The following is a 113,363-nucleotide window of genomic DNA, read 5'->3' as shown; positions in this document are numbered from 1 at the left end:
CAGCAGCCACGGTCAAGAAAGTCCGGGAGAGTTCGCAAAGCATTAAAACAAAAAGAAATAAGGAAAGGCAATGCAGCGTCATATCAGATATTGGAAGTGCTATAAAAAAAGAAAAAAATAAGAAAAGCCAGAATGAATTGTGCCCTGCGCGTGGACATGTGCCTTGGGAACTTGGCAAGCACGGGGCGCCAAGAAGTTCGCGTAGCATGGCACGTGCACAGCGAAGTCTGATCCCCGTCGAGGCCCAAAAGGATGCCTCACTTCGAGCTAATAAAAGTGTTTCTTTCTGTTCTTATCTTCTCCTCTTCCTGCTATAATCTAATCTACAGCAGATCAAACATTCGTTACCAAACGACCGGTGACCGGAGCCGCCAGGCATCCTAGATGCGGCAAACAGCGAAATAAAATAATAAGAACCTCGTGGGACTTCGAAGGCTTGCTTGGCGTTGAGACCTTTCCTAATTTTCTTCCTCCACGGACAGAACGGGTTCCACGCCCTCTGAGCTTACAGCGACCTGGAGTGGACTTTCGTGCGTTGCTTTCAGCAAAGCAACAAGTAACACGGACAACTCGCACGCAAGTCTCCCTCGGGAGCACCGGCGGCGAACCGAGGCCGTATGCGTCAGCGACGCGTCTATTCGGTGCAGTAAGCAACACCGCCAACCTTCCAATAGCTTAACACTTGAGTGATCACCCCGCGCGCACTCCGTCATTTCCCCGGTGAAGATGGCGATGAACGTGAAATAACGACGCGCTTGGAAAGCGCACTTCATCAACAAATACAAGTGTAACAGTTTGGTGAGAACTGCGATGTCATATCGTCCACTGAAGACCCTACTCGCACTTGAGTATCTTGGGCATCGATCACCTCCTGCCTCTCTCATGGACAGACAATTCAGCGTGAGAATGCGAGCACCTATGGCAACCATCGGTTCATCTGGTACGCTATAAGAGTACATACGGTCGACAAATGACAATCTGGGGGGGTGAACGGGCCCCGATGCAGTCGTCAACATGTAGCAACATTCCACAATGCATATGTGTGAGTGCGCTGTCGAAGAGTTGTCACTCACCGTGCAGGTGCTTGAAACAAGAAGTACGGTAGTTTAATTATTCAGCCACTGCGTGGTTACTTCAAGCTTGTCGCCATCGTCGACTGTTCAGACAATCCAGCGCCTTTACTGATGGTCACTTGCACATCGCACTCCTGGGTTGCAGTTAAGCACCTGATGTCAGGGCCGTTTGGATGAATTACAAGCCACGCTTGTCATGAACCAGTGTAGGAATGGGTTAACATTTAGCATAAGCGCGATACCAGATTTGTGGCAGCTAACGCATGCTCTGACGGAGCTTTACTTATGTTACCCTTCCGCCCAGATGGCCACGAAGCTGAAGAGAAAGCTACAGGCTTCTGCGTCGCGTTGTCATCTTTGGAAGAAAAATACAAAGAGGATAAAGCTAAAAAGAAGCTCAAGAACTGCGCATTGCTATTCTACCATTTTCTGCCATGCTTAAAAGCGAGCGCATCGTTGTAAAATCCTTCTTCCTTAGGCCATAGCAAAGTAGCTTTGCCCACAAATTTGCAGCTTTTTTTCAGGTATCAAGGAGAAAAGTAAGATATGGAAAGACAGTAAGGATGCCAATGCATAGAGCAGCCGACTAACCTGTGCTGGAGAAAAATGAAATAATGATGATAGAAAAACGCACTAGCAAAAGAAATAAAGAAATAAAGAAGAAAAATCACCGCCCGAGCATTCCGTACATATGGTTCACCAGCGAAGCTGAAACGTGCGGCCCCGGTGTTTTATCACTGGCTTAATCCTGACGGCTCATTAAACGACGGCTTGGTAGGCTGCCTGATCCTTGGTGCGCACTTGCTGCTTGCGCTCGGCTGTACGAGCCTGTTCTTGTGCCCGGGCTGCAACATCGATCACGGCGTAGACAAGCTCGTTCCCGGTTCTGCTCGCGGCGTTGCTGATCGAAAGCTACCTGCTCCTCAGGAGCACGCATGACGCGGGGCTATCCATTTCGGAGCCGGATAGAAACTGCTGCGCGCGCGCTCGGCTGCGACGGAGAGCAACGACGTCACTACTAGCGCAGCCAATCGCGCTCCTCTGTCTTTTTTTTTTTCGCGCATGTGCATGGGGTCGCGCCGGCAGAGTTTTCGGCGTACAGGTGACAGACAGGCGGACGAGTCGGCTAGCCATATGCAGCTTCGCTTAAAAACATGGCAAGAATAACTTCACAATGAGAAATTTGTCATGCCCTACATTTCATTCAGATATAAGAAGACACAGATTGACAGGGCCTAGTGAAAGCGGCATGTTGCCTGCACGCAATATATAAACACTTGTGTGTGTAAATTTGTTATAGCAACGTCGTAGTGGAAGTGCATTCGCTGATTCGCCGGTCTTGCTTTCTTTCTTTCTATTTTTCTTTATCTCCTTCTGTCTTTACAAAGTAGAGAGAGGGAGGGGGAGGGGATGCGCGTGCACTCGTGTCTCAAACTCCGGGCAACTGCTTGAAGCAAGCTGCCATGTGCTTCAACAACCTGATATACCTATCCAACGCTGCTGCAGTGACAATACAATGCCATTATTTGTCATGGCTTATATGCGCGTAATAGCGTCAAGAAATCGCATAATATTCTTTATATAAAACTAACTTTCTCTCTAAAACGTCGTTATAACGTTTAACACGTTCTAACACAAAAAGGGGGGGAAAATATTATGCTGAATATCGCACAACTTGCAGGAAATGTACTAGCCGCGTTGTTTTCCTTTTATGAGGGCTTCATTCATCTATATTGTGCAAGCCACTGTATGAAGGACTGCAGTCATTGTCAGACGCATCCACTGTGTTTGTACGTGGAACAATTTTTTTTTGTCGTACCTTCACTTGTCTTATACTCATATTTTCTATCACATCTCCTTCCCCTATGCAAAGTAACCAACCCTACAGTTACTCAGCGTGGTTAACCTCTCTGCTTTTCACGTCTTATTTCTCTCTTTCTCTTTTAAACTCTGTCCATTGAATGCGCAAAACTCCGTTTTAATCTATCTGACAGCTGCCTGTTCGTGTTATTCCGCTACTTAGAAGAAGGTCATTCAAAGCACAAATTTCTCGGCAGGCATTCTGTAATTGTCCATTTTGTTTGTTAATCCGTTTTCGCTGTTAGTTCATATAATACTTAAAAATTGCAGGTGGTTTCGCATCCCAGAAGTACACACTGTGGACCACAAGGAGCAGAGCATAAGGTGGGATACCGGATTCATGTTGGCTATGTAGAGTTCTTCGAACTGCATCTATTTCTAAGATCGCAAGCGTTTTGCCATTACCCCCTGTCTAAACGTGGCCGCCGCGTCTATGATCGATATCGCGACCTCTTGTTGAGGAGCGCAGCGCTATAGCCACAAAGCCACCGAGTGCGATGCGTGTACATGCAGTTGGCGAAAAAGGCGGAAACCCGCAAGGATGGAGGAAGGTTCAAAAAATCGAAAATTGTCATCGAGGCACGTACCCAGGAGTGGGCACCCCACTCCCCGTCGAGATTAAGCGGCATAGGCCCCCCTCCTCTCCGCCCACGCCACCACTCCTCACACACATTCCTAAAGCGCCGCTAAATCAATCTTGAGGCTTGACAGCTATTCGGCGGTCAAGATTTTGCTACCTTTTTCACTCCTTTTAGATGGCGGTAGTTATCGGCATCTCCTGGGATGGGAAGGCCAGTTTTCTGCCTTCCCATCCCAGCGATCTACTTCTACGATCTACGATCTAATTAAGCGATCTACAAAGGGAGAGAGCCGAGGCAACAGCCAAACAGGAAGGAAAAGCGAAAATTAACAAATGTAACCATTGTTTGTGAAAATATTTATGGATCAACATCTTTTTATTTAGAAAGGAAGTAGAGAAAACGGTGCCGGAAGTGGAGAATATTTCTGCGTATTTCGAATGAAGCTTCTGCAGTTATCAGTCGAGCCGCCTGACGGACCCACTTTCCTGCTGTGCTAATGTGTTCTTTATAACCTTCCGCGGTGGGCACAGTACATCTAGAACCGCAACGTCCTGCGCTCTACGCGGTTGTACGGGACTGGTGGCGACGCATCGTTGCGCACTTTCTCAAATCACAACAGTGCGAGTCGGTTTTGGCACTTAACTTGGTAGAGAAGTAAACGAGGGATCCAAAAGAACTGCGATTGTTCCGCAAATATTTATTTATCTATAATTGTTCCAGAGGTAATTCAAAAAACGCTGCTAGAAATCTTTATTTTACACTTTCGCTTGTTAACTTTTCTTGGCAAGGTTCTTCCTGCGCATCTTTCATGCGCAAGTCCATTTGATGCTGTTCTTTGTCTGCCAAGTAAAGGAGGGGAGTATCTCACAGGCTTACCTGTGAGATATACATTATTTCAATTCTCTTTTGCGGGTTTACGTGTCTTTATGGTGAATGGTGGGCATTATTCACACTTGTTAGAAAAGTTACCTTGAGTTGCCCCTGTCGGGATTGGGAGGTCAATCCCACCGTTCGTAACCAGTTGTCAAGATTGGAGTCGGGCATGAATTAGATGGTAGCTGGCCCATGCCGTCGTCCAACTTATCCACGCTGAGGACGTTGTTGAAGGGAAGGACTGCCTCTCATCGAGAACGAGGAATATGGGTGTATTTACAGTAGCTACATAAGGACGTTGCAGTTCATCAGTCTAGCATGACTGCGAGAGAAAGTACACTGAGCAGCCGCACAACAGCGGTTTATAAACACTCGGTCCTCCCTCGATCCCAAGATGAGGGAAACGTTCGATCAGTAGACGAGCCACCTTTGAGCGGGAGGGCTTGCGCACCGGTTGCACGGTCCGCAACACGCTTCCGCACCGGTTTCGCGGACCCCACCAAGGGCAGACGGACTTCGCAGAACTCGGGACTTACGTCAGGAACGGTGCGTGGGAAGGGGCCTCCAAAGACGTTCCCTGGGGACCTCACTTGCTCACGGCAGACCGGGTCGGCGGTGGCGTGTTCAGTCACAAAGCCTGGTTCGTCGAACTCATCTCGGCAATCCCGCGACGAAGGGTTGAGGACGCGGCGTATTGTTCTCCGCACACAGTAGACATAGTGACGCCGTGTGGCTAGAGGGTGGCGGTGGCTTTCCAGGAAAAGTAGACGCCGCTCTCGCACCTGGCTGGCAAAACTTGCAGCTCAGCAGGCCGCTCGCAGCACGAAGCTACAAAGGAAACTCAAATGGGTTTACCAGAAAGAGGGTTTTGTAGTTTAACTTTTTTTTTATTATTAAATGTATTTAAGGAGAGGTTGGCGGCTGATAGTTATCGTGATAGTTATCGAAGGAAAGTTGTCAACATTGACAAAACTGGACTAATAAACACAAGAAAGAACATTCACTTACTAAGTCTCTGTACTGCAATATAAATAAATGTTCGCGCAACAGCAGAGTTCACATAGCATTAATGCTCACAAAGTTGAAGTGTTCACACGCAACACGTGAGTTCTTCCTCTTCTTGCGGGCTTCCGTGTACCTGCTTTGCCATGTGTCCAGTGCCTTCGTGCACTGAATCGTCGATTATTTCGGCCTCTCTCTGCGATCTGATTAGATCTCCTGGTTAGCTTTCTTCAGCTCTTTCTTCAACTGCGGAGCTCTCTTTCCGATGACCCGCTGGATGTCCCTTGTAGCTTCGTCGTGATACAGATGAATGGATGGCATTCATTTTTTTCTTTATTATGCGAGTATTTAATCAAATGTGAATCGCTTCTAAACAAAAGCGCACCAAGCTTTTAATTTCGCCAGGGCGTTGTGCGTCCTTCACGCTTTGGAAGCGAGATGACGTCAGCGCTTTGGTTAGGTGAGCAGTCGACGCCCCAAATAACATCCGTCCAACTCGATCCGTGTAAGCTTACCGTGTTAGAAGGTAGAGACTTCCTTTCTTTTCTTTTTTTTCCTCTGTTTGTTTTTTGAACCGTCCTTTCATTCTGGCAGCGAAAGACGTGCTTGCTTTAATGCAAGCCTACACTGTGCGTTGCTATGTTTACACAGAGCGTCGGTGGCTGCCCACACGCGAAGATTTCCCTTGAGTGTTGGGATTGGATGTCCACCGAGCTTGCGATGATTAGTACATTTAAACACTAGCGCACGCAAAAAAAATGTTGTTGAACTAAGTGAGAATAAAGATGCCTAGGCGCTAACTCCCAACCACGGTTACTTCGAGGTACCAAACTGGCCGCAGCGTCAAACAGCACGGTCGGAACAGAGGAAGAAAAATACCACCTTTGGGATTCACTGCTTGCGCAAAAACAGGCAAGTTTATCAGGTCATGTGATGTTTACGGAACCAAATTCCTTGTCTGGCAAAGGGAAGAGCTTTCTTTCGCCCGCCAGTTCTGTTTTTGCGAGTAAGCAAAGACAAGCTGACAATGAACTCACCGATTATTTTCACGAAAAAGCCGGCCGATAACTGCGTTAGTCACCCGTCCCTCACTCTTTCAGATGAGGTGTATGGTTTTCTAACACTAACGCGACCTGATCACATTTCCTGTTCTTGTTTAAGCAGATATACTTCAAGGATAGTTTTCGCTTTGCTTCTGTGTGTTTTCATGTTGCATTACGTACTATACTTGTCTGCTCTCTCTTTCACTCTTTGTTTATCAAGTGAGGAGAAATAGGAAATCTAACCGACCCTCTCAAGGGCTGGCTAACCCGACATCTCACACACTACTGAGGAACGAAAAAAAAAAAAAAAAAGAAGAGAGATAGAGATAGAGAGAGAGAGAAAACAAGAAGAAGGAAAAAGACGCCACAGTTTCAACCGAAAGGCGAAGCGATGATTGCGACAGCAAATTATTAGACAGCTATACGAAGTAAGGCTAATCGTTTTATCAGCTGCATAAACTGCTGTAAACGTTCGCTCACTAACCAAATTAGCGAGCACGTTGTAACGCGCGCACGGGCAAACACGAAAACAACTCACTCGATGACCACGGACACTCGCGGTCAGAACGCTGGCTTAGTGAAGAGCGGCAGCAGCGGCGAGCGAATTCTTCTTCGTGCTGCCTCTCGTTTCAACGCAAACCAGGTGCGCGAGAGCTCAGCGCACGCGAAGCCATCAGCTGTCTCAGGTCGGCTAGCCTGGGAACTCACCGCGCATTGTCTCTAACATAGTACGCCCACGGCCGCAGCTGGAGTAGAAAAGGAGATGCGCACCAACTTGCCCCCTTACGCCCCTCCCTTCCCCCTCCACCCACTTTAGTGCGCGCGCGCACACACCTACCTGCTCTCCCCTCTTCTCTCGCGCGCGTGAGAAGACGGCACACAAGGGAGGAGCCTTGCTCCTGTGCGAGCTCGAGAAGACACCGCCGCATCAAGCCACCATCCTTCTCGGCTCAGCCTCGCAAGGTTTCGCTCGCGCCTCCAGCATAACGGCGCGCGGCCGTGGTGTTATCGCACTTGGGCTTCATAACGGAACATCTTCGCGACTACGACGCCGGAAATTCGCCTGGAGTGTCCATGTAATTGCTACGGCAATAAAAGGAGCACTGCGTGCACACGTTATGACACAAGTGACAATCACACAAGTAGTTTCTTTAAGGACGTGAGCACCAGACGCAAGTAGTGCGTCACCCCACACCACATTTAGAGAATCCCACACTACTGTTAGCTTAAGTGACCCTCCAAACTTGCGCATAAACTTAATAAGCGGAAAGCAGAACACCGAACTGGCGCTCCACTAAGAAGTCAAGAAGTGCGTTGACAGCATGTCTCTGCTTATCATGGTGTGACCACGATCCAAGCACTTTGTTCTCTAATAGAAGGCGTCCGTCAACACTGCTAATGGCGCACATTTACAACGGCAGCCGTTATCGGTAATCTCGGCTGTTGATTCGTTCGTTCGTAACATGCCGAAAATTGCCACCACCTTGACGTCATGGTGGGAAAATCCCCTTTGTCCCCAGTCGTCGTCGTCGTCGTCGTCGTCGTCGTCGTCGTCGTCGTCGTTGTTGTTGTTGTTGTTGTTGTTGTTGTTGTTGTTGTTGTTGTTGTTGTTGCAGCCATCGTCATGTCGGACAAGCTACTCTGTTTTGGGTGACACGTAATTGTTTCCTTTCAATGTATCTCTGCTCTTTTTTTAAAAGCTGCTTTGAAAGTCAGCGCTTGAGTTAATTGTCCTTCTCCGACGCCTTCCGAGTGTACCGCAGTTTAAAGCTGCTTCCATAGTATGCTCGAGGAATTCTGCATGAGCATTTTCCGTTGTAGTGCACGTTAAGTCAGTGCTTCGCTGTCTAACTCCATACGGTCGGTATTCAATATTCCAGAAACACATTGCAGCTTTCTTTTTTTTTTTTCCGGACGCCGAAACGCGATTATAGTACTTTCCTTCGCTAGCAAGGCTGGCACTACTTGTGAACGTAGCTATATCTCATGGTTTGGCTAGCGAGCATTGTTTAAAAATTATAGAGAGGCAGTAGGGGAAGCAATGAGGCTACCAAAAAAGAAAAAAAAAACACAAGAAACCATCTTATCCATGAAGACAAGTGATGAAGAAAGACGAAACAAAAAATAATAATAAACGTATACTGGCGTAAGCTGCTGTCGTTTATGGCCAATTTGCCGGTTCTTGACGCTCGTAAAAAACTAGCACACAGCTCGGCGCCAGCTGTGCTCGCTTCCATCTCTGGCTTCTCGGACCGTTTAATGGCACGCGCCCATGGAGGACTGCTGCATGGGCCTCGTAACTTCACTTTTGAGCGCATAATTAAAGCGCCGATGGACTGCTGACGCGGTTATGAAATACGTATGTGCCGCCGGAATTCAACCAGATGAGCGCACATACCTCTGGCTGATGAACAATTGCTTGGTTTTTATTTGTCAAAAGGGGGATCTCAGATGTGACTTCAAGGACTGCGCCACTATAGCACTGCGCTGTACCATCTAATTTAGATAAGTGAGGGTCAACCGCTAGCTTCTTTATTCATTTTTTTTTCATTCTCTCTTCTTTTATTCCTTTTTCTGTCGCATAGCAGTAGCAGAAGAAAAGACACGAACAACGGCTTGCTCTGGAATGAGTTTAGTGCACGAAATGAAGATTATAGTTGAAGCAAAAACTTGCGAAGGAAGAAGCTGCGAGCCAGAACTAAGGCGGGGCGAGAGCAATTTGCTCCAGGCACTTAAAATACTTTTTTAAGTTTAAAGGCCCGAAAAGCGTTTTCCACTCGCTTCTCGCGTCTGTCCTTATTTCTGCATGTTACCAGCACAAGTACTGACTTTCAGCGAAATGAGTCGCTTCTATTTACACTTCTCTCCCTGGGGCTCTTTTTCTTTTTAAGTCATTCAAGCATTCCTGTTTAATTCAACTCATGAGCCTTCCGAGCAAAACAATCTGTGTAAAAATGAATTGATAAAATTATGCCTTTTGTGCTGAGACCGCAAATGCCATGTGACGCGTGCGAGGCGTCTCGCTCCAACGGCTCGCCTTTGTTCCGAGCCATTTTCACTTACATTCGCCGGTAATGTGCCCTCATGAAAATTAGTATTAATGTGAAAGCATTATGTGCCCCATTACGCGAAAATCCGGTGGAGGCGTCGGTGGCGTGACCGAACAATGGCACCAAAAATGGCCGACGGCGCAAAGAGCAAACATTCGTCGTGAATGCTCAGATTGACGTCACATTTCTCAGGGAGGTCACTGTAAATAAAGTAAATCAATGGCTTTTAGAAGAAACTTTCATGCATCTCGGTATGGGTGGGAATCGAACCGGGCCTTCCGGGGTTGAAGATGAGCACGCTTCCCCGACGCCACATCGGTTCCACGGTTCGCGCTGACTAAAGGTGTGCCTATACTGCGGGCGTCATGCACACGTCACGTCGCACCCATCTAGCTGACTAGACATTTCACCGAAGGGACTATAATGCTTTCTCAATCGCACACGTAAGTAGTATTGAGTGTCTCTGCTGATTTTTTCAAGCGAAGCTTGTATTGCCTCACTCGTGTAGTGAGTGTTGGTGTTGCCGTACGAAAAAAACCCAAGCCGTGCGAGAAAAGAAATTGCTTTTCGGGCTGCGGATTCGTACCACCGACCTCCGGGTTGCGACACCACCACGCCAACCGATTCAGCCGCTGTCGGTTCATCATACGCGCCCTTTAAAGCGAGGTTTTGTATGCATGAAGAAGTATACGCAGTGCAAGGCAAAGGATGTGATCGCGTGTTCGTTCGCCTCGCGCCCGCCGTTTACCGCAAGTTCAGGCTCGCCAGTCAGATGGGGAGGCCCCGTTCGGTTCGGTCTGCCCAAGAGCAGGCTGCGTTGAAGGAACGGCAGCGGGAGTGGGCCCGTGAACGTGCTCGTACTCACCGGGCGATTCCAGAGCTTCGGCAAGCTGAAGTCGAAGCGCAACGACAACGTCGTGCTAATGTCTCTTTAATATGTCTCAAACGCTCAAGAAAACTAACCGAGTTTTGTCTAACCTAGGGTTAGACAAACTTCGCGTGCACCCCTGTTCCCGGTAGGGAAGGAGTTTTCGTTTTTTTTTTTTTTTTTTTTGAGCTGCAAATTATGCGATGGAAGTTACAGTTATGGCGACAACAGTGTTTTCAAGCAATCACGTGCTCACTCGTTTTTGATTGAAGTGCTGACTGAAATGGCGGGCGACGCGAAACACTACATATATGGTGCTGTCCTAACTCCAGTGCATATAGGAAGGGTTTACTTATTTTCATTATGCGAGTACGCGAGACCTATAGCGTTTTCGGAAGCATGCACTAGCTTCGCTTAGCGCGAAAGCAAGTGTCGCGTATTCTACTTTCAATTTTTACGCGATTGCGAACTAATGGACCAGTGGAGTGAGGTTAGGTCACGTTAAGTCAAGCTAACACCGCCCGTACCTAGCAACACAACCGCCATTACCACCATTGGCTGTCTGGCGCACAAGAACACAAGGACAATACAATAGACGCATGCAGGCAAAGCGCTCCATTGTATTGTCTTTCTGTTTGCGGGCTCTTATCGGCTAATATGCGCTACGAACAAGCCCAGACTTGCACTTTGTTATATGTTGCGCCAGGAGAACCGATCTTTTATTTTTTTTCCATATCTCGCTGAGCCAGTAGAGTTATCGCATGCGCCGCTTTGTTTTTGCGTGGGGTTTTCTTCTTTTTATCTTTTACATGTGTCCTTTTTTTTTTCTTTTTGGCGCTTCCCCGCAAGCATTCCGTGCTATCACAGCTGCTTCCCTGCCTGTATGAGCGCCGCAGCAATTGTTGTCCTAGCGTTGCCAAAGGGAACATAAACACCGCGCCTCGGATCTGTAGCATTGCTAGAGACGCTTGCGAAGGGCAATCGTTAGGGCCACGACACGGTCCTGCAGCGTACGAGATCCCCACGGAATATTTCCGTTCCTCTCCTCTGTATTGCATTTTACCGGAGGCTCTCACGCCCGGGTCGCCCCATCACGCGGACAGTGTCAACGCTGTACGTCCTGGCGTCTCGTTCGGGACGGCGGTCGACTGCCTAATCTTCTCAGCGCGATAGAGCGAGTCTGCTTGCTGTAGCGAGAACGGAGTGGCAAAGATAGCAAAGTGGCCGATGGTATCCGCGTGACAACATTCCTCGTCGACGGCAGTAGTACCCATAATCTCTGTAAAAGGGCTGCGAATGGCGATTGTTATCCCTCCTTCGGAAGAATGCTCGGCGATAAAGACTGGTGCGGCCAGGAACAGATTGACAGCGAGCAGGGAAACACCGTGAAACTAACAAGTGTTCCTCTCATTACGTGTATGTAAGTACATTACATATATATATATTAGGCTGCTTGTTTTTAGATTCTTGTGCTTAAGGGGGTTAGTAAGGGCACCGAAGCAGACAACAATATGCCGAAATAACACCGTCAAGTGGTGAGCACGCGCTGTTGAGAAAGTCAAATTTTATACTGTATTCTATTCTATACTATATTCTATACTATGTTCCGCTTAAACAACGGCAGATGCAAACGCCAGTTTGTAAAACGCTCGGCCCGTAATTCTGACCCAGCTACAAACGCACAGGTTACTAGAGCTGGCACGAAATATCTCCTTCATTTCTTCTATCTCATTTTATACTCGTAACATGTCATGCAAGGTGCTAATACTCAGGTAAATAAGAGGAGGAACGCTTTGCCCGATTTGAGAAACAACAGCTTTGCCCCCCACACCGGCTCCTAGACCGCAATTCAAGCCTGTATGCATTACAAGCGCCAGAGCATGTTGTGTGCGATGATGAGGCTAAGGCGCGTTTCGCCTTCTACTCCGGCCGCGTGCAGCTGCTCATACGGCGTAGCTGAGCGCGGCCGTGCGCCCCCTATCTTGGAGGCAATATGTGGCGGGTGTGAAAAAAGAAAGTTGGGCGAGCCGAGATGGCTGATGGCTTCGTGTTCGCTGTGTTATCACGCACCTAGTTCGCGTTGAAGTAGCAAGCAGCACGAAGGAAAATTCGCTCGCCGCTGCTGCCACTCTTTGTCAAGCCAGCGCTGCGACAGCGGGCGTCCGCGGTCATCGAGTGAGATTCGTTCGTGTTTGCCTGTGCACGTGTGACACCATGCTCGTTAGTTTAATTAGTAAGCGAATGTTTACTGCAATTTATACGGCCTATTAAACTACGAACCTTACTTCATGTAGTTCTAATACTTTGTTATCACACTCTTTCGCCTACCGAGCGACACTCCGACATCTTTATTTTATTTTTTCCGGTGTACCACCTCACACTTTGTTTCATGTGTGCAATATGCTAGTCTGTACAGTCAATAGAGCCAGCACAAGCCCATTCCCCTTTTCCGGCGATTCAGGCATCCGGCTGCACTCAGAAGGCGTCGCGTGGCGTCGGAGGCGGTGGCAGCATCGGCTTTGCGCTCCGCCGACTAACCGCCGTAAACTTTCCGTAATGCTAGTGGATGCCGTTGGAAACGCACTGGGTGTGGGTCGGCACGCGTAAACGATCCGGTTTTCTAATCTCCGTCTCTCGCGTCGACCAGTTATACGAAAGGATCGAGATTGCGACAAACTTTCCTGCCTTAAGAACCTTGTCTGAAGACGGCGCTGTTGCGCGAGCTCTCCGGCGAAGCTTAGCCAAAGCTGTACATACTCGCAATTCTGAGCACACGACCTGCAGGGGCACGGCAGCGCGCAGCCGTCATCTGCCCTTGGCAGCGCGCTTTCTGCAGGGAATGATTGGGGCGGCAGGGCAAAGCTTCGGTCCGAAGGCTCGATCCCGGCACCTGATCGATATGCCGCTTGGAGAACAAAGCCGGCCGATCGAGACGCTCGCAGCGCGACAGGTCTTTGACGCACGTTCCAGGGAAGCCTGGCCTGTGTCCCACTGCCTCCGCACAGACAATGTTTCCGTCTTTTCTTTCTCTTTGCTGCTTGACGTCAGTGCTGCATGTCTTAACCTATAGTCCCATCGCTAACAAACATCGATGAGCGAGGGGGAAAACCTTCTCGCGACGCGGTGTACGCACAGAAAGACCGCTGCAACGATGCGGTATGCGTTCGTCGATCGAAATTTCTGTTGCCCTTTGTGTGGGGCCCTTCTTGTTTAAACTTGTTGGGTTACATTTTTTTCCCTCCATCTTCCTGTCCCTTGTCTATCTATGTCTGTCATGTGTGCGCTGATGATATCGTTTCACTGGGATGTATTTCTTTTACTTTCTATTTTCTCTCTCTTTTTTTGCACTCATTTATAAAGGTGTTCAAAAAAGTGTATAGGTTGGATGACACAAAGCTGCCCGAGGACGACGAGTTTGATTCTCGGCTCTTTGTGACCCGAAAATGACGCGGACGCGTTTTGACGCGCGACCCAAAGTAATTTTAGGGGCTGTCACCTTCAGGTGACATGTAAGCCGCCTGCTTGGGCATCGTGTGTGTATTTATTTATTTATTTATTTATTTATTTATTTATTTATTACAGCGAAGATGTTTATGGTTAGGGTTCCGTGCATTTTTCGTGGCCGTCAACAAATCTGCGTCAGCAAAAAATATAATAATCAGCAATGGCCGGCTCGAGCGAAGTCACCTTCTTCCACAGCTGCCTCAGTTGCTCCTCATCATTCCAGCGTAGAATTTCACTTCTCTTCTGTCGTTGTAATGAGAAGGTCGCGTTGTTGTTCATTTTTTTTTTCTTTTTTTACGGGGGTATGAGCCACTCATTGTCTTACACGACGGACAAATTTCTCGTTGGGTCGGCATAGAAAATGCTTACGCACTTAATAACAGAGGTGATACGAGAGCATGTGTGGCGCACCTATCGTCACGATGACCACCGGTCAGCACAATAAATATGTTTGCACGTTTGTTCAAAATTCTGTGTCACCTCTGTGTCGTGTGCTAAACAGCTTCGCTGGTCATCTACCTTCACAGAGTGGAATGACTCATGATATTTATTTATTTATTTATTTATTTATTTATTTATTTATTTATTTATTTATTTATTTATTTATTTATTTCCTTTTCGTGATGAGTGCTCTTCCCCTTTGAGCAAACAGTAGGTAATGACTGTCACCGTGTGAACACTGTCACATGCTTCCACCTAACTTCATATCTGCCTACCATAAACAGGACTACCATAAAGAGGACTCTTCTTGGAACAATTTTGTTTTAAATTCGACATAATTATGTTGACCGAAATGTGGTTTAATTCGGACTGCGATGCTATAGTGATTGATAATTACCAGACTTTTCGTCTAAACCGCCAAGATAAACATGGGGGAGGAGCGTTACTGAATATCAAGAAGTGAATTGCTTGTGACCTACTTCCTGAATTTCAATTTATAACACATGATGCAGAGTGCGTTGCTATTGTATCACAGAAATATATTGCAGCTGTAATGTACCGCCCTCCAGATGGAATTGTGGATACATTCATTGTGTATTTGGAAGGTTTATTGAACTATGCAAGTCAAAACGACCTGGTACTAATACTGGGCGCTGACTTTAACATCGACATGCTCAATTACGCAAATGCTCAACACAAGTTACAGACAATGCTATCTTCATACTGTTCGACTAATGTGATTAGAGATTTCACACGAGTGACAAAGGCAACGAATGCATTAATTGACCTATTTATAACAAACCTACCAGAGCACAAAGTTATTAGTGATGTATTGGCATCAAGCATTAGTGATCACTTATCTATTTTTTTGTTGGCAAAAATGCTTAATCGAGACCGTACGACATTTCCACAAACCAAAAAATATTCATGATATTAGCGAAATAACATTGCAGAACTTTCGCAATCACCTTATCAAAATAAAATGGCACGCCGTATACATGTCTCACACCTCTGACGATGCATACGATGAATTTTTGCACCTATTTCTTGATGCATGCTGGAAGTCATTTCTATATATCATACACAAAAAAATTTAAAAAGCGCGCAAGCCTTGGATAAATAAGGAATGCCTTAAAATGATTAAAAAGAAAGATAAGCTTTTTAATAGGTTCCTCCAAATACGTAACACTGATTACTGGGACATATTTCCGACACACAGAAACAAAAGTAATGCCTTATTACGGAATACAAAAGCGAAACTATCTCTACAGTTACTTCGATATCGGGAGTAAACAGAAATTGGACTTAATGTGGATGAAAATTAGTGAGCTGCTAAATCGGGTAGCAAAAAAAAAATGCAGAGGTTCGTGAAATAACGCTGAACAATCAACTTAAACAAGTAGCTGAATTAGCGGAAGAATTTAATCACTACTTCATAAATCTAGTCACTAGCTCTCATTCTCCAGAGGCAGTAAATAGAATCTCGAGAAATTCTACGAGTATATATATGAATCCCACAACTGAGAGTGAAATAAATAACGTGTACAAATCTCTTATGAACAGCTTAACGTATGATATTGACACCCTTCAAATGAGGCCAGTAAAGTACGTTCTTGACATCATACTGCCACAGCTCATGCATATTTATAATCTAGCTCTCTCGACAGGTGTTATTCCGCAGAAAATGCAAATAGCAAAAGTTATTACGATATTCAAAGGCGGAGAAAAAAACAACTTATCAAATTACAAGGCGATATCCATACTGCCCGTGTTCTCCAAATGTTTAGAAAAAATAATGTACGCTAGAATAATTGGGTTTGCCAACAAGTACAATTTGATACACAAGCACAAACATCATCCATAAAATAACGCCCATTTTCGACAAATATGGAATCGCTACCACTTTCGGTTCTGCCAAGGCATCGGGGAAACTTTGGAAGCGTTTCTAAACAGACCTAAACAGTTCTAAACAAGCCTCTAAACAGACAAAAAGAAGAAGAAGAAAATGGTTTAGCAGTTCTCATTTAGCCCTTAATTAACTAACCCACTTTCCTGAATCACCTCTGACATTTCCCACATTTCATTTAAATATGAACTTAATTTATCTAGTTCTCCTGGGACACCTTGAAATGTCGCTTATAACGAGCGCTTCTATAGTCGAGCACTATAACGGCTTCACTGTAAAATCCTCGAAGATCTGGGAAAATAGGTAGTACGGATGCAGCTTGGTGCGTATAGATGTCCACCGCATTAAGGCCATCGATCGCACTAGAGCTACAACTGTGGGTGCTCGTCTAGCATATCAAGATCTACTTTTGTTTATGAATTTGCTAAATAAATTTTTTAAAAATGGAAGTAAATAGATATGTAGGCGGAAGACCGACTATCCCAAACTCACTGCTAAACTAATCGTGCACTGGCTGGGGTCTTTTTGCTAGAGCTTCCGGCTAACTATACGAGTCGACAAGGGAAGCAAGCTGAATCCTAACTTCACATATCCGTGTAGACGGCCACAGCACACACTAGACATGTTTTAAGCATCTCGACCTGTATTCAGAAAGTTTGTCGTTCCTTTGCCGTTGGCCGGGCGCCTTCCCTAATAATATGTGCAGCATCAGAATTGTTTTGAATTTCCTCTTGCGAACATTTCTAAAGTCAGGGATTTTTTTAACGGGCCCTGAATGCTTAAACAAGAATCATCCAACGTTCCTTTCACGTCACAAATATTAAATCGATTTCAAAGAGTCTACATTACCGAGGAATCTACAGGTGGACATTTTAAAGCGAGAACATGTCTTATGTGGTTCTAATGCTAAGCAAAAAGGGAATGTGCAATTGCGTCAAGTCGATAAAAACCGGAAGCGAACGAGAGGAATCTCATTGCCTCTTCGAAGGCCGTTCGGAGAAATCCGACGTTTATTGAAATATACCATTTCCCTTGCTTCATTCGTCTTAGAGGCAACCGAAATTCGCCATCTTATACTGCAGGCAGAAAATATCTTCGAAGTGCTAAAAAAGCATGGTTAAAAGGAATAAACAAAACGATCGTGTCTTCTTTCTTCTTGTGACGGGTGTCGTCTACCGGCGCATTGGCGCTGTCATGCGCTGAACAGCCGTACAGCCGAGCAGGTGAACCAGGACATACGAGGAAATCAACTATGGCTATAGGAAATATTTGAGCGAGCGAAAAAATTGGTCTTCCATATTTTTGTCTTGAACGTAAACTTCCTGAGAAGCGGAGGATAAAAAAATAATAACTCCACCTGTCTTGATCTGACAGCTAAACTTCGCGGTTCTTATCAACTTCCGTATCTTTTATTTCTCTTTTCTTTTTTCTTGTCGTTGTCGTTTTTCCTGCCTGCCGTGATGAATCATTCCTCGTTTTATTTTCTTTCTTTCTTTTCTTCTATATGGCAGGAGTGTTCTTGTGGAAATAAGGCCACGGTTCCAGCAATTCTTAAAATTCCTTAACTCCGTTACTGTGCGAACAGCACTTATATGAGACGAGCTAGCAGACCCAAATGACTTTGCATAGTCGCTGATGAAATACTATGGAAACTGTCCTTTAAATACCGACCCAAAAATCCGTACAGTGCAGTGAAAGATAAGGCTTGTGTCATCCATAGCCTCCTGTATTTTTTTTCGATGCCAGCCCAATTACGCCCAAATCGCGGACCACTGATCAGAGGGCGCCACTTTCCGAGTAAATGGTCGCTGTTCCTGGGCAGAGTTTTATTGTGTCACGCCAACTATCCTTCGTCGTACATCATGCGCAAGCCCAGAAGTGGAGACCGAGCACGTAGCTATAGCAACTATAGGCATAAAACCACTAACGCATTGGCTCCCATACTGCGCAGAGGCTGGGCAGGCATAGAAGAATACAGGAAGTTATAGGGGTGCCATAGCGTAGAGTTATTCCAATCTGTTTCTATTCCATTTGCGCCAAATTAACCTCACGCGACTGGTCAAAATTTTTTGTCCCATGTTCACTTCGCCTGCCACCCAAAACCCCGAAAATCCATCATCACAAAGTTACGTGTAGGGATGTGCGAATATTCGAATCTTTCTGATAACGAATCGAATGGTCACTATTCGTAAATGCGAATATTTTTCAGATACCTTTCGAATATTTCAAAACGTCAACTACGCTCAATGAAACATAGAATTGGAGCAAGATTACGATAAATTTTCACCCCCGCGGGCATAGCATAGACATAAAAAAAATTAGAACTTGCGTAGTGGAGCAGGCTACGTCGCTTAGGTAGCCATACTTTACAGGATATACAGCGATCATTCCCATTCTCTGAAGAGTCCTGCACATGCGAAGAAACTACGTTTGCTCCTAATGCTCCATTTGTGCTTTTAATAAGCAACGCTTCATAATGTACTACGTAATGAAAGAAACTTGCTAACTTTAAGAACACTAGGATGTGAACATCGTTTTATATTAAATGTGATAGCGGCTGTTAATTATTCGAAAGCTATTTGAAAACTATTCGGTTCGATTCGATTCCCTTATGGCAACTATTCGATTCGTATTCGATTCGGTCTCAAGAATAAGTATTCGCTCACCCATAATTACATAGTACACACTGCTTATGCATGATTAGGCTGAACAATAAAAGAAAAAAATATTTTAAATTCTGCGCCTTCGTCACCATTTGCCCTTCACTGTTGGTCAAAAGATTTCCGGCCGTGCCCACTTCGCCTGACTGCCACGCGACGTCCGAAAACCATGAGAACTCACCGCGTCAAGGTTACGCGTACGCACTAAGGATGCATTAAATGCCGAATAAAACTGAAATCATTTTTTTGAATAGCTGGAGACTGCTCCGTTCCGACGGGAATAGAAGATGGCTCTCCGCCGATCGCTCGGGCGCTGGCTACTCAGAGTTGTCGACGAGAATGGATTTCTTTGCGTATAATTAAAAATGACAACCATTCCACTCTATGAAGATGGAATGGCAGCGAAAGCTGACGGCAGTCAATTGAAGCTCTCAAACGATAAGCAAAGTGCTTTCGCTGCCATTCCATCTTAACAGAGTGGAATGGTTGACATTTTTTGCGTTGCGAGTCTGGCGTCGTTGCTCGTTCGGAGGTGCCCGGGCTCGCGATTGTCGTTTTCGTTCAGAATCGCGGGAATGTTCTTCGTCGGTGGTCGTTTCGCGCCGGCGCCGTTTACACTCTCGTTGCTGTTCCCTCCAGCGCTCCTCGTACGCATATTGTTCTTCGGGTGTACAAACTGTACGTGTCCGCCCCATCGATAACGCAGCTGTTTTAGTACCGATATCTCTCCTGCTTATATACTGCGATAACCTTGACGACACCCTACTGTTCAAGGCGAGCGTTCTAATCTGTTACGCAGTTTGACATCTGCGCCGCCGCACTGCACCCGTATGGGTTTGTTAGAAATCGCTAAGTCCGTTTCTGTTGCCGGACGCCGCAAGAACTACGGAAGGTTAGTCATATACTGCTTTCGCTGTAATAACTTTTTATTGCGATAGCAATTATATGGACACTGCAGGCACATTTCCGCCGTTGGCGTCGCCGTGATGTTCCGAATAAAGTCCAAGATCAATAACATCCCGGACGCGGGCCGTATGCTGTGTGTGCAAGTCAAAGTGTGCGAGGTGAGCCGAGAATGGGTGGCTCTATCTCGCGCGCACTATGGAGGAAAGCGTGGAGGAAACGCGTCTTCTTCCATCGAGCGCAAGGCACCGGTGATGTGGAGATGACGGGGTGATGATTGCGGCGGCGGCGTATGGCACGGCTGAGCACGGCCGCACGGGCCATATCTTGAAAGCGATCTGCAATGGGGACAGAGTCTAGGTGTGCCGAGGGCTGATAGCTTCGTGTGCGCTGTGATCTTGCCGCTTAGTTCGCGTTGAAGCGAAAGGCAGCACGAAAGTCAATTCGCTCGCTCCTGCTGCCGCGCTTCCTCACGCCGGCGCTTTTGACAAGGGATGTCAGCGGTCATCGAGTGAACTGTGTACATGTTTGCCTGTGCGCCCGTGACACCATGCATGCTTGATAGTTTAGTTAGTAAGCGCGCGTTTACACGTTTATACAGCCAATAAAACTACTTTCCTTGGTAAGCATGTCGAATAATTTTCTGCCGCAATAGATTCTGCATCTTTCGGGCGAAACTGCGGCTTTTGTATGGTAGTCGAGCCATTTCGCCACGTATGTGACATCGATCTGCCAACTCTTCTTCATTGAGGTTCCGCTTTAGCGACATTTTGAGCTGCCCGTTGCACGTCGCTGATATTTTTAACCAACCACCGCAAGTTGAACAAAGGAAAGCGGACAAATCAGAGACGCTGGCACCATGCACATCCCCATAATTATCTACTTTCACTGCGCCAGCTCGACCCCACCAAAAGCCACTCTTCTTCTGCGCGCTCTTCGCCTCTTGTCAGCCAATTATAGATAAAGAAAACCTGTCAAGACCGGAAATGCTATACTCGCTTTGAGAGCAAACAAAACTTAACGCCTAAAATAAACGAGAAGAGCGTTTGATTGGACTGCTCAAACAACGTTGCGGGTGACCGCCCGTGCTTACGTCGGCGGTTGCGTAACTTTGACGTCAGGAAATTGAAATAAAATCATAATGACAGCATTACACGTTATGGAGCCCTAGGTGTCATCCAATCTGTGGCGTTTTTCAGCCATTGCGTGGAAACAGTCATAATAATTCCAGTTGTTTCCATCGAGAGCTTCCTTGACGAAGTCTACCAAGGTTAAAGGTCTTTCAAAATTGCTGTTTGGAACTGCCCTGTCGGGCATGGATCCAGGGGCCGAATGCACAAAGTTTTTCTTTCGGAAGTGCCGCTTGCCATTAGATGGCCGCATTAGCTAACATGTCCAGCATCTCCACTGGTTACGAACAATTCTAGCGTAATAGTTTGTTTTTTCTTTACTGTAGGGGGCCTCGTATACACGAAAATGTTATTGGGCTTGAAGCGGACGTGAGAATAGAGGCCATCCATCGTAATGTTGAACATTTTATTAGCGAACGCGACCGGTCAGTGGCACACATGACTTATACAAAAGAAAGGCTTTATGAATCCGACCCCTCAGTCTCAGGGGTCGAGTGGTCGCTACATAGCATTTTTTCTTCTTTTTTTGCGATGCTTTGCGCTGTTGTATTTGCGCCTCCCGCCATGGTGGCGTAGAGACTTTGACGTTGCGTTGCTAAGCCCAAATGCACAGGATCGTTTACCGACCACGGCGGCCACATTTCGATGGGGGCAAAATGCGAAAACGCCCGCGCACCGTGCATTGGGTGCGCAGTAAGGAATCCCAGGTTATCAAAATTAATCCGTAGTCCCTCACTTCCACATGCCTCATAATCATATCGTAATTTTGGCACATAAAATCTAAGAATAATTAAATTATATTCACATGTCGATAACAATGGCATAATGAACAGCCCATGCCTGGTTTGCCAGTATTGTATATGTAGGCATAAGCTAAGGAGTTGGCCCACATTTGCCAATGCGCTCAAGCTACAGCCCCGGATAAACACACGAAACCGCTCGAAACGCCCCGGTAATCAGTATACTCTTCGGCGAGTGATGGTTTACGAACCGCCCTTCGATCACCTGAAAGCGGAGTCGACGCGAGATGAACTGCCGCTTGGCGTGGACTTTATTTTGCGGAACAGAGTGCTCTAATGGCCCCGCACAGTGCGCAGGTTGCGACCTATATGCTCCGTCTCGTCAATTAATTACGTGCAGTGTGGCGAAAGCTGCACGTCGCGCCAGTGAATTCAAGAGTGAGGCTTATATCTCTGAAAAAACAGGAAAAGCTCGCCCTTTGCCTGTCGCCAATCCTTCCGTGATCCTCGCTTTGGAACGGCATCGTGCATGGCAAGACTGACGGCGGACATCGTGGAGGAGACACGCTGTGAGCTTTCGTTTGCGATTAGCTGACGCAACCCGTGTAGCTTTCGCAGTACCGCACGGATTTGGTGAGTCGGAGTGTATACGTTCGGCGGTGCGTGATCCATTACACGAGGCAGCGCTATGTTAATGGCCGTTCGGGGAGTTTCCCGGGTTCCGCAGACGCTCGTGCATTAGTAGTGCACGAGCATCTTTCAGCTCACATTCTTCTTCATTTTCGTCTCTCAATGTTACACGAGCAATAAGGGTTCAAATACTTCTTTTCTGTCTGTTTCTCTCTTTCTCTCTTTCTCTCATTTCCATCCTCAGTAACTTGCGCTAGTTCCTCAAACGTTGCTCTAGTAGCATCTTATTAACCCTTCAACTGAGCTGTGCGCGCACCGTTTGCTTATAATAGCGCTTCTTTTTTGACGATGGCCGAAGACAAGTTCTACCGATCCAGGCAGCAGGTGGGTTGCTTTTTCTTTCCCCAAACGACCCGTGCTCGTCAATAGCTGTTAGTCGTTAAGGCTTGCAAAAATTCTTTCTCTATCTTTTTTTTTAGTCAATGTCGTGCGCGGTATCCGTTCAAAGTTAAGTGCCACCCCTTTTTGATTTTCCGAGTTATGACTTTGTTCGATGCAGCCTAAGTTCCCCTTTGTAAGTTGTTACTGAGGCTTCTCGGTGTTCTGGCATGCGTTGTTTTTGTAAGCGATAATTCAATTTAACCAAGTTCAACATAATCGGATATGACTGTGTAGTTCGCATAAATTTGCGTATGTTAGATAGAGCGGCGAACTCAGCTGTCTGAATCACACACGAACACCCGCCCTGGTTGCTCAGTGGCTATGGTGTTAGGCTGCTGAGCACGAGGTCGCGGGATCGAATACCTGCCACGGCGGCCGCATTTCGATGGGGGCGAAATGCAAAAACACCCGTGTAATAAATTTAGGTGCCCGTTAAAGAACCCCAGGTGGCCGAAATTTCCGGAGTCCTCCACTACGGCGTGCCTCATAATCAGAAAGTGGTTTTGGCACGTAAAACCCCATAATTTTGAATCACACACGAACATCTTTAAATTCATACAAGGGGTTCATGGCACAATGATTGGCAAATACATAGTATTTGTTGTTCCTCTGCACAAGTAGGGGATCAGCCAAGAAATGAGGGTGCTTGCACAAATTAGTAGAAGCTTAGAGAGAAAAAAGAAGCTTTACCGGGGAAATATGTTTTATTGCTCCGTGTCCAAAGTGGAATGCTCATCATGCAAGAGTGAATAAAAATATGTAAGTAATTAATCATAAATTTACTTTCTTTAGCAAGGCAGCCGATGGGTGCCAAGAATAATGTGTTTCATCGCATCGCAAACGTTCCGGTGGCTGTAGCCCAACTTGGAAGCGCCAAAGGAAAGCAGGACGGGGACATTCATGACGAGGCCACGCTTGCTTACAGGGACCTCAAGCAACCTTCCGGTGGTCGCACGTTTCCTCGTTTCGTTGTCTACGAGCAAAAAGAATGGCAACGTGCTGGAACCAAAGGGACGCTTGGACACGCGTGCATCTTTTTCCGCGGCATCCGCTGATGTCAACATGGGCCGTTCAGTTGGTTCTGATCTAAAGCTACCCCTGTAAAGACAAAAAGGCTTGACTTCAAAGTAGTCTTTCGATCTTAAAAGTATTATGGCGACTAACAATGACAAATGGACACAAACGCTGCATTACCAGAATGATAATGATATATACTATACGATATGTATACTGTAGCGCAAGGAAACAAGGACGAGGGCTCAAGAAATCAGGCCACACACTAATCATCTGCCTCAACTCCTGTCATGCTGCAAGAGCTAACCCAACGTTCAGCCTTGCAAGAACCATCAGGAATGGACTCAAACTAGTCCAACATTCAATTGAAATCTTATTGCTCACGTGCTTCAAGCGAAGGGCCGCTTATCATTACCTTCGGTTTTCTCGAAAGAACACGTAATTATTATTTTACGTCACCCTTTCATATTAAAGCCAGTGAAAAATACTGACATACATTCAGCATTTGCCATAGATCTTCTGATGCAGCGTGCCCAATGCTGAAATGCATGTACTATAATTTTATTAAATTTGTCCCTGAGCAGTGAATTATCTTCAACAAAGCGCCTCTCAACACAGAGCCCACTTATTTGCATTGATTGCCGCTTGACAAAAAACTTTTGATGCCAGCTATCCTTGTCCTTTTACTCCCCTATACTCCCGGTCTCCTGCTGATCGCCGTTGAGCTGTCAACAGTAATATCCTTCCTTTACGTTTTTTATTTATAAAACGAATGAAACCGTAATTACTATTATACAACATGAAAATCTGGTTTGAAAATCTGGTTTTCTGAGAGGCTACGACGTGTATTCCTGTCCGCTGGCACCGTTCTTCGTTGACTTTCGGAGAGTGGTAATACTAATAAGTTTTGATTCTCTCTTTCACTTGGAAAAATATACATATGTAGATTACCGTGAGCACAACAGCGTTCGACAAGATACAGATGCGAAATGGAAACCACTTGCCAGCTTTTTCTTATTTTTTTTTCACGTCCTTATGTAGTTGATATCTGCGTCTTCCCAATGGCAGAGGCTGCATTTGGCAACAGTCCAGTCTTGATTTCTTACCATATCCGTTGCACCAATCGGCCGCTGAATCCAGCGATGACAACGGTATCCCAGCCGACACCAAAGGGCAAAATAGTGGAAATCGAAATACACAACTACAAAACACGGTCCTAGTTGTACGGATTTGTCGTCGGAAACAGGTCTCGGCATGTTTTAAAAAACACTAAATATCGCCACAATGACGCCAAACCCCAAAGTTGATGAGCACAACCCTAGGCCTATAGGGATAAATACTTAGATCACTTTTGAGGGCTGGATAAGTTACCTTTCTGGCAAATAGTACCACACTCCCCGCCTTCCAGTCGTCAGGGAGCTCAGAACACTGCGTGGAGTGAGTAAATATTTGGCACAAGATTATTGGAGACTATGTCTAAGTGTGCTTCAGAAACACAGCGGTGATTTCTTCAGTACCGGGTGAAGAATGTGGTTTCAGTTTCCGTATTTAATTTGCCTATACCAAACCAGTCAACCAAGGCTGACCGATCAGAGAAAAAGAAGTCATTGCAAGCTTGCGGGCAATGCATCATACATCATTGGAAAATGAAGCAACAAAATGATTGTGAAGAACAAGACAGCACTGATTGCTTGGTATGATATACCACCTTGCTCATAGCCTAGCTGAATTTCATTCTTCCCATTGACAATATTCCAAAACTTCCGCGGATTGGATTGTAACAAAGATGGAAATGTACATGTAAAAAAAATGTCTTTGGTGATCCTAAGTGCCTGTAACTTTATTCTCTGACACGTACTATACCAAGTGATAATATACCAAGTGTTATACTAAACGACGTATACTCCAAAATTCGATCTTTCTGCAAAATTTGAGCAAGAACAGTGCAGCGGTGAGAGAGAGAGAGAGATAGCTTTATTGAGAACCAGCAGTTTAGTCGGCTGGGCCTAGGCCTCCCACGATGGGATGTAGAGGTCTTGCCTCTTCGCCGCTTCATAGGCCTTGCTGGGTAGCCCAGAGTTGGTCGTCGAGATGGGAGCTGCGCAGGGCTGCGTGCCATCGCGACGCGAGGGTCACGGGATTAAGGTCTGGGTATTGATGTTTTTACTCCCATAGGATGTGGGGGAGTGTTGCTGATAGAGTTTTGCCGATCTTGCACGTGCGGCTTGGGTAGATGTCGGGGTATATGATGTGATAGCATGTGAGGGAGGGGTATACGTATTGGTATGTAACAGGCGAAGGGCGGTTGCCTGTGCCCTGTTTAACTTGCGGCAAGGGGTGGGAAAGGTTGTTCTTTCGAGGTAAAATGACTTCACGAGGTCGTTGTATCTTGTAAGGCGGTCGCGTCCTGTGGGTGCACCTGCACAGTCTCCGGCACGGTTGACTAGTTCTCGTGCTACGGAGTGTGTAACCTTGTTGAGGTTGGTGAGGTACATGTGGACATCGTCGGCGTGTGCTGGGATTCAGACGAGGGTGATCTGATTTTCAAACAAATGCGGGGCTTGTTGTAAGATACGAAGTGATTGTTGAGAAATACGACTCCTGACGTAGTTGTTGATTGCTGTGCGAGAATCGCTCAGTATGGTGTGACAGGCTGGGTCAAGAGTGGCCACGGCGATGGCCACTTCCTCGGCCGTCTTGGCGTTTTGGGTAACGATGCTGGCAGCATGTTGGAGCAAGCCGCCTGCTTTGGTAACCGCCGCAAAGCGACGTCCATCTTGATATTTAGCGGCGTCGACGAAGGTGGAGCCCGCAGTGTTGGCATAAGCTTTGATGAGGGAGGTAGCTCGTGCTTTCCTGCGTTCTTTCTTGTGGTCTGGGTGCATGTTTTTGGGAATAGGGTCGGCGTGTATCCATTGCTGAATGTCGCGTGGTATTGGATGTTTGTCTTCATGTCGGTGGTGGTAGGTGATATCAAGCTTGGTTAGAATGCTGCGGCCCGTTTCCCTGAGGGTAAGCCGCTCCAGTTGGGATAGACGTTGCGCTTCGATTAACTCGCCTAGGGTGTTGTGGATACCTAATGTTAGTAGAAGTTCCGTGCTGGTGTGGTTGGGTAGTCCTAAGGCCTGCTTACAGGCTCCTCTTATGATTATGTCCAGTTTTGTCTGTTCAGCTTTGTACTAGTTGAGAAAGTAAGTAAAGTAAGTAATGTGACAGATGATAAAAAATTGGACAAGGTGGATGAGGCTTTCTTCTTTCATACCCCCTCGTCGGTTGGTCACTCGTTTCAGCAGTCTGGATGTATTAGCGGTCTGGCGAAGGTTCTTGGAGATAGCCGTAGAGTTGGCTCCGTTGGCTTGTATGGTTATACCAAGAACGCGGTTACTATGAACCACGGGTGTGGGTCTGCCATCCCTCAGGTAGAGTTCGATTACCTCGTATTGGCGTTTACTCGTGGAGCCCCGTGGGGGACGTCTACGGAGTGTGGGGCGGTATAGGAGAAGCTCCGACTTTTCAGGGGAACAGCGGATTTCCTTGCCATGAAGATAATTTTCTACGACGTCAATGGCGTCTTGTAGGGCAGTTTCGATTTGGCCGTCACTGCCCATTGCAGCCCCGATTGATGTCGTCGGCGTATATGGTGTGTTCAATGCCGTCGAGTTTTTGTAGTTCTTGTGCAAATCCGATCATAACCAGATTAAACAGTATTGGGGAAATGACAGAGCCTTGCGGTGTGCCCGTGCTGCCGAGGGAGAGTTCATCCGATCGAATGTCTCCGACCGAGAGGAAGGCCTCCCGATTGGATGGAAAGTATCTTACGTAGTTGTAAGTGCGTTCTCTAAGGTTGAGCAAGGAGATGCGTTCGAGAATGGTGGAGTGCCTGATGTTATCGAAGGCGCGCTCGAGGTCGAGGCCCAAGATCGCCTTTGTGTGACGGGATTTGCCATCAAGGATTTGATGTTGAAGTTGGAGCATAGCGTCTTGGGTGGAATGATGCTCTCTAAAGCCGATTATCGAGTGGGGTAAACAGATTTGTCTTCGAGGTGAGTGTTTACACGGGTTAGGAGCACGTGCTCCATGACCTTGCCTACACATGAAGTTAGCGAGATGGGCCGGAGAAGGCGAGGCTAGATGGCTTACCGGGCTTGGGGATAAGAATTACTTTGGCCGTTTTCCAAGTCGGAGGAATGGATCCTTGGCGCCAGCAGTTGTTGATATATTCGGTGAGTTGTTTCATCGAGGGTTCAGCTAGATTGCTTAGTGTTTTATTCCTAACACCATCTGGGCCTGGGCCGGAACGGCTGTTCAGCGTCTGCAGGGCAGCATGAATCTCTGCCACGCTGAAATCCTCATCAAGGGCAGGGTTTAAGGTCCCCGTGTATGGCCCGTAAGGTTGAGTGGGCCCAGATGGGATGTACTTTTGACATAAGGTATTCTTAACATGGCCCTGGCCATGCGTCTTGCTTTCTGTGAACAAAAGCTTGGTGAGGCAACCTTGTTGATATGAGCGGGTGGTGTTGCTATCAAACAAATGTTTGAGGAGTTTTCACGAGCGGGGGGCGGGGGGGTGGAGTTGCCCGTCTAGAGAGTTACAGAGCTCTGACCATTGCTGTTGACCTAGAACGCGGCAGTGTGCTTCAATTTCCTTGTTGAGAAGTGCGACCTTGCGTCTGAGTCTTCTTTTGAGCCGTTGTCCCTTCCATCTAGAGAGGATGGATGTTTTGCCCTCGATAAGGTGGGCGAATCTGCTGTCCGTGCGCTCAGTCAGGGCATCTATTATGATAGTGCGGGTGGCCGATTTAGTATCATACTGTAGATCGCATGACCATGATTCTATGTCAGTAATGGGGGTGTCCGTTGTTGCTGTTACACGGAGTTTACGGTCGGCATCCCAGTCCATCCAAGTAATGTCCCTTGTTCTTATCGTAACGGCTGTTAGGTGGGGGAGAGTAATTTTGATGATAGAGTGATCACTCCCGAGGTCGTGTTAGGTGTCGCGCCATTGGGTGTTGTCTGCGTTTTTGGTGAAAGTGAGGTCTGGTGTCGTGTCTCGTTCTGTGGAAGTACCGAGGCGAGTGGGGAAAGCTGGGTCAGTAATGAGTGTAAGCCCAAGATCATGGAAGTCTTGCCATAAGTTACGACCTGCAGCAGAGCTGTGTCTGTAACCCCATCCTGTGTGCGGGAGATTGAAGCCGCCTCCGATGATGAGGGGGCTGGTGCCTGCGATGTTCAGGGCCTTTTTGGAGAGGGTTAGAAATCGGCTATGGCGCTGAGATGGAGGATTGTATATATTGAGCATAAAGATTCCTTCCTTTTGTTTTCTGTGCGGGACGTGCAGCGGTGAGCGCAAAACCTTTTTCCGAACACGCGCAACGAAATATTCGGGACCCTGTATGCAATCGTCAGGTTTCGCTCTTGTCTCGTTACCCTTTCGTACTTTCATCATTATTTCCATCACACGCCCCATCGCCTCGTCTCGGTGACGCCAACTCCAGGCATTTAAACCTAGATATAGGGTTTTGGGGGTCTGTTTAGGGATTTAGCGACTTTATCGAAGTATTTAGGAATTTTTAAGGATGCAGTTATCTCGTCATTTACGTCGCCATGCATATTCACAAGTACCCACGCAGACTTCAGCAAGGTTACTGGAACCAGCTTTAACTCTCCAGCACTACCAGCGCAAGTGGAGCAGCGCGACTGTAGTAGCGGTTGTTAGAAATAGCGGCCAATCCCCGTGAGTGGGTTTGCGCCAAACTTATCAAGGTCATCATCATCAGCACCAGCATCGTCATCATCATCATCGGATGTTGCTGGGTCGCTATTCTCGACACGCATGGCGACTGCACGGCCTCCATTATCCGCCATGTTTACTCTCTGATTGGCTGTGAAGAGCTCACATGCCGTGAAATTTTAGCCGGGAAACGGAAGTTTTGCAAAATCCCATTTTGCGTTTTCATCAAAATGACTTAACATGATGTGGAGCTGCAAATTTTATGGGCTAATATATTTTTTTTTGGTCCTTGGCAGCTATATTGCGACGTTAGCGTTTCGAAAAGAAAGTACGCAGTAGCGTACAGAAGCCAGTGCAATGCATTTGCAATTTCGCGAATATGTGGTGGCGATCCAAGATAGCCGCCATCCAAGCTTGCTGATTGGCTGAAGGCATATTCTGTTGTTATGATTGGGGGTTCAGTCCCATCGCTCGTGATCCGCTGTCATGATTGGAGTCGGGCATGAATTAGAAGGTAGCTGGCCCATGCCGTCGTCCAACTTATCCACGCTGAGGACGTTGATGAAGGGAAGGACTGCTTCTCATCGAGAACGAGGAATATGGGTTTATTTACAGTATTTATATCAGTCTAACATGACTGTTTGAGAAAGTACATCAGTCTAACATGACTGCTTGAGAGAGAGAGTCCTGAGCAGCCGCACAACAGCGGTTTTTAAACAATCGGTCCTCCCCCGATACCCAGGTGACGGAAACGGCCGTCCAAGCACCGTAGGCGAGTTGACCAGGCACCGTAGGGGAGACGAAGCACCGTAGGGGAGACGACCCGGCACCGTAGGGGCATTTATTCCCCGAACTGCAGCGCGCCCGCCGGCCGCCCATTGTCTGGCGTCTTGGTCGGCGCGTGGGAAGGGGTGTCAGTAGACGTTCCCGCGGCTCAGTAACAATAGTTGGTCCGCCGAGCGCGTTTAGTTACAATGGCGACTTCGTCAAACTCGGCTCCAGCGACGGAGAGTCGAGGACGCAAGTATTGTTGTTCACACACAGTCGACTTAGTCACGCCGTGGCTAGAGGTGTGCGGCGACGCTCCCGGAATGTTGCCTCCACAATCGCAACTTGTTGGCAAAACTTGCACTGTAGCTGGCCGTTCTTAACACTGTGGGGAGCGTCACAGGAAGGACTGTTTCGTAAGCGTCAATTTGACGTTGCGTGACGTTGCGCTGGGCCGGCATTGCAGACATTTTACGCCATAATTTGTGGTTCGACGATCCGCGTGAATTATGCTAATGAGCAGCCATATGCAATGGTGGCCGAGAGCAATGCGTATGCGCACCATATATTTCCCGTCGTTTGGCGCCATGAAAATCGTTTGGTCATAACGCGTGCTCATAGTATTTGCATCGCTCTCGAGTGGAGTTGGCATTTGGGTATTGGGCCATCATTTTTTAAAAGAACGCGTTTATATTAAATAATATTGTTTGAAATAGCAAACTTTCTGCAAAGTTGTCCACTTTTCGCTGCTGCGTTTATATTACAATCATCTTTTTCGCACAATCAGAAGTTATGACAACGGCGTCGCTTTAATTTGTAAGAAGAAATGTACGTAAGGCGGCGCCTTGAAGGTACCTCCCGTAGAGTCACTGGAAAAATTTTCAGAGTACCGCATTCGTTTTCCCCGCGCCGCCGACGCGCTCATTGGCCCAACCGTACCATGTGACCTCTGGGGTGCCATATACCTTCCAAGCGCCGGGCGGGCCGGCTGAGTTAGAGCGCAGGCAGCGCAGATTCCCTGCGTTTTTTTTTTTTTGTGTGTGTGTGTTTTCTAATTGTCGCGCTCGCATTTGACTGCAAGGAAATCCTGCCTGGCTGCTGCGCCTTCGGATGCAGCAACCGAACTGAGTCTGGAAAGACTTTTTTCTAGATTCCGACCGGGAAAAATTACCGAGAGCGTCGTTCTGCGTGGTTACACAGAATCGGCCGGGAAAACTTCAAGCATACAAAAAACACCCGCGTGTGCGAGGTATAAGTACACCTTGCTTGTGCTTTTCGGCACTGTTTTATAAGATATTTAAGCGAAGTGCACGCGGTGTTAGCGATGCTACGAAAATAGGAGTTCATTGCAGGGATCGTTCTCATCTTGCACTCTTGACGCGGGTACACGTGTACGCGTTTGTTGCTCAACACACGCGGTTATTCCGTGCTCGTGGCACGAAAAGGCACACTTGTCGCGCGAGAATTCCGCGTCCTCACGTGCACCAGGTACTCGCATGATTTCTCCGCGCACGTGAGCGCGCTCTCGCCTCGAGTCACTCGACTCGTATGGCACTTGTTTTTCGCAGATCGTCACGATCGCAGTCAATAAAAACATGGTCAATACGAGGCCCATGATACTTCCTTTTTTCCACTTATCCTTTGCTCATTTATACATACGCATGTCGAGCTTGAAACCAATGGCCAGGTGATATTCACAACACATGCTGCAAATTTTGAGCTTGTAAGCCGAGCACATGCAATGAACTGAAGTCAGCATACATATTATGTTTTATGTTGAAATGCTACGGTGCATACCCAAATAATGTTGTGCTTGATGCATAACAAGAAATACAAAACAACAGAACACCCAGTAGCTTTAGTTTCACTCTGCCACTATGCTTGTTACATAAACCGCTCTAAAAGCACAATAATTTTATACATCGCCAATGTAACTTAGAAAATAAAGTGCTGCGTCACCAGCGGGTGTTCCTGCTTTTTTTTTTTTTTTTTACACAGGCAGCAAATCTTGGCAGTCTAAGAAAACAGTCATAAATAAGTCGAGAAGAGTAGTCGTTCATGAACGCACTAGACAGCCGCGTTCATAAATCGCATTGTAGCAAACTCTCGCTCATTATCAGTGTACAGAAGTACATATACGTTGCCGTAATCACGCAAATGGCTCATATTGGCCTTCCACAAGATTTAGTGCGCAAAATGGTCATCGAAGTTGGCCAATCACGACCAAACACCGGTGCGCACATGGCAGTCGCAGTGTGTCGTGCGTATACGGCGGACAAAGTCGCCCTGCAGAATCGAGAACGCGCGGTATCCGTTTACAAACTAAATTAGATGTATCCGATTTAGCTTGTGGAATTATACAATGAACGTACGTGCCTGTGACATTGTCAGGTGTTAGTTTCGTCCTGCTTGGAAACATTCAATAGAAGCCGACGGCGGTCCACGATGTCCATGCCCAAAAGCACAAACTTGCCTCATTCAGGCTCGAAGTGACGAAATGTTCCCTTCGTAGCTCGCTCCGCGGAAGGAGAAAAAAAAGCGCGTGCATAAGCTCCCGATAGCAGCGCTAAGCTGCTGCCCACAATCGTAGCACAGTTCCAGCAGTAAACACGATCGCCGTGCAAAAGAACCACTGGCTGCATTACTTCGCACAACATAGCATTTTATTTTCGTTCTTAGCAACCATTATCTCCGGGCACAAAGTATTTGTACTTCAGTAAACACTCAACCCGATGTGTCACCGAATATCAAGCTCTTCCAACACGGCGGCCTTCCCGCGACGCAGTCGGCTTGGAAGGTATATGGCGGTGGCCGCTCAGTGTTGCCAGTCAAATCCCGACCTTTGCGGTACTCTGAAATTTTTCCAGTGACTCTAACCTCCCGTGGTGCAAGTAACCAGCGAGGTGAACAAGAGATGGCAGCGCCGGCGCTTGCGTCGCGCACGTGGATACATGTGGCGCGCATAACGGCCTTTCGGCCTTTCTCAGCCAGCCTAGTCGGGCTGAGTCATTTACGTTTCACGAGATAGCGATATAACGTGGCCTAGAACGTGCACGCATCACCACTGGTAAGTCGCGTATGTTGTCTCAAGGAAGAAAACAAGCGCGTTGGCGCCAACGTACGATGACTCATTCCATTTCCCGCGTTTACGCATCCTAGCTAATGAAGCAGACGACGGAAGCGAGAAGCGTTTTCGACGGAGTAATCGTTGGCTTTGAGCTAGCTGCTTTATTTTTTTACTGAGGAGGAAAACTGATTTTTTTTTTTTTAAGAAAACGTGAGGTTAGGTGCCTTCATTTCAGTTTCTTAGGCAAAACGTCAAGTTTGCGTCACGTTACGAAAGCAAAACGGGGCTATCAGCGCCATTTCGAACGCGTCGCGCCACGTCACGGCTCGAAGAAAATGGCGGAATGTCCAGAATAGAGCCCCTGTTCCCTGCCGCATGTGGCAAGTCTTCCGGCGGCCCTCTAGTAACATATAGTGTTTCTTTTTGGCCAAGAAAGTCGCAGTTTCACCCGAAAGGCGAAGCATCGATTGCGTTAGCAAATTAGTAGACAGCTATACGAGGTAAGGATAGTAATTTTAACACGATAGCGTCGCAGAAACTCTAGTGTGCGGCGTCCCGCCTCCAGCCTTGGACGTCGCTTCGGCAAAAAGAATTTCGAACCACACATACCCAACCACACAGGCCCTCCATGTGGCGCAGGGAAATTACTGAACTAATTGAATTTCTCCAAAGTACAATACGTAGAAAAATCGTAAAGTACGACTTACACACAACCTACAGACATGTTAGCGTCGGAATGTAATTTGAATATACGAGAAACCATAATTGTATTACGCTAAAACTACGAAAACTAAAAAAAAATCAAACACTGTTTCCAGCGTTTCTACCATACATAGAGCGGCCATGGCCTCCTTCATTTGCGTGTGCAAATCTCAAAGGCCATAAAGCGGCGCGCCCGGTTTCTCGCAACATGGCGCTCGCCTTCACCGCATCGCGGCCCGCGCAAGAGGCCGCGTTTCTACCAGAAAGTTCGCCTTCGTGCACAGAGTTCGGCGCCAGCGTTTCCCGGTAGCGTATTTACACTTGCTCGTAGGTGCAGCGGGGCGTGGCACTTGCGGAAACGCCGGACGTTTGCGCGCATGCGCAAGTATATACGTTTGAGTGGGACGAGCGGCTGGGGCGGCGCATGCTTTGCGGTGAGGCGCGCGACGACGAAAAATACTATGGAGGCACTGCGATCGAACTGGATAGGGCGATATCTGTGGATCTGTGGACAGGAAGGTGAGAATTTAGGTCTGAAATTTAGCGTTAGAAAAATCAGGTGTTATGGTATTCATTGAAAACAGTGAACAGACAGTGGCGATACAGGGCCAGGAAATACCTCGGGTAACAGAATATAAATACCTTGGTATATGGATAAACGAAGGCAATAGATATATGGAAACAGAGGGAAAAAAAGATAACAATGAAGGCGAAGAGAAATGCAGCCATAATGAAGCACAGATCGCTATAGGGATACAATAGGTATTAGGTGCTCCGAGGTATGTGGAAAAGTGTAATGGTTCCAGGACTTACTTTTGGAAATGCGGTTGTTTGCTTTAAATCAGGGGTACAATCAGGACTCGATGGGAAACAAAGGTCAGTGGGTTGCCTCGCATTGGGCGCTCACGGGAAGACTACAAATGAAGCTGTGCAGGGTGATATGGGCTGGACTAGTTTTGAAGTGAGGGAAGCTCGCAGTAAAATTGCGTACGTAGAACGACTGGGGAATATGGAAGAAAGTAAATGGGCTGGGAGAGTGTTGAGGTATCTGAACAGGAAAAACATTGATTCACACTGGAGGAAAAGAACTAGGAAGCTTACCAGCAAGTATGCGGCCTGTAGGGTGGGCAACTCAGCAACAAAGAACGTCAAGCGGAAAGTCAGAGAGGCTGAAATAATCTCATTGGTGGCGGCAATGGAACATAAACCTGCCATGAGTAACTACTTAAGAGGAAAAAACGAAATCAGGAAAGAAACAATTTATGATAACTCAAAGGGAAGCTATAAAGCGAGATATAAGAAGGAAGAAGAAGCATGTGCTTGCTGTGGTAAAGCTAGGGAAACTATGGAGCACGTTTTATTAGAATGCGAAGACGTCTACCCAGTGGTCGATTTAGGCACCACTGGCCTCCTTGAAACCCTTGGTTTCAGCGAGAGCAGTGAAAAAGTAAACATGTCCGCAGTAGGGATTAGTAAGAGGCGATTGGAGGATTAGTGAAAGAAAAGTAGGGAAACGGCAAAAAACGGAGACGTACAAAAGCACAGTTCGCAATAGAGGATCAGAAAATTAGGTTGTGGAAATTCATAGTGTTTTTTTATTATTATTGATTAACCTTGGTAGGAAATTAGGCAGTATAATAGCAAGAACTTGGTGGCGCAACCCACCGCCCCATTCCAAAGGGGACGCTCATAACATCCATCCACCCATGCATCCTTAGGGCCGCATCAAGGTCGCGCCGTTGGAAACTGCTGGCGATTCAGCTCGGCTGGGTCGTTCGTACTGCTTCGCGCGCTACTGTTTGTGATCAGACCGGCCAAATGGTGTTTAAAATTGGATATGTCATGTATTTATGCCTTAGGAATAGATTCCTTTCTTCCTCTTCTTTATTTCATTTTATTGATTTTTAATACTGCTCGGTGAGTGAGCGTGCATTGCGGCCGCAGTATCGGCTTTCATTTTACTATGTTATTGTGCGGTTCCCTTTGGAGAACAAATATATTTCTTGTTCTTCAAGCAGTATGTGTCCCCCGGGCGTATTTTTGCGCGTACAGTTTTTCATCAGTAGGTCTTGCGAAGCGCAGCCAGAAAAAAACATATGTAAACATCCTGCTTGCCGCTTCAAACAAATAAAACATATCGGCCCCATCCGGCGCCCTGTACACAGATTTACGGGAAGTACTCTGATAAAAAGAAAAGAAACTTCAGTACAACACACCATTCATGTGTCCGTCTTCCTCGCGTAACAGAACGCGGAGTAATTGGCACGGGCTTTTTTTTTTTTTTCTTTTTTGCGGTCAGCACATCGGGAGCCGAAAAGTGTTTTAGGTAGCGATTATATATGCTAATCTTTGGCCCGTAAGTTGTGTGAAATTTTATGTCCAGTACGTGCTTAACAACAGAACTCGGCGCAATAGCCACGACTCTCCAGCAGCACAATCATTCGGAATAAGAGTCTTTACTTGCATCGACCTTCGAGGCTTGAAAAAGGGCTGTTATTCCTTACATTCGAACGCAAACGGCCATTCAATAATTTTTAATAGTGAATTCTGAAGTCGAATACGATCTGAATAGCAAATACCATTCGATTACACTATATGTTTCTACTTCATTTCGCCTTCTGGCACGTTGAAGGAGATCGCCAGACAAGTCACGGATATTACTTTGATTGAGACTCCCCGATCTTCCCATTTGTCTGAGTATAGGCAATATCTTGTCCCTAACACTGTTGTTCATATTAACGTCGAATAATTGCCTTGATTCCTTTTCTTGGAAAGTCCATTGGTTCACCTGGGGCTGGTACAGCTTCTAAAAGAAACACACTTTATTCCGGACGGAAGTTCTCACTTTTTCAATCAGTGCATTTAGAATATTTTATCATTTTTCTCTTGCGTATATGTCGTGGAGATATATGTCTACCTAGAATTACATTGGTCACTTGCATTTCTTCGTGCCGCGCAGTTAATTAATCTAGTTCATTTCACCATAATATTGTTCTATTTGGTCATTGTCCCTGATAAATATTCCACCAACAAGAAACGCGCGTCAAATTACACGATATCAATAACGTTTTCTTACGTTGCTTCATGTTGCAGATGCTGCCTCTGTGGAAAAATTACGTGTTACATTTAGAAAACAACGTTAAAAACAGCAGTTCACCTGGCTAAAACTACAATTGGTACCGGCCGACAAGAGTCGCGGGCGCACCAATGCAAGTAAAACCATAAAAAAATATTTACTGCTCAGACTCTTTGCAAGAAAAACTGGCCATCCGCCAGAGTCCGCGCAACGAACGCGCGCTCTAAAGTCACTGGAGCGCGCTCGCTAGCAGACGACTCACTAGACAACGACAACAAAATTGAAGACGTCGTGTTGTATGACACATGCCTGAAATACACATACGTGGCAAAAATGTGCTAATCAAAATTTGCAGCGGAAATAAAACACTATTATAAGAGAGTACGCGCGCAACCGGTCTCAGTGCCCGCAGCGATATTACGTTGAATATGCCGCGAAGTGACTCTATATCGAGTTCGCTCGCAGCGCCCTCGCAAAATTTTTCCACACGCGGCGCCTCAGCGAGAAAGCGCCGTTCGGACCACTCGTCCATAGCCTAGTTGCACACGCCCGCGTTCCAGAAAATAGCCTAGTACCTTCCTTCGTCTGGCGGAACGTTGATCTCAGCAGGCGTGCCGGCTCCCGTCGTCTGTGTACCGTTTGTTTCGCCGGCGAATCATAGAGGGCGAACTACGGCGTCTGCTGGTCTGCTGCGCTCTGCACATCGGTCCACATTGCTCTACTCGCTCGAGCGGCTGGACGTTCTAGGTAGGTCTGATGTGTTTACAGGTTTCTCTTTGCAGCTTGGGAACTTATCATGGTTGCGACTCTTTCCTGCAGGTTTTCTCCGAATAGGTTGCAGTTGCTGATTGGCCAGTATGGCTGGACCGACGCCAGTGCAGGTGCATATTGAGTACTGGTAAGTTCTGCCAGTTTCTGCGACGTGCTGAGCCGCACAGTAGATGTGGGAAAAAAGAAAAGAAGCAAAGTGTCTAAAGGTACGTCGGACGTACCCGAATCCAAGAAGTTGATGCACGAGAAAGGCATAATCCGGCATAACGTGACCCATCACGAGCGCCGCAGGCGCCTGAAAGTCTTCATTCTTGACATCGGACGTACCTTTAGACATGGCGAAAAAGAAAATAAGTAAAAGACGCACTAGCCGGTGCATTAATTTGCTTGCTATCCTCCGTTGTAGTTGTTATGAATGTTTGGTTCTCGCATCAGCTTGCGTTTTGTCCCTGTGTGGCCTCGAAAAACAGGTTAGGATTGGCAAGCAATCACGTTTTGAAACTTTGCCTACGCGTTAGTTTTCGAGCTTGGCATGGTTTCAGAAGCGTGGAAGCCGGCACTTGACGTCGTATTTCGTAGACCCACTCTCCCCTTTCATTCCGTACTCTTTCCTCGTCGCGCCATTCTCCGCGATTTACCTAGCACACCAAAGACGCACATTCGTGTACTGAGAAGCCGTAACCATATCGAAACACTATTGCACCAAATTACAGAAGCAACATCGTAGTAAAATATTAGTGTAATGGTTACTTCGAGCGGGAAAGAGCGAAATCAGTGTAAAGCAGTGAGGCAAAAATTGTGCCTAAAATGACCGTAGAGCAAAACATTGAACGTAACTTTTGCCAATGTATTGTGGCCAAGCTGCTCAGGAATGTTTTGTTTACTTATTTTCTATCCGTTAGTTGTATCTAAAAGGCAACTGGGCCAGTTCTGCACACTGATTTCATATCAACAGACACACTGGCTGGAACGTTAAGAAGCAAGGTTTTTTTTTTTCTGTGTGTGTGTGTGTTCTTCCTTTGTTAGCATGCCCTGACCGATTACTTTAACCCAACAAAGCCTATGTATCATTTTTTATATGATGAATTTGATGCTGAAATCTCTATTGAAGCACTGGAAATCGAATATAGAGCCCATACTAGCGTTTTTAATATGTTGAACGCAGTTTTCAGTTGTGGATAGTCCACCGAATGAACTACGAATTAATTACCATACTAATCAATTTTTAGCCAATTATCATTTCACTGTTTTCTTCATATCAATCTACTTGCGATGGCCAAAGATAAATGTGAACAAGTAATTTAGTGTTCTTTGATGGGAAATCATCTTCAAGCTTTGTGGGGTTAAATAAAAATAAAAGGAACTGTTGGAAGCTGCTCGAACTTCCTCTATAGGTTATGACCCACACATGACATATCATCACGAATGTCATCCAGTTCCACAGCTTTGCTAGAGATGTGCGTAATTACATTAAATGATCAAAGTACTGAGACAATATTTTCGACTTGTACATTTAATTTTTAATGATTTAAAGTCCGAACTCTCTGAACCGTAGAAAGAATACAGGCATACGTGGGAGCACACTAAACAATTTAATCCATGATATCTTTCTTACAAGCCAGTTTTGGTATCGGCACCCAAGATTTGTGATACATTGGTGCACACCATTCCTTCAATCCCTGTGGCTGCCACGCACAGGCATAGCCAGAACAAATATACAAAGCGCCTCTGTTAAGTTTTTGACTGGCTTTGTCATAACTAGCGTTATTGCTACCTAATGTCAGAAAATATTGCCCTGTGTCAAGACGTCATGATATTTTTTTCAATAATGCCAGGTCTGGTGTTTGAGGCCAACTTTAATATCAAATGATAGTATCTTTCCAGTGTTTCCCAACTTTCATAGTTGCTAAGTGTCATCCTTTTACGTGTGAGAAACTGTGTAGTAATATTTCGACAACTTTGAAATGTGTGTCAGTACTCGTTTGGGTTGCAGCTCTTTGCCCTACTAGGGGTCCTCGAACAGGTTGCGCCACATCAGTACACTCTATTTTCCCAACACCTGTCCCTTAGGAAGAATTTCTTGAGCGTGACTCGTAATTCTTTGTAAATATGCCCAGACATTATGGATTGTTGGCTTTTCATGACACAACCTTCGGTGCCAGTATTGAGCCAACCAGGTTGCAAAGTTCAGTGGCTTGGCACATTTTAAATGTTGTTGTATAAGTTAAATAAAACCATTATAGGCAAACTTCAACTCTGGTGTGCTTGATAACCATGCCTTTTTTTTTTTTTCATTTTCGGTTCGTAAATGTGCTCATTCACCCCCTAGTCTTTCTTTACAGACTTCGTGCAACTTAAGTACTTCTGAGCCTATTGTCTCATTTCACCATAATACATTTTTGACCTACATTTGACATAAAGCCGCATTAAATTGCATTGGGTTATTATTTGCCTTGGGTTTTGCATTGTTTGAAACAATGAACGCATTCATTCCAGTTGGTTGTGTCAAGTTCTTAAAGCCACGTTTATTGATTGCTCTTGAACAACTGTTTTATTAACGCGATAGTGTTGAGAGCCCCATGTTGCAGAAAATCCGGCATTGGCATCCGGCGTCGGGTGTTGTTTCAGCAAAAAGAATTTTGAAACAAATTTCAAACCATGCATACCAAACCACTCTTCTACCACCAAAGTTGCTCATGCCTGGTCTTTTATTCTTTACAAAGTTATTCCTTGGAATTTTGAGAATGGCAGCCCATAAACAAATGTAATCGAAAAAAAAAACGCCGACAGCGCATGTATTTTATGTTATCGCTTCTCAGACTGAAATATTAGAAGTGCTAAACACTAACAGGAAATCGACCCACGCAAGGGGCCACGTTTCTACCAGAAAGTTTGCCTTCGTGCATAGCGTTTGCGGCCAGCGTTTCTCGATAAATGTTACGGTTACAGAAGCTGCAGTTGCCAGGAAGCGTGAAAGGCAATCGGGGGTCTTTGAATATTATCACGTTCCACTCTTAAAGGCGAAGCTTAAGCATCCTCCAATTTTTTCTGTGGCAGTCTGTTCTCATGCTTATATATGAAGAGAAAGCACGCTTATATATTTGCAGCATGCTTAACACTTGATAATATATGTTGCATTTTAATTTTACAATGACCTCGCACTGAAATCATAGTGAATACAAGATCAATAACATCAGTTTTGTATTGCTTATCACAGCATAATTTTTCACTTCTTTTACTGTACCATATTGTATTTGGGTGCTATAGAATGTGTCGCTGTATTTTCATGATTGATCTGTGCTTTATTGCTTCGCTAAATTTGATTAGTCAACAAATTGAATTTTCCTGTGGTAGCACAAATCTAAACCTTTAAAGAGGGTTCATAACATGAAAAGCTTATCACTAAGTGTTGTATTGCAACAGGCCTTGTGGAGTCATTTTGAGCTTGCATTTGCTGAAATAAAAAATATTCAATTTGCTGCTGTATGAAAAAATCATTTCTGCAAAAGAAAAAGGACAGTCATAGGTGATACATTTATTTATTTATTTATTTATGTTTTTAAAGGTCCTGTTTCACAACTAACCAGTCTTGTCCACTCGATTCCCATTTTTCCCTATTCCATTCTTTCTACTGAATTTCTGCTGAATCCATGAAGGATGCACAGTGTTGCCCACACTTATGAAAAAAAAAACATGTCATATTAAATATTTAGTTTGGTATGAAGGTTTATAGGATGTTTTATTGCTATATGTCTATGTTATGTGTCCTATTGGTTAGTTCAAGCCACTCTGTCATGTTGAACAAATGTGGAAGTTATTTTTAAATTGAATATTGATGACGATTTCTGCCTTGTGAGTGAGGGACCCAGTAATTTCTTACGTGCAGGATGGAGTGCAATTTTGGTAGTTCGAAATTCAAGCGCCATTGCCTTAAATGCATCAGACCTTCCAATGAAGCTATCAACATGTGCAAATGTTTGCCAAGTGAACTACGAGTATTATCCTTATGCTCCCAATTGAGCACACCTGCTCACATAACTTGCAGCATAGTTCTTTTTAGTGCTTTCTGTTCTATTTGTAGCGCCATGTCTTTTTTCTTTCAGTGGTGGATGAGGGTACGCCCCTCGCTTTCAGGAGCTAAGGAACCAAATCCTTGTCAGAGTACCAACTGCCAACGTGACTGGCACAGTAGGACGCCAAAGTAAGTGCATTCTGTGGGCCATTATGGCTGCGAGGTGGGCTTGCTTCACACTGGCGCCCGTATGTAGGAATTTGCACAAGTTTCCTACAAAAATTACTACATAAAACTTAGTGCTGCGATTGGTTGCCTACTGTGGGAATGGGAGTAATATGTGGATTTGCTCTTGTGTCATTATTTATTGCACCTCATCCTTCCAAATTTCCAGAAAACTAGTATCTTTCTTAACACATGAAGGCGAGTCTCTGTGTGCATGCATATTGGTTGCAAAAAGTTGTAGTTGGATAGGACATCAGAGAAATGACCATCACAAATGGACACCTGTCACCTGTCATGTTGCATGGTTGAACATATTTTGCAGTTTCGGGAACCAAATAGCATGCCTTTCTGTACTTGAAGTAACAGTGTCACTTCCAGTTATAGCGCAAAAAAAAAAGTACACATACACACGAAGAAGACACGATAGATGAGGATGCGCGCTCGTCCATTGCGTCTTCTTCGTGTGGATGTATACTTTCTTTGCGCTGTATCTGGAAGTAACTGTGTTAGACCAACTAGCCCAATAGATGGATGTTCTGAAGAAACAGTGTGGATGCTTGATTATGACCGTCAGCTATGCTTACTTTACCTATTGGCTACTACAGTTATGGAGCCAGCGCAGTGGTGTAGTGGTTAAGTGTTGCACTGCTAAGACCGAGGGCATGGGACTGAATCTTGGCCCCAGCGGCCGCATTTCTATGAAGGTGAAATGCAAGAATGCCTGTGTACCATGCATTCGGTGCACATTAGAGAACCCCAGGTGGACAAAATGAATCTGTAGTCCCCCACTACGGCATGCCTCATAATCGTATTGTGGTTTTGGCATGTAAAACCTCAGAATTTAATTTTTACTAAATATTGCACACATTGTGTGGCCTACCTTCTAGTTGTTTGGGCACATAATATCTCAGAATTAATGTTTTACTTACGTACTCCCTGTGGCCTACCCTCTGTATTACTTTTGCCCCATTCGTGCATTATGCAAAGTTGTGCTGTCGTGTTCATCATTTAATGCACTCGGCGATAAATGCTGAAAAAGTGCAAAAATAATAAGTTGTGTTAGTAATATAAAGCAACATTTTTCATATTAACACCCTAACTGCCGGTCTTGGAATTATCAGTGTGTGTGTGTGTGTGTGTGTGTGTGTGTGTGTGTGTGTGTGTGTGTGTGTGTGTGTGTGTGTGTGTGTGTGTGTGTGTGTGTGTGTGTGTGTGTGTGTGTGTGTGTGTGTGTTTGGGAGGGGGGGGGGGGCATAGAAATGTATGGGCACTCGCCAGGACCTTCGATCAGGATCAAATTAAAAAGAAAAAGAATTAGCTGGACTCTAAATAACGTAAGTCTACAGTACTTGGATGTTTCCTGCTGCCAGTGTAAGCTGGAAACTTTCCCCCGTGTTCTGCTTCTTGTGGATGCCCAAATTTCTTGGGCGGGAGAGAAATTGTGTTGAAAGAAATGGTTGCTCTCTCTCTCTCTTTCTCCATGGAAAACCTTCAAAAGTGTGGGAATATTGAACGAGGAACTTGCTAAACACCTTGACTGTCCATTTGAATTGACACTTCTGCTGAAACTTCTATTACTTTCTGCTGATATTACATGTCAGCTATCCAACTTGTCTTCATCACACTAAGCTAATTTTTTAACCTCTGTTGCAGCGTCCTTTGAAGTGACAATAAATAATGTCCTGGTATACTCTAAACTCGCAAAGGGTAACTTTCCTGACTTTGAAGAGGTAAGTTAACACCAGTTGTACGTTCATTTTATCAACTGTAATATATTTAAAAAGAATACTCTTTCAACACTTGCCCAGCCACCATTTCCTGCATAAATGTTCTTGTTGATACCTAAACTTAATTTGATTGCTGTTATTCTCTACTGCTCATCTAATGGTCTTCATTAATTTTATGCTTCAATAATGCATGCTCACTAGACACAGTTTTGGGGCCTAACGTTCCTTACAGATACTCCTTGTGAAGGAAGCACCATGTAACGTTTTTATAAGTTTGCTGCCAGTCTTTGCATTAAGCCTAGTTATTTAACAACCTTTTTTAATCAGTGCAGTCTCATTTTCAATTTTTGCTATATCAAAAAATTATCAGAAAATTTGTTGCACGATATGGTCCCCCTAACTTGAATTTGCTTTTACAGTGAAACTGTTAGCCTCTTGTTGGTCGGCATTTTTCATGTCCAAGTCCATCAGCGAAAAATCTGGGCCAATCCCAGTGGCAATGCAGGGCCAGGAGCGGTGGGTAGTACGCGCATAAGGCCAGAGGCCTAAACAGTCAGCAAAGTGAAGCAAACAGTGCATGCATCCTTTGGAATCGCATGCAACATACAGAACAGCACGGATTTCAATAAAGAACAAACATAAAACAGTCATCCGAACCACATAATTGGTGATAAGGCGCTCTTGACAACATGTTAAGAACAAGCACATAACAATCATTCGAGCCACATAATTGATGATAAGGTACTCCTGATAACACATTGAGAGCAAGCACAAAACAATTATCTGAACTACATAATTGATAAGGTGCTCCTGATAGCAATGCGAAGCATGTAGTGCTCCCCACATACATTTCTACGTAAAGATAATTGTTTCGCAAGCAGCCCCTCCGACGGCAGTTTGCAACAGGGGGAGTGATGTCCCTAGCCTTTCGTATTTTAGATAACCAGCCTAGCAACTGGTTTCAGTGTTGATGCAGCACCATTATGGGTGGCAGTATGCTGTCAAAATTACCATAATTACTGTTACTCTAAAGCAATAAAGCATTGCTTATCCCCAGCAGCAGTTGCAGTGGTGGTTTTCGACAGTTTCGCTGCACATCTACTTTCGCAGGGTTGGGATGACGAGTCAATTTTTATTTCTTTCAAGGGGCAGGGGGGGAGGAGAAGGAGGAGGGGGTGTACAGGGTCATCCTCTCTTTGGAGAAACACCATGCAGTTGCATTCGGCAGAGCACCTAGTGCGGCTGCCAGAAAAACTACTTGGGCAAGCGCACTGAGGGCCTGAGGTGGGACCTACAGTTTGTCATCTGCTACTGTTACATTGTACACGGAACCTCACCTGATGCTGTTGCCGTAAATTTGCTTGCATTACAGTTAAGCATGCCCGAAGAAGGCAAGTCTTTCACATTACAGCACGTAAAGTGCAGGTTATCACCCATCTTAGAATAACTGGGATAAGTAGCTAGAAGAATAAGGAACTGCTCTGAGAGTAACTGCATTTTTACATGTGGTGCATTCATGAGTGACTCTGACCTCTCTGATTCTGACCATGAGTGACCTTAGACTTCTATCAACCAAAGGACCAGGCAGGGTTCCGTTAAGGCTACTCAACAATAGACAATATTCACACTATCAATCAGGTGATAGAGAAATGTGCGGAATATAACCAACCCTTATATATAGCTTTCATTGATTACGAGAAAGTGTTTGATTCTGTCGAAACCTCAGCAGTCATAAAGGCAGTACGGAATTGGGGTGTAGACGAGCCGTATGTAAAAATACTGAAACACATCTATAGCGGCTCCACAGCCACCATAGTCCTCCATAAAGAAAGCAACAAAATCCCAATAAAGAAAGGCGTCAGGCAGGGAGATATGATCTCTCCAATGCTATTCACAGCGTGTTTACAGGAGGTATTCAGAGACCTGGATTGGAAAGAATTGGGGATAAAAGTTAATGGAGAATACCTTAGTAACTTGCGATTCGCTGATGATATTGCCTTGCTTAGTAACTCAGGGGACCAATTGCAATGCATGCTCACTGACCTGGAGAGGCAAAGCAGAAGGGTGGGTCTAAAAATTAACCTGCAGAAAACTAAAGTAATGTTTAACAGTCTCGGAAGAGAGCAGCAGTTTATGATAGGTAGCGAGGCACTGGAAGTGGTAAGGGAATGCATCTGCTTAGGGCAGGTAGTGACCGCGGGTCCGGATCATGAGACTGAAATAATCAGAAGAATAGGAATGGGCTGGGGTGCGTTTGGCAGGCATTCTCGGATCATGAACAGCAGGTTGGCGTTATCCCTCAAGAGAAAAGTGTATAACAGCTGTGTCTTACCAGTACTCACCTACGGGGCAGGAATCTGGAGGCTTACTAAGAGGGTTCTACTTAAATTGAGGACGACGCAACAAGCTATAGAAAGAAGAATGATGGGTGTAACGTTAAGGGATAAGAAAAGAGCAGACTGGGTGAGGGAACAAACGCGAGTTAATGACATCTTAGTTGAAATCAAGGAAAAGAAATGGGCATGGGCAGGACATGTAATGAGGAGGGAAGATAACCTATGGTCATTAAGGGTTACGGACTGGATTCCAAGGAAAGGGAAGCGTAGCAGGGGGCAGCAGAAAGTTAGGTGGGGCGGATGAGATTAAGAAGTTTGCAGGGACAACATGGCCACAATTAGTACACGACCGGGGTAGTTGGAGAAGTATGGGAGAGGCCTTTGCCCTGCAGTGGGCATAACCTGGCTGATGATGATGATGATGCCTGTTCAGTGGCAACCACATAGCCATGTGTTAGCTAGCATTTATTTGGCCCTAGAAGCCAAGCTAAATCAATCCATTCCAGCGTCATTAGAGTGTGGGTGTGTTTGGTGGCACATTGTAACTTGACTGCAGGAAATTGAAACTTCTTTGTGCTATACAATGCATTACGAAGGTTTTATGTAAGTCTTGCACATTTGCATAATATGTCGACCAGCTAAAGATGATTTGAATTGCACCTATTTTTATGGGGCGCTCGGGAAAGAAAGCCACGCTCTCAACTGAATCAATAAGTCATACGGTCTGTTGTTATACATTTTAGGGCTCACTTGTATGTCCTCCTGGTAAATCTGCATCAATTAATGGCGAACACCATGCGTGTAACCTTAAAATATACTTCGTGCGTGCACCATGTCCAGTTACAGGGGTGGTAGTGGAGCACGTTGACAAAAGAGCTGCTTGCTTTCGTGAAACTTTTTAACCAACACTATCCAATGGCGACCGCAATCATCACTCAAATGTGCACTCCGGGTACTCTATATTCTGCTCAACCACACCATACAAGATCAGACTTGTGGCTGTAAAATACAAACCGAGGATGCGAAGTTTCGGTTTTAGTCTGCTTTAGCGGCCGATTGGCGATCATAAAGTATCAGAGAATACGCGGACAGAAATTGCATTCACCATAATGATGATCACGACACGACTTGCGCTGATTGAGTCACAAAGTTTTAAGAAACCATTGTTTGCATTCAAAATATAGGCTGCCGCTTTACATTGACTTCACGGGGCAGGCCTAATAATTGATTGCAAAACATTGGTTAGCGATGCTGATTGGAAAGCCACTGATCACCTATTTTTCCTTTATTCTTTTCATAAATGTCAGTTGTGATTTTTTTCTTCTCGCCAATTTATGTGAAATACTGGCAAACATGTTATGACCAACTGACATGCTGTGACCATTTATTCTGTGGTACTCTGCTATGCCATCTGAATGTTGTCAAGAATATAAAAATTAACTAAGGGCATTATACGAATGGCGTTTACTGTATGTTTATGGGTGTAGTTCATGGTCGTCACAGTCAGTATTTCTTAATTGCGCACGAACACATATAAACTTACCCGTCGACAAGATGTCAATCAAAAAGTTGTGGATGACGTTGAAACATGAGCGATAACTGGATATAAAGCGACCTAGGATTTGCATTATCCACCGTGCTTATCCAGTAAGTGAGGTAATTAATGTTAGCTAATTAAACTTAAATATTAGTTGCTTGAGCGGAACGAAAAAAAATGTATTGACTAGTATTAACGCAAGCATATCAACATCAAGTGGGTGCTGTTTGCGTAAATCCATTGGTACTTCTTTTTTCTTGGTCACATGTAGCTGGCATGTCCGGTATGTAACTTGGTAGTTGTTTTTGAGGAACGCATATGGGTTTCTTTTGTCAGGTGTATGACATATATTTTCTTTATTGAATTTTCTTCCATGTTGCGGGCTTCTGCAGAACTGATTTGCCATAACCTGATTTGTCTGTATTTCACTCATTTTGATCCTTGCCTAACATGCTCCAAGATATGCTCCTGCTCCAAGACGAACAATTCCTGCTCCAAACCTGCTCCAATGTGCTAAATATGCTGCTCCCAGAGCTGCTCCAAATCTCCCTTGACCGCTTCTATCACTGGGAGTTGTATGAGGGGAGAGGGCATTGATGTAACGTCACCCTTGCTGTCGGAGCCCTGTGTTAACCACACGTTTCTTGTCAACGCAAGTTCTTGCCTGCGTTGTTACTTTGGCCCGGTAATCACTATTAAAAAAAATAGTGTATATAAAAAACTATGTATTCTAAAGGGAAAAGGTTGTCCGTAGTGAGTATTGAACCTATGACCCCACGCTCAGAAGCAGAGTGTCTTACTCACTGGGCTAAACCAGCGCCTCCTAGACAGCAGGCCTGTGCACTCTGCCTTGTGACATCATGCTACTTGGACCAAAATTCCCATTGCCAAGCCTGGCGTGGTGAAAGTGGTGACGTCAAGATCACCGCGGCTTACTCAAGAGCATCTCCATTAGATTCTGTGGCAGTCAGACAAGGTAGCAAGACATCGCAGATCATAGTGCACCGGACTTTGATCTAGGAGGCATTGGCCAAGCGTCTCAACGCACTCGCTTACCTGGAGTAGTTTATAACTCAAAGGACTGCTCAGTAGCGTTCAATTAGACATTAATGCTTTCGCATTCACCGAAGTGCTTAGGGGTCTTTGCACTTTCAAGTCATGGGGACTTAATACACTAATTATGGGCCAACAGCTATTTATACAAAAAAAGCAAATGTTTTGTCAAAACTTCTTCAATATCATATGGGATGCATGACAGGTTATGAGAATCGTTGTACTCTTGTTGTTGGTGCACAGAAATTTTTTCTCTCCATATCCCTCAATCCTATCTCTTTGCAGCTAACATCCCTGTCTAATTTTTCTCTACCTATATTGGTTTTTCAGTGTTAGTTTGCCACGTCGATAATTCTAAACATACTTTACTTTTTCAGGTTGTCCAGCGAGTACTCGATGCCAGCCTTGGCAAGGGGGTGAAGCCTTGCGTGAAGCTTGGTGCGAGCGGCAACTGCTCTTTGTTATAGCATGGCACCTCATTGGGTGCTCTATGCGCATTTGCTCTGCCAGTTGACCATGCAGTTGGCCTTCCTGAACAATAGCTGAAGGCTTTGGAAAGCGCATTTATGATGGCTTGACCCCAAATCTTGAAAGAGTCTTGCCTGAAGAGCCAGCGTGTTCCTGCCCGGCGCTACTTGCTGTGTGAAAGCCACTCATGTATGGACCTTGTGGAAGTAAATGCATTTGTTTCATTATTAGTCTTTTTTTCTAGAAGTTCCTGATGCTGTGAAATAGCAAGAGCCGAAATAACTTAAACTTGCTTGACGCGACATAGCGAGGACTATTATATAATAATCTGCTCTAGATTGAAACTTGTTTGTGGAACCATGTGGCGTATGTCTCTCTGACATGTTGTTGAAGGCTGTCACCTGCTGTTTTGAGTATCTGATGAAATGCCGACCTTGCATGTGATAAGACATGCAACTGTTTCTTTAGTTGCTGTGTTTGGGAAGTCGAACTTTGCACAAAAATTCTGTGGATGCATTGCTTCTGCGACGAGAAGCACAGCATTTGCGTCTTCAACATGAGGTGCAGCATCTCAACAGCAGTTTTGCAACATACTAGCTGTCGCAGCAGAAGACTGCAAGAACACTCGCCATGGCGATGGCACCAACATGCGGTACCACCCCGTGTTGGTACCATCCTACCACGCTGTTTCTTAGATTGCACAGTCTTCGAGATTAGTTCACGAGACTGGCTACAGTCAATAAATTGCGATTAGTTCCTAAAGAATGCTAAAAGCACTTGAAGTGCTTTTACGCATTAGCATAAGTGAGTAGATGGAGCATTTGTTAATGCTATTCTTTATCTGATAAGTACAGACAGCTCGGGAAAGTCCATCATGTCAGTTTTTGCCATATGAGAAAAAAATGGAAGAGCGGGTGCGACGTTGGTGCACATCACTCCACACATTATCTCAGCAGCTCACCAACGGCCTAGAGGTAGACAAGGCCCATGCGATCTATCCTCAAGTGGTCACTGCTTCACCATGCAGCAAAATGTTGAATTGCATGTGTGTTTGCTTTCCGTACATCGTTTTTGCATTTAATAACCGTGTGTTTCTTCATTTTCAACTTTTGTATTGAGACGATGTGTTATACTAGGTGTTTCTACGAAGATTTTTGTAATATTTAAAATTCGATATTTTGAAATAAAAGGATGGTACCTTCGGAGACATGCCATGAGCGTTGGCGACCATGGCATGACGGGTGATATGGAGTTATTCGTTGCCAACTTCTAATGTCAGCAGGCTTCATTATTAGCAAATTGAAACAAGCCCTCCACATAAGCCATGTCAACCTCTGGATCTGGGAAATTTTAATTGGGAACTGGCAATGAATGCAAAATGTCACTTTCAGAAGAATTGACTGCGCGACAGGCTGCAGCCTGTCATGTCTCCTCAAGCTTTTCTCGCATGGAAAAATGCGAATAGATGGAGCAAAGGCTTGGTCACTCTTTAATCTTCTTCAAAATATTGAGGGGGAAAGAAAAGCACTGGGGTGACTGAGATCTTTAGCTGCTCAGATGTAAGGCGGCTCACAACATTGCATGCTGTGATGAAAGTAAGGTTCGGCCTTTAAATAAAATCTTTTGTAAACAAAACACTTTATTTGAGTAAGGAAAAGTACAAAAGATATCTTACTCCAATTTGCATGTCATGTATCCGCCTAGCTTATTCTGTCATTTCGATGACTACCATAGAAACGAGATGCATTTATGTGTTATTCAGGCGGATCTTAGTTTCACATTTTCTGGAAGTTACACAGGAGTGTAAGAAGTGTTTCAAGAAGTTACACAGGAGTGTAAGTCACTCATTCTTGGTCTATCTCAAGAATGGGTATGTGCCATACTTTAATATTTATCCAGTGCTAGTAGAATTGAAGCCATGTCACAGAGGTCCCACAGGTACAGCAGCTCGATGCTTTAGCGTGCTGCGCAGTAAATGCATTGTGGATAGTACAGGAGCAATTCTCAGCATTTGCATGCACCGGCGTGTTTTGCATCACGGAGGGCACGCGCAGACATTGCGGCTGCGGCGCTAGGTGGCGCAGCGTGTCCGGAGAGCATTGCGAGAGTGGAGCCCGGCTGCAGGCACACGCCTCATATAGGACGCGGTTCGGTGGTGTCAATACGATGTTTATGCAATGCTGATCGCATGAACATCGACATTCATTGTGAGGTAGGTTCTGTCGAAATTTTAGAGCGCAGCTCTTAAGCGCCCGTTCCTGCGTGCCTCGGCGGCGTAGCCGAACGAACGAGCACAACAAATGAAAGAACGGGCGCAGGAGGGGATGAAATACGGCGAGAGCGCAAGGAGGAAAGCGGAGGCTGTGGCGGAAGCACGAGGAGGAAAGCGTTTGCGTATTCGCGGCAGCGGCGTCACCGGCCGTGCGGGGAAAAAAAAACTAAGCTCGCCTTCGCGCATAGCGTTCGCCGCAAGCGTTTTCCTGTAAAGATTACAGTTGCATAAGCTGCAGTTTCCGGAAAGCGGCAACTGTGTGGCCGGTCTAGCGCTGCGCGCGTCGTGGTTCTGCCAGTCGGTGCGGTGATCGGTGCGATGTCTCAATATATTGCGAAATGAAAATGCGTATACAGCTGCGCTCAAATTTCGCATTAGGGAGTATCGTAATCGTCGTTTTTTTTTTTTTTTTCGTGCGTCAATTTCGAACTTCTCATGTTAATTCTGCTGTTCGCTTGTGTGTCGCTACGTGCAGTATTTAACCTAAATTCCTGATTACCTTGGGGCCACCCGTCTCGCGAATCGACGTCCAACCGGTGCAGGCATGGAGGAAGGAAAAAATATAGGAGGGAGCATTACGTCACGCAACCAGCCTAGGCAAGCGAACGTTCCGTGAAGCCCACAAATTTGCTCAGTGGTGACCCAACACGTGGCTTCTTGCGTCGAGATCACGGAGCAAGAATCGAGATTTGCTGAGAAGTTTGGTACCCGTAGCTATGCCAGCCATGCCAGCAGCTTTTCTTCGGTGCGCGCTTGTTCAGCAGGCTCAGTGGAGCCCTGGACTAGGGGGCCAACCCTGCTAAGAAGCAAGCGTCTGCAGCGATGAAGACGATCGACCGAACGCTAAACCTTAATGGACCAAATAGTTCTCTTTCTCTCAGCTGCCCTGCCGTGGCTTTGCCTACAGAGCGGGAAGACTAAAAACAACCGCGCACTTTGGCGTACGATCACGTGTTTGGCCGACGGGTGTGGCTTTTCCTTGCTCCATGGGTGCAGGGCCTCGGTCCAGCTAGCTACATGCTCGCTAAAATCGGCTAAAATGTATGGACTGTCTCCCGTCACGCGGAAACTTAGGGTGCCTGAATGGTCTCTCTTTCCATTCCTCCCTCAATAACCAATGCGGCGGCATTAATTTAGACGCAAGGGCGAGCAGAGGTCGACCACTCGATCTGTTGCACTATATATCATTGGCATGCCTCCATGTCTCTTGTTCTCTGGTGAAATGGCGCAACGTGCTCTGGAACATCGGTCATGAATCAGGCGGTAAAAAAACTGTCATAAGTTTCTTTAATAAACAAATTAAGGTGAAATTAAATAAGTATCTTGCAAATGAGATTTAAAGTGTCTACTGGTGCAGATATATCAGTTATATAAGTATTACATAAAACAATTATGTGAGCATAATAACTATTAAGAACAATTTTAGCATGCAATTATTTTTGTCTCGCGCAGCAATATGCAGAGGGCTTCACAAACGTTCCAGTGGCTGTAACCCAGTACGGTAGCTTAGCTCAAAGGAAAGAATTACAGGAAGAGTCGAATTCGAGCCATACTTTTGGAAAGGTTCTAAAGATTTTTTCCGTTGAATAATGAGACGACAGCAGGCCAAAAAGTGTTGCAGAGATTCATTCTCATTGCATAAAGGACACAATGGTGATACAGCCAGACCAGACCTGTGGAGGTAAAAGTTCAGTGCGAAAACTCGATCGGCACCGGTCGTAATCCCGTACGTAATCGTTACTTCAATTTTTTTAATGTTTGTTTTTCCTGCTATGATACATAGGTGTTCTGCTGTGATGATACTTCCTCTGTCTGCTCTCGCGTTGGTCTTCGTTCCATCGCGCGCGCTCCGCCTCTCGCGTTCCACTTCTTTATTCTGTGGTTCGACCGTGCCCGATCGGACGGACGTTTGAGGTGCGCCTGTTTTGTGTACAGATGCAATTTGGAAACCAGTCGCTTCTCTTTCTTGCAGGCTTTCTCCATAGCAGTTGCAACTGAACGGCGAGGATCCATGGCTGGAGCGAAGCCAGTTAAAGTAGTCGTTGAGTATTGGTAAGTTCTGCGACGCTCTGAGTAACTGCATGATAGTTTCGCTCAGCTGAGTCGCGTAGTACATGCAGGAATAAAGAAAAGATAAGAACAGAAGAAAAGAGGGGGAATACTCAAGCGAAAAAAACTGGCTAGCGTTCGCGTTTGGAACGCACTTTACCTACACTCTTAAAACGGTTGCACCCTTTGGGGTGTATATTTGTGCCATAACAATAACCGTCATCTGCCTTGCTTGCGTTTCCTTTCCTGAAAACTCGGTGCTCGCTACTTTCCTGTCGAGAATGCTGCGTCACACTGATAACGGGCATGCCGTTCGTGACTGGGAAGTATCGGTATCGCCGCGTTAGAGAAAGGAAACGCGGGCAAGACGGATGACGATTATCGTTGTGGGACAAGATAAGACCCAAAGGGTGTAAATTTTTACACTCTAAGAAAAGTTTACACCTTTTGAGTCGTATCTTGCCACACAACAATAATTAAACGTCATCTGTCTCGTCCGCATTTCCCTTTAACGCTGCGAGCCCAGTACTTCCCAGTGACGAACGGCATGCGCGTTATCAGCATGACTTAGCAATTGCCGACAGGAAAGTAGCGGGCGCGGCGTTTTCAAGAAACGAAACGCAAGCATGCAAGGCAGATAGATTATTGCACTCTAAAAAACGTTTGCACCCTTTGGGGTGTATCTCTGCCACACAACGATAATCGTCATCCGCCGTGATGCGTTTCCTTTCTGTAACGCTGCGAGCCCGGTACTTTCCAGTAACTAACGGCATGCGCGTTATCAGCATGACATAGCATTCCCGACAGGAAAGTAGCGGTCGCGGCGTTTTCAAGAAAGGAAACGCATCAAGGCAGATGACGATTATTGTTGTGTGGCATATATACACCCCAAAGGGTGCAAACTTTTTAGAGTGTGTTGTGTCGCAGATATACACCCTCAGGGGGTGTAAGCTTTCTTTTCAGTGTACTCTTAAGCAAAATTACACCCTTTTGCCAAACAACGATAACCGTCATCTGTCTTGCCCGCATTTCCTTTCTTTAACGCGGCGAGCCTGGTGCTTTCCATTAACGAACTGCATGCGCATTATCAGCATGACATAGCATTCCCGACAGGAAACTAGCGGGCGCAGCGTTTTCGAGAAAGGAAATGCGAGCAAGGCAGATGACGGTTATCGTTGTGTGGCACAGAGACACCCCAAACAGTGTAACCTAGTCTAAGAGTATACACTCTAAAAAAGTTTTGCACTCATTGGGGTGTATCTGCCACACAACGATAACCGTCATCTGCCTTGCTTGCGTTTCCTTTCTTGAAAACGCTGCACCCCCTACTTTCCTGTCGGGAATGCTATGTCATGCTGATAACGCGCATGCGGTTCGTTACTAGAAAGTACCGGGCGTGAAGCGTTAAAGAAAGAAAATGCGGACAACACAGATGATGATTATCATTGTGTGGCAAGATACGACTCAAAAGGGTGTAAACTTTTCTTAGAGTGTACGTTTGTATTCGAGCCTGCATGGTACATTCTCAAAGTTAAACTATTATACTAATTCGAATTAAAAAATTGCGGTGTGAGCTACGTATGCAAATCAATTAAGCTTGCACAGGTGTTTACTTTTACAGACAAAATTTTCGCGATAATGTACACTCTTATGCAAATTTACACCCTTTGGGGTGTATCTCTGCCACACAACAACAATCGTCATCTGCCTTGCTTGCGTTTCCTTTCTTGAAAACGCAGCGCCCGCTACTTTCCTTTCGGGAATGCTATGTCACGCTGATAACGCGCATGCCGTTCCTTACTGGGAAATACCGGGCTCACCGCGTTAAAGAAAGGAAATACGGACAAGACAGATGACGATTATCGCTGTGGCAAAAGGGTGTAATTTTGCTTAAGAGTGTAGTTGGCAAATACACAATCGAAAAAATATTTGAATCCATTTTAATCACTAATTTTTGTTAATCATGTATTTGCGGACTATTCTTCTGCGAAAATTCCGTCTGAAAGTGTAGCGCTACGGTTAATTATTTTTTTAATGGTTCCATGTTCGATCCCGGCCACTGTGGTCACATCGGTCGCATTTCGATGGGGGTGAAATGCCTTGTGTACTTGGTGCATGTTAATTATAAGGAACCCAAGATGGTAAAGAATATTACATGGATTCCCTCACCACGGTGTACCTCATGATGTTATTGAATTAAATTCATTACTTGTTCAACTTTGCGACTATGGCACATGTGTTTATATACAAACTTGAAGATAATCTTGTTCGAAGGCAAATCCATTTTATTTGACACTTCCAATGTGTTTAAAGTTTATTTGTCCTGACTGCTTACAGTAACGGGGGCAGAGGTTAAAGGCCACATAGTCTGACAAAAGGCCTATGCTCCTGTTACAGTTCTGCACGCAGGCCAATGAACATGACACAATACTGCACCTGTAATCACTTCAAGAAAAAATTATCCTTCAGCAGAAGAAAAAAGAGAGAGAGAGAAAAAAAACGAGACAACTAGCTGTGGCATTATATAGTCATGGTACATTGTCAACATTGACACAACTAAGTTAACACAGACTTGCATATAATGTGAAATAAAGCAAAAACATTTGTATTATACGGTGCAACATGGCAAAGTGTGACAGGACAAACATAAGACACTTCATTATTTATGCAAACTCAATATTGTTGGTGCTGCTGTTAGGCCTGCATTAAGTGACCAACTCACCCAAGAACTTGTTTTACTGAAGTATATTTCTTCTACAGTGGGCCCTTCTTTCTGTGTTAACCTGCAAAGCAGTGATTGTCCATGTCTGTCAGTGTTCCTTTCTTTTGTGTGTGTTTTTTGATGCTGCTGTTATGCCTTCAATATCGTGACCTGTCAGGATGGAATTGACCATGGTACCAGAATGTTTATGATCAGAATCTATGATGTAAGCTATTTAGCAATGTTGGTACTTGGTATTCTATGGGTTGCTTACCACAATTTGTCCTCAGTGGTGGTTCTTTTTTTTTGCGTTAATGTTGACATGTTGTACTTTGTACCTACTGATATGGTCTGGAGACATCCACGCTTGTTTTGCATAGCCTAATGTAAAAGATTGAAATAGTATAGTTGTGTTAGTTTTAGCATTGAATATTCTAAAAAAGTGGTTAATTTTGAAGTCCCTGATAAGGCCATGATATTGTTCGAATACTTGTAGAACTTCTTTCTGCAGAATTAGTAGTTTTTGATAATTAGTTAGTGTGGTCGTACCCCACGCCAAAATACAGTATGTTACTCTAGACTAGAACAGAGCATAATATAATGCATTTTCTAACTATATTGGTATGACTGGACTGACTTTGTATAAGCACCCAACAATCCTACTACGTTCTGGTGTTAGTTTCTTTACATGTGCATTCCACATCAAGCCTTCAGTAAGGAAACTCCTAAGAACTTTTGGCTTTTTACCTGCTCTGTCAGCCCTCACAAAATAGTTGTTTTGTATTTATGTGGCTTATTCATTGGAGCAAATATTACGTATTTTGTTTTACTAACATTTAGTCGTAATTTACTTGAATTAAGCCAAACTGCCAGCTTATTTAGGTAATTATTCACTTGGCGCTCAAGTTCCTGAATGAATGTACTGCTGAAAAAAATATTAGTGTCACCTGCATACATTATTAGCTTGGGAAAATGTTGGATGCCACAGAGATTGCTTATGCAAATTATGAATAAGCAGAGGGCTGAGTATTAATCTCTGCAGTACTCCTCTGGTTATAGTTGCATAAGCCGATGCACTGTTATTTATGCTAATGCTAATGTATTGATAGCAGTTCGTTAGGTAGTCTTTCATTAGCTTTCATTTGATAAAGAATCTGTACAATGGAGCATTTATTGCATTCTGAAATAGTTTCGATAAAACTGGAAGAAAGGAGATTGGTTTTTAGTAAGCGAATTGTCATTTATCACCTGCTTTGAAACACAGCATACACTCGCTATTTTGAGCGGTCTGAGAAAACACCAGGTTCAAACATTCTATTAATTATTTAAACGATGATTGGGGCTATAATGTTGGCTATGTATTTTAAAGGAGTTGTCTTAGTCTTGTCGAAACCAGCCACTACCTTATTAATAAAACTTCTTGGGCAAATTTGTTAATATGCATTGAAGCCATGGTAGCATAATGGAACACGTACAACGAAGAGGACAGGTGACCACGGGCGCTAACTCACATTAGGTTTATTGGGTCGAACCCAGAAAAATAGGAAATCGTCTATAGGATTTCGTATTTATGATTTCTCATTTTTCTTGGTTCGACCCAATAAACCACTTGTGAGTTAGCGCCCGTGGGGTCCTGTCCTCTTCATTGTCCATGTTTCTTTGCATTACAATGGCTTCAATACACTACATTATTCTTGATCTAGTATATTAATTGCATAACTTCCTCCGATGTCACAGGGGTAAACAGTACAGAGTTTGTAAGGCTGAATTCATTTAATATAGAATAAGGCATTGTATTAACTTTTGTATTCTGCACTGGTCACAAAATACTCGTTCATCTTAGTAACTGCTTCTCTATCCGACAGGATGCCTGCACTGGAATCTCACCATAAAATATAAATTTATTCATATTCATATTCAATTTATTCATAAGAAGTCTTCATAATTTAATTTGCTGCTACTCTTGCGTACATCCACCAATTGAGCATACTCAGTGAAACTGCAGCACCTGCAACATTAAGACCTATGCTAATGGTTTTCCCAGAGATTGCAAAAACATGTATTTTCCTAGTATAATTTCAAGCCTCTTTGCCACAGTGCAATCAGCCACAGTGCATGGCCTCCTCGAGTACAGACCCCCTTTGAAATCATGGTCACAGACGCCACGTGCCGTGCATCCAATTTAGGCTGCCTTTTTCTAGCTTTTGAATAATAAAGTATGTTCTATAAAGTAATCTTTTAGGCAACTTTCCTAATTTCGAAGTCACTAAAATGTTGTAAATTGTACTGTCATGTTGCCTCAAAAGAAGTCGCTAGTTACTAAAGAGAAAAATTTGTCGCTGAACAGACCAAAAAGTTGTCAAACCTAGCAACAAAATTTCCAAAATAACAACACTGAGCATGTCTTGTCATAATCTATGTAGATATGCCCAGGCGCATACAGCTCACTGTAGATTTCATTGTTTGCTTTTTATTCCGTGACCTGCAGGATTGGCACTTTTTAATATATATTGTTATATATTGTCTCACAAGTTTAGCAAAAACATATTATATATGGGCAACTTTCTCACATTTATGGATGCCCATAATAACCATGCATGCCTTGTTTTTCACTCCATAAATGTGCTCATTCACCCCTTAGTATATATTTACAGGCCTCATGTGCAACTTTCCTACTTCTAGGCATGTTGTCTCATTTCACCACAATATGTACATGCATTATTAACATACATTTGGCATTACTGCCAGAACTTAACGTAATGCTGGTGGAAAAGTTTGCAACTGTTTTCCTTTTGACTACTTCTTGGGTATAGCTTGATAAGATGGCTGCTGTTGGCTCGGTAAACATCTGGCAATTCTCCATCATCATTTAATTTCGTTATCTTGAGATTCGGTCCCCATGAGAATACGGCCGCCGAGACGGGGAATAAAATTGTAACCTCGTGCTCTGCAGGCTAATGCCATGCCACTGAGCCATCATGGTGGTTCACTTAGTAGGTGCATTCATATCTGCATGATGGAACGCAACTTTTGCAGTTGGAAGCACAAGTGGCATTGCCTTGTAAGTGCATCAGACCAACTTCTTACGAAGCTGTCAATCCTGCAAATGTTCGCCAAGTGAACTACGCACCTCCTGCTGCTTCAAAATGAGCACCCCTGTTCGAAAACTTGCCACGTTGCTCACCACCTTATGCTTAGTCTGATGTTTCATGAGTGCATAGTTCTCTGTTGTTTGTAATGCCATTTCTCTTTTTATTTTTATTTCATTTTCTCAGTGGGGGATGAGGATACATCTCTCGCTTCGAGGATCTGAAAAAGCAGATCCTCGCCAAGCTGCCAAATGCCCATGTGACTGGCACCGTAGGACGCAAAAGTAAGTGGATTCTGTCTACCATTGCGACAGTGAAGCGAGCTTGCTTCATATACAGTGGCCTGTTTATAGGAGTGTGCACAGTTTTGTACAAAGATTACTAGGGGGAATCTGGCACTGCAATTGTTCACCTACCATGAGGATGGTGGTTAGTGGACGGATTTGTCTAATCCTCACTCTTGTGGCGTTATTCATTATGGCTTCTCGTTCTAAATCTCCAAGATATCGTACGTCTCTAAGTGCATGAAGGCAACAAGTTTCTGTGTACATGAATAATTACTGCAAGTGGCTGCGTTTACATGTAACATCTTGTGGAAAATAATCAGTAAGCCATGCATTACATAACATGACTTAGGTGATGCATTATGTGGCTGCTTAAGCAGCAAGGCATGTTTTCCAGCACTTTTGGATAGGATACAGAGTACAAATGGATATTACAAATAACAGTTGTGCCTGCTTCTGCTGTTTGTGACATGTCATACTGTGCTTGTGAACCTATCTGACAGTTCCAGGAAATGGCATGCCCTTCAGCTTTAACAACATTATATGCTGTCACATTTTGCTGCTTGGCTTCAACATGAACACTCGACTATGATAGTAAAATATCCGAGGACACCTAAGCAGTTCTTACGAGTTGTGAATGCAAAAGCATTAATGCCCAATTGAATACCGCTGAGCGGTACTTCGAGTTATGAACTCCTCGCAAGCAAGTGAGCATGTTGAGATGCTTGGCGCATTTTGCTTTGGCCTTATTGGCCCGCAGTTAGAATGTGGATGAGAGCTCGCGCGGACAAGGAACATGCGGATAGCACAGGCTTTCGAGAGCAAGGGTGACGTGGCGTCATGGCGATGCCCTCTCCCCTGATGCAACGCCTGTCGTGCTAAAGCAGCAGCAGGTGTACCCTTTCGCCCGCACCGGAAATTTAGCTGCTGTTTCGCTGCTGCAGACAACAGGCATTGGCTTTTTCACTCAATGGGCCACCTGATGCTTTCGCGTCAAAAGTTATGCTTACACAGTGAGTTTTGGAAGACTAATGGGCTGAAAGAAAATAAATGAAGACAGATAGCTTTAGAGAGCAGTGTGAAGGCACTGTGAAGTGTTAAGGACACCTGTGGCATTATGCATCTCTTTCTAAACTCTTATTTTGCTGTGGCAGTAGTTAAAAGTTCATAACTGAGTATGCTCTGTTCATCCATCATTCAGGGAGAAGTTGATTCTTAGGCTAAAAGTCTTTCTTTAATATTTATTCTTCGAGTTATGGTGCTGAAAACTTAAATTTACGTGCTTACTTCAAGTATAAGAAGCATTCTTATTTCTCATCTGATTCTAATTTTATGCAATGTTCCTTTGTAAAATATTTCAGTAAAAATTTGTGAAAGGTCAGTTCCTCAGATTGAACTAAACAGGGTGTCAGTGGCAGAAAATATTAAAGACCGACCAATTTGCTCCATCTACATTAGAACAAGAGATGCAAGACTTCAAAATCAATACGCAGAAGAATGTTTTTGCTAAAGTGTTGAAGTCTCGAAAAACTGTTGCGAGACTTCGTATCTATAACCTGCCTATAATGCACCTCTGCATATAGAAGCCCCACTCGTAATTACAACATTCTGAGGAAAAGATTCGCACGTAACTTCCACACAAATAACTGAATGTACAATCTTAAAACCTTTGCAAAACTCACCACCATGTTTACACAGAGAAAATCTCGGGAGACTATCTTTGCTATGATAAGATATCTCTGCTTTCAATGCTGCTCAGTTAAAGTACGTGGCTTTTTCTTATTAATGTAGAGCACATATACATATATGTGAACTTTGTCTTTGGGTCTACTCAGCACTAATTAGAATGCCTGATTGTCCTACGTGTGATGTTTGCGTATGCGAGGAGAACATTGACCACTTATTGTGCCATTGTCCTCAATTTCAAACACAAAGACAATCTTTGTCCAACACATTCAGGAAATTCGATGATCGTCCTTTGAGTGAACAGACATTACTAGAGCACCGTCCCCACCGATCATCAGCTCAGAAGGCAGTAAAGGCGTTTTCGTGCTTTCTCAGAATGTCTGGTTTGCGAGAGCAGCTTTAACTAAAGTACTGTCCGTACACGTAACTACACCTTCTCTCTTCCTTCTCTCTCTTCCCTCTCTCTCTTCCCCTTCTCCCTCCCCCAGCATAGGGTAGCCAACCAGACCCTTGACTGCTTAACATCCCTGCCTTCCTGTATTCCTCTCTCTTGTCTTTGGGTGTGGCTTCATGGTAATAATGAAACACACTTCCATGATGCAGCACTTGAAGGCAATATGTGTGTATAACATTCCCTCACTTTGCCCTGTGCTTACATTTTTTGACATTTTGTCTATATATAATCTGTGGCAGTTTTTTGTTCATGTGGCCATGGTTATATGGAATCTTCTTGTTATGTTCGCTTGTCATGGCATTTGTATACACAGTGTACACATGTTTGCAAGGTGCTAAACAGTGTATGCGAAGTACCATTGCTAGCTAGCATTTTTCACACCAATGCTAGCAACAAAAGCAGGCTCAGGTGGACACAGTAAGAACATAATCAGTAACCTGCGTCATTATTATAGCACATATTCCAGGATATTAGCACATAGTCCAAAATATTAGCACATCGTCCAAAATATTAGCACATAGTCCAGGATATTAGCACATAGACCAGGATATTAGCACATATTTGAGCTTGCCTGTGTTTTTGTTATTGCGAATACTGTTTGCACTGCACAAGTAGCACATTTGGAGAACTGAAGGCAAACGAAAGTGAAACGTAGACAGGGTGCTAGTTCAGCATGTAGGCTTGTTATTGTGAAAGATTTGACTTTGCATTCAGGAAAGGCTAAATTGTAAAGAAATTTTATTTTTGTATTTTGCTTGTCTGCAAGGAGATTACACGCAAACATTCTTTCTAGAGTCAATATTTATTAAAGAACTGACAACAAATTTTTCTTGTGCTCGTCCTTTTTTTTCCTTGAAGCTTACCAGTCAGAGTGTGAAATCCGATAATCGTGACGTGGAAAACATGGTGGAAAATTTATCAGATTTTTCTAACTGCAGTTGCAATGGGTGTTAATGATCTTACACTGGGAACATGCTGGAAAGAATAGGTGATAGGTGAGCGTGAGAAAAATTCTGCACAAGCATTTGTGGTGAGTGGTAGGATATGCCAGTAGTCCTACTCATGTAGTTCTGGGACTCATTTTCTATACGAGACCCATAAGTTGATGGCATTTTGTATCTTATAGGAAGACTAGGGAACTCTAGGTATTCACTGACAAACTTGCATGCATACGAAAGTGCTCTTGTGCGGTGCCATGCAACGAGGAATGCCATGGCTCACTATGGCAGTACTGCTTGTTAGCCTGAACTTGTTTTTACATAATAAAGAGCATAAAATAAAGCACAAGCACCTACGCACAGTTAAACCTCAATATAATGAAGCCAGTTAATTCTGCAGTTTGCTTTGTTTATCTAAATTTTAATTTTGCTATATTATATACAACATTTTATGCAAGATAAGTAGTTGCCGATGGATTTTTCTTGCACGAAAGGGTTTGATTACCTCTAAAAAAGGGTGCGCGGGCTGCGTATCTGCTCTGTCATGGCTGTGCTAGAAAAGGAAATGTGTGTCACCTGCCTACCCCCTCTCCAATCTCGCGCACACTTGATCATGTTAGCTCGCTTCCCTCCCCCTTTTTTCCTTGCTTGTGCAAGCATACGGTGTTCAGCATGTCTTTTGTGACGTTCTGTGCCAATTTAAAATTATAATTCCTTCTTAAACTGTGAACAGTATGCTCGATTCTATCGCTATAAATTATGATCTCTTCATTTCCATCAAAACTGCATGACACATTCTGGGAGGTTGCCATTTTTTTTAAATGAGGAAATCTACATTTTGTACTTGTATATACTACATGTAGTTGTTTTTGTCCTGGCAGTTTGTATTACCCCATGACAATCAGGTGTCGTGTACACAATTGTACATGCCAAGAAGAGCAAATATGCTGATGAAAATAATATTTAAAACATGCTGCATACATCTCAAGTCATTTTCGATCAGACCTGTGCTGCAAGTTTGAATAATGTCTGTGAAATGTTATTGTAAAACAAGTTGGTAGAATGGCTGGGTGTTTGCTCTTAATGTCAGTATGTCATCATGTAGTGAGTATGCTTTTGTCGTTCTACACAATATTTTACATTAGGCATACTTTTCAAGTGGCTTCATCGGTGCTTTCTAAGTACGCCACACATGGTATAGTTGACGTTCTTGTAGAGAGTTCTCGCATAGAGTGCATATTCTGCAAACTTGACAAAACACACTAAAGAAATGTAAGCTTTTAGTGCATTCGACAGATGTACGCTTTTCATGATTCTGAAGTTACTAGAAATATGGTGAAATTAAATTTTTAGTGGACAAAATTAATTGGCGCCTGAAAGGGTTAAACATGATCGTTACCCTGTGTTGACCTCGCCTTTGAGACAGCACTTTATTTTGCTGGTGCACGGAGCCATTTGAGTTCTGCTATATTATTAGACTGTGCCAATTTCTTATCCTCTCTTGCAGCATCCTTCGAAGTGGAAATCAATGGTGTCCAGGTATTCTCTAAGCTCCAAAAGGGTGCCTTTCCTGACTTTGGAGAGGTAAGTTGACGCCACTTGCAAGTCTATTTTGTCAGCTGTAACTTATATAACAAGCTAGCACTCATGTAACATTTGCTCAGCCACCATTTTCCAGGTAAATGTTCTTGTGGATAATTACACTTATTTTATTGGTGTTTTACTGCTGCTTATCTCACGGCCTTAATTAATCTGACGCTTCAATGATACATGCTCAGCAGAAGCAGTTGTGGGGCCTAATGTTCGTTACAGATGCTGCTTGTGAGAAAAGTATCATGTACGCTTTTCCGAAGCTGATGCCCGCCTTCGCACTTAACATTATGCTCATGTGCATTCATGTGCTTTCTGCTCCAGTACTTGAGAAACGTTCTGGGGCATGCATGTGTTTCTATTGGTTAACTTTACTGTGCATAGCTTAGTGTGACAAAATCGTGTTGCTGTAGGGTGGTGAGTGAGCTTTCTATAAGTCTTGTTTTGTGCTTGCACGTTTGTTTACTTGCAGATTTTATAGCTATTTGCATTGAGTGTTATATTGCATGTGTGAACACGAAAATGTGCGCAAGTGTTCCTGAAGTTAACCTGTGGTGTTTTCTGGTTTGTCCTGATTTACTGTCTGTTACAATCAATTTGCTTCTGGTTAGGCTGTCACTAATCTTGCAGTGCCGTATACATATCTTCTCAATCATGCAAAGGTCCATATGTGAAAATTGTGCCACTATGCCATTGTGCTTCTGCTATGTGAACCCACAGTCACATAATTTAAGGCGCAACTGCAGCAAAAAGAGAAAGAAGGTTATTGTTGGCAGTTTAGCATTTAACCACATGTTAAGAGACTTACGCCACTCTCTGAAATAGCTACTTCATTCCTGCACTGCATAATCTTTTTTCTAAATATAACTTTCATTAAAAGGCCCCTCACCAGGCTCCCTTGCAAATTTTTCAAAGGAGCATATTGCTTCTTCAACTGGATTACCTTAACTGGTGGACATTATGAATAAATTGCGAGTGCAGAAGCATTTAATCTTAAAAAAGGGGTAATTATACTTTTAATTAGCCTAGCCGCTTCGGGGCCTGCTTCGTCAACTGGGTTGCCTCAACTGGTGGTCATTACATTCTGGATAAGTTGCGAGTGCAGAAGCATTTATATGAAAAAATCATGGTAATTATCTTTTTAATTAATCATCTTAATGCACACGTAATGGTGGAATTCTAGCCTGTCAACATGCAGGACGTATTCAATCAGAACCAATTTTGTAACTAGCAGCAATTTTGAGGTATACGAAGTCAAAGTCAGCAAAATGAGTTGATGTCTCAATTACATCCCTCGAGCATTGCATATATTTGCATTGCAGCTACAAAATAGCTATGGCACCACGGCAACATTACTGCACACTTTGATGTATATATTGAAACTGGTACTGTAGTTACAAAATTGGTTCTAACCGAATAGGTCCTACATATTAACGGGTTTATTTCTGCCATATCATGTGCACTGAACTTGTTAATTAAAAAGATAAGTGGCATGATTTTGTCAGCAACTTCTGCACTACTACTCATTTAAAAAGTAATGTCTGCCTGTTAAATGTAAGATGAAGAAGCAGAATGCTGGTATCTGCAACAGGAATAAGAAAAGATAGTTTGACATAAGAAGTGACACCATGTATAATTTGCTGTTTAATTCAAGCATGCGCTTGTGTATTAAAGTGTGCTTAGAAGGCAAGCACTTTGTGGACAAACTATCACTACAGTTGTTTTTTTTTCAAATTTTATTAAACTACTTATATACAAACACAACAGAAACGAGAAAACTTTGTTGTTTAATGCTGCAGTAGTAAGTTAGTATAGTTAGGTCAATCATAAAATGTGGATTAATCACTGACGGTCTTGTATGGGCATTTGAGGATGTATGTCCTTCCATGAATTTCATAAGTCCGGCCATTCACTAGAGGACTGTGCAGCCAGGTCATTTGACTGGTTCTGCTGTGGTCCCATTCTTGCATCTGAAATAAGGACATCTACTGTGTAAGTTCCAGAAATGGGACATGCATAACTATTGTTTGGGTGCTGAAAGTTGAACCAGATGCTTTCATGGTCTCTCAATAACCCTTAAGCATTGTACTTCAGTACAAACACTAAATATGCATCACACAGGCAATTTCACATTATTTAGTCTCAAAATAGGCATTGCAAGATTGTGGTGCAAGTGGGGCAAAATTCTATTTTCTTTAAAGGGACACTAAAGCAAAACAATAAATCAGTTCAGACTAATGAAGCATTGCTTGAGAACCCTGCAGGCAGTAAATAAAAAAAAAGATAGTTTGATTATTAGATGAGAAAATGAGGGTCCAAGTATCAGTATTTGAATTTCGCGCCGAAACCCCAGCGCCGGTACGTCAGCGTGATGTCAGGGATTCCAAAGTACGTTTTCGCATTTCGGCCGCATTGGCTGAATAAAGGTTCCCGAAACTTGCCATGTTTAATATTTGGTTCCTTCAGAACACAATCTAGTCAATCTGTACTGCTATATATAATTAGTAGGCCCTAGAAGATGCCATCAAAATCCAAGACGTCACAGCCCCCAGGTGCGGGAACTTAAGTAGGCATCGCCACCCATATTTCGTTCTTGCGCTTTTTCTGGCTTACCAAACGTCTTATTGTTGTAAGAGTGGTGTTTTTGGTGTTGTAGAACGGTAATTTACTGATGCAGAAGAAATTATTTTTCACTTTAGTGTCCCTTTAAGTTATCTTACGTGCACCTCCACGACCACAACCTTTATACATTGTGTGCACGATGCCTAGCATGCTACAGGCACTGCATGCACACATTGGTGCTCCATGCATACCATGATGCACCCACACTCTCTTATTTCGCTTGCCTGACAAGTTTTGGCTGGTGAACTCTTGCACATTAAGTGTAGCTACAAAGACCACAAGAGATTGAATTTAGACAGTGCTATTAACATGTTGATATCAACAGACCGACAAGCACAGACGAGCTCAAGAAACACAGCCTCAACGATACTTACGTGCGCTCTCTCCAAATTTATTCTACAAAAGACGCACCACTTATGTGTAAATTGTGGAGGTCCATAGGAGCTGAAAATCTGCTGGCTGGAAATGTCCCTTGCTCATTAAAACTGGACTTTTCACGAACAAGAAGCTTAGAACCAAAGAAACTGTCCAAACCTATGCCGATGAAGGAGCCACTGAACACTTTTTCCCACCAGAAGGCCCCCAGGTTCCCCTTATCTCCTTACCGCTATTTCCAGTCATGTCTGAAGTGGTAGATAGAAGAGGAGAGAAGAAATCGAACAGAAGAGAGAGAGAAAGAAAAAGAAGCAATCACCACGTACACACTTGCCTTTTGCCGGTTCCTTCCCCATGGATGCTGCCTGACGTGACTGCCGGAGACAGTTGAGGCAACCTGAGGCAACCGCTCCATTCCCCTCCCCCTACCAGCGCTGCACCATATGTGCTCATAGCAGAAATAAGTGCTTTTCACTACCACCACCTCTTCTAGAAGTGCAGAAAAAAAGTTGGCGCCAGCTGGCAAGGGCATCCTAAATGATCGGCCAGCAGCGTACGTCAAGCCAGTGTGAAGCCGACGTCTCTGGCCAGCCAAACTTTCATGCTCAGCATTATGCAGCCCTATGCATCCGAGCCAGCATCCGTGGGTGAGCAAGCGCCAATGAGGTCAGGAACGTAGGTTGGCCTTTTTATGGCGCAAACTCTCCATGTCGACATGATCGGTTCTCAGTGATCTGCCGAGCGCCACCCTATGCTTGGCATTTGGCCAATTTTGCTTGGGGCGGCCATCATTGTCATCTTCTTGTCATTGTGCAGACATAGTAGCTAAAGTGACTCCTTTCAGTCTGGTGGAAATCGTGGGGATTGTGAAAATCTGGGGACGGAGATTGTTGGTGGAACAGTAGCTGACATTGGTCTTGGTATGTGCTTAGTAAGAGTTGCATAAATCCACATGGACTCTTCAATTTCCCCAGATACTTTCAGTAAGACGAAAAAGTAGATGGTTTATCTGGAGATTGGATATCAATGAGTATGGCTGAGCTCTTGACAGCAGACACTGTCAAATTAGAACAATGCACGCTGAAACATAGAAATTAAAAGCTTGCTGCAACAATGTTTTACTTTGACTTAACTGGTTATAAATGAGTGCTAGTGTACACGAAGCAATATTGGCAATGCTGCAGGAGTGGTACTTGTCCAATTTTCTTACTTACAGCCTTTCAATAGCACTTAAGCAAATGATGTACACATGTGATGGCTTGTGGACGTGACACAAATCCTAGCATGTTGCCTTAGAGATTTCCAGCATGCTGTGGGCACTGCCTAACCACGGAGGTCATACATAGGAGTTGCTCGGGTTCTCAACATTCTTGGCCATGCGTCATTTGCAGCAAGCAATAATGTAGTTTTTCTTTCTTCTTTCTTTTTTAAGCTTCTGTATAGAAAATGTCTACTTTACTTACATTTAAAATGTCGCATTTTGCACAGAAGCTGCACTGTATCTACAGCATCTGAGTCTAAACTTTTTATGCATTCTAAAATTTCATTGCAATTTGCCTTTATGGCTCACCTATATCTCAAAACAGTGGCTCTACAGTTTTTCAAGTTCAGCTGTGTCCACTGTGTGCCTAGCCACAGATACTTTCGTCTGTGGATGAACTTAACAGGGATGCATACACGCACTGCTATTTTTGCTCTGTTGATCAGGTTGTTGCTCGAGCTGTGGATGCCAGCCAAGGGAAAGCTGTACAGGCTGTAACCGGTGTGCAGAAGTAGTTCAGAGGATGGCCCATGGCTCGAAGGTCCCTGTCGGAGCCTTCCAGACATGTGTCGACTATACTCCCTCGTGCCTGTGGCCCGTGAGTGCCTGGTGACCATGCATGCTGCATGCATTCTGCCTACCACATTCTACCAAGTGTGTTGCTTCCTAACTTCCAGTTACACTTCTCCTTGGCCAGCAGGGGGCACAGTGGTACATCATGAAAAACTCGCAAAAAGCAAAAACAGATGTTTTTGATACCAAAACTAAAAAGAAACTCTGCTAGTACCGCTTAAATTTCCAGAAATGACACAAGCTCAGGATGTTGAGACCAAGTGTAGATGGCTCTTAGGTGTGGTCTCCAAGATTCCACGAACATGCAGGTATGACCATGATTGGGTGGCACTTGCAGTGTGCCAAGAATCTCAGAGGCCACATTCTGAGATCTGCATCATATCTGTTAGGTTAGATGACCATGTCATTTTCTAGGGTAGTATTTAGAAGCTAATAATAAAACAGACTAGTATATTAAGGTAAGAGCCCTAGATGGTTCCTGGGACGAAAACTTGACCATCTGATGTTACGAAACTTTGACCCTTTGGTATTATGGCACTAAAATTTAATGGCACCAAAATTGAAAGTCGAACCTTCAACCTTTGGTGGGAGTCGAACCCACGACCATTGTTGTTAATTACGGCGAAGTAAATTTAGAGACAGTTAAGATGGAGTGAATTAAGGCACTCGAACCATGATCTTTGGTGAGAGTCGAACCCATGACCTTTGATGTTAACTAAGGTGACATTAATTAAGACAGTTAATTAAGGTGGACATAAAGCGCCCAAACCCACAAGCTTTGATGGAAGAAAAGAAGTAATAGGAAGTAACAACACATTATTAGGATGAAAATGTTAAGTAATGTAACGAATGTCTTGTGAACGTGCCGGCTTTCACCTTCATCCTCTGTAGTGCATGCTAAAGTGACTTTAACACCATGCACCTTTGCCAAGATTTATTCGATATTATATACAGTGAACTCTCGTTAAGACAGACTCGGTTAAGCTGAATTCTCGCATATAGCGAATGACACGGGTACATTTGTTTGGTTTTCCATCATCATCATCATCATCAGCCTAGTTACGCCCACTGCAGGGCAAAGGCCTCTCCCATACTTCTCCAACTACCCCGGTCATGTACTAATTGTGGCCATGTTGTCCCTGCAAACGTCTTAATGTCATCCGCCCACCTAACTTTCTGCCGCCCCCTACTACGCTTCCCTTCCCTTGGAATCCAGTCCGTAACCCTTAATGACCATCGGTTATCTTCCCTCCTCATTACATGTCCGGCCCATGCCCATTTCTTTTTCTTGATTTCAACTAAGATGTCATTTACCCACGTTTGTTCCCTCACCCAATCTGCTCTTATCTGCTCTTAGAGCAGATAAGAGCAGATTGGTTTTTCATAGACTCAATTAACAAAAAATCCGCTTAAGACGAACGGCCTCAGGCGTGCTCTTCGGTTAAGATGAACATTTGGAGTGACTGCCATCACCGCCGATCCTGGAGGCATCCTACTGGAGACCTGTGGTGCACATCGTTCGTGGACAGAGGCGAAAACAAGAGGAGGAAACAAGAAGAGACTGTGACGTTTCATTTCGTGACCGTGGGTGACGTGCAAGCGTATGGGTGCTATAGCGCATATGAAGCTATCGGCCCTCGGTGCGCCTAGACTGTCTGCATTGCACAGATCATATGCAAGACAGGGCTTGTGCAGCTGCACCATACGCAGCAGCCGCCGGAGTAGAACCCCTCCTTGTAAAAATTCGCTTATAACTAAATTAACAAGCATGGTGTCGGCACACACAGGCAAACATGAACACATCATACTTGATGACTGCGGACACTCACTGTCAAAGCAAGTGTGAGGAATCACGGCAGCAGCAGCGAGCGAAGTGACCTGTGCGCTGTCTGTCGCTTCAACGCAAACTGAGTGGGAGAATACCGCGCATGCAAAGTTATGAGCCATCGGCCCACCAGACTGTGCCCCCAAAGCAGATCGTGTTCATGATAAAGCCCGCACGACCGCACACGGCCGAAGTATACAACCCCCATCCCTCCCTTCCCCAGTGCCATGCGGGCGACAGAAGAACAGAATACGGTGCGCTTACTCCTCCCCTTTCCTCCTCTTGCACACGTGAGATTGAGCCGCCATCATCGGCTCACTGTCGCACGCTTTCACTTGTGCACACAGCATACGGTGCAAGAGGATAATGTTATCACAAGACGAACCCGGTACATCGTATCGCAAACGAAACCTGCAGCAACTGCCAGAGGAGGTCAACCCAGCGTGCCTCCGCCTACTTACCTCATCTGCGACACTTCACCTCGTTTCTCTTTCCCCACTTCGCTCAACGTATCCTAGACTTTCCTCTGGGTTGCGTTGCTTTGCCGCATGCCCAGTGCCCTCCTTCATACTTTCGCTAGCTGGGAGCCTACACCAATGACCTGCGAGGTGGCATATGCCTGCTTTAACTCCCTAGTGAACTTTTTCCAGCAGCACAAAGGCACAGAAGGATTTTTAAGGTCATTAGGTGAGATGGCAATGATTGTGGCTGCTCGCTGATTTGCACATAAGTGCCAAACATGGACTGGATGAAACCAATCATGATTTGCACATAAGTGCCATCATGGACTGGATGAAACCAATCAAGAGTACCACTTGAAAACAGTTTTCTATTAAGTTCAGCTAAATAAATGCTTTTCTATGTCATTTTCCACCCGTTCTAAGACTTTAAGAAGTGTGTTCGTGAAGTGTGAGAAGCCAGTCACGTGGTACAGATAGAGAGGGCATAAGAGAGCTTAGAAGAGCATGTATGTGCTGTGTGTTTGTGTACACACACACACACACGCACGCACATAAATATATATTTATGTATCGTGCTACTGTCTACTCTAGACCACCGTCAGTTGCAATTCGCCTCCGAAGAGGCAGGACATGGGATGTGTCAAGTGAGCTCCTGAACAACACTTTGCAATGTGGTGAACATGGTTTAAATCATGGTTCCGGGGCCTCAATGCGAGGTAATTCTAATGCATTTCTGTCACATTTATTACTAAATCACCAGAGAAACTTTTGTTTTACCCAGACGCAGCAGCGCTGTCGTGGAAACATGCCCATCAGAATGAAACTACCTAGGTAGGAGGTAGAAAATCAAGGTAGGAATGTGAGGATCATACTAAAAGTGCATTTTCCATTATATGTGTCATTTTTTCCCTTTTGAAGAACCGAAAATAAACCGTTTTTATTATATTCAAGAAAAATATACCCGGCATTGAAAGGGTTAAGTGATCCGATTGGGCCTGAAGTCAGCATTTACTTTACTGAATGCTTTATTAAAAGCTGACGTGAACCTTTCTTCAAACCAACCACATTGTCTGTTGGAATATACCACAGGAGTGATATCTTATCCTTATTTATTTTTTCTTCATTCATGAACAATATACACAGCATGATCACAGGGCCTGTGTAGTTCACATTGGACGAGACTGAAGTGGGCGCCATTAGGAATCTGCTGTGATCAGGCAGTCGGCTTCTTTTTTTCTTGTATGAAACTTCCTCCACCTTATGGATTTATACTGAAAGCATTTGATTAAGCCATATAATCTATAAGCCATTCTCTAATAGTATAGCTGTGCTCGATTAATAGCTGCACCCAGCACCAAATCGGCTCACCAATGTGTCAATGGTTTGGGATACAATGTGATTGCAACCTCCACTTTTTGTGGTGTTACAAAGCTGTACTGCACTTGGCCTGTGTTTTGAATGGGTCGCATTTAAATGTAATGCCATAATTATTTGTTGCACTTTTGAGGAATTAAGACTTTATACTGTAGTATAGGGTTGATGGCTATCTATTAGAAGAAAAAACAGATTTTGTCCTAACTTCTTCAAGGATGTATCCTGGATGCATGACGGGTCGTAGGAATCATTCTGTTTTCCATGTTTGTGCACGCCTTTCTTTTATTTTGTGTCTTTAAACCGTGGCACTTTATACCAATGCACAGTTGCCAGCAGCAAGACTTCTTGCTGGGCTAACCTCCCTGTCCTTTACTTTTTCTTTTGTCTCCCTCTCTTGATTCTTCGGTGTTAGTTTACCCAATCAGTAATTCTGACCAAACTTTACCTTTTCAGGTTGTTCACCGTCCCTTCGCACTTGCTCTGCCGGTTGGCCATGCAGTTGGCCTAACTGAACAATAGCTCAAGGCCTTGGAATGCGTATGAATGATGGCTTGACCCCAAATCTTGAAAAGGGTCTTGCTTGAAGAACCAGCGTGTTCCTGCCTGGTGCTACTTGCTCTGTGAAAGCCATTCATGTATGGACTTTGTAGAAGTAAATGAATTTTCTTTAAAGTTGTGTGTCTTTTCTAACACTTTCTAAGTCTGTGAAATAACAAGAGCCAAATTCATTGGAACTTGCTTGACAATACATCTCAGTCAATGAAATGAAGCCATTGAGATTCCCAATTGGACAAATTAGCTTTTCTAACACATTTGGGACCCAATTGGTCTGTCAATAGGACTTACTTATAGCAATGTGAAAAAAAAGGGGGGGAAATAGAAAGCCCCTAGGTGGGTCTTCATATTGATAGTAGACGGATATACTTGAAAACTCCTTTCAAGAACCTTACTCATGCATGGACACGTACATCATGGCAATTCTCTGCAGTAACATACCCACCGTTCACCGCCTCATTATAAGAGGTCTCTGTCAGGCACACTATGTATGTAAGCAAAATTTACTTGACCAAGTGGGCCAACGGTTCAAGAGAAATGGATAAACTTTCAAACAGATTTTTAATTTCACAAAAAGCTAAATGTATCCTCCATCGATAACACCGAAGTACAAAGATTTTTTATTTAGAGATGCATTATAATTATGCAATTATCATTAACTATTTCATTGTTTCACGGGGTTGCTCATTCAGCGACTTCCAATTAGGTCCATTTGGGACTAATTTGTATATCAAGCCCTGATGATGTCCAGCTGGAACCAAATGGACCTACAAAGGTGTTCAATTTGTACAAAGCTGTTTTACACTGAATGTATTTTTGTACACCCTCTCCTGCTTAGACTCCTTTTCTACAGTATTGTATAAAATTAAAATTAAAGTACTTAAAGCAACAACAGCACAAGCTTTTCAGCAGTTTCCAAGGACAATGTAGAAAGTGTAATTGGTACTCGTAGGGAATCTTTTCATTTGCTCTGGCCCCTGGTACCCCAAGAGCAATTCTGAGGCCTTTTCTCAGCAGTATCTAAGATGTTTTATTGCATCTGAGATAGTGAGATAAAAGGCAGCTGGTAGAGTGCTTGGTTGACAAGGGCAATGTGCAATGGATCCACAATAGATGTTGGATGGCTTCCCCTATGTGCACCAGTGATTCTTCAAATCATGTTGAGGTGTGGATGAAATTACAAAACGCAGGAGGATTAGAAGTCTGCTTCACTTGAACATATGGAACAGAGTTCTCTTGCAGGATAAGTGAAAAATATTTGTGGATTATTATAGCATTGCACTTGAACAATGCAACAAGTAAATTGGAGAGATAATTTGCGCTGGCCTTCTGAAAAATTAGCCCTGTATAGTAGCCCTGCTAAAATGTAATCAGCTCACTGCTGAATTATTTTTCATGCATGAAACTGTTTCAACGAAGAAGACAGGATGGAAACATTATAGGTACTCACAAGTTAGATGTCAAATTGCATGTACTTTCTCATTTACATGGAATTTTTAAAGCTGACTTGTCCTTAACAGGTGCGACCTAGTAAACCACATATGTTATAACGCTTACCAATAAGATTGAAATCTCTCAGACAAAAATGATGTCCTGTACATGTAAGGGATGTCCCATTTGTGCTTTGTGCCATGTGGACATAGGGAAGGTGTTCTCTTTGACTTCCCATTCTGGATGTCTAATTCACATCTACATTGTGTAAACCATGAATGTGCATTAGATGTCTGTGACAGTAGCACACATTATAGTGAATACTGCAGTTTGATATTATTGGAAATATATATTTTTTAAATATGATTCAACTGTGATGTGAGAATGCTTTATTCATTCCTCGTCCCTTCGGCGTGCAGGCACTAGATGGGTGAGTAGCCGCAACAATCTGTAAGCTAAATAAAAAAAATTAATGAACTTTTTCAGAAGTGATATTGAAGCCCATCTTGCAATAGCATTTTGCAGATGGGTGCCACAGGAAGCATCAGTGTATGGCACTACAGCTTCATGCAAGTAACGGAACATGAATTTAGCATCACCACACTACCACTTTTCACGGTGATGGTAGGTCGCCTATTGCCCACACATTAAAGAAGGCAAGCAGGTCATTCTTCTGCTAATGGCAAGTTCTCAAGTATTTAGTTTATCAGGCTTTGGTGTATACTGTCTGCACAAGGTGTCCGTGGCAATGAGCACTTCATCATTGTGAAGAGAGTGCCCATGATGAGTGGTGCTGTTCCAAGGCTGCTGACTGTGCACCATATTTATGACATTGTTATAGAAACACTCATTGTTGCATAGATGATGGTCCTTTGCATCCTCTACAGCTTATTGATGTGTTGACAAACCATACTTCCATCAGTTACAGATTGTCTTTAAGGTTGGGTCCTCCTTTGCTGCACTGTCCTCCTTGTGCACATGTTATGTTGCTTTAATTCTGACATTGGGACATGTTCAGACAATTTGACTGTGGTAGTTACTACCTCCTTGCTTGTTGGTGGATCTTGAAATATAACGCCAGATGCGGACTCAAGATACCAGAACTGATAACGACCAACACTGGATACACTATCATGCACATGCACATGCTCCAGCTAGGCCCACATAAATTGTAATACATTATTGGCATAATTTCGTGAGTTAGTGAAACATCAGCTGTGGGAAACGATGTTAATGTCAGAAAAATCTAAGTGCATTGTTCTAGCTTGATAACAGCCTACAAACTACAAGTTAGAAATTATTGATTCACTTGCTACTTTTCTGCTGGAGGATATCATGGGTGCAGCACCCTGCTATTTCTAGCAGCAACAGCTGCGTTGCCCATATTGCTCTGATGCTACAGCATTGTACAACACTACAACTTTGTAATGAAAAAGAAAAAGAAACGAGGTCATAAGCGGCACACACATGCCACATTCAAAAGGCAACAACATGTGACGCTCTCGCAATATGCTGCTAAAGAAAGTGGGGCATGTGATCGAGCGGCAGGTTGATACATAAACGAAGTGCCGCTTTTGTGTGCCAGCTGCATACATGCATGAAGCTTGCTGTTAGAAAATTTTATTGAGTGCAGGCGAAGCATCAGCATCCATTTTAGAAATCATTCTCCAATTTCTTTTGGTTGCAGCAAATTTCAAATAAACTGATTTCTTTGCTCCACAGCAGTATGTTTGATTATTGGGAGCAATGCATGTAATGCCTGTCACATATCCATAAAAAAGAAGCCATTAGGATTTTCAATTGGACCAAATGGCTTTTTTGAACATAATTAGGACCATTGGCCACCAATTCGGCCAGAGAAAAGAAGGATACATAGATGCATAACTGGGTTATACAACATAATTAAAACTCTATCAGTTCAAAAAGCTTAATTATATTCATGCATTGAATGCATAATGGCTGCTCACTTCAATGGCATATATCCCCCGTTCACTATTTCCCAATTTAACTATTGTGATATATATCTGTCTGGTGCAAGTAAAATTTGGGTGTCTGAATTGGTGTCGTGGTTAAAGAGAAGTATAGGTCATTATTTATGGCAGATTTTTAACTAATTCAGAAAACGCTAAATGCTTCTTTCCATTGAACACATCAAACTACAACAATAACTTATTTGGGGTCTCGCACATTACATTATATGCTATTGTTTTGAACTACTTTGTTAATTTTGTTTTACGGCCGGGTTACTCATCCAGCAGTGACTTCCACAATTCAGTGTCATATACTGAACACCGCCAAAACCAATCTCAAAACTGGAACCAATTTTTGTACGCACAGTTATGGGCCGAATTAATTGAGTCCCTTTTAAAGAACCCAATAAACTCCATGTTTTTTTTTAATTATTATTTTTGAGGGGGGGATTCACGTGTATGCGAGATGCACCAAATTTCTGCGAAGTGGTGCCCGCATGTCCTGGCTCCCTCTTGTTCCGTATGCATATTGAATGCCTGGAGCACGTTAATATAAGCTATGAACGTCGAATGATGCCGGATGCCAAAACAGTCATCGCCCTTGGAAGCAAAGCAACATGCCAGGAAAAGGGAGAGGAGGATGCACCTCCGCACCGGCAGGCTGCATTCCGCCACCTTCGTGCTGTCCGCAGCTGCCGCTACCGCACGTTCTCGCTTTGGTGTGAATTGGACGGATCTGGTGAGGATTGTAGCACTTCTTACCCATTCGCTAATGTGCACTAAAAGGAGTACGTTGTAAGAAGATACCACTTGCACTTTTCTCGACAGGTTCTAAACTGGGATGGCAGGACAGGCGCCAGTGAAAGTGCACGTTGAGTACTGGAGAGTCTCGGGTGCTTCCGCATTTTCGATCAACCACTGTCTGTGGTTATGTCGGCACTGAATATATCTTTAAAATCCTGATTTCAACTGAAAGATGCTACCAGAAAAATAGGTGCAGACGTTGAGAAACAGCTACTGAAAGTTTATACCATACTTGCAGCTAGGCGTCACGTGTTGTGTGATATATAAGTTTTATGGACGTATGCTGTGTTATAAAGTTGCCCTTTGTGCCCTTTATCTCCTTTGACGTTGCCCCTAATCGTTTATGTCGGTCGGAATTAATTTTCGAGGATAATGTTGATGCCACAGCTTTGCCAAGGTCCCCGCGATATACGTACAGAGCTTGTGTGGGTCCCGGCTCACTCGCAGGTAGCAGGCAACACCATCGCCGACTACCATGCCCGAGAAATGTCAATCCGGGCCGAGCACGAGCCGGAAGAGCTACTGCACCCGGTTACCAGCTTTCCGGACATTACCCGGATGTACCGAGAGGAAAGGTGCAGATTGCCAGAACCGCACCCCAAACTCACCAGTCAACAGACGATCCTGCGTCGAGCGCAGGCTTGCGCATCCGGTACTGATGAACCGCGTGTGCCCTGCGGAATACGATAGGCTCTGTCCTTTTTGCAGAAGAGAAAAGGGCACCCTGCCGCACGTCTCGGCAGAGTGCACAGAACTCAAGACTCCCACTCCTCCCCTTCCCACCAACACGTACCCCCAATCCCCAACCCCTTGAGCGATGGGAGACCTTGCTATCCAGCCCCGCCCTACCGATTCAGCTCGCACTGATGGACAGGGGCCAGGAGCTGCTGGGAACATATGGGTCCCGTAACTAGGGAACCACCCCGTCTGATGCCTGCGTGCATCACCGATTTATTTCGGGCCCAGTTAATGTTGCTTCATCATCATCATCCTCTATCTGCTCTCATGTTGGTCTGCGTTCCATCGCGCGCGCTCCACCTCTCGCGTTCCACTTCTTTATTCTATGGTTCTATCGTGCCCGATCGGACGGACATCTGAGGTAGGCCTGTTTTGTGTACAGATGCAATTTGGAAACCAGTCGCTTCTCTTCCTTGCAGGCTTTCTCCATAGAGGTTGCAACTGATCGGCGAGGATCCATGGCTGGAGCGAAGCCAGTTAAAGTAGTCGTTGAGCATTGGTAAGTTCTACGACCTGAAACTATATGATATAGTTTCGCTCAGCTGAGTCGCGTAGTACATGCAGGAAAAGAGGGGGAAGAATTATGCAAGTGAAAAAACTGGCTAGCCTTCGCGTTTGGAGCGCACTTTACCTACACTCTTAAGCAAAATTACACCCTTTTGCCACAACAATAATCGTCATCTGTCATCTGTCTGTATTCGAGCTTGCATATGGTACGTTCTAAAAGTTAAACTTTTATATGAATTTGAATTTAAAAAATGCAGTGTGAGCTATGCATGCAAATGAATTAAGCTTGCACAGGTGTTTACTTTTACGGACAAAATTTTCGCGATAATGTACACTCATAGGCAAATTTACACCCTTAGGGGCGCATCTCTGCCGCACTAATCGTCATCTGCCTTGCTTGCGTTTCCTTTCTTGAAAACCCCGCACCCGCTAATTTCCTGTCGGGAATGATATGTCACGCTGATAACGCGCACGCCGTTCGTTACTGCAGGAAGTATCGGGCTCGCCGCGTTAAAGAAAGGAAATGCGGACAACACAGATGACGATTATCGTTCTGCGGCAAAGGGGTGTAATTTTGCTTAAGAGTGTAGTTGGCAAGTACACTCTTAGGCAAAGTTACACCCTTTGGGGTGTATCTCTGCCACACAACGATAATCGTCATCTGCCTTACTTGCGTTTCCTTGAAAACGCCGCGCCCGTTACTTTCCTGTCGGGAATGCTATGTCATGTTGATAACGCGCATGCCATTGGTTACTGGAAAGTACCGGACTCGTCGCGTTAAATGAAGGAAATGCAGACAAGACAGATGACGATTATCATTGTGGCAAAAGGGTGTAATTTTGCTTAAGAGTGTACACAATTAAAAAAATATTTGACTCCATTCTAATCACTAATTTTTGTTAATTATGTACTTGCGGACTATTTTTCAGCAAAAATAGTCTGAAATAGTCAAATTGTCTGAAAGCGTAGTGCAACGGTTAATTATTTTTTGAATGGTTGCATGTTCGATCCCAGCCGCGGCGGTCGCATTGGTCGCATTTCAATGGGGGTGAAATGCCTTGTGTACTTGGTGCACATTAAATATAAGGAACCCAAGATGGTAAAGAATATTCCATGGGTTCCCTCACCACGGTGTACCTCATAATGTAATTGAATTAAATTCATCACTTCTTTAACTTTACAACTATGGTACATGTGTTTATATACAAACTTGAAGTAATCTTGTTTGAAGGCAAATCCACTTTATTTGACACTTCCAATGCGTTTAAAGTTTATTTGTCCTGACTGCTTACTGTAATGGGAGCAAAGGCTAAAGGCTACATAGTCTGACAAAAGGCCTATGCTCCTGTTACAGTTCTGCACGCAGGCCAATGAACATGACACAATATTGCACCTGTAATCACTTCAAGAAAAAATTATCCTTCAGCTAGCAGAAGAAAAACGAGAGAGAGAGAAAAATGAGACAACTAGCTGTGGCATTAGTCATGGTACATTGTCAACATTGACACAACTAAGTTAACACAGACTTGTATATAATGTGAAATAAAGAAAAAACATTCGTATTATACAGTGCAAAATGACAAAGTGTGACAGGACAAACATAAGACACTTCATTATTTATGCAAACTCAATATTGTTGGTGCCGCTGTTATGCCTGCATTCAGTGACCAACTCACCCAAGAACTTGTTTTACTGAAGTATATTTCTTCTACAGTGGGCCCTTCTTTCTGTGTTAACCTGCAAAGCAGTGATTGTCCATGTCTGTCAGTGTTCCTTTCTTTTGTGTGTGTTTTTTGATGCTGCTGTTATGCCTTCAATATCGTGACCTGTCAGGATGGAATTGACCATGTTACCAGAATGTTTATGATCAGAATCTAAGATATAAGCTATTTAGCAATGTTGGTATTTGGTATTCTATGGGTTGCTTACCATAATTTGTCCTCAGTGGTGGTGCTTTTTTTTGCGTTAGTGCTGACATGTTGCACTTTGTACCTGCTGATGTAGTCTGGAGACATCCATGCTTATTTTGCATAGCCCAATGTAAACGCTTGAAATTGTATAGTTGTGTTAGTTTCAGCATTGAATATTCATCAAAAAGTGGTTAATTTTGAAGTACCTGATAAGGCCATGATATTGTTCGAATACTTGTAGAACTCTTTCCTGCAGAATTAGTAGTTTTTGATAATTAGTTTGTGTGGTCGTACTCCACACCAAAATACAGTATGTTACTCTAGAACAGAACAGAGCATAATATAATGCATTTTCTAACCATTTTGGTATGACTGGACTGACTTTGTATAAGCACCCAACAATCCTACTAAGTTCTGTTGTTAGTTTCTTTACATGTGCATTCCACATCAAGCCTTCAGTAAACGAATCTACTAAGAACTTATGGTTTTTTACCTGCTCTATCTGTCCTCACAAAATAGTTGTTCTGTATTTACGTGGTTTATTCATTAGAGCAAATATTATGTATGTTGTTTTACTAACAGTTAGTTGTAATTTATATTAATTAAGCCAAACTACCAGCTTATTTAGCTAATTATTCACCTGGCGCTCAAGTTCACGAATGAATGTACCGCTGAAAAAAATATTAGTGTCATCTGCATACATTATTAGCTTGGGAGAACATTGGATGTCACAGAGATTGTTTATATAAATTATGAACAAGCAGAGGGCTGAGTATTGATCCCTGCAGTACTCCTCTGGTTTTTGTTTCATAAGCCGATGCACTGTTATTTATGCTAATGTATTGATAGGAGTTTGTTAGGTAGTTTTTTATTAGCTTTCATTAGCTCCACTTACACCATACTTGCTATGTTTGTACATGAAGACTTCATGACAAACCGAATCAAATTCCTTCCTAGAATCTATAAACAAACCCAGTTTGTGGAACCTATGTTCAATGTTATTGATTAGTTCATGTTTAATATACGAGAGGGCTGCTTCACTGGATATTTTTCTGGAAACCATACTGCACCTCGCTGATCACATTCTACACTTTATAAAGAATCTGTACAACCGAGCGTTTATTGCATGCTGAAATACTTTCAATAAAACTGGAAGGAAGGAGATTGGTTTGTAGTTAGTGAATTGTCATTTATCATCTCCTTTGAAACACAACATACACTCACTATACACTCACTAAACACCAGGTTCAAACATTCTATTGATTATATAAGTGATGATTGGGGCTATAATATTGGCTACGTATTTTAAAGGAGTTGTCTTAATCTTGTCGAAACCAGCCACTACTTTATTAATAAAGCTTCTTGGGCAAATTAGTTAATATGCATTGAAGCCATGGTAGCGTAATGGAACACGGACAACGAAGAGGACAGGAGACCACGGGCACTAACTCACATCAGGTTTATTGGATCGACCCCAGAAAAATAGGAAATCATCGAAATGATTTCCTATTTATGATTTCTCATTTTTCTTGGTTCCACCCAATAAACCACTTGTGAGTTAGCGCCCATGGGGTCCTGTCCTCTTCATTGTCCATGTTCCTTTGCATTACAATGGCTTCAATACACTACATTATTCTTGATCTGGTATATTAATTGCATAACTTCCTCCGATGTCACAGGGGTAAACAGTACAGAGTTTGTAAGGCTGAATTCATTTAATATAGAATAAGGCATTGTATTAACTTTTGTATTCTGCACTGGTCACAAAATACTCGTTCATCTTAGTAACTGCTTCTCTATCCGACAGGATGCCTACACTGGAATCTCACCATAAAATATAAATTTATTCATATTCATATTCAATTTATTCATAAGAAGTCTTCATAATTTAATTTGCTGCTACTCTTGCGTACATCCACCAATTGAGCATACTTAGTGAAACTGCAGCACCTGCAACATTAAGACCTATGCTAATGGTTTTCCCAGAGATTGCAAAAACATGTATTTTCCTAGTATAATTTCAAGCCTCTTTGCCACAGTGCAATCAGCCACAGTGCATGGCCTCCTCGAGTACAGACCCCCTTTAAAATCATGGTCACAGACGCCACGTGCCGCATATCCAATTTAGGCTGCCTTTTTCTAGCTTTTGAATAATAAAGTATGTTCTATAAAGTAATCTTTTAGGCAACTTTCCTAATTTCGAAGTCACTAAAATGTTGTAAATTGTACTGTCATGTTGCCTCAAAAGAAGTCGCTAGTTACTAAAGAGAAAAATTTGTCGCTGAACAGACCAAAAAGTCGTCAAACCTAGCAACAAAATTTCCAAAATAATAACACTGAGCATCTCTTGTCATAATCTATGTAAGTATGCCCAGACGCATACAGCTCACTGTAGATTTCATTGTTTGCTTTTGATTCCGTGACCTGCAGGATTGGCACTTTTTAATATATATTGTTATATATTGTTTCACAAGTTTAGCAAAAGCATATTATATATAGGCAACTTTCTCACATTTATGGATGCCCTTAATAACCACGCATGCCTTGTTTTTCACTCCATAAATGTGCTCATTCACCCCTTAGTATATATTTACAGGCCTCATGTGCAACTTTCCTACTTCTAGGCATGCTGTCTCATTTCACCACAATATGTACATGCATTATTAACATACATTTGGCATTACTGCCAGAACTTAACGTAATACTGGTGGAAAAGTTTGCAACTGTTTTCCTTTTGACTACTTCTTGGGTATAGCTTGATAAGATGGCTGCTGTTGGCTCGGTAAACATCTGGCAATTCTCCATCATCATTTAATTTCGTTATCTTGAGATTCAGTCCCCATGAGAATGCGGCCGCTGAGACGGGGAATAAAACCTGTAACCTCGTGCTCTGCAGGCTAATGCCATGCCACTGAGCCATCATGGTGGTTCACTTAGTAGGTGCATTCATATCTGTATGATGGAACACAACTTTTGCAGTTGGAAGCACAAGTGGCATTGCCTTGTAAGTGCATCAGCCCGCCTTCTTGCAATGCTGTGAATCCTGCAAATGTTCGCCAAGTGAACTACGAGCCTCCTGCTGCTTCAAAATGAGCACCCCTGTTCGAAAACTTGCCATGTTGCTCACCACCTTATGCTTAGTCTGATGTTTCATGCTTAGTCTGATGTTTCATGAATACATGGTTCTCTGTTGTTTGTAATGCCATTTCTCCTTATATTTTTATTTCATTTTCTCAGTGGAGGATGAGGATACAGCCCTCGCTTCGAGGAACTGAAGAAGCAGATCCTCGCCAAGCTGCCAAATGCCAATGTGACTGGCACCGTAGGACGCAAAAGTAAGTGGATTCTGTCTACCATTGCGACAGTGAAGCGAGCTTGCTTCATATGCAGTGGCCTGTTTATAGGAGTGTGCACAGTTTCGTACAAAGATTACTAGGGGGAATCTGGCACTGCAATTGTTCACCTACCATGGGGATGGTGGTTAGTGGACGGATTTGTCTAATCCTCATTCTTGTGGCGTTATTCATTATGGCTTCTCGTTCTAAATCTCCAAGATATCGTATGTCTCTAAGTGCATGAAGGCAACAAGTTTCTGTGTAAATGTATAATTACTGCAAATGGTTGCGTTTATAATGTAACATCTTGTGGAAAATAATCAGTTTATAGAGTCACAAGGCTGTTTGAAGTCAAAAGGACATAATTTATGCAAATTAATGTGTGCTACTCATCACTCCTGTGCTGGCTGAACCTTCATACTTGCAGCTCCTCTTGACAGTAGCACCTGATTTCCCCCTAGTAAATTTTGTTGGAAAATCTGCGGGACTTCAAAGCATCAACCACTTCTTCCATTAACCTCGAGATTCCAAGCGTTTCATGTCCTTGTCTGTAGAACAGCTGACGGGTACGTTTTGCTGCAGGCACCACAAGTTTCAAGCTAAAGTGGTAAAGTTATATAATTTGATACAGCAGTAGATAAAGATAGATAAAGTGGTGTGTTGAACAGAACTTGTTGGAATCGAATTACATATAAACATGATGGCATGTAACTTGAAGGATGACGTACATGAACAAATGAACAGGTTCATCACTGTTACTGTGAAAATAACAATGCCAGCTCTCATGATATGGCATGTCCAATTCATAATTGGCAAATTGCAGCCGAGCACTGATAATAAATAGGGTAATTAAGTTGCAGTTCAGCATGAAAGAAAAGGCAGTTTGGCTGTTGTATTATTCTATGGAACTACTCACTGATACTACAGCTTCTTGCACAGTTCCATCAGAGCTACGTTTGGGAATATAGCACTCTGTTATGAGCATCAGTGTTTTTTGACAATACCCTCTTGTGAAAATCTTCAATTCCAGGCATGCTCTGGTACCTTTCCATGGGGGTTTACTGATATGTCATCGGTGGGCAATAGAATGAAGTTCGTGGTCAACTATCACCTGCTTAAATAGTGCTCGAATCCAGACGAAAAAAAGTGCTGACTGAAAATACAACTTGATAAGCTTTGCTAACAGTACATGCCTAGGTGCGTTAATTTTTTGATGTTGTGTTCTAAATATGCTGTTTTATAGTTTTTTTTTGTCCTCCATAGTTAATGGGATAGTTGGCAAACTTTCATGTGTTGATTACTGTGTCCAGGTTTTTGTGTGTGTTATTGTGTCCGGTTCGAGTTGTTAGAATTGCGACACCTTTAGTAACAATTTCCTTTGGAACTAAATCATCTCTTAGCATAAAACAAACAATGGCAGGTTTTTAGGTGGGTATTCTGATATTTGGGATTGCTATGTTGACCTATAATGTATCTTTAATGACACTATTTGTTTCTTATGTATAAAGCATTACATAACATGGCTTAGGTGACGCATTGTGTGGCTGCTTAAACAGCAAGGCATGTTTTCCAGCGCTGTTGGATAGCATACAGACTACAAATGGATATTACAAATAACAGTTGTGTCTGCTTCTTCTGTTTGTGACATGTCATACTGTGCTTGTGAACGTACCTGACAGTTCCAGGAAGTGGCATGCCCTTCAGCTTTAGCAACATTATATGCTGTCACATTTTTCTGCTTGGCCTCAACATGAACACTTGACTATGATAGTAAAATATCCAAGGACACCTAAGCAGTTCTTAAGAGTTGTGAATGCGAAAGCATTAATGCCCAATTGAATACCGCTGAGCGGTACTTCGAGTTATGAACTCCTCGCAAGCAAGTGAGCATCTTGAGATGCTTGGCGCATTTTGCTTTGGCCTTATTGGCCCGCAGTTAGAATGTGGACGAGAGCTTGCGCGGACAAGAAACATGCGGACAGCACAGGCTTTCGAGAGCAAGGATGACGTGGCGTCATGGCGATGCCCTCTCCCCTGATGCAACACCTGTCGTGCTAAACCAGCAGCAGGTGTACCCTTTCGCCCGCACTGGAAATTTAGCTGCCGTTTTGCTGCTGCAGAATACAGGCATCGGCTTTTTCACTCAATGGGCCACCTGAAGCTTTCGCTTCAAAAGTTATGCTTACACAGTGAGTTTTGGAAGACTAATGAGCTGAAAGAAAACAAATGAAGGCAGATGGCTTTAGCGAGCAGTGCGAAGGCACTGTGAAGTGTTAAGGACACCTGTGGCATTATGCATTTCTTTCTAGACTCTTGTATTGCTGTGGCAGTAGTTAAAAGTTCATAACTGAGTTTTCTTTGTTCATCCATCCTTCAGGGAGAAGTTGATTCTTAGGCTAAAAGTCTTTTTTAAATATTTATTCTTCGAGTTAGGGTGCTGAGAACTTTTAAATTTACGTGCTTATTTCAAATATGAGAAGCATTTTTGTTTCTCATCTGATTCTAATATTATGCAGGGTACCTTTGTAAAATATTTCAGTAAAAATTTGTGAAAGGTCAGTTGCTCACATTGAACTAAACAGGGTGTCAGTGGCTGGAAAAATTAAAGACCGACCAATTTGCTCCATCTACATTAGAACAAGAGATGCAAGACTTCGAAATCAATACGCAGAAGAGTGTTTTTCCTAAAGTGTTCTTCGAAGTCTCGAAAAATTGTTGCGAGACTTCGAATCTATAACCTGCTTATTATGCACCTCTGCCTACAGAAGCCCCACTCGTAATTACAACATTCTGAGGAAAAGATCAACACGTAACTTGCACACAAACAACTGAATATAAAATGTTAAAACCTGTGTGAAACTCACCATCACGTTTACACAGAGAAAATCTCCAGAGACTATCTTTTCTATGATAAGATATCTCTGCTTTCAATGCTGCTCAGTTAAAGTACATGGCTTTTTCTTAGTAATGTAGAGCACATATACATATATGCGAACTTTGTCTTTGGGTGTGGCTTGATGGTAATAATGAAACACACATACATGATGCAGCATTTGAAGGCAATATGTGTGTATAACATCCCCTCGCATTGCACTGTGCTTACATTTTTTTATATTTTGTCTGTATGTAATCTGTGGCACATTTTTGTTCATGTGGCCATGGCTATATGGAATCTTCTTGTTACGTTCGCTTGTCATGGCATTTGTATACACAGTATACACATGTTCGCAAGGGGCTAAACGTTGTATGCAAAGTACCATTGCTAGCTAGCATTTTTCACACCAATGCTAGCAACAAGAGCAGGCTCAGGTGGACGCAGTAAGAACATAATCAGTAACCTGTGTCATTATTATAGCACATGTCCAGGATATTAGCACATATTTGAGCTTGCCTGTGTTCCTGTTATTGTGAACACTGTAGCATATACTGTATTGTGAATACAAGTACAAGTAGCACATTTGGAGAACTGAAAGCAAGTGAAAGTGAAACATAGACAAGGTGCTAGTTCTGCATGTAGACTTGTTATTGTCAAAGATTTGACTTTGCATTCAGGAAAGGGTTAATTGTAAAGAAATTTTATTTTTGTGCTTTGCTTCTCTGCAAGGAGATTATACGCAAACATTCTTTCTAGAGTCAATATTTATGAAAGAACTGACAACAAATTTTTCTTGTGCTCGTCCTTTTTTTCCCCTTGAAGTCAGAGTGTAAAATCCGATAATCGTAACGTGACAAATGCGGTGGAAAATTTTTTATCTGATTTTTCTAACTGCAGTTGCAATAGTGTTAATGATCTTACACTGGGAGCATGCTGGAAAGAATAGGTGATAGGTGAGTGTGATAAAAATTCTACGCAAGCATTTGTGGTAAGTGGTAGGATATGGCATGAGTGCTACCCATGTAGTGCTGGGACTCATTTTCCATACGAGACCCATAAGTCGATGGCATTTTGTATCCTATAGGAAGACTAGGTAACACTAGGTATTCACTGACAAACTTGCACGCATATGAAAGGACTCTTGTGCGGTGCCGTGCGATGAGGGATGCCATGGCTCACCATGGCAGTACTGCTTCTTAGCATGAACTTGTTTTTACATAATAAAGTGCATAAAATAAAGCATAAAGCCTATGCACAGTTAAACCTCGACATAACGAAGTCAGTAAATTCTGCAATTTGCTTCGTTTATCGAAATTGTAATTTTGCTATATTATATACGACATTTTATGCAAAATAAGTAGTCGCCGATGGATTTTTCTTGCATGAAAGGGGTTGATTACCTCTAAAAAAGGGTGCGCGGGCTGCATATCTGCTCAGATACGGCTGTGCTAGAAAAGGAAATGTGCGTCAACCTGCCTACCCCCTCTCCACACTCGCGCACACTTGATCATGTTAGCTCGCTCCCCTCCCCCCCTTTTCCCTTGCTTGTGCAGGCAGACGGTGTTCGTCAGCATGGCGTAGTGTCTTTTGTGATGTTCTGTGCCAATTTAAAATTATAATTCCTACTTAAACCGTGAACAGCATGCTCTATTCTATCACTATAAATCATGACCTCATTTCCATCAAAACTTCGTGACACATTCTGGGTGGTTGTCAGTTCTTTAAATGTGATATCTACATTTTCTACTTGTATATACTACATGTAATTGTTTTTGTCCTGGCAGTTTGTATTACCCCATGACCATCAGGTGTTGTGTACACAATTGTGCATGCCAAGAAGAGAAAATATGCTGATGAAAATAATATTTAAAACATGCTGCATACATCTCAAGTCATTTCTGATCAGACCTGTGCTGCAAGTTTAAATAATGTCTGTGAAATGCTATTGTAAAACAAGTTGGTAGAATGGCTGGATGTTTGCTCTTAATGTCAGTATGTCATCATGTAGTGAGTATGCTTTTGTTGTTCTGCACAATATTTTACATTATAGGCATACTTTTCAAGTGGCTGCATCGGTGCTTTCTAAGTACGCCACACATGGTATAGTTGCCGTTCTTGTAGGGAGTTCTCGCATAGAGTGCATATTCTGCAAACTTGACAAAACTCACTAAAGAAATGTAAGCTTTTAATGCGTTCGGCAGATGTACGCTTTTCATGATTCTGAAGTTACTAGAAATATGGTGAAATTAAATTTTTAGTGGACAAAATTAATTGGCGCCTGAAAGGGTTAAACATGATCGTTATCCTGTGTTGACTTTGCCTTTGAGACAGCACTTCATTTTGCTGGTGTATAGAGCCATTTGAGTTCTGCTATATTTAGATTGTGCCGATTTCTTATCCTCTCTTGCAGCATCCTTCGAAGTGGAAATCAATGGTGTCCAGGTATTCTCTAAGCTCCAAAAGGGTGCCTTTCCTGACTTTGGAGAGGTAAGTTGATGCCACTTGCATGTTTATTTTGTCAGCTTTAACTTATATAACAAGCACTCATTTAACACTTGCTCAGCCATCATTTTCCTGGTAGTAAATGTTCTTGTAGATAATTACACTTGTTTTGTTGGTGTTATTCTCTGCTGCTTATCTCACGGTCTTAATTAATCTGATGCTTCAATGATACATGCTCAGTAGAAGGGGGCCTAATTTTCGTTACAGATGCTGCTTGTGAGAGAAGTATCATGTATGCTTTTTCGAAGCTGATGCCCACTTTCGCACTTAACATTATGCTCATGTACATTCATGTGCTTTCTGCTCCAGTACTTGAGAAATATTCTGGTGCATGCATGTGTTTCTATTGGTTAACTTTACTGTGCATAGCTTAGTGTGACAAAATCGTGTTGCTGTAGGGTGGTGATAGAGCTTTCTAATAAGTCTTGTTTTGTGCTTGCACGCTTGTTTACTTGCAGATTTTATAGCTATTTGCATTGAGTGTTATTGCATGTGTGAACACGAAAATGTGTGCAAGTGTTCCTGAAGTTAACCTGCAGTGTTTTCTGGTTTGTCCTGGTTTACTGTCTGTTACAATCATTTTGCTTCTGGTTAGGCTGCCACTAATCTTGCAGTGTCGTATACATATCTTCTCAATCATGCAAAGGTCCATATGGGAAATTGTGCCACTATGCCATTTGTGCTTCTGCTATGTGAACTCACAGTCACATAATTTAAGGTGCAAGTGCAGCAAAAAGAGAAACAAGGTTATTGTTGGCAGTTCAGCATTTAACCACATTTTGAAAGACTTACCCCAGTCTTTGAAATAGCTACTTGGTTTCTGCACTGTATAATTTTTTTTCTAAATATAACTTTCTTTAAAAGCCCCCTCACCAGGCTCCTTTGCAAATTTTTTTTTTTCATATATATGCTGGAAGTTTTAAAATGCCATCTGGGAGTGTTTATAACTTACAACTACAGCTCTGGCTGGGAGCGGAGCTTCCTTGAGAGGGAGGACGGGCTTCATTCATTTGGTTTTAGATTTAAGCTCTTTTCTTGGGCTGCAGTGCTGTAGTGAAGGCTTTTGTTATGAGAGTATAAAAGAAAAAATTTTGTTGTCATGTCATTCTTATGCTCTTATAGCATTGTTGTCATCGGGCAGCTTTTGACATTCTCATTGCATTGTTTTCATGTCATTGTTGTAATGACATTATCATGGCCATGCCCCAAGCGAAAAGATGAGCTCGGCCATCTGGGTCAGGCCGAGCTTGGTTTTTCCAAATAGCCAGCTCGTCTGCCGACCACCGGGCTGGTGTCATGACCGCCGGTTAAATAATCCTGGCTACGTTCAGCCCACACACGTGTGCCGAGGACTTCCCCATGACGGCAGCAGTATGGTTTGTCTGCGGCCAGTGTTTTTTCGCCAGTATTCATAATTCGCTCTTCATTTTTTTCATTTTTTTTAGTCACATATACCACTTGCTTTTTCTTCTATTCTTTTTAACCATCCTGTCACAAATACCAGCATATTCCCCTTCCTCAACTAAATTACCTTAACTGGTGGACATTATGAATAAATTGCGAGTGCAGAAGCATTTAATCTTTAAGAAATGTGTTAATTATAGTTTTAATTAACTGCTTCGGGGCACGCTTCGTCAACTGGCTTGCCTCAACTGGTGGTCATTACATTCTGGATAAGTCGCGAGTGCAGAAGCATTTATATGAAAAAATCATGGTAATTATCTTTCTAATTAATTATTTTAATGCACACGTAATGGTGGAATTCTAGCCTGTCAACATGCAGGACGTATTCAATCGGAACCAGTTTTGTAACTAGCACCAATTTTGAGGCATACGAAGTCAAAGTCAGCAAAATGAGTTGGTGTCCTAATTACATCCCTCAAGCATTGCATATATATTCGCATTGCAGCAAGAAAATAGCTATGGCACCACGGCAACTTTGCTGCACACTTTGATGTATATATTGAAACTGATACTATAGTTACAAAATTGTTTCTAACCGAATAGGTCCTACATATTAACGGGTTTATTTCTGCCATTGCAACATGTACACAGAACTTGTTAGTTAAAAAGATAAGTGGCATGATTTTGTCAGCAACTTCTGCACTACTACTCATTTAAAAAGTAATGTCTGCCTGTTAAATGTAAGATGAAGAAGCAGAATGCTGGTATCTGCAACAGGAATAAGAAAAGATAGTTTGACATAAGAAATGACACCCTGTATAATTCGCTGTTTAATTCATGCACGCATTTCTGTTTTAAAGTGTGCTGTAGAGGGCAAGCACTTTGTGGACAACTTATCACTACAGTTGTTTTTTTTTCAAATTTTATTAAACTACTTATATACAAACACAACAGAAATGTGAACTCTTTGTTGTTTAATACTGCAATAGTAAGTTAGTAGTTAGGTCAATCATAAAATGTGGATTAATCACTGACGGTCTTGTATGGGCATTTGAAAATGTATATCCTTCCGTGAATTGCATAAGTCCGGCCATTCACTAGAGGACTGTGCAGCCAGGTCATTTAACTGGTTCTGCTGTGGTCCCATTCTGGCATCTGAAATAAGGACATGTACTATGTAAGTTTCAGAAATTGTCTGGGTGCTGAAAATTGAACCAGATGCTTTGTGGTCTCTCAATAACCCTTAAGCATTGTACTAGCTTAGAAACAGGTTCTGACAAAACCACGATTCCTTAGTACAAACACTAAATATGCATCGGGAATGCACAGGCAATTTCACGTTATTTAGTCTCAAAATAAGCATTGCAAGAATGTGGCGCAAGTGGGGCAAAATTCTATTTTCTTCAAATTATCTTTCGTGCACTGGCGGACCAACTCAGGGCTGTCCAGAGGGCCCGTGTGACGGCAGAGGGGCTCGGCCTCTCTGTACCGACGTGGGAGCGGCCCGCATCAGTCCCAGACTGATCCCTCAGGACCTAAATAAAGTTATTCATACCATACCATACCTCCACGACCACAACGTACATACATTGTGTGCACGACGCCTAGCATGCTATGAGCATTGCATGCACACATTGGTGCTCCATGCATGCCATGATGCACCCACACTCACTTAATTCGCTTGCCTGACAAGTTTTGGCTGGTGAACTCTTGCACATTAAGTGCAGCTACAAAGACCACAAGAAATTTAATTTAGACAACGCTATTAACATGTCGATATAAACAGACCGACAAGCACAGACGAGCTCAAGAAACACAGCCTCAAGGATACTTATGTGCGCTCTCTCCAAATTCACCCTACAAAAGACGTGCGATTTATGTGTAGAGTGTGGAGGTCCATAGGAGGTGAAAATCCGATGGCTGGAAATGTCCCTTGCACATTTAAAATGGACTTTTCACGAACAAGATGCTTAGCACCAAAGAAACTGTCCAAACCTATGCCGATCAAGGAGCCACTGAACACTTTTTCCCACCAGAAGGTCCCCCGGGTACCCCTTATCTCTTTACCACTATTTCCCGTCACACCTGAAGTGGTAGATAGAAGAGAAGAGAAGAAATCGAACAGAAGAGAGAGAGAAAGGAAAAAAAAAGCAATCACCACGTACGCACTTGCCTTTTGCCGGTTCCTTCCCCACGGATGCTGCCTGACCTGACCGCCACAGACAGTTGAGGCAACCTGCTGCTCTCTGCTCTTTCACTCTCCATTCCCCTCCTCCATCAGGCACTGCACCACAGGTGCTCATAGCAGAAATAAGTGCTTTTCACTACCACCACCTCTTCTAGAAGAGGAGAAAAGAAGTTGGCACCAGCTGGCAAGGGCATCCTAAATGATCGGCCAGCAGCGTACGTCAGGCCAGTGTGAAGTCGACGTCTCTGGCCAGCCAAACTTTCATGCTCAGCATTATGCAGCCCTATGCATCCGAGCCGGAATCTGTGGTTGAGCCAGCACAAATGAGGTCAGCAACGTAGGTTGGCCTTTTTATGGCTCAAACTCTCCATGTCGACATGATCGGTTCTCAGTGATCTGCCGAGCGCCACCCTATGCTTGGCATTTGGCCAATTTTGCTTGGGGCGGCCATCATTGTCATCGTCTTGTCATTGTGCAGACATAGTAGCTAATGTGACTCCTTTCAGTCTGGTGGAAATCGTGGGGATTGTGAAAATCTGGAGACAGGGATTGTTGGTGGAACAGTAGCTGACATTGTTCTTGGTATGTGCTTAGTAAGAGTTGCATAAATCCACAGGGACTCTTCAATTTCCCTAGATACTTTCAGTAAGACGAAAAAATAGATGGTTTATCTGGAGAATGGATATCAATGAGTATGGCTTTGCTCTTGACAGCAGGCACTGTCAAATTAGAACAATGCATGCTGAAACATAGAAGTTAAAGGCTTGCTGCAACAATACTTTGACTTAACTGCATGGTTATAAATGAGTACTAGTATACACGAAGCAATATTGGCAATGCTGCAGGAGTGGTACTTGTCCAATTTTCTTACTAACAGCCTTTCAATAGCACCTAAGCAAATGAGGTGCACATGTGGTGGCTTGCGGACGTGACACAAATCCTAGCATGTTGCCTTAGAGATTTCCAGCACGCTGTGGGTGCTGCCTAACCACGGAGGTCATACCTAGGAGTTGCTCTGGTTCTCAGCATTGTTGGCCATGCTTCATTTGCAGCAAGCAATAATGTAGTTTTTCTTTCTTCTTTCTTTTTTAAGCTTCTGTATAGAAAATGTCTACTTTACTTACATTTAAAATGTCGCATTTTGCACAGAAGCTGCACTGTATCTACAGCATCTGAGTCTAAACTTTCTATGCATTCTAAAATTTCATTGCAATTTGCCTTTATGGCTCACCTATCTCTCAAAACAGTGGCTCTACAGTTTTTGAAGTTCAGCTGTGTCCAGTGTGTGCCTAGCCACAGATACTTTCGTCTGTGGATGAACTTAACAGGGATGCATACACGCACTGCTATTTTTGCTCTGTTGATCAGGTTGTTGCTCGAGCTGTGGATGCCAGCCAAGGGAAAGCTGTGCAGGCTGTAACCGGTGTGCAGAAGTAGTTCAGAGGATAGCCCATGGCTCGAAGATCCCGGTCGGGGCCTTCCAGATATGTGTCGACGATACACCCTTGTGCCTGTGGCCCGTGAGTGCCTGGTGGCTCATGCATGCTGCATGCATTCTGCCTACTACATTCTACCAAGTGTGTTGCTTCCTAACTTCCAGTTACACTTCTCCTTGGCCAGCTGGTGGTACAGTAGTACATCATGAAAAACTCGCAAAAAGCAAAAACAGATGTTTTTGTTACCGAAACTAAAAAGAAAGTCTGCTAGCTAGTACCGCTTAAATTTCCAGAAATGACACAAGCTCCGGATGTTGAGATCAGGTGTGGATGGCTCTTGGGTGTGGTCTCCAAGATGCCATGAACATGCAGGTATGACCAAGATTTGGTGGCACTTGCAGTGTGCCAAAAATCTCAGAGGCCACATTCTGAGATCTGCATCATATCTGTTAAGTTAGATGACCATGTCATATTCTAGGGTAGTATTTAGAAGCTAATAATAAAATAGACTAGTATATTAAGTTGAAAGCCTTAGATGGTTCCTGGGATGAAAATTTGACCATCTGATGTTACGAGACTTTGACCCTCCGGCGTTAACGCACTAGAAATCAACGGCACCAAAAATGAAAGTCGAACTGTCAACCTTTGGTGGAACTCGGACCCACGACCATTGTTTTTAATTACAGTGAAGTAAATTTAGAGACAGTTAATCAAGATGGAGTGAATTAAGGCACTCGAGCCATGATCTTTGGTGGAAGTCGAACCTGTGACCTTTGATGTTAACTGAGGTGACATTAATTAAGACGGTTAATTAAGGTGGACTTAAAGCACCCAAACCCACAAGCTTTGGTGGGTGAAAAAAAGTAATAGGAAGTAACAATGCATTATTAGGATGAAAATGTTAAGTAATGTAATGAATGCCTTGCGAGCGTGCAGGCTTTCGCCTTCATCCCCCCCCCAATCCCCACCCCCTCCGTGCTTCCTGTGTTAATATGTGGCTTGCCCATCCCCTTGGTTTCTCTGTTCAGAAATTTGTGCCGTAGTACAAGGACTACTCATGAGTGTTTCTGCCATCTGTCTTACGTTTACAGCAGGCTTTTAATGCGTTAGCATTAGGGAAGTGTCAAAGTGGAAGAAAGTGTGTTTGTGAGATGTGAGAAGCCAGTCACGTGGTACAGAGAGAGAGGCAATAGGAGATTTTAGAAGAGCATGTATGTGGTGTGTGTTTGTGTACACACACAGACACACATGTGCATGCACAGACACACACACACACCCACACACACACCCACACACACACACACACACACGCACGAGCGCACGCACATATGCACGCACACACACACACACACACAGATCTATTGTGCTACTGTCTACTCTAGACCACCGTCAGTTGCAATTCGCCTCCGAAGAGGCAGGACATGGGATGTGTCAAGCGAGCTCCTGAACAACACTTTGCAATGTGGTGAACATGGTTTAAATCATGGTTCTGGGGCCTCAATGCGAGGTAATGCTAATGCATTTTTGTCACATTTACTACTAAATTACCACAGAAACTTTTTTTTTACCCAGACGCAGCAGCGCTGTCGTGGAAACATGCCCATCAGAATGAAACTACCTAGGTAGGAGATAGAAAATGAAAGTAGGAACGTGAGGATCATACTAAAAGTGTATTTTCCATTATATGTGTCATATTTTTACTTTTGAAGAACCGAAAATAAACCGTTTTTATTATATTCAAGAAAGAATACCCAGCACTGAAAGGGTTAAGTGATACGATTGGGCCTGAAGTCGGCATTTATTTTACTTAATGCTTTATTAAAAGCTGACGTGAACCTTTCTTCGAACCAACCACATTGTCTGTTGGAATATGCCACAGGAGTGATATCTTATCCTTATTTATATTTTCTTCATTCATGAACAATAGACACAGCATGAGCACAGGGCCTGTGTAGTTCACTTTGGAGGAGACTGAAGTGGGCGCCATTAGGAATCTGCTATGATCAGGCAGTTGGCTTCTTTTTTTCTTGTATGAAACTTCCTCCACCTTATGGATTTATACAGAAAGCATTTGATTAAGCCATATAATCTATAAGCCATTCTCTAATAGTATAGCTGTGCTCGATTAATAGCCGCACCCAGCGCCAAATGGGCTCACCAATCTGTCAATGGTTTGGGACACAATGTGATTGCAAACTCCACTTTCTGTGGTGTAACAAAGCTGTACTGCACTTGGCCTGTGTTTTGAATGGGTTGCATTTAAATGTAATGCCATAATTATTTGTTGCACTTTTGAGCAATTGAGACTTTATACTGTAGTAAAGGGTTGATGGCTATCTATTAAAAGAAAAAACAGATTTTGTCCTAACTTCTTCAAGGATGCATCCTGGATGCATGACAGGTTGTAGGAATCATTCTGTTTTCCATGTTTGTGCACACCTTTTTTTTTTTTGTATCTGTAAACCGTGGCCCTTTATACCAATGCACAGTTGCCAGCAGCAAGACTTCTTGCTGGGCTAACCTTCCTGTCCTTTACTTTTTCTTTTGTCTCCCTCTCTTGATTCCTCGGTGTTAGTTTGCCCAATCAGTAATTCTGACCAAACTTTACTTTTTCAGGCTGTTCACCGTCCCTTCGCACTTGCTCTGCCGGTTGGCCATGCAGTTGGCCTAACTGAACAATAGCTGAAGGCCCTGGAATGCGTATGAATGATGGCTTGACCCCAAATCTTGAAAAGGGTCTTGCTTGAAGAACCAGCGTGTTCCTGCCTGGTGCTACTTGCTCTGTGAAAGCCATTCATGTATGGACTTCGTAGAAGTAAATGAATTTTTTAAAAATTTGTGTATCTTTTCTAACACTTTCTAAGTCTGTGAAATAACAAGAGCCAAATTCATTGGAACTTGCTTGACAATACATCTCAGTCAATGAAAGAAAGCCATTGGGATTCCCAATTGGACAAATTAGCTTTTCTAACACATTTGGGACCCAATTGATCTGTCAATAGGACTCGTTTATAGCAGTGTGAACGAAAAGAAAGAAAAAGTAGAAAGCCCCTAGGTGGGACTTCACCTTGATAGTAGACGGATATACTTGAAAACTCCTTTCAAGAGCCCTTACTCGTGCATGGACACGTACATCATGGCAATTCTCTGCAGTGACATACCCACCATTCGCCACCTCATTACAAGAGGTCTCTGTCAGGCACACTATATGTATGTAAGCAAAATTTACTTGACCAAGTGGACAAACGCTTCAAGAGAAATGGATAAACTTTCAAACAGATTTTTAATTTCACAAAAAGCTAAATGCTTCCGCCATCGATAACACCGAAACACAGATTTTTTATTTAGAGATGCATTATAATTATGCAATTATTATTAACTATTTCATTGTTTCATGGGGTTGCTCATTCAGCAACTTCCAATTAGGTCCATTTGGGACTAATTTGTATATGAAGCCCTGATGATGTCCAATTAGAACCAAGTGGACCTCCAAAGGTGTTCAATTTGTACAAAACTGTTTTACACTGAATGTATTTTTGTACACCCTCTCCTGCTTAGACTCCTTTTCTGCAGTATTGTATAAGTTAAAATTAAAGTACTTGGAGCAACAACAGCACAAGTTTTTTCAGCAGTTTCCAAGGACAATGTAGAAAGTGTCAATGGTACTCTAGGGAATCTTTTCATTTGCTCTGGCCCGTGGTACCCCAAGAGCAATTCTGAGGCTTTTTCTCAGCAGTATGTAAGATATTTTATTGCATCTGAGATAGTGAGATAAAAGGCAGTTAGTAGAGTGCTTGGTTGACAAGGGCAATGTGCAATGGATCCACAATGTATGTTGGATGGCTTCCCCTATGTGCACCAGTGATTCTTCAAATCATGTTCAGGTGTGGATGAAATTACGAAATGCAGGAGGATTAGAAGTCTGCTTCACATGGACATATGGAACAGAGTTCTCTTGCAGGATAAGGGAAAAATAATTGTGGATTGTTACAGCGTTGCACTTGAACAATGCAACAAGTAAATGGTAGAGAGAATTTGTGCTAGCCCTCTGAAAAATTTGCCCTGTATGTAGCTCTGCTAAAATGCAAATCAGCTCACTGCTGAATTATTTTTCATGCATGAAACTGTCGCAACGAAGAAGACAGGATGGAAACATTATAGGTACTTGCAAGTGAGATGTCAAATTGCATGTAGTTTCTCATTTACATAGAACTTTTTAAAGTTGACTTGTGCCTTAACAGGTGCAACCTAGTAATTAAACCACATATGTTATAACACTTACCAAAGAAATTGAAATCTCTCAGACAAAAATGATGTCCTGACATGTAAGGGATGTCCCATTTGTGCTTTGTGCCATGTGAGCATAGAGAAGGCACTACAGCTTCGTGCAAGTAACGAAACATGAATTTAGCATCACCACACCACCACTTTTCACAGTGATGGTAAGTTGCCTATTGCCCACACATTAAAGAAGGCAAGCAGGTCATTCTTCTGCTAATGGCAAGTTCTCAAGCATTTCGTTTATCAGGCTTTGGCGTAGACTGTCGACACAAGGGGCCCATGGCAATGAGCACTTCATCATTGTGAAGAGTGTGTCCATGATGAATGGTGCTGTTCCAAGGCTGCTGACTGTGCACCATATTTATGACATTGTTGTAGAAACACTCATTGTTGCATAGATGATGGTCCTTTGCATCCTCTATAGCTTATTGATGTGTTGACAAACCATACTTCAATCAGTTACAGATTGTCTTTAAGGTTGGGTCCTCCTTTGCTGCACTGTCCTCCTTGTGCACATGTTATGTTGCTTTAATTCTGACATTGGGAAATGTTCGGACAATTTGACTGTGGTATAGTTACTACCTCCTTGCTTGTTGGTGGATCTTGACACATAACGCCAGATGCGAACTCAAGATACCAGAACTGATAACGACCAACACTGGATACACTACCATGAAAGGCCAAGGTATTGGTTATGATTTGAAAGTTGGCACTACTCATGGTCTGGCACTGTTTCACTTGAAATTCAAATGTTGCCAGTGTGCCTTGTTGATATTTTGAATAGTTTCTTGTCATTCATTTATTGTGCTCACACAAACAAATTATTTCTTGCCGTTACGACTGTGATTTTTGCTTATCTAGCACTGTGACAATTTCAAAGCAAACGCACATGCTCCAGCTAGGCCCACATAAATTGTAATACATTACTGGCATAATTTTGTGAGTTAGTGAAACATCAGTTGTGAGAAACGGTGTTAATGTGAGAAAAATCTAAGTCCATTGTTCTAGCTTGATAACAGTGTTCAAACTACAAGTCAGAAATTATGAGCGATTCACTTGCTACTTTTCTGCTTGAGGATCATGGGTGCAGGAACCTGCTATTTCTAGCAGCAACAGCTGCGCCCATATTGCTCTGATGCTACAGCATTGTACGACACTACAACTTTGTAACGAAAAAGGAAAGAAACAAGGTGATAAGCGGCGCACACATGCCACATTCAAAAGGCAACAACAAGTGCCGCTCTCGTAATATGCTGCTAAAGAAAGTGAGCATGTGATCGAGCGGCGGGTATATACATAAACGAACTGCCGCTTTTGTGTGTCAGCTGTGTACGTGCATGAAGCTTGCTGTTAGAAAATTTGATTGAGTGCAGGCGAAGCATCGGCATCCATTTTCGAAATCATTCTTCACTTTCTTTTGGTTGCAGCAAATTTCAAATAAACTGATTTCTTTGCTCCACAGCAGTTTGATTATAGGGAGCAATATGCATGTAATGCCTGTCACATATCCCAGTTAAAAAAAGAAGCCATTAGGATTTTCAATTGGAGCAAATGGCTTTTTTGAACATAATTAGGACCATTGGCCACCAATTCGGCCAGAGAAAAGAAGGATACATAGATGCACAACTGGGTCATACAAAATAATTGAAAATCTATTAGTTCAAAAAGCTTAATTATACTCATGCATTGAATGCATAATGGCTGCTCACTTCAATGTTTCCCAATTTAACTATTGTGATGTATATCCGTTTGGTGCAAGCAAAACTTGGGTGACTGAATTGGTGCCGTGGTTAAAGAGAAGTAGGTCATGGTTATGGCGGATTTTTAACTAATTCAGAAAACGCTAAATGCTTCTTTCCATTGAACACATCGAACTACAACAATAATTTATTTGGGGTCTCGCATATTACATTCTTATATGCTATTGTTATGAACCACTTTCTTAATTTTGTTTTACGGCCGGGTAACTCATAGTGACTTCCACAATTCAGTGTCATATACTGAGCCCCACCAAAACCAATCTTAAAACTGAAACCAATTTTTGTACGCACAGTTATTATTTGAGGGGGGGGGGGGGGTTGCGGGTGAATCACGTGTATGCGAGATGCACCAAATTTCTGCAAAGTGGAGCCTGCACGTCCTGACTCCCTCTTGTTCCGTATGCATATGGAATGCCTGGAGCACGTTAATTTAAGCTATGAACGTCGAATGCTGCCGGTTGCCAAAACAGTCGTCGCCCTTGGAAGCTTCAAAGCCAGAGCAACATGCCAGGAAAAGGGAGAGGAGGACGCACCTCCGCCCCTCCGCACCGGCCAGGCCGGGCAGGCTGCATTCCGGCTTTCCGCCGCCTTCGTCCGCAGCTACAGCTACCGCGTGTTCTCGCTTTGGTGTGAATTGGACGGATCTGGTGAGGATTGTAGCACTTCTTGCCCATTCGCTAATGCGCGTTAAAAGGAGTACGTTGTAAGAAGATACCACTTGCACTTTCCTCGACAGGTTCTAAACGGGGATGGCAGGACAGGCGCCAGTGAAAGTGTACGTTGAGTACTGGTGAGTCTCGGCTGCTTCCGCATTTTCGATCGACCGCTGTCTGCGGTTATGTCGGCACTGAATATATCTTTAAAATCCTGATTTCAACTGAAAGATGCTACCAGAAAAACATGTGCAGAAGTTGAGAAACAGCTACTGAAAGTTTATGCCGTACTTGCAGCTAGGCGTCACGTGTTGTGTGATATATAAATTTTAGGGACGTATGCTGTGATATAAAGTTGCCCTTTGTGCCCTTTATCCCCTTTGACGTTGCTCCAAATCGTTTATGTTGGTCGGAATTAATTTATAATTAATTAATAAGGATAATAAGGAATTAATAAGGATAACGCTGATGCCACAGCTTTGCCAAGGTCCCCGCGGTGTATGTAGGCTGACAGGATCGAGCATCCCGAACGCTCCAAGACGCGGACGCAGTCCATTCGTGGAGAACACGCACATTGCAGATGTAGAAAGGTCACCTTGTATATACAGGGAGTATTGCCTGCGGAGGTTGACTTACTTAGCGTGGTCTGGCGATGCAGTGCCTGTGCGCCACTTTGCATGACTGCGCGTGCGAATCGCATTTGTGTGTTGATGGCTCGATCGGTTGTTTCGATACGCGCAGCGTAGCCTTGTCCGATATTTTTAGAGGCCGTAGTGCGTCGTGGCAGAACCGCCGTGTCGCCTGTTAAGCACGTTACAAATTAACAATTTTCATTCCTAATTAATTCCTCTCTGTGTTTGAGAATTCACGCTGTGTTGAGGAAGTGCACGCATAGTACTTCATGCGTGATTATTTGTACACTGCCTTTCTTGTTTCTTCTGAATTTTTCTGTGAGTGGGATCAGCTTTGTCACTGAATAAAACATGCCATATTGGTGGCTAAATGTCATCTTTGCACTCGTGCTAAATCTTGTAGGCAGTACAGATTTGTTGCAAATGTGTACATAAATGAACAATTACAACGGTTGCAGTTAAAAATTTCAGTATTACTTTATCTTTGACATTTTTTGACACTGCAGTCATGAACCCATTTTTTCTCCCTTTCTTGAAATTTCTGGTGCGTAACTAAAAAAAAAAATTGAAGGGTCCAAATAAACAGCTTCTGTGGCACTCAGCCTTGAAAATTGGTCCTGTAGGTTTATATGCAAATATTTCATTCAGATGAATGGTTGGCACATTCTGTGAACGTGAAATACTGTGTAGGCCTGGCATGATTGGTGTAGAATTGTGATAGACCTTGACTGCGACATACATAAAGCACATTGTGCCATATAAACACTCTTTTGGGGGGAGAAAAGGTGTGGGGAGAAAACCAGATAGGATGTGGAGAGGAAGGAGGGTGTTATGGTGAGGTTGACGAGAGCTGCACAGTGTATAGTTTCTGTGCAACTTGTATACGCATCATTGCAAGCAGAGGGCGAGGCTACTGCAGTGTAGCCAGGATCACTGCTGTTGGGACCACTGGTGTATTTAAACCGGAGAGTAGCAGCTGCAGGGTGTTGATTATATTGCACAGCATGGCCTGACAACAGAACCTGATGGGGATGTCTCGACGCATAGTTGTTGCTTGTGCTGGCATTCCGAGGTCCGTGTCTGCAATTGGAAACCTGGCCATGCATTAAAATCTGGGCTTGTGTTGCTCACTTGACGCTTGAGTGAGACTCGTCCATGGCATGAAAAGGGTTAAACATACTGACCAATGGGCTTTTGTATGTAGCATGAGTCTCAAACCTGTGGTCACTGTGACGTACCCGAGATTTCGCTTCTTGCAAGTTTCTTGTAAGTCTTTCGTGGGTGGAATACAAAAATGTTCATGCCCCGAACATTTGCTGGATGTTGAAAGAACCCCACTTGGCCAAACCAATGCCTCCCACTAAGGCATCTCTGGGATGTCAAATTGCCAATTTGTTGATTTTGATTTACACTTTCTCGTGACAAAAACGCCGCAATGCAGCCTCCAGATAGCTTTGTGCATGGCCTGGCATCTGATAAGTTTCAGACCTTAATTGCCACATTCACAAACAGGCCTTGACTTGACATCCTTCCACAACCCCATTTAGTGAAAAGCAGCACTGCTCCTTAACTAAGATTCTCACTGCCCTCCAGTAATGCTCTTCAATGGGTTCCTAGCTGTGATTTTGTAATCGGACACTACGGCATTTCGTTCAACACATTCAGATTAAGAGTTGCTCCTGATGCAACTTTTTATCACCGTAACAGTCTTTTAGGAGTTGCTTAAGCGCAGTGACTAGTTAGTCGAGAGGAGGTGCTGCCGTCTGCCTTGATGGAGGCGAGGTAAAACATTGATTTGATTGATGTAAGATTGTGAATTTGATGACAGGTCTATAGTTGTTGAACAAAATGTAGCCATACAACAGAATCAACAAAGGATTGCCAAGGAACAAAATGAAAAGGGTGAACTGGAGTTCCAATTATGGAACTCATTTGTACAGCATTTACAAAGTTGATCATATGTCTTCCTTTTCTTGTTTTTCTAGTGGTGGATGAGGCTACGCTCCTCGCTATGAGGCTCTGAAAAAGCAGATCCTCACACATGTGCCCAGTGCCAATGTGACAGGCAATCCAGGACGTTCTAGTGAGTGGATTGCTGTTTTCTTCTTCTGCTTATTGCATGCTCTCCGGGGCCGGCTCGCAGAACAACTCCTTGGCAGCCCAAGTTTGATTGCAGTCACCACTGCTGTAGCCCTGAAGTGAACAGCAAGCACACCTAACAAAAAAAGAAAAAGAAAGAAAAAGAACCAGCATAGCTACGACCTGCAATGGTGGAGACAGAGCTGACCGTATTGCCACATGGCTTTGTTTTACATTGTGCCACTGTACGTTTTCACCAGATTATCATTTGAGTTATCGCTTCGCATAAGGTGCACCTGCTGTATCAGATGCTGTACTTCACAAATATTGTCATATAAGTTCTATAGCAAAAGAGACATTTCTAATCAGATCAAGCTTGCATTGAGGAGTGTTGTACATTTTTAAATTTGAAACATTAGAATTTGAGCAGCCTGAGTTGGAGGTCGAGAGTGCTCAATGACTATGGGACCTCTTGAACCTCAGCAGTTGAGATCTGTTTGACGGTGGTGACCATTACACAACAAAGCGCCACCTCCACCAGTTGCCACTTTGTAGTGGTTCTCAAGAACCAAACACTGCCGCGTTTTTATTTTCTTTAGATCACATGCTGCAACTGTGATGCAGTGCAGGCAGTAACACCTTCAAGTACCCCCTTTTTTTTGTACCAACCATCAACGACTGGAATTCGCTGCCCTCCAATTGTGTACAAACCTCAACTTCAAATGCGTTCGATTCTTTGGTTATGAACATTTGGCTCTCTCCTGCTAGAATGGTGAAAAACCATCCTCAGTATTTCTTACATAAATGAATAAAAAATAAGATATTTTCAATTCATCAGAAATCACTTGTCGCATTTTTACAGCACCAGTCTAAAAAATCTGCCCTACTGTCATTTGTGTCGTACCATGGTGTTCCACTTGGGTCTGTCATCAAATGATAACTCAATGATTAAGAGAAAAAAAAAATCCAGCTGTGCCTCAGTATTCAACCAAGTTCACTGCATGCCAGCCGAATGTACCAGTGCAGAGATACATCAACTTCTTCAAGTGTGCCGCATAAAACTGCAAGAAGACATGTCGTACCAGTACCTTGGATGCCCCCTGTTACACAGAATGGAAAACATTTAAACTGAGATAAAGAAGACTGTGATGCACTTCCTTGTCTTCCTAGCTGTGCAGTGCGTTGCTTACATGCACACTGCCTATGTCTTACCTTGACCAGTTAAGTGTTCCTCGCCCCTCCAAATGACCGAACTCTCCCTATATTAAAACTAACCACGGTATCCCAGTGGCTATGGCGTTGTGCTGTTGAACTCGACGTTACAGCTTCAATCCAGGTTGCGGCGTCGACATTTCCATGGAGGCGAAATGCAAGAAAGCTCATACTTAGATTCAGGTGTACGTTAAAAACCCCAGGTGGTCAAAAGTAATCCGGAGTCCCCCACTACAACAAGCCTTATATTTGGATCGCCTTGGAATTTCATTAATTTTATATATCTCTGTATAAAGGCAAACAAATATGATAAAAGAAGCAAAAGAATGAGCATCCAAGTCATTAAAGTTGCACCTGCCACTCCGAATGTACTACAGATTGTAACGAGCTTGATACTTTCTTTCATTTGAACAATTTAATTGTCTGTGGCAAAATGTTTCCATCTAGGACACCTTTTACGTGAGGATGACATGGTATTTGGAATGTTGGTGCTTTATGTGCTTTTATATTGCATTTTGTGTCTGATTCACATCTCAGTAAAAGCATGCTAAAACAAAGAGAGACTCTATTAAAACTGGGTGGATTTGCTACTCCTAGTGTGTTACTCCAGACCAAAATGATGACAAATAAGTTTGTATGCACAGTGCATGTCATAGATAAGCAACATACAAACTAACTAAATTGCTATGTCACTGAGATAAGTGTTTCTCAAAAAGGGTGAAAGTGCCTTTTCTTGCATGGAACACACCGACAGTAATATAACGGTCTTGTGTGTGCTCAAAGGCATCTTTCAACAAAGTGTGACTGTCGTTTTAGCGTGTGCCCTTTAACTCTGTTAATTAAGCCAAATTATTTGATATCAATGATCTGTGGACTTGCGTCTAGTTAGTGGGATTCAGTGTGCTTCTCATAACACAAAAAATATGTTAAAGAAATGTAGTGCGAAACAAAATAAAGATGCACGGTACAAGTGGACGTAATCCTGATATGTTGAACTCTCAGTGAATGATTAAGCTGATAAGTGTTAACCTTTAGCCTTCATGTGCAACTGGCGACTACTAACATTTGGATAAACTTAATATTGTTATAGTGCAGAATTTAGCCTGACCCAACGCTTTGTTCTGTTACATATGGATAAAATATTGCTTTTGTTTTTACTGGCCATAAGTTCGCAAGTTCTAGTGTTCAACAGGTCATGCTCACTGCCTCTCTTTGACCTGCACCAGGGTCCTTTGAAGTCCACATCAATGACGTGTTGGTTTTCTCCAAGCTCAACAAGGGCTCCTTCCCTGACTTTGGAGAGGTAGGTTTACAAGATATTTGTTGATCTCAAAACATGAAAACAAGCATATTATTATTAAAAGGACACTAAAGGCAAATACTAAGTTGACGTGAACTGTTTAAATACTATTCCAGAAACTTTGCAACGCTTTTGACCAAGAAAAAGACTTAGTTTACGAGAAAATTGCATCTAAAGGGTCCGAACGTCTTTTTCAAAATTCATATCTCCCGCCACCCAACCATTGGAGTGGTGGTGTTGCACACGCCATTGCCACTGTTCGCTGCCGGCGGTGAGTAAAACCCCGCCCAACAGACAGCGCTACCGAGCCAAGACAGAGTGGTGGATTCGCCGCTGCAGCTGCGTTTTGGTCAAGTGGCATAAACTGTTTGGGCATCCTGCGACATCACATGGAAGTTGAATTCTCTGCTACTTAGAGTTCGTGCGAGTTTCGCGAGCCAGCAAAACCAGCGCAGCATTACGCGATAACGAAACTTGTGTAATGCGAAACCGTGGGAGATGCGGAGTCGAGCGAAAATGAAACCTTTCGACCACCTGCATCATTGTCAAGGGTAATTTCAATGAGTTCTTGTTTCTAAAAAATGAAATAGAACTGGACAAGTAGCATTTTATTTCATATTACAATACAATACAAGGATGACTTTTGCAATGGATGGTTGAGTACTAGTGACAGAATTTAACTGAGGAGTGCTTTCGTCATTGGGCAAGTGCTTGAATGTCCTGGGGGAGTCTCTAACCATGTCCTGCATTTACCTCAATTTCTCTATTGTTAAGGCTCTGTTTGCGATAATATTGATGCCTTAGAGATTCTTGAGCACCAATCTATCACTTTAGCTTGACTTAATATTTGCCTTTAGTGTCCCTTTAAGTATGAAGATGGCAAGTTGGGCCAGTTGGTTGGGATTCATAGTAAGGTTCGTTACAGCGCAACACAAGACAAAGTCGTCGTTTTATACCTTCTTTTGTCCTTGTCTTGTGTTGCGCTGTAATGAACCTTATTATGAGCCCCTTTAAGTTTCTGAATGTGTAGTTTTGATTTGTGGTTTATGTAATTATATGTAGAAATTAAGCTTGGTGAATTACCATTCAGTTAATTTTACTACTGTACCATGTTATTGTAAGGAGTCCACATTTTTACCTATGTGTTAACATTGAAAACACAAAAATGGGCACAATGAACCAGTACATAGAGCATTTCTAAGCTTCAAGACATCCATACGTTCGGCACCACAGTTTCAGCACTAAAAAATTTGATGGTCTTGTCCAGTTCTTCGTTATCTGTTAAAGCAGTGATGGAAAATGCATGCTTGGTCGGGTTATACTGTTGAAATACTTGAGGTGACTTTGCATGCAGGTCAATTGAAAGGAAAAGTATTTCCCTCCGCTATGTCACAAGCGCAACTTTCAAGAGCTATGGCATGAGTGCCACCATTTATGGCAAATTGTTTTGGGTGTGTGTCCCATATGTGCTAAGCGTGTCTGTTGTAAACATATTCCAGTAGAACCAAGAAGCTAAAACAAACCTTGTATTATGCTGTCAATATTAAGCCAGGAAACATCCTCACAGCAAATTTTAAGACTACTTCAACCGTGCCTTGACCTAGTTTGCTGGTCAGCTGAGAATCTCTGCACATGTGATAAGTTCCTACCCACTTCCTTCATCACATTCGATAGGTTGTCGCCCTAGTTTTGGATGTCAGCCAAGGGAAGCCTGTGCAGCCAGTCACCGGCATGCAGAAATCATAACCAGGTATGATTCTTTCCATTTCTTGGGGTTCTTCGCTGCACCTAAAATTCTTTTGCGGGAATGAAGATCCACCGTTTTGTTTAAAAGAGACTGTTGTTGCTGGCTTTTTAGCCATTTGCAGTTTCTGCACATCGTTGAATGGTTGGAACTAAAAGATAAATTTGCATTTTAAGTCGTTCGTGCAATGAACGGTGTCTTCTGTCAGTGAAAGAAGCAATTCATCCCTAGAGACAAAAAAGGAAGTGTTTAGTCTTGAAGTATATTTTTTATTCTCCACTACGGTAGTTCATTGGCTATGGCATTGCGTTGCTTAACATGAGATTGCGGGTTCGGTCCCGGTTGCAGTGACATTTAAATGGGGGCAAAATGCAAGATCCCTTGTGTGCTTAGATTTATGTGCACAATAAAGAATGCCAAGTGATCAAAATTAATCTGGAGTCCCCTGCTACGCCTCATGAACAAATCATGGGTTTGACATAAAACCCAGTAATTAAATTTTAAAAGATTTTGGCTGCCGTAGACAATAACTTTGTGCATCTCAATGACTACCTTTGTGATCCCACAGCTGGGTACCTCTCATCAATTAAAATTAAACCATAGGTCGTCAACAGCTGCCGAACTAGTTTCGATGAGAGAAGCTGTCCACTCTGTCTTCAGCCTGACACATTGCAAGTGGATTGTACTCATTCTTGTAAAATCAGTACCTCAAGCCACTGATTCCTTAAGAGGGGACACTATTATGTCTTGGCCCTAAATGTCGTACAGCTATTTGATCCTGTGCTGAGGGATGGTCACTCTAGTACCTTACAATTGGTGCTGAGTGTTGGCTTGGCCAGGAAAATGCTAGCTGATACAGAAGCAAGAACCTTGTTTTTAAGACAGCCAAGGTAACCATCTCGTACTTGCGTATTGATGGAAACTCCTTGCTAACTCTGCTCATGGGATATTGTACAGTAGCTCATTGGGCTCAACCAGACCATTGGTCAGGCACTTGTAAGAAATGGACCCTGACAGGTCTTTGGGCTCCCAGCTAAAGTCAAGCAAAGCCAAGCAAGCACTTATGCTTGTCCCGAGTTTGGCTGAACATCACCTTCACTCAACACTGCGCACGCCTCATTGGCCATGAAGAACAGCCCAAACTGAACAATGCCAGTTGTTTTGACTGCAACATGTTTTGCGCCTGCCCGGTGTACATACATGCTACAATGAAAGATGCTGGCAGGCGTCGGAAGGTGCTGTACATTGTGTGACTGCACTGCAGCAAGAGTAGCTTTGAGGGCCGTTATGGATTATTTGCAGAGGCCTATTTTGGGTCACTAACAGTTTCTTTATCCACACTTGTGCACAGTGCACCTGCGTGCATATTTCTAAATTCTAATAAAATTCAGTTGAGATCCAGCACTCGTTAAGTCTATTTAAGTTTATTTCTTTGGGAACTTGTTTCCAATTTGCATTGAGAGTATGAATGCATACTATTTGCATGAGCCTGCATTGTCACATGTAGCAATCAAGAAAACTCCAAAGCACACGAGTCAATATTGCCCTATTCTTCACGGAAAAATTTCTAAAGGCTGGTTAAAAAATCAATTGACAACTCAGGCTGACTACAAGCCACGGGTCTAAAAGACAAATATAGAAACAAAGATGCATGGCCCTTTGCATGTGTGGTTATTATTTATACACTGTTCTTCCCTGTTATTGTCTTTCATTAATCTTTTTCGTCTCCTTTCCACCGTCCCTTGTGAAATACAGTAAGAAAGGATATCCTAGCTCGGCCTTATCTATCTGCCTTCCCTGTAATCAATTCTCTCCTCTTTGAGAAATGAGTAAAATGTTACCAGCCTTGGAGGTGTGCTCGCTGGTGTAAGGCCAAACTCGGAATGCACACGCTTGCACACAAAAGCATTAACTCTCGAACACATATAACACCATGATTTTTAGTGATGGACAATGTACCTAAATGGTAATTACATCTTTTATTCCAGGCTATTGCGCGAGCAGCTCATGCAGCAGTCCCTGCAGAGTGAACTGTCACATGCTATGTACGCCAGAAGTTAAATAGAACATAGTGCCATCCAAGTTGGTTGTCACATGACCCGGTGAGATTGTGGCATTTTTTGTCATGCACAAGCACTGTGGCCCGTAGCACCTCTAAGTTATAGCTAAGTGATGTGCCGATGAACTTGAATTGCAGAAATGTGTTCAATTTTACCTTTGGCTTGCATAGTGTGTGGGTGTGCACAAGGCAGAAGCTGTTGTGAGGTGCCCCTTGCTGGACATTTGCACTGCTCGTCGACTGTGCGACTGGTGTCTCGGATGGCCGCTGTGGGTTTCGGAAGGCGCACTGTATGATGGCTTGGCCCCAAATTCAGGAAAAAGGGCCTGGCTTGAAGATCCTGCGCGTCCCTACCTGTGGTTGCTTGTTCTTATGATGCCATGCCTGTATGGTCCTGGCAGAAGTAAATGTTTAATTTTCAACCACGGTGTGTGTGCGTGCATTGTCTAGCCTGTTTGAATTGCTACATTAAATGCAATAGCATTTATATTCATGCTGTGGCATTAAACAGGCTGTGTACTGCAAAAATAGCCCTAAACAGGTTTGAACATGTGCAGCATGTAAGCACAGTTGTAATAAATGCTAAGAATTTGAAATTATGTACAATATCTATGGGGAAACGTTGACTTCTCTTCCCTTGACTTTGCATAGCATTTCATGTTCTTGGCAGAAATAGACCAACTACCCTAGCTTGCAAAAGCAAAGTACTTCTGTAGTTCATCTTCTGGCAATATGTAATGCACGTTTCAAACGTGTAAGCTCTCTCCGATCCTTGGCATGTTTGAATGCTCTTTCAGTTCCAGAAGCTTCATTTGTTTTGGTACTTTGTCCGCAAAAAACAAAGTTTGCCAAGGGCCTGGTTTGAGCTAAAGCCTATTATGGGACAGTAACATGCATGGCTAGGTCAGTGTGGGCTAATGGATTACTCCTTTAATACTCTGGCATAAAAATACTGCATATTAGTAACAGAAATAAGTGCCAAACTTAATTTCCTAGACTAGATACTGAAACCACAGTGCTAGTGACAACAGCCATTGCCCAACGTATTCTCATATCTTGTACTACAGGAAAGTCCACCAAAGTTTGCAGGTAGATTTGTGCGCATGAATGTGGTGTAATCTTTTTTTATATACAATTACATAATCACAAACACAGTGCAAACATTGACATCACAAGAAGCTGCATGTGTATCCCTAACTGAGATTGCTATCCCTTTTTTGCATTTGTATTTCTGGCATACCTAGCTCTGCTTGTAAGACAGGCCCATTTGCCATTTGTCAACCAATCCAGTTAAATAATTTCATTTTGCATGTGGTTATCACTAAGCCACAAAAACAACCTCTAGGGTTACTGGTACGGGGCGTTGTTCACCAGGTATGCAGTGAAACAATTGACTTATGGTACCAAACAGCATCATAGATGAGTATCTGCAACACATCTTATTTAGGGGTACGTGATCTACCCAACTGTAGACAATGCTGCAGTGAACACCTGAGCCAAATACTACTCTGCTACATGCATGCAACAAGGAGCCTAGAGTTGTGGTCTCCCCTTTTTTTTTTTTTACCTTTTTGATGTCTCCACAACTTTATGTTGCGACACTCCTATGGATATTTGTCACGTTTCTTAGCACACTGCAACTCGTTATTGTCTCTGCAAGGGGAAAAATGCCTTCGGCAATGTTGTTATTATACAGTGGGACATTGCAAAATTAAAGTTAACAAATGTAAACCATTTTGAATTACTTTAGTTTTTCTTATTTTGCAAAAATTTAAGTTTTGCATTATGGGTCTTGTCCAACAGTAATGCACTTGAGTTGTACCTTTTGGCTTGTAAATTTTGTGTTAGCACCATGGAGTTATCTCAACATAACTGAATGTTGTTGCCATTCATCTCGTCTATACTGTACACCCACTCCTGTAAGAATCCCGTCCATGGGATCGACATCATACTGAAATAAAATAAATAAAAAGGGGCTTAGAACGAGACAAGGTCAAGGGAGACAGGACACATTTGCCTCCTACAACTGAGCATTTACTGGAAAAAAAACGAAGGTACACAAGCACCATACAAACACACTGCACGTGTGCTAGCCAGATATCCCCTTCACTCTCTTTGTTTACATATTAGATGAAATATGGCAAACAAACAATAAAAACGAGTTTAATGTTTAGGTAGCCCATAGCTTAAGTTCACTATCGCGTAATATACTACGGAGAAATGGTTGATGCACTATGATCAATTTCACTGTTCCCAATGTTGGTTGTACCTCGTTAGTAAAAAGTTTTGCATGCACTTGGCTGTTTTTGATCATGGCCAAGCAAAATGCAAATAAATGGAAACGTGCGTCAGTGCAACAAAACCATTTGCTGCAGCAGAATTAACCAGAACATGCAGACACAGTGGTGGAACAGTCATTGCACCTTTTAGCACAGGTACTGGCACAGGCAAAACGCCTATTTGGTGCAGCAGCAAGCACTTCTGGCACAGCACCCAACGCGCGTGTGCTTACCATATACCATGCAAATTTTAAGTGATATAGTCGACATGTTGTGGAGACGGGTTTGCGCAAGGCTTACCCTGCAAGCGCGGTCAGGAAAGGACGCGACGCTCCTCCACACCTTGATGCAGAGAGCACTACAGCAGGGTGTGTCAGTACGGTGCAGAGGGGGCACCACAGACAAATCATGAACAAATGTGCTTATTAATCTAGGATGCAACACAGTGCGACAGTCATGGACGGCTTGTGGACAAAGGCTCGCCGCAAGACTGTCTGAGTATGCGCGCCTGCACTGAACACGACATCATGCAATATACTTATGTCATGCCATGCACATTAGGGAGTTTTTGAGAAAAAAGGGAAAAAAAGTCAGTGCCACTGCGCATACGTGAAACACAAATGGGGTTTTGCATTTGCATCGGCGACACTGAAATAACAAAGGGACCCAAGCTCAACGCAAAAGTTTTGTGCAAATAAACATGGCGGCACCCATCGAAGTGCAAGCTCTCGTGGTGTACCGCATTCGACTTCATTCGCTAATACCATTCTTAACTGTGCACCATGTGTGATTCTCATTGCAGCGGCTCTTTTGCAAATCCCCACTATCACCCATAGACATCTAAAAAGCTTGCCTTTAATCCTAAAATGCAACATCCTCCTTCGTTGAACTCCGCGGTAGCATGTGGACGGGTTTGATGAACACCGAAATAAGGCACCAGCAAGACGGTACAGCAACAATACG

The 113,363-nt window shown here is 43.5% G+C and overlaps 3 long non-coding RNA genes across 10 annotated transcripts; 2 read left to right on the top strand and 1 right to left on the bottom strand.

The window, feature by feature from the left end:
- The first annotated feature begins 11,533 nt into the window (after nucleotides 1-11,533).
- On the top strand, nucleotides 11,534-97,298 carry LOC126531257 (uncharacterized). 8 transcript variants are annotated; one of them, XR_008612635.2, is made up of 18 exons: nucleotides 11,663-11,770; nucleotides 37,081-37,810; nucleotides 37,883-37,961; nucleotides 41,938-42,035; nucleotides 43,725-43,801; nucleotides 49,102-49,398; nucleotides 53,437-53,516; nucleotides 59,490-59,587; nucleotides 64,173-64,249; nucleotides 68,960-69,111; nucleotides 71,964-72,088; nucleotides 72,154-72,223; nucleotides 73,200-73,398; nucleotides 78,664-78,743; nucleotides 83,899-83,996; nucleotides 89,282-89,358; nucleotides 94,334-94,485; nucleotides 97,018-97,298. It is a non-coding gene; the product is annotated as an uncharacterized lncRNA (long non-coding RNA). The 8 variants fall into 8 exon arrangements; XR_008612633.2 differs by lacking the exon at nucleotides 71,964-72,088 and having other exon boundaries at nucleotides 11,665-11,770; XR_008612632.2 differs by lacking the exons at nucleotides 71,964-72,088; nucleotides 72,154-72,223 and having other exon boundaries at nucleotides 11,534-11,770; nucleotides 49,102-53,190.
- LOC129385084 (uncharacterized) lies at nucleotides 66,027-78,604 on the bottom strand. The gene is made up of 3 exons (XR_008612639.2): nucleotides 78,300-78,604; nucleotides 78,115-78,180; nucleotides 66,027-66,225 (listed from the first exon to the last, which is right to left on the bottom strand). It is a non-coding gene; the product is annotated as an uncharacterized lncRNA (long non-coding RNA).
- A 3,706-nt stretch (nucleotides 97,299-101,004) lies between the features above and the next one.
- LOC129380083 (uncharacterized) lies at nucleotides 101,005-108,068 on the top strand. The gene is made up of 5 exons (XR_011894809.1): nucleotides 101,005-101,089; nucleotides 101,179-101,232; nucleotides 103,713-103,810; nucleotides 106,245-106,321; nucleotides 107,993-108,068. It is a non-coding gene; the product is annotated as an uncharacterized lncRNA (long non-coding RNA).
- The last annotated feature ends 5,295 nt before the right edge of the window (nucleotides 108,069-113,363 follow it).

This window comes from Dermacentor andersoni, chromosome 5, assembly GCF_023375885.2.
Source record: "Dermacentor andersoni chromosome 5, qqDerAnde1_hic_scaffold, whole genome shotgun sequence".
NCBI classification, from domain to species: Eukaryota; Metazoa; Arthropoda; class Arachnida; order Ixodida; family Ixodidae; genus Dermacentor; species Dermacentor andersoni.
The sequence above is the reverse complement of the archived record's forward strand: the minus strand, read 5'-3'. Positions and strand labels throughout refer to the sequence as shown.